The sequence below is a fragment of the Equus caballus genome, chromosome 10 (assembly GCF_041296265.1).
Source record: "Equus caballus isolate H_3958 breed thoroughbred chromosome 10, TB-T2T, whole genome shotgun sequence".
Lineage (NCBI taxonomy): Eukaryota > Metazoa > Chordata > Mammalia > Perissodactyla > Equidae > Equus > Equus caballus.
The window spans coordinates 28438596-28569433 of record NC_091693.1 but is presented as its reverse complement, the minus strand read 5'-3'; the positions used below and the strand labels follow the sequence as shown (position 1 = coordinate 28569433).

The 130838-nt window shown below is 52.3% G+C and overlaps 8 protein-coding genes and 2 long non-coding RNA genes across 22 annotated transcripts; 4 read left to right on the top strand and 6 right to left on the bottom strand.

The window, feature by feature from the left end:
* Window positions 1-13818: 13818 nt before the first annotated feature.
* Window positions 13819-17112, bottom strand: LOC106781785 (uncharacterized). Its single transcript, XR_001378537.3, has 3 exons — window positions 16583-17112; window positions 15193-15279; window positions 13819-14684 (listed from the first exon to the last, which is right to left on the bottom strand). It is a non-coding gene; the product is annotated as an uncharacterized lncRNA (long non-coding RNA).
* Window positions 17113-26637: 9525 nt separating this feature from the next.
* RNF225 (ring finger protein 225) lies at window positions 26638-27861 on the bottom strand. The gene has a single exon (XM_070225102.1). It carries the CDS (start codon window positions 27738-27740, stop codon window positions 26772-26774), a length of 969 nt encoding a protein of 322 aa, XP_070081203.1. The 5' UTR covers window positions 27741-27861; the 3' UTR covers window positions 26638-26771.
* Window positions 27862-29273: 1412 nt separating this feature from the next.
* On the bottom strand, window positions 29274-34710 carry RPS5 (ribosomal protein S5). The gene is made up of 6 exons (XM_001495360.6): window positions 34140-34710; window positions 33291-33399; window positions 30879-31088; window positions 30593-30721; window positions 29479-29577; window positions 29274-29392 (listed from the first exon to the last, which is right to left on the bottom strand). The coding sequence occupies exons 2-6, from the start codon at window positions 33396-33398 to the stop codon at window positions 29324-29326; spliced, it is 615 nt and encodes a 204-aa protein (XP_001495410.2). The 5' UTR covers window position 33399; window positions 34140-34710; the 3' UTR covers window positions 29274-29323.
* A 209-nt stretch (window positions 34711-34919) lies between these two features.
* LOC111775148 (transcription initiation factor TFIID subunit 4-like) lies at window positions 34920-59866 on the top strand. The gene is made up of 7 exons (XM_070222802.1): window positions 34920-35008; window positions 36518-36576; window positions 38312-38394; window positions 39177-39261; window positions 39542-39725; window positions 44717-45010; window positions 58617-59866. Exons 1-7 carry the CDS (start codon window positions 34920-34922, stop codon window positions 59284-59286), a joined length of 1464 nt encoding a protein of 487 aa, XP_070078903.1. The 3' UTR covers window positions 59287-59866.
* ZNF837 (zinc finger protein 837) lies at window positions 51431-55800 on the top strand. Its single transcript, XM_070225093.1, is given in 8 exon segments — window positions 51431-51964; window positions 53463-53562; window positions 54038-54388; window positions 54390-55045; window positions 55048-55160; window positions 55162-55314; window positions 55317-55426; window positions 55428-55800. Coding segments are annotated over 8 exon segments (1731 nt in total). The 5' UTR covers window positions 51431-51957; the 3' UTR covers window positions 55669-55800.
* A 9355-nt stretch (window positions 59867-69221) lies between the features above and the next one.
* Window positions 69222-72881, top strand: A1BG (alpha-1-B glycoprotein). Its single transcript, NM_001434701.1, is given in 8 exon segments — window positions 69222-69325; window positions 69402-69437; window positions 69524-69802; window positions 70244-70516; window positions 70841-71143; window positions 71632-71928; window positions 72208-72498; window positions 72707-72881. Coding segments are annotated over 8 exon segments (1521 nt in total). The 5' UTR covers window positions 69222-69291; the 3' UTR covers window positions 72715-72881.
* Window positions 72882-74913: 2032 nt separating this feature from the next.
* ZSCAN22 (zinc finger and SCAN domain containing 22) lies at window positions 74914-86241 on the bottom strand. 7 transcript variants are annotated; one of them, XM_014731331.3, is made up of 4 exons: window positions 85969-86128; window positions 85162-85349; window positions 82521-82973; window positions 74914-79994 (listed from the first exon to the last, which is right to left on the bottom strand). In XM_014731331.3, exons 3-4 carry the CDS (start codon window positions 82918-82920, stop codon window positions 78916-78918), a joined length of 1479 nt encoding a protein of 492 aa, XP_014586817.2. In that variant the 5' UTR covers window positions 82921-82973; window positions 85162-85349; window positions 85969-86128; the 3' UTR covers window positions 74914-78915. The 7 variants fall into 7 exon arrangements, with proteins under 7 accessions (XP_014586817.2, XP_014586833.2, XP_014586822.2 ...); XM_014731336.3 differs by having other exon boundaries at window positions 77381-79994; window positions 86128-86240; XM_023651551.2 differs by having other exon boundaries at window positions 77381-79994; window positions 85162-85219; window positions 86128-86231.
* A 167-nt stretch (window positions 86242-86408) lies between these two features.
* On the top strand, window positions 86409-96877 carry LOC102148174 (uncharacterized). The gene is made up of 3 exons (XR_287886.4): window positions 86409-86481; window positions 87531-87723; window positions 89629-96877. It is a non-coding gene; the product is annotated as an uncharacterized lncRNA (long non-coding RNA).
* Window positions 94697-105247, bottom strand: LOC102148209 (zinc finger protein 135-like). Of its 6 annotated transcripts, none has more exons than XM_023651549.2 (5): window positions 104311-105247; window positions 103706-103775; window positions 101998-102087; window positions 101657-101695; window positions 94697-100125 (listed from the first exon to the last, which is right to left on the bottom strand). In XM_023651549.2, the coding sequence occupies exons 1-5, from the start codon at window positions 104674-104676 to the stop codon at window positions 99965-99967; spliced, it is 726 nt and encodes a 241-aa protein (XP_023507317.2). In that variant the 5' UTR covers window positions 104677-105247; the 3' UTR covers window positions 94697-99964. The 6 variants fall into 6 exon arrangements, with proteins under 6 accessions (XP_023507317.2, XP_070081201.1, XP_070081200.1 ...); XM_070225100.1 differs by having other exon boundaries at window positions 94697-100491; window positions 104311-104735; XM_070225099.1 differs by having other exon boundaries at window positions 94697-100191; window positions 104311-104724.
* Window positions 105248-113335: 8088 nt separating this feature from the next.
* Window positions 113336-123035, bottom strand: ZNF8 (zinc finger protein 8). Of its 2 annotated transcripts, none has more exons than XM_003362245.5 (4): window positions 122736-123035; window positions 117895-118021; window positions 117506-117601; window positions 113336-115333 (listed from the first exon to the last, which is right to left on the bottom strand). In XM_003362245.5, the coding sequence occupies exons 1-4, from the start codon at window positions 122802-122804 to the stop codon at window positions 113889-113891; spliced, it is 1737 nt and encodes a 578-aa protein (XP_003362293.2). In that variant the 5' UTR covers window positions 122805-123035; the 3' UTR covers window positions 113336-113888. The 2 variants fall into 2 exon arrangements, with proteins under 2 accessions (XP_003362293.2, XP_005596673.1); XM_005596616.4 differs by having other exon boundaries at window positions 117313-117601; window positions 122736-122927.
* Window positions 123036-130838: the final 7803 nt, after the last annotated feature.

The following is a 130838-nucleotide window of genomic DNA, read 5'->3' as shown; positions in this document are numbered from 1 at the left end:
TGAACATCACAGAGTGTACTTACACAAACCCAGGTGGTATAGTCTGCTACACACCTAGGCTATATGGTACCAGTCTTAGGAGACCACTATCATATATCTGATCTGTTGTTGACCAGAACATCATCATATGGCACGTGACTGTATTCCCCACATGATTGTCACCTTTACAACCCATGAGGTCACTAGATTGGAGGGCAGTCTAGAGCACTGATTGATGGATTGGGTAGACCTGAAACCAGGGATGACATGAGAGGTCCTGAAGAGGCTCAGCCATGGAGATTGCAGGCTGGTGGTGGGACTGTCCATGGGGCTAGGCTGTTCTTGTGTCTGGTGCCTGAGCTGTACCTCTGGTGTCCAAGTGCCATGGCCACTACCCTTGTGACTTTTCTATCTTCCTCACCTCCCTGCTGGACAGTCCACCCTCTCGCCTACTTCCCATGCCTCCTTAACCTGCCTGTCCTGCACCTATCTGTCCTCCAAATCTCACTTCCCCATCTCCCCTCTTTTTTCCTGGTTCTGAGACGTTGGCCACCCCTTACCATGTCCTCGGCTGACACATCCTTAAATAGTTCTGGAAAGCCCATTCCTCTGTGAGAGGCTCATTCCCTCCCATGGGTGTGGGCAGGCATGGATGCTCCAGGCCTGAGGTCCACAAGGCCCAGTACTTACTCTGGGTCACAGCTGGTAGGAGTCAAAGCTACAATTGGATGCCAGGTGGTCTCGGACTGAAATTGCCCCTCTCTACCACTCGTCTTTCCTGGGCTGGCTCTCACAGCTCATGATGTTTTCGTTTGTGCTACTTCCTTCGTGGACCTTGGTAGCTTCACTTTTCAGCTTTTAGGTTTAGTGCCTCTTTAGGGACTTCAAAGTCACTTAATGAGATAATGGAGTCTTACTGGGGAGGGGACAGGGTGACCCTAAACTGCAGGACATCTCCCTAGGGCTGACTGCCTGAAGGATGGCAAGAGATGGGTGAAGTTTGGGTTGCTGTAGCAGGTGATGCCTGAAACCGCAAGTCACAGTGCAGCACGGGAGGCTGTGGGTGCTTGGGACACACTTCCCGCCCACCAGCTGTGAAGGGCTATGCAGTGACCAGAGCAGGAGTCCCCACGGCCAGAGAAGGCCTGAGCAGTGCTGCTGAGCGTCCAGTGCCAGCAGTCAGATGGTGATAGTCCCACCTGCCAGGGACTGAGATTGTAATTTCTCCATTTTACAGATAAGAAAGTGGACACAGAGGTGAGGCACTGTACCCACAGTCACATGGGAACCCAGGTAAACGCAGGTCAGCCTGACCCCTCTGCCTCTGTGTCATATTTGCATCTAGCAGGACATGGTGATTATACTCAAAGCAAGTCTGAAGTGTATGGATTTGAAAGTATGAGATGCAGAAGAATTGCTAACTTCACATTTTATGCATTAATTTGGAACAGTGTAGACCCCTCTCTCCACATAGTCCAGAAGGAGTTATTCTTGCACCCCTCCCATTGTGAATGGGTCGCATGTAAGAATGCCTCCCTGGGCAAGAGATTTGCCTGTAGTGTACTGTGTGCACCCTTGTCGAAGTACAAACATTCCACGTAAGTCTACCTGCTCGGTCGAGGGGTCAGTGCACTTTACAGGTGACAGATGAAGCCAATGACCCTGCAGAGCGGTGGCCATGACCTACTATTCCCCCACCACAATACCATCAGTGTCTGTGAGGGTCTTTTGGCAACAATAATCCCAGTCAGGGCCCTTGTGTCCCCTCAGGAACTATGTGCCTGGCCTGTTGTAGGCAGGGGAGTATGTAAGTCTAAGCTTACCTTACACTAGCTGTCCTAATAGATGTGGACTCTTTATTTCCTTGTACCTTTATTTGCATTTCCCCATTCAATCGAACATTTATGATCAAGGAATTTAAATTTTCTTTTTCTTTTTTTTTTTTTGGTGAGGAAGATTGCCCGAGCAAACATCTGTTGCCTGTCTTCCTCTTTGCTTGAGGAAGACTGTTGCTGAGCTAACATCTATGCCAATCTTCCTCTATTTTCTTTTTTTTGAGGAAGGTTACCCCTGAGCTAACATCTGCTGCCACTCTTCCTCTTTTTGCTGAGGAAGACTGGCCCTGAGCTAACATCCGTGCCCATCTTTCTCTACTTTCTATGTGGGATGCCTACCACAGCATGACTTGCCAAGGAGTGCCATGTCTGTCCCCGGGATCCAAACCGGCGAACCCTGGGCTGCCGGAGCAGAATGGGCGAACTTAACCACTGCACCACCTGGCTGGCCCCCCTCTGTTTTCTTTATGGGATCCCACCTCAGCATGGCTTGATGAGCAGTGCGTAGTTGCGTGCCCGGGATCCAAACCTGTGAACCACAGGCCGCAGAAGCAGAGCGTCTTACTTAGCCACTTAGGCACTACACCACCGGACTGGCCCCTTAAGATTTTTTTTTCTTTTTTTTGGAGGAAGATTAGCCCTGAGCTAACATCTGTGCTGTGCCCATCTTCCTCTACTTTATGTGTAGGACGCCTACCACAGCATGGCTTGCCAGGCAGTGCCATGTCCACACCCGGGATCCAAACCGGGGAACCCCGGGCTGCTAAGAAGCAGAAAGTGCGAACTTAACTGCTGTGCCACAGGGCTGGCCCCAGGATATGTTTTATAGTTTGAAAGAAGTCGCAAAATACTACAGTTTCCCATGTGCCCTTCATCCAGCTTTCCTCAATGGTAATGTTGTATATAACTGTAGTACATTGTCAAAAACAGGAAAATAGTGTTAGTACAATACTTTGACCTCAACTCTATAGACCTTATTCAGATTATGCCAGTTTCACATGCACTCTTTATGTAGTTCTGTGAAATTTTATCCCATGTGTAGGTTCACGTTACCACCACCGCAATCAGAGCTGCTCTGTCTCCACAAAGGAACTCTTCCTGCTGCCCCTTAATAGTCACACCCTCTCCCAACTCTGATCATTGATTTGCCCTCCATCATTCTGATTGTGTCACTCCAAGAATGTCACATAAATGGAATCATATAGTAAGGGCGGGCTCTACTTTGGGCTTTTTTCACTCAGCTTAATGAGGCTGAGATCTGTCCAAGTTGCTGTGTGTATCAATAGCTTATTCCTTTTTATTGCTGAGTAGCATTCTATTATAGGGATGTACCACAGTCTGTTTATCCACTCACCTACTGAAGGACTTTTGGGTTGTTTACTCGTTTTTTTTTCCTCTTGCTGTTACAAATAAAACCTATGAGCATTTGTATTCAGAATTTTCTGTGAAGATAAGCTTTCATTTTGGGGTAGGGAGGTAAATGCCCAGGAGTGCAATTGCACAGTTGTACAGTCAGTGCATGTTTAATGTGTTAAAACTGCCAACTGTTTTCCAGAGTAGCTGTACCATTTTACATTCCCACCAGCAACAGCTGTTGAACATCTTTTCATGTAAATATTTGCTATCCATATATCCTCTTTAGTGAAATGTCTGCTCAAGTTTTCCCCATTTTCTAACTGAATTTTTTTAGTCAACTTTACTAATGTATAACTTACACGCAACAAAATGCACTTATTTGAAGTGCAAAATTTGATGAGGTTGGACAAATAAATACACCATGTATTGGATTCAAGTTACTCTCTGGAGTCATTTCCTTAGCCTAATACAGCTTTGTCACACCCACCTCCATTGTGCTGTTATTGGCAGAAATATTTCTATTTGTTATAGGCCAAACAGAACAGTTTTATAGAGTCATGTGCTCCATAATGATGTTTTGGTCAAGAATGGGCCGCATATACAATGGTGGTCCCATAAGATTAGTACCATAGAGCTTAGGAGTGTAGGAGGCTGTACCATTTGGTTTGTGTAAGTGCACTCTATGATGTTTGCACAACGATGAAATCGTCTAAAGACATATTTCTCAGAACGTGTCCCCATCATTAAGTGACAGATGACTATATGGTTTTATACCATTGCTTTTAAAATAAGAAAAGAAATATGCATTTATACTTCCTTTTATACTTACATACTCACCAGTGCTGTTTTTTCATGTGGATTCAAATCGTTGTCTGGGGTCACACTTGCAGCATGAAGAACCTCCTTTGGTACTTCTCAGGTTGGTAGCCATTGGACAAGGAGACAACCCAACCCATAACAGGGCTTTGCGTCCCTTCAGGGCAGCAGTGCCCAACTCTGTTGCCAGTCCATCCCGCACAGAGTTAAAGGCGACTTAAACCATTTGTCATCATGCAATCCAGGGCAGTATGAGGCAGGCAGTTCCTGGGTTGGAAGAATTAGGCAGTGGATGAATCTCATGGGCATCTTGTGTGGGGTCAACACATCTATAAAGAAAGGAGACCTTCTATGAAAGCCCTGAGCAGAGCCCAGCTCAGGTCCTCTTGGCCAAGGGTGGATCACGTCCAGGGCTAAACCCATCAGTGAGGAGGCAATGTGGCCCCCTAACAGGCTTGGACCACTCCTGATTCCCTCTAGGAAATGAGAGAGAGCATTGAGGTCCTCCTTCCCTGAGCATGTTAGGTGACTGCTCACTGTGGCGGCTGGTAGAGATTATATGGCTTCTACCACAGGCTCTGGCCCAAGGCCAGTTGGAAAGTACAACATAGCTCTTTATTAAAGAGTTTCCACAGACCCAGCACTCAGGAATCTCCCCACTAGGACTGCTGGGGCCTAAAAGCATGTGGGCAGAATTCTAAGATGGCCCCCAAGATTTCCCATCCTAATCCATGAGACTGAACGTGATGGATTTTACCCCCATGATTAGGTTATGTGACATGGCACAGTTGATTTTAAGGGGAGGTCATCCAGGTGAGTGTAATGTGATCACATGGCCCTTCAAAAGCAGGGAATCTTCTCCGGTTGTCAGCAGGAGAGGAAGTCAGAGAATCAATGCATGGAAGGGATGTGATGCACTCTTGCTGGCTTGCAGATGGAAGGGCCCACATGTCAAGGAAAGTAGGTGGCACGTAGGAGCTGAGAGTGTTCCTCATCTGACAACCAGCAAGAAAAGAGACCTCAGTCCTACCACAGCAAGGAAGTGAATTCCGCCAAAAAGAATGAGCTTGAAGGTGGGTTTTTCCCCCAGAACCTCCAGATGAGAGCTCATTCTAGCCGGCACCTTCATCTTAGGAGGAGCTGAGAACTTAGCTATGTTGCACCAGAATTCTGATCTCATAACTGCCAGCTAATTGGGTGTTTTGGAAATTGTGGTAATTTGTTACACAGCAATAGAAAACTAATACACAAGGTTGAACTTCTGGCAGATGGCTCCCTCACACAGTCTAGGTCCTCAACCTTCTCTTTGGTGTGAGGTTGAACGAGGTGACAGCCATGGCTAAAGACCTTCCCACTTTCATCGTATCCCTAAGGGCTTTCTCAAGTGTGAACTTTCTGGTGTGGAATAAGGTTGGAGCTGCAACTGAAGGCTTTCCCACATTGGTTGCACTAAAGAGGATTTTCTTTTTAGAAATTCATTGAACACACTTTTATTGAGCACCTACTGAGTACACCAGACACTGACCTCAGCACTGGTGATACAGCAGAAGACAAAACAGACACAAATCCCTGCCCTCATAGAGCTCCCGGAGCTCACATTCTGGTGAAATCAAGATAGAAAAACTAATCCAGGGAGAAAATGACCAAATGATGAGCCAAAGAACAATTCTGAGGAGGAGGAACAAAAGGATTCCCTGTTGTTTAAGTCGGAAAGAAACAATGAAGTCCCTAAGGGGTCACCCAAAGAATAGGGCGCTGCTGAGCTCCATGACCCGGACCTGAAAAAGCTGGGGCTTGCTGTCTCCCTGTTACCACAGTCTTCGGACAGAGGTCCATGCATAGAGCTCCCCCGTGGGTACACAAAACCAATGGCATTTCCAGCCCAAGAGTAAAGCAATGGTTGTGCATATTTGTGCAATAAAGAGGAATATCACCTGAGGTAATAAAAAAAAGAACCATGAAATCGGGGCCGGCTCTGTGGCCAACTGGTTAAGTTCGCACGCTCTGCTGCGGTGGCCCAGGGTTCGGATCCTGGGCGCGGACATGGCACCGCTCGTCAGGCCACGTTGAGACGATGTCCCACATCCCACAACTAGAAGGACATGCAACTAGGATATACAACTGTGGTGGGGGGGGGTGTGGTTTGGGGAGATAAAGCAGAAAAAAAAAATTGGCAACAGTTGTTAGCCCAGGTGCCAATCTTTAAAAAAAAAAAAAGAACCATGAAACTAAAATTGAAATATTTACATCATAACAGTTTAAGATATTAAAGTCAGAACGTAGAAAAGATTTTTGCTTAGGAAAATATTTAATCCTTAGCCTAAAAAGTAATAAAATAGAAACTTAATATAAAATAATTTGGCAGTTTTAAATGAAGGCAGATAATTTCTGATTTAAAATGTTCTGTTTTCCTAAGGAAAAACGTGAAAGTATTTGATAAAACTTGGTTTTACATAATGGTTTAATGTACAGGTTTTTAGGAGTCTTTGGGCCTTCACAAAACAGAACAGGGCTCACTGGGTTTAGAAAAGGTTGTGAATGAAAGAAACAATTGGAAAACCAAAATGGAAACAAGCCAACTACATAGCAAAATGCACTGAGAGAAAAATAAGGTATAATAAAACCTCACTAATTAACATTCATTAGGGACAAAGCAAGTTTGATTAGGTGAAAAATGTAAATAAATTTTAAAAAAACATTTAAATTCCCCATGAAATACGTATGTATATATTTCAGGGATAGAGAGTAAACTGAACACATCTCAAAAAAGATGTGGCCTCATAAAGATCCTCATGGAAGGCATTTTAATATAATTGAAAAGAATGATTAGTAATTGGTATATCAGTTGGTAAAACGGTGCTTTTTAAAGAGAGCTTTAAAATTGTTTAAGTTGGGGGCCAGCCCCCGGGCCGAGTGCTTAACTTCTCATGCTCCACTTAGGCGGCCCAGGGTTTTACCAGTTTGGGTCCTGGGTGCAGACCTAGCATGACTCATCAGGCCATGCTGAGGCGGCGTCCCTCATAGCACAGCCAGAAGGACCTACAGCTGGAATATACAACTATGTACTGGGAGGCTTTGGGGAGGGGGAAAAAAAAAAAGATTGGCAGCAGATGTTACCTCAGGTGCCAATCTTTAAGAAAAAAAATAAGTAGTTCAGACACAACAGGCTTCCTTACATACTATTAATTTATTTCAGCAAACCCTTCAGCTTAACTCATTATCAAATTCCAGGAAGAATTAATGAGGTTTTACTATAAAAGTAGAAAAATATTTCAAATGATTCGATTCCAGCATCACTCATACAAAAAATTAGTAATGAACTTCAATTTGGAAAGCTTCTACTGTACAATGTAGCAAGGACCATATGTTCACACAGCTGGAAGCAGAGCCAGGTCAAGAGCGGGAAATGCTCCCAGGATTATACCAGTGGTTCCTTTACTCATTAGAAATACAAAACTGCAATCTTAGAATTAAGCAGTTTGGGGAGGCACTAAATTTTAATTTTCTCAGGGGATGGAGAGAAGTATTTTTGAATGCAGTCACAGTGGAGAGATGTTGAAATTCAGTTAGCTTTCAACATCACATGTTAGCAGAAAGATGCGTCTGCACTTCAGGTTTCTGAATGATGTGATTACAGTCAAAATCAAGTAAATAAAAAGCAAAACAACCAATACATAAACCCTGAGCTTTCACATTCCCTTTCATGTGAGACACTGACACAGACCATCACTATCCAGGAAAAATGTGGTTTTCACTAATTAAATCTCAGTGTGTCTCCCAAATAGAGTGTTTATAAAATAAGTTATTCTAAATCATGTACATTTAACTTTGAAATGATGGAGAGACACACGGATATATGTAAACATCAAGAGAATCACTCCGCTCCCTGTCTGGGTCCAAACCCATCCACACTTGGTCGAAAATTAACTGGATGGGGCCTGATTAAAGAGTGAGGATGGGCCAGCCCTGTGGCACAGCAGTTAAGTTTGCATGCTCTGCTTCAGCAGCCTGGGGTTTGCTGGTTTGGATCCCAGACACAGACCTATGCACTGCTTATCAAGCCATGCTGTGGCAGGCTTCCCACATATAAAATAGAGGAAGATGGGCACAGATGTTAGCTCAGGGCCAATCTTTCTCAAAAAAAAAAAAAAAAAGAAAGAAAGAAAGAAAGAAAAGAAAAGATGCAGGAGGAGCCCAGATGGTGCCAGATAAATGATTAGGAAACAATCAAGAAATGACTATATCGAGTGTCAGGAATTGGTCACAAACAACAAGGATGGTTCTAAATATTATCCCAACAAGGAAGATGAGTAAAAAACAATATCATTTCATCTTCAGAAAGAATTGAATCACTGAAATTTGATTTCTTATTAGTTGTTGCCATTTGTTTGGATGAAGTTGTGAAGGTTCTCCATTTTTTCTCCACCAGTCTAAGAACACATTGACTAGAAATCTGTGATAAGAATTTAATAAAGTCTTTTCCCTCCTATTCCTCATCACGTCAACGCAAGCACACTTACCAATACTGTGCAAAGTATCTGACCTCCATGTCTTCATCTTGGCCTAACTTCTGTAGTTCCAGCTTAACTTCCTCCTGCAAAGACTCAGTATCTAGAATTGGTCCAATTTTCTGTAGATATTTAGCCACGACGAAATGGACATTCCCTACGTGATCTCCTGCCATTTTCAGTATGATGGGCAGCATCTGCTTAGTGGTTATTTCTTGACCACAGGATTTGGACAGCACATTAATGCAGAATAAAGTGGTCATTCTATGCAAGTAATCAGGATCATTTGCCATTACTACCACTTTGGGAACGAGGTATTTTGGGTCCACTAAAGAGGATTTTCTACAGCACAAAACCTTGAATGTAGAACAAGTTTGGTGCTTTGGTGGGAAGGTTTTCCACATTCACTGCACTCACAAGTGCTTTCTTGGGCTGTGAACTTTCTTGTGCTGAACGAGGTTGGAGCGATATCTGAAGGCTATCCTACAATTTCTGTTGTTAAACAAGTTTAGAGATACAGCTAAAAGCTCTCAGATGTGCTGCACATGTGAGGCCTTTCTGTGTTGAGAACTTTCTGGTACCAAACAAGTGTGGACATTTCAATGAAGTGTCACTGGCAGCACTCTTATGGCCATTCTTTCATGTGAACCTTCTGGTGCCAACTGAGACAAGAGTGTCTGCCATAGGCTGTCCCAAATTCGATGCACTCATAGGCCTTGCTCCACTGTGAGCTCTCTGGTGCCGAATGAGGCTGGAGTTTTGGCTAAAGAATTCCCCACATTCAGTGCACTTACATGGCCTTTCCCCAGTGTGAACTTTCTGGTGCTGAATAAGGGTAGATGCAGGGCTGAAGGCTTTCCCACATTTGCTGCACTCAGAAGGCCTTTCCCCTGTGTGAGCTCTCTGGTGCTGAACAAGCATGGATTTGTGACTGAATATTTTCTCACATTCACTGCGCTTGTCACGTTCTGTTGCAGTGTGACCTTTCTGGTGTGTGTTTGGTTTAGACGGGTGGCTGAAGGCATTCCCACACTTCTTACACATATGGGACGTTTCTCTAGTGTGACTTTTTCTCTGAGTAATAAGAGACAATTTCTCCTTGAAGGCATTTCTGCCTGTTGGGCATCTCCAGGATCTCCGTTCAGTGGGAACCTTAGGTGGCTGAGGAGGGGAGAGCTAGCCCTTGAGCAAAGATTTCCCACAGATGCTGCATCGGAAGGCCTTCTGTCCAGTGTGGAGCCCTGGGTGCTGCCTGAGACTGGAGCTGTGGGGAGGGTCTCCCAGGCACTCCTCCATAGCCTCCCCATATGGGGAGTGGCTGTTGCTGGATGAGGCCCAAGCTGGCCTGGAAGTCCATGCCACACTCCCCCCACACAAGGGCCTGTTGTGATGGGGGCCCCTGTGGCTCTTCGCCTGCTCAGGAGGCTCTTCCTCAACCTCCACTCTACACTAACAACCTGAAAGCAGAGAAATGCCAGCTAACTGAGTGCTGGATTGGAGGTTACCACCAGTGCATGTCAACACACTTAGGAAGGAGTCCATGGGAATATGGAAGGTTCCAGGGGGAAGGGTCTGGATAGAAGGGCTGACCCTGCAGGCCAAGGTCCAGCCAGACGATAGAAAGTGAGAGACCTTAACAGAGATGAGGACACAAATATGGGGGCAGAAGAGGGAGCAGAGTCAGGGTCTCCAAGTCCCTCCTCTGCAAAGGATTTCAGCAGGGCAGTGGCTGCTGGTGACAGCAAGCACTGTGAAGAAGTATCTGGTCCCAGGAAAAAGCAGTTGCCACGGAGGAGCTGGTATTCAAGTGTGACACAGCAGAGGTGTGTGTGACTGTGTCACGGGCAGAGTAGGTCAGTGTTGGACAGCTCTGCAGAGGCACCGTTCTGGTCTTCACTTCACTGTCTCTCAGCCCCAGATTCACCCATTTGCCTGCTTTGTGAAAATGGACCTGGATTCTTTAACTCATTTCCCTTCGCCAGCTTGCATGATGTTAAGCTTTGTCAGTAGAGGGCACTGGAAAGAAACTGCAGGATGAACAGGTTTTGCTCCCACTTGCTGGGCTCCCGTTGGGGCCCGGTGCAGTCCGTGCAACTTCTCCCACAGCACTCACAGCTTCTCCAGCGCCCAGCCCCTCTACTCACCACTCCTACCCCCGGTGTACTTAAGAATTCTTCACATTAAACTTGTTCTGTTCAAAGCACTGGGTGGTTCCTCTCTGCTGACTGGTCTGAAATTGATACAGAATTGGTACTGGGAATGGTCCCAGGATATGGCCTGCAAAGATGGAATCTGGAGATTGGTTTTGCTGTGTCTTTGGGCCTGAGCACAATGGAGAGCTCCTTGCCAGAAGGAAATAGGAAGATAGTGAGCCAGGGCACACAGTGGTATCAATTAAGCAAACTATCACCCCTGGTTGATTGTGATCAAGTGCCAACTGATGCACGTGCCTTGGGAGCCCAAGTGGCTCCTGCCCTTGACTTTTCTGGCAGTAATGACAACTGCAGGGACTGTGGTGTGAACAGTGTCCTAAGTCCACAGGAGCACATACAGAAGGAAGTACATGCGAGTTCTGAAGCTCTCAGTTCAAGCCACAGTCTGAGAAACAGAGAGCCTCTGTGACACCCTAAAGGAGGCGGACTTCTTGTAGCTACAGGGCTGACATCACTGAAAATCAAACAGAAAATTCAGTTGTGCAGTTTAAATAGGTCTTGCCAAGTTTGTCATGTGAAACTTAGGGCATTGATTGATAAAGAATGGGACAGCGACACTCAGAGAGGGAGCATCTGATTGGATCCAGACAAATATGACAACCTTGAGTTCCCAAGTCACTCTGAGCCTCCCCCACCAGGAGGAGCTTGCTCTCCAGTGCCTGCGGAGACCACCCTTCCTCTGCTTGAAGGCCCCTGACGACCTCACTGAAGTAGATGCCTGTTCTCTTCAAGACCCAGCACAATCCCCTCCCACTACTGCCAACCCGTAGCCAGATCAAATCTCAGCACACTCCGTGGGGAGAGTCACATACTATGACTCAGGAGGAAATGGCTCACCCACCAAGCAACTTCAGGACTTTCCTAATATGTGCATATATCAGCAGAAATCTGGGGAAAATGGGTGGGAGTAGATTCGAAGGTCAAGGAGAGCAAATTCAACGAATTGGGCTGAATTCACTGGTATTGGCGCACTTACCACAATTTCCAGATTCGCTATTTTAGCTTGAGCAGCTGGAGGTGGTTTAACAACTTTAACAACTTAGATTCAATTGTGGCCTGAAGTTAATGAGATTGAGATGCCTGAGCTGCCCTGGCATGACGTGGAGGAATGAATCAAAGGCTTAGGGAGACAGGCATGTTGGACTGGGTTTATCACATGGGACCCGCACTCCTATGGGAGGCTGAATACTGATGTCTGTGCCCTAGTCCCCGGAACCTGTGGAGATGGTACCTTATGGGGAAAAATGATTTTGAAGATGCAGTTAAGGTTTTTAACCAGCTGACCTCAAAATAGGAAGATTATCCTGGGTTTTCCAGGTGGGCCCATAATCACATGGGCCCTCAAAGGCAGAAGAGTGAGAGAGATGAAACAATGAACGAAGAGGTAGGAGAGACTCAAAGCATGAAAGGGACCCAACCTGCCATTACTAGCTCTGAAGATGGAGGAAGGAAACCAAGAGCCAAGGAATGCAGGTGGCCTGCAGAAGCTGGGAATGGCCCTCAGTGGACAGCCAGCAAGAAAATGGAGACCTCGGTCCTGCAACCACAGGGAACTGAATTCTAAACCTAAGTGAGCAAGGAAATGGATTCTCCCCAAGAGCCTCCAGAAAGAAACAGCCCCGCCAACACCTTGATTTTAGCCTAGGGAGACCCATGTTGGCCTTCTGCCCACAGAACTGTAAGATACTATATTTGTGTTGTATAGAGTGCTAGATTTGTGGTAATTTGTCACGGCAGCCAGAAAAGTGACACCACCATCCCCCAACTACGTTCCACAAGATCAGAAGACATTCCCGGGGCCGGCCCGGTGGCACAGCAGTTAAGTGCGCACATTCCGCTTCGGAGACCTGGGGTTCACCGGTTCGGATCCCAGGTGCAGACATGGTACCACCTGGCAAGCCATTCTGTGGTAGGCATCCCACATATAAAGTGGAGGAAGATGAGCATGGATGTGAGCTCAGGGCCAGTCTTCCTCAGCAAAAAGAGGAGGATTGGCAGCAGATGTTAGCTCAGGGCTAATCTTCCACAAAAAAAAAAAAGAAGATATTCCCTTCACCAAAGTAACTGAAAAATACATTAGTGCGAGGGGGACCTGCAGCCTGGAAAATCCCTGTGGTTGCTCTTTCGTGAGCAGCTATGACTGCAGGAGATGCTGCCATTGAGATGGGCTCTCTGATTTCCATGGGATGGGCCCATGAGTAGCAGAGGCCAAGTGGCAGCACTTAACTACCAATTACAAGGTGGCACATCGCCTTAACAGGCAGCAGGATGTACAGGCAATCAGAGTGCCTTGGCCCGTGGAGGTCTTTGGCAGGTCAGTTGATTACAGTGTTCCTTGGGAAAAAAGACATGGTCAGCCTAACTGAGCAGTGCATGATCTATGTATTAATAAAGGCTCCACATCTGGTGCCAAAAGCCTGACTTAGTTGGCCACGGTGGAGAGTCACAGCCTCAGTTTCCAGACCTGAGTCAATTCACAGCCGAGAACCCTGGAGAGGAGGCCAGGTCCCCTTGAGAAAGGACCCTGCCCTATTGTCAAAAGTATATACCATCAATCTTCCTCCAAGCCCTCCCCAAAGGGACCTGCAACCATTTATTAGAGTGACTGTGAATTGGGGAAAAGGTTGTGCTCAGACCCTTCAGGATTACTAGACACAAGCTCTGAACTGACACTAACTCCTGAAACTCAAAAACACAGTGGCCCAGGAGTTAAAGTGGAGGCCTACGGTGGTCAGGTGATAAATGAGTATTAGCTCAGGTCCAACTCCCAGTGAGCCCAGTTGGTCGACAGGCCCACTCTCTGGTCACTTCCCCAGTTGCTGAGTATATAATTGGAACAGGCACACTTAGTCACTGGCAGAATCCCTATATCACGTTGCTGAGCCATGGGGTAAGAGCCATTATGCTAAGGAGGGCTAAATAGAAGCCCCTGAAGCTTCCACTCCCTGCCAAAACAGTAAACCGGAAGCAAGATTGCATCCCTGGAGGAACTGCAGAGATTAATGCCACTATCAAAGACTTGAAAGAAGCAAGGGTGGCGGGACCCACCACATTCCCATTGAACCCACTAGTTGGGCCTGTGCAGAAGTCAGATACATCCGGGACAATGACTGTGAATGATCGTAAATTTAATCTGGTGGTGACTCCAATTGTACCTGCTGTTCCAGACTTAGTATCTTTATTACAAGAAATTCACAGAACCCCTGGCACTCGGCATGCAGCTACTGAAGTTGGCTGGTGCCTTTTCTTCCACACAAATTACAAGGAACACCAGAAACCATTTGCTTTTACCTGCTTGGACCGAACCAACAGTATACCTCCAGACTGTTGCCTCAGGACTACATGCTGCTGCTCTCTGCCTAAGATAGCCCACAGAGATCTTGACCATCTTGACACTGCGTAAACATCACATTGGTCCACTTCATTGATAAATTACGCTGAGTGGATCTGGTGAGCAAGAAGTAGCAAGTATTTTAGATACTTTAGTAAGACATGTAAATGAGAGGGTGGGAAACAAAACCTACAAAAATTCAGGGGCCTGCCGCCTCAGTGACACTCTTGGGGGTTCAACAGCCTGAGTAGGTTGAGATGTCCCATCTAATCTCCCCTCACACCACTGACCACCAAAAAAGAGGCACAATGCTTGGTAGGCCTTTTTGGATTTTGGAGGCAACGTACACCACATCTGAATCTACTGCTTTGAACCATCCTTCTGGTTTTAAGTGGGAACCAGAAGGAGAGAAGGCTCTGAAGCAGGTTCCACCTGCAGTACAGTCTGCTTCACCACCTGGGCCTCACGATCCAGCAGACTCGATGATACTTGAAGTGTCTGTGGCAAATCAGGACACCACATGGAGCCTCCAGGAAGCAGCAACAGGAGAATTGCAGCACAGATCTCTCAGATTTGGAAGCAAGTCTCCATCTTCTTCTGCAGATAACTATTCTACTTTAGAGAAACAGCTTCCAGCATGCTGAGCCTTTGGGAAAGAATAAAGCATGGGATACCAGCTGACCATGTGGCCTAAGCTTCCCATCATGACCTGGTGTTGTCTGACCACAGAGCCAGCAACCTAACATTAAATGGAAATGGTATGTAAGACATCAAGTTTGGCCAGGACATGGCAGGCCCTGCACAAACATTTAGAGAAGATGGGGCAAGTCTGTAGCACAAAGGAGCCATGACTCTAGCAGGGTTGCCAAGCTGGGCACAGGCTGAGATTGGGGGGATCAGGTGGGCACCTGTGAAGGACATGGCCCCCAAACTCTACCCTATGAAGTCTTGAGGCAACAGGTATGAGGGCTACTCACAGGGCGGCTCAGAGAGAGACAGGAAGTGCACCAGCCCAGTCTCAGCACCCATAGCTCCAACCACAGCTAACCTGAGAAGAAGGCAGCTCCTGTGGTCCAGCTTTGGGATGGACAGAACTTCTCAGGGGAAAAGGCAGCAGGTGGTCAGTATGCTGGGGGAGGGCGTAAGGGACTTACCCAGCGAGCCAATGAGCTGAAAGTTCTCCGACACAACATCACAGTACTGGTGCCTCTGGGTTACACTAAGGAGCCTCCACACTCCCCCTGGGAGAAATACACAGCCACATTCTCAAATGTCACCAGACCCTGTAATGATGGGTTCAGCTGATCTTTGGGGTCGATGAGTGGGCAGAAAAATCAACCAAAATATGGACAGATGGACACATTCAGGCCCTTGACCTGGAAAGGTCCTATCATATCTCCCACCGACATCCTATTTCCCCAGAGGCAGAAACCACCTACACACACATCGTGATACTACCTTCTTCCCCAGAACTCTACCTTAGAGGGGATACCCAGGTCCCAAGGCCATTGGTCCCTCTCTCCTCATGTTACTACGGGACTCTGCATCTGGCCCACTGCAACCACAAGCAGGTGACCAGATGGCTGCCAACTACGTTTGTTCTGATCCAGGCACACAGGCCTCCTGCCAGCCAATTCGCTCTGTGTCCCCCAGATCATACTTCTCAGATGCAACTAAACCTACGCCAACCATTCTCCCTGAGGGCCAAGTACCTGCTCCCAGGGCCCTTTGGTTTGCCCTCCCACCTAGCAGGCATGTAACTCTTGGTGCTCAGCATGCTTGTAATTCCACATCCCCAGCACAACCTCACCAGTTCCCCCCTTGGCAATTCCCTGGCCTCCCCCATGCCACTCTGCGTGTGGTGTCCTGAGAGTGCCTGGCATAGCAGCCACGACCCTATTCCACCCTAGTCCTGCCCTCACCTCAATGGCCCATTGCCACAGGCATCCCAAAGCCCTGCAGTGAAGACCTCCCCACCAGGCCCTGTTCCTAGCTTCAACATTTAGCCGCCCAGAACCACACCCTGACCTCTGAGACCCCACCTTCCTTTGTCTCTGCCTTTGCACAGGCTGCCCTCTCACCTGCCATGACCTTCCTCTCTCCTCCTGAGGCACATTCAGAGCCCAGCACACTGGGCTGAGTCCCTGCCTGTCTCCCAGGTGATCCCATCTGCTGCTGAACAACTCTGCAACCCTGAACGAAAAGCCACAGCCCCCAAGGAGGGAAGATATAAAAGCCTGGCAAGCCCACAGACAGGCGAATCAGCCCCAGTGACCCCCTACGTCCACCACCACCACACCACAGCTGTGCCCAGGTCCACCTGCCCCTCAGGAGTCTTGACTCCCTGCCACTCCTCCTCTATATTGCCTCTTGACATAGGCCCAGGCTTCAGGACAGCCTAGTGACACCCACCAGCACCATCTAACTGCCTAGTCAGGACATCTGGTCCTACTCCCCTCCAGCCTCCCCTCCTCCAGCCTGTCAGGGCATTCATCGCCATCCTTTATCCATTCCACATTGATCCTAGTCCCCTCTCGAGCTCACCCTTTAGATATTTCCAGCCCTAATCCTGCAGAATTCCAGAGCTGCAGGTCCAGTGCCTACACAGTGCCTCCATTCAGGAGTACCAGGATATATCACACTTCAAATCTCCAAAATCACACTCCAGATCTTCTCCCAGGAACCTGCTCCAGCCACCAACTTCCACATCTCAGTTGATGGAACTTCCATCCATCAAGCCGCTGAGTTCAAACACCCAGGTTCACCTTGATAGCTGTCTCTCACTGCCTCACATCAGGAAACCGGGCTGGTCCTACTGAAGCAACACATCCAGAGTCCAGGCACCTCTGCTGTCTCTATTGCCACTACCTGGTGCAGTCACTCATCACCAGGGGCTCCTCACTGGCCTTCAGGTACAGTCTGTTCTCCCCTCCACAGCCCCTCCCATCGTCAGAACAAGGAGTCTCGTGGGGCAGAGCTGGCACTGGGGACTCAGAGCTCGCCCGCCCCGCGCCCTCTCCCCTGGCCAGGCAGGCTCACCCAGCGCATGGCGGGAACTACATTACCCGAAAGGCACTACGCCTACCCGGCGCAGGCCAATGAGAGCCCAGGAGAGGGCGCTTCCGGGGTCTGTGGGGGCGGGACTTCCTCCGCCAAGGTTCTCGCCGAGCAGGGCGGGGCTACCCGCGCGCCGGGAGGGAGGAGGGCGGGGATGGCGTGGGATGGCGTGGGAAGGTTCCCCGAACCCCGGGAGACGGAGCGGGACGGGCGTGTGCGCCTTGACCGCGGCGAGCGCCTCGCCAGAGCCCCGGCGTCCCCAGCCGTGGTGGGACCGCGCGGGGTGCCTTCGAGGTCCAGTGCCCGCAGCCGCCCCAGATTCGTCGCCTTGGCGTCGAGCAGCTGGGGACCGGTGGCCCTGGGACCTCGGCAGGAGGAGGCGGTGGAGGACAGAGAGGTGGGCCACAGGCAAGAGCAGAAGTCAGAGTAGCAGGGCGAGAGGCTGGAATGCCCAGAAAGTGGAAGGAAAGACGGATGTTCTATTTCTAGGACAGCTGTAACGGGGGCCCTCGAAAGGGGGCCTTAGAACTGCAGAAGTTTATCACCCGACAGTTCTGGAGGCTGGAAGTCCAAAGTCAAGATGTCAGCCGGCCGTATGCCCTCCAGGCTCTAGGGCAGAACCTTCCTTGCCTCTTCCGCCTTATGGTGGTGCCGGCGCTCCTCAGCTGGGGCCGCTTTACTCCAGTCTCGGCTTCCGTTGCCACATTTCTTTTTCTGACTCCCCGGTCTCCTTCTTGAAGGGTACTTGTGGTTACATTGAGGGCTCACCGAAATAATCCAGGATAAGATAATCTCCTCCCCATTTTAAGATCCTTAATCACATCTGCAAAGTTCCTTCCGTCGTGTAAGATAACATTCACAGGTTCTAGGGATGAGGACATGGATATCTTTGGGTACCACAGAGCCCTTCACTTTGCTTGGGGTGGAGAGAACTGGTGGGAGCATCAAGCTCTGGGCTGACCTCTTGGCAGGGGAAAGGCCACCTGCGATGTTGAGCCAAGTCAGCATCCCATAGGGGAGGAACCACCCAGAGCCAACCGGGTCAGAAGAGCCTACTCCAGCCTGCTGCAGAGATGAAGAATGTCCGGCAGACCATGTGCACACAGCCACTCGGGGAAGGGCACTGGCTTCTGGGGCTCGCTGGAAATCAAAGTCAAGAGTCATGAGTAATTCAAGACACGGGTCAGCAGACTGCAGCCTGTGGGCCAAGTGCAGCCCCTTGCATGTTTGTATAGCCCCTGAGATGAGAATGGTTTTTACCTTTTTGTAGTTGCTGTTGGTGCCAGTCGAGTTGGTTCTGACTCCTGGCGACCCTGTGTACAGCAGAGCAGAATCCTGCCCAATCTTTTTGTTTGCACCATCCTCTCCTCTTCCGGCACTGTATCAGACAATGCTCCTCTGCTACTTTAGGGGATTTTCATGGCCAATTTTGGGGAGTCCAGGTCCTTTCTTCCTATTCTTAGTCTGGAAGCCCCACTGAAACCTGTCCACCGTGGGTGACCCTGCTGGTACTTAAAATAGCGGTGGCATAGTTTTCAGCATCACAACAACAGGCAGCCACCACAGTGTGACAACCAACAGACCAGATGGGTAGTGTGATTCCCTGGCCGGGAAACAAACTCAAACCATGGTGGTGAGAGAGTCAAATCTTAACCACTGGAATACGTTTTTTAGTGGTTGAAAAAAATCAAAAGAACACTTTGGTAACATACGAAGATTATTTGAAATTCAGACTTCAGCATCCATAAATAGTTGTATTGGAACACACCCACAGCCATGCATTTACATATTGTCTATGACTCCTTTCACACTCTAATGGCAGAGTTGAGTAGTAACTAAAAACTGCACAGCCTGCAAAGGTGAAAATATCTGGCCCCTGATTAAAAGTTATAGAGCTGAAGAACTTAACCAGAACTGAGCAAAAGCCACATGTAAAACAAAGTGGATGGAAGGAGTTTGCTGAGAAGGAGAGGGTGGGGGTGCCCATACATAGCAGTTGCAGTGTGATGGAGCCCAGCACTGCCTGCAAGTGAAGATTGCCAGGGCACCTCCCAGTCACAGGTCAGCAGCTGGTAGGAGGCGGCCATGCTGAGCCTTGCAGGACAGTCAAGGCTGCCTCAGAGCCCTCAGTTTCAAAGATTGACTAAAAGGACTCATGGAACTCTATCTGTTATAGTCTTAGTTACAGTTTGTTACAGTGGAAAGATACAAATGAAAATCAGCCAAGGAAAGAGGACTATAGGGCAGGACCGAGGAGAGACCAGGCATGAGCTTCCAGGTGTCCTCTCTCAGTGGAGTCACATGGACAGCGCTTAATTCTCCCAGCAACAGTATATGATGACACATGGAGCATTGCCACCCAGGGATGCTCACCCAAGCCTCGATGTCCAGGGATTTTATTGGGAGATGGTAATGAAAGCATGCAGCACCCACATAACTGACCTCAGTTGCTCAGTCTCTAGCTCCCCAGAGATCAAACTGATGCAGGCTGGCCTAAAACCCCCACCGTAAGTCACAGTGTTGGCGTAGATGACCTGATGTGGACTGAGGCTCCAGGTACACAAAGATACTCTTGTTAGGTAGGATATTCCGAAGGCTTAGACGTTATCTCCCAGGAGCAGCTCACAGGCCAGACTTTTCTTTGGAATGTGAGGGTTTGGACAACCCGGGGCTGCTGAGTCAACGCTTTACTGCCCAGTGGCACACTGGACATGGCAGACTACAGTGGCTGGCTGGCCCAGCTGTGTAGATGGCAACTGCAGGCTCACTAGGCTATAAGATAGGACAGATCCTGGCATGAGTCATACTTCTGCTACAGAAACAAGCTGCCTTGGCACCTCACTAGGCCCCCGAGTCAGTGCCAGCTGACACCAGACAGCACTAAGGGCTCCAGAGCCAGCTGCCTGCACACATCCCTGATCTCTGACACATTCAGCAGCAGGCCCGCTAATCCTGGCAGCTGTGCCAGCTGCTGCCACCCTGTCTGCACTCTCCCTGTGGTGACCTGGAGACACCACAGATGGCTGCAAGAAGGTTCTCAGTCCAGGTCTGAACCACCACAATGCTTCAGTCTCAATCCTCCAACATCAGGGGGTGAGGGGCCTGGGAAAGAGTCAGTTATTCTAATGCTACCACCCTCTACACCCCCCAAAACCATGGCTCCATGTTTCCTCCCTCCCTCGAGATTTGGGGGCCTAGAGATGGGTAAGAATGAAGCCACAGTCACTCTTCTCCCTTCTGTCTTTGGTTCTGACCTGCTCTCCACTTGCCACCACTGTGGCTGGTATTGGCTTTTCCCTTGCCTCTCCAACACAGAAAGGGTGACTGAGTCATCCCCCTGGGGATTCAGCCTAAACCAGGGGCCTGGGACCCTCTCATGGGAGAGCAGGCCCAAGGGAGCAGCACAGGCCTGCTTGGCTAAAGAAGACAGAGGACCATGCTGGTGTCTACAATTTAGACAGTGTGAGGGCTGGCCTCCAAGATGGCCCCCATGAGTCTCACCACATGGTATTCACACTCTCACTTGGTCCCCTCCCACAGTGAATAGGGTCAGCAGAAGCAAACTGGGGAAACAACAGAATGTGACTTCAGGGACTAAGTCATAAAAGGCACTGTGGCTCCTTCTGCTTTCTTATCTCTTGGTTCACCAACTCTGAGGGAAGCCAGTGGCTGTGTTATGAGGACACTCAAGTAGCCCTGTGGAGAGGTCCATGTGGCGAGGAACTGAGGCCACCTGCGAAAAGCCATGTGAGTAACCCAGCTTGGAAGTGGATCGTCCAGCTCAAGGCAAGGCTTGAGATGACTGCTGTCCCAGCTTGACCTCAACCTCATGGGAGACCCTGAGCAGAACCACCCAGCTAGGCCAATCCTGAGTTCCTGACCCACATAAACTGTGAGCTGATAAATGTTTATTGTATTAGGCCACTAGGCATGGGGCCACCACCTAATTTATTAGGCAGAACTAGATAACTAATACGGGTAGAAAGAGCAGTATCTTCCTCAAGACTGTGTCCTACTTATTAACAGAAAACATGATGAGGCCATAAACCCCTGGAAGACAAGCAGCATGTCTTAGGAATAAGCTGCCTCCTTATCCTGGGGATACTTCAGGTATCAGAGCATGAAGTTCAGAAGGTGCCTAGACTGGCTTCCTAATTAACAACATAAAAAAATAAAGAGAAACAAAAGACCTACATATCACCGAGTGGAAAGGGCTAGGACATCTGCTCTTCACCAGACCTTTCCATCTTGGCCACCCCTCCTTCAACCGCTCTCTGCTCCTCACTGTGGCTCTAATACAACAAGCCAGCCCCCACCTCAGGGAATCTTTGCACCTGCCATTTCCACAGCCTTGCAGACTCTTCCCTGGCCTATGCCTGCCTCATTCTTCCTGTCATTTGGGCATCTATGTTCCTACTCCCTGACCCCACCATCTAAGTTGGACCTCCAACAGTCTCTATCACATCATCTTGTTTTGTCTTCCACAGAGGACTTAGCCCTGACCTGAAGAATCCTATTAATGCTTTGTTTGGCTGTTTACTGTCCAGCTCTGCCCTAGAATGTGAGTTCTAAGGAAGAAAGAGGCATAGGAATATCTGCGACCTTTTTGTTCACTGTTGCAACCTCAGCACCCAGCCCAGAGCCCATATATCACAGGTGCGCCTTGAGATAAAGAATGAACTATGTAAAGAAATTTCAGCATGCAACAGAGACTGAGAAGCTCAGTGGGACACCTGGACAGATGCTGGGTCTATAAGGAGGCTGGCCAAAGGACAAACCCCCAAGGTTCATCTGCTCCTCCTGTGTCTGGTCTCCCAGTGACTCCTCAAAATCCAGCAGAGACTGGCATCCCTACCATAGCCCACCTGTACCTGACAGCAGGGAGCATAGCCTGGCAAGCCCAAGGCAGATTGTGCCCTCCCACGCAGTCCCTAAGCGGACACTGAGCTTCAGAGGGGCTAAGGACAAGGCCACAACAGAACTAGGATTCACACCCACATCTCTGGCTCCAGAGTCCACATCATGGCTGAATTGGCCCCACCAGCTAGGAAGAACAATCCACACACTGCTTTGCTTTTAAGAATGGATTTCTGCTACTGTATGATTCTATTGATATGAAATGTCCAGAATAGGCAAATCCATAGAGGCTAAAGTGGACTAATGGTTGCCAGGGGCTGAGGGGCAGGGGGAATGAGACATGACTGCTCATGGGTCTGCAGTGTTCTAGCATTAGACAGTGGTGACGCTTGCACAACTGTGTGAATATACTAACAACTCAATGAATTGTATACTAAAGGGGCAAATTGTATGGCCTTTGAATTATATTTGCATAAAGCTGTTATTAAAAATAAAAACGAGTGTATTTCTGGAAGATTCAGTGGAAAATTCCATACCCAATGTGGAGTTTTCCACGCCACTAAAGTGGAGGCATCCATGCCCAGGGAGGGGGAGGCAGGTGGGGTTAGGGTGAGGGAGAGCTTGCCAGAGACTCTACCCCCGGGCTTAGCGATACGATTTCTGCCCCGTCCAGCGCTCCCGACGACGCAAGCCCCGCGGCGCAGGGACGAGGCACCGGAGAAGCGCCGCAAACGTCAGGACACCACGTGCCCCTTTCCCCGCAAAGGCATGTGAGGCGTCTGGATCTTCGGCTTGCCGTTCCCTCCTCCTTCCAGCCACCGCCCGGCAGCCGGGATTGCCGCAAACTCTCCCAATCCCGTGGTCGCCATAGCAACGCCAGCCTCACGCCCCTGATTGGCCACCAGCTCTAGCACGCCTCCCAGTTCCTTCCACTAGACTGCGGCCTGAGTACGCTGCGCGCGCGGCTCTACGTCACGGCGTGCTGAAGGCGGGCAAAGTTGCCATAGCAACGCCAGCCGCAGACTTCCGATTGGCAGTCAGTTCTGGCGCGCCTTCCCTGCTCCTCCCACCAGGTTCGACCGAGGGATACGGTGCGCGCGCCACCCACCGGGCTGCGAGGCGCAGGCCGGCCAAGTTGCTGTGGCAATGACAGTCCTGCCCCCAAGCCTGGAATGCGGTCTCCGACTGGTCCACGCTTCCTCCTCGGGTTACCCGCCTGGTCCACCGCGGGCGTCAGCGAGGAGGGACGGTGCAGAGGATGGAGCCAAGAACCAAGGCGGAGGGGAGAACTGCGGCTGCAGGGACAGGGAGCAGGGAAAACCGAGGCTGCCCGGCCAGGGCTTGGAGTTGAGGGGAGAAGGGGTTTTGCAGAAAGCTCTGCGGTCCGGGTTCGAATCCACCCCCGGCCCAGCCCGCCAGCGTCGGTTTTCCCGTCTGTCAATCTGGGTACTGCCGCTCCCAGGGTCCAGCGAAGCCCCGCGGGCCCTTGTTCCCTCGCCCTGAACACAAGAGGATGCCTGATGGCCCGGGACGGGTGTAGTGTGGGCAGGGACCTCCCTGACCCTCGTGAGAGAGGCTGGCCGGATGCCCTAGAACGGAGCACTGGCTCTCCCCGGGGGCGAGGGGAAGAGAGCTAGGGGAGGTCCGAGAAGGGTTTGAGGGAGTCGGGGACTCCAAGAGCGTAGCGGGGGAGGCAGTGTGGCCAGTATAGTGTCTCCTCTGCTCAGCCCCCTGGACATCATCTGTCCTCCTTGTTCCCGAGAAGCCCCCAGTGAGCTCTTGGTACACGGCGGATGCTCAATAAATACTTGTGGATTAATGAATTCTCCCTGCAAGTAGAGTGTTTATTGTTGCCCATTTTACAGAAAACAGAACCAAAGTCTGGCCCGTACAGGTACTAAAACAAACATCCACCCGCCCACCCCCTCCTATATTCCTAGCCACCAAGGCCTGGGAGGAAGAGCAAGCCTAGCATAGATGAGGGGCAAAGTCCAGCAGGGATGGAGTGGCCAGAGGGCGGGCTGGGCAGGTGCAGCTCCCGGTGGCCACAGCCTGGTAGGCAAGGGTGGGGAGGAATCCTGGGCCGAGGTGGTTTCCGGCAGCCCCTTTGTTCCAGGGCACTAGGCGGGCAGGCATCGAGGTAGTAATCAGCAGACAGGGACGCTCAGCGACCCCTGGGCTCTGTCATCAGCCTCGCTTTACTGGAGGAGAGACTGAGGCCTCCAGCTCCCAGCTGGGAGGGTGGAGAAGCCACACTACTCTGTAGCCCCTAGGAGGAAGTGATGAGGACTCACAGGGAGGAGCCAGACCTGCCCACTGCCCTCAACCACCACCTTAATGCCAGTTGTCATTCCCCCTGAGCCTCCTTAAAGATACAGCTCTGAGGTCTTTTCCTCCAGGCAGCCTTTCTTGAACACCCTCAGGCAAAGAGCGTTGTCTTCCTCTTCCTCGTCAGCTAAGGGCCCCTTTCTGACCCCCCTGGCTGGACTCATCCCTACCAGGTCTACTCCTGCTCCCCCCACCTCCGGCCTGGAGTAGAGGAGGGAAAGGATGAGGAGGGGGATGTCTGAGACGCTACGGTAAACTGAATAATGGCCCCAAAGATATCCAGATCCTAATCCCTGGAATCTGTGAATCTGTTACCTTACATGGCAAAATGGATTTTGCAGATGTGATTAAATTAAGGATGTTGAGCTGGGGGATTATCCTGGATTATCCAAATGGGCTCACTGTAATCACAGTGTCCTCATAAGTGAAAGAGGGAAGCAGGAGAGTCAGAGATTTGAAGATACCTGCTGCCTTTGAAGATAAGGAAGGAGCCACGGAATGCAACTCTAAAGGCTGGAAAAGCTAAGGAAATGAATTCTCTCTTAGAGCCTCCAGGAGGAACTAGCCCAGCAGACACCTCGACTTTAGCCTGTTGAAACTCATTTCAAGACTTCTGCCCTGCAGAACGGTAAGATAATTAGCATGTGTTGTTCTAAGGAACTGAGTTGGTGGTAATTTGTTGCAGCAACCAGAGAAAATTAATATAGACTGCTAACCCTGCTCCTGCCCAACCAGGTCCCCTCCCTGTGGGGCTAGGCTGTGGCTGCCCAGTGACCCAGCACACTGGTCCCTGCCCCTGTGGGTGACATCGGCACCTGGATGTGGAACAAGAACTGGTCAGGGAAGACACTCCCTCAGACACCCTGATGTTCCTCCTCCAGCTTCCCACCTGGAAGCAGCAGCTCACATCAGGAGTTCCACTGGCATGCCTAGGTCAGGGTCGCTGTGAGCTGGGTGGGCCGAGGGTGCCCACAGGCATTCCCCAGCTACCTTGTAGTCACCTGCAATGCCATCACTCCCCAGAAAGCACCCACTGTGTGCCAGGCGCTGAGGACACACATGTAAACAAATCAAACAGGAGCCTTCAGCCCCATAGAAGTCATATTTCTCTCTGGAAAATGCTGGATGCCCAACCACAGCACACAGCACCCCAACCCTGAGCAAAGTGAGGCAGGAAGGGGGCTCTAGGGCCTGAGGGGAGACAGAAGCTCATGTTCAGTTTCTGCAGAGAGTGGCTGCTAACTACTCCTCAGTGACTAATCCAGGAAGGCTTCTGAGAGGAGGACAGGCATCCAAGAGCTGCCCTCCCTGGAGGCTGCTGTCTACTAGGAGGGCTGAGGCTTCACCTGGGGGAACAGGAGGGATGCCATGAAAGGCTGGTGGAGCCCTGGGGGAGGAGGTGCAATAATGAGAAATTAATGAGTGGAGATGAAGGTGATGAGGGCTCTAACAGCTAGGGAGAGGAGCCAGGATCCCTTGGGTAGGCCAGGGAGGTCCAGGAGCAACCCCACCAAATTATGGGACACTATCTGACCCAGAGGGCAGCCTTGGCCTCTTTGAACCTCGGTGACCATAGCTGCCCACAGCATATTAGGGTCCCATAAGCCACAACCCATAGAGGAAGTCAAGGCTCCCATTGCAAGTTGGTATTCAGCCCCCTGGTGGTAGCCAGTCTTTGAGGCTCAGGCCCTATCTGTCCCTCCTGAGCCCTGGTCAGGCCTGGTCACCCCTGCCCCTCCAGGCCCAAGTCCCAGCCAGGTGCACGGCAGCAACCCAGGACCAGCATGGAGACAGCTGGATCCCACTCAGGCCCAGCCTGCAGGCAGCAGAGTGGGAAACAAACTCCACAGCCTGGGGGAGCCAGCCTTGCAGTGGGCCAGTCAGGGGGTGTGGTCAGGAATAAGAGCAGCAGCTTTGCCCTCCAAAGATGGGGCCCCCCAGCCACCTGCGGTGAGCACAAAGGATGAGCAGATCAGAGCCTTCAGTCCCTGGTACTGGCCGAGGATGCTCCCCCAGGGCTCTGACGATGACTAGGGGGGCACTCAGGAGGACCCTGTGAGGATCAGGGCTGGGGGGTGCCCCAGGAGGGCCCCTGCAGATGTCGGTCAGGGAGCTCACCAGCTGGGTTCCCACGAGTGATGAGGATCAAGAGTACTCCCAATTGGATTCTCACGGAGACCAGGTTTAGGAGCACTTTCCAGCAGGACCTTTACAAAGATGGAGGTCAGTGCACCCTCAGCCTGATGCCCATGGGATTGGGGTCGGGGTGCCCCCAGAGGCTCCCTGTGGGAACAACGGTAGGGTTGCTCCTTGAGAGGGTCCCTGCCCTGTGGTGATGGTGCCGGGAATGATCCCGCCAGGCCTCTCTGTGGAAAAATGGGTGCTTGCCATGCACCCTGCTGAGGCCTCTACGGGGACCATGGCGAGTGGTCCCGGCCATATGACACTAAGGTCTCCAAGCCTTGGGACAGGGCCTGCAGCACATTCGCGTTTACTGAGGCGTCCACACTCTCCTCCTGCCCCGTGCTTGCGGGGCCCAGCTGGGTCCAGCCTCCACCCCCCACATGCGGTCCGAGGGCCTGTCCTCTCGCTCCTCGGCCTCCGCCAGGTCTTCGGGGACCCCCTCGGCCTCCGGCGCGTCCTCCTCAGCCCCTGGCCGGGCGGCGTCCAGGACAGGGCCCGCGGGGCGCGGCGTCCAGGCGGGGGTCCAGGGCGCCCCGGGCGTGGGCCGCGGCGCGAACCAGGGAAGGCCGGGCGCCGGGGCGAGCGCTACGAGCTGGGGCCGCGCGGGGCCGGAGGCGGCGGCGTGCGGGATGAGAAAGAAGATGTAGACGCCGGAGACCACGAGGCCCGCGGCCACCAGCACGGCCAGCGCCACGGCCGCGTTGAAGAGCCAGGTGGTGCTGGCCAGCGTCCGGCGGCGCGACAGCGGGCGGCCGAGGCGCAGCGGCGGCGGCGGCGGCGGGAGCGCGGCGCGGGCCTTGCGCGGCCCGGGCACGTAGAGCAGCCCGCGGCGGCGGTCGAAGCGCACGGAGCCCGGGCGCGGCAGGGGCGCGCGCCCGGCGCGGGGCAGCAGGCCGGCCTGAGTGGGCAGCGCGGGCAGCCCGCCGCGCGGGCCCAGGCGCGTGGGCGCGCGGCACACTGGGCAGGCCACCGGGTCGCCGCCGCCGGCCGTGGCCAGAGACAGGCGAGCCAGGCACTCGAGGCAGAAGACGTGGCCGCAGTCCAGGCGCTTGGGCAGCTTGAACACGCCGTCGAAGGGCGACACGCAGATGAGGCACTCCACGGGGGTAGCGGGGGGCAGGATGGGGCCAGAGCCCGGGCTGCCGTCCCGCTCTTCCTCCTCCTCGTCCTCCCCGCTGCCTGGGGAACCGGGCGCAGAGGGTGAGCCCGGGGAGCTAGGGCCCGAGCCCTGAGGGGCCCGGGGGCGGCGGAGCCAGGGCGGCCGAGGGCAGGGCATCGGGACCAGACCTGCGGGGAAAGGCGGTCAGGCAGAGAAGGTGGCAGCAGAAGAACGGACAAGGGTCTGGGTAGGGTCAGGAGCGGACTCTGGAGGGAATCACCCAGCACAGAGCAGGAGCGTCGGGAGAAGGAGGTGGCTAGAGCCAAGGAGCTGAGATGAGATGGGGAGGACAGAAGCCTCGGAGTAGGAGCTGAGAAGGGGGGGTGTCCAGGCTGGAAGTAGATCAGGAGTGGGGTGGGGGGGTTGGAGAGATGGGCAGAGAGGGGATCTGAAAAGGATTGGAGACAAAGACGCACCCCAGGATGGACCAGAGTTTAACCTAGGGGCACCGCAGAGCCTGAGCTAGACTTGGGGGAGGCCCCAGACCTGAGTGACCCCAGGACCACGGAGGGACTCTAGGCATAGGAAGGATCTAATGTGGAAAGGAGCAAAGGGACTCCTGGGAGAGCTGGGCAGAGGGACCCCGGGGCGACCAGAATCTAAAGGGCAGATGAGGGAGGCAGGACACCCTAGCCCCTGGGGATAGGGGCCCAGCAAGATGGATAGAGCAAGGATGGAGGCCCAGAACAGGGGTCAGGGGCTCCCCACCATAAAACGATGGACACAAGCTAGCCATTGGGTTCTTCTTACCTGTTGCACCTCCTCCCTCTGGCCGGCACGTCCGTGCCCGTTCTGACCCCAGTCCACCTTTCAGCAGCTGGATACTAAGGGCCCCTCCCCGAGGGAGGGTGCCTACAACAGGGCCACTCCCTCCAGATCCCAGGTTCCCGCCAGACCCGTCTGACTGCCCACCCCGCCTCCCAGGCTGAACACCAAGGCTGACCAGAGCCGGATGTCGGGGGTGGTGGGTAGGTGGTGGCACAGGGTGACAGAGCAGTGGCAGTCCAGGCACCTCGGGTAGGTGATCACAACCCCCACCCGCCTTGGACACCTCCAGGAATCCTCCACATCTGAGCCATTGGTGGGGTGAGAGGAACCTGGAGTGGTAGTGGCCCTGCAGGGTGCATGGGGCTGAGCTGCAGCCACAACCTAAGCAGCTGGGGAGGCAGCCTGGAGCCCTGGCCAGAGCAAAGAGGATGGGACTTGTGGCATCCTGTGGGTGGAAGGTGGGCTGACCCCAGAGCAGACTGCACAGGGATGGCCCGTGCCAGTTAGGCAGCAAGGGGTTGGGAACAGTCATGGCCCAGACCCCAGGCCTTCCTTGGCTTCCTCTCCCTGGGGCTGCTTCCAGGTAGCATGCCTCTCAGGATGGCAGATACCTGCCAAGCCCCACCCCAGGCCAGAGTGGCATCTCTGCCAAGACCACCCCACCCCTCTCATTTGCAACACCTGCTGGACACTCCAAGTGGTCAGGTCTGAACCCAGGTGCCATGGTTCTGAGTCGGCAGTGCTTCCCCAGCCGAGTATTTCCCTGGTGAATCCAGGTGCCCACAGGCCAAAAGACGGGCCAGGAATTCGAGCAGCTGTGCAGGACACAGGGGCCATCCTGCCCACCCCCAACCCCCAAGGACAGACAGTGGTACAGGAGGGTGGGGCTGCCCCAAAAGGCAAACAGGTTTATTGGGGCTGTGGTCGGGCAATCAACGGTTCGACTTGGCCACACGTTCCAGTTCGTCCTTCTTCTTGATAGCATAGGAGTTGGAGGAGCCCTGCAAAGAGGCAGATGGTTAGTTCTGAATGTTGGAGGACCACCTCCTAGACACCGCCCCCCACCCCAGCCAGTGTCCTCACCCACCTTGGCCGCATTGATGAGCTCATCTGCCAAGCACTCGGCGATGGTCTTGATGTTCCTGAAGGCAGCCTCACGGGCACCTGTGCACAGCAGCCAGATAGCCTAGGGAGCAAGGACTCAGCTAAGCCTGGGGGTGGAGAATGTCCCCAAACCAGGCTGGGGCATGGTCCTCTAGTACCCTGACCCCAACAAATGCTGGCTACCATGCTGCCATCCACTGGCCCACCAAGACAAGTCACTGTGGGAACACACAGCACTGCCCAGGTGGCATGCCACCAGATCTTGGATCAGACTGATGACCACAAAAACAAGTGTAGACACACACAAAGGCTGAAGTTGGGTCCCTGATGACAGGAGACTTGAGACCTGCCATGACAAGGAAATACAACGCAATGTGTGCTGTTGGTCTGGACCTTGAATTGAATATGAAGGGTATGCTGTGGACAGCTGCATAAATTGGAACAGTGAAGGAAAGTGGATATTCAAGTGCTGTTGAATTCCTTGGGGGTGATGGTGGGGATAGAACATCCTTGCCAAGATGCTCATTGATGGGGCTGGCACAGTGGTTAAGTTCGCACATTCCGCTTCTTGGTGGCCCAGGGTTTGCCAGTTCGGATCCTGGGTGCGGACATGGCACCGCTTGGCAAAAAGCCATGCTGTGGTAGGCATCCCACGTATAAAGTAGAGGAAGATAGGCATGGATGCTCAGGGAGAATCTTCCTCAACAACAACAACAAAAAAGAGGATTGGCAGTAGTTAGCCCAAGGCTAATCTTCCTCAAAAAAAAAAAAAGATACTCATTGAAAGCATTAAGAGGGAAATGGTTAGAATGTTTGCAACTGATTCTCAAATGATCCAAGAAAACAAAAAACACAAAACAGTGTGTAAAAACATACCTAAATGAAACTGCACAAATGCAGCCCAGGAGAGCAGAGCTAGAATCTGCCCTGCACAGGGCGGGAATCCAGGAATGCTTCCTGGAGGAAATGACACTCCAGGTAAAATATGCAGACAGGGACAAACCTTCCCACTTGTCAGCCTCTGCCCCAGACAGGACTCCAGCAGGGCCTAGTAGCTGTTCCTGCCCAGCCACATATGCCCAAAGCCCCAGGCCCACCTGATTCACACGGCGCAGCGGGGACACGTCCACAGCCTGCCGCCTCACTGTTCCGGCTCGCCCAATGCGGGTCGAGTCCTCCCGGGGACCACTGTTGATGATGGCATTCACCAGGACCTGCAGGGGGTTCTACAAGAGAGGGCGGCCATGAGCTTGACATCCGGCCCACATCCCTCCTTCTCCTCACCCCTAAACCCGGGAGGACCCTGCAGGCACACCATGAGGCAGCCTCTGGGTTCTAGGGGGTACTAAAGACACCCTGCCCCACCTGGTTCCAGGACCCTACCTCGCCGGTGAGCAGGTGAATGATCTCAAAGGCATGCTTGACGATGCGCACGGTCATGAGCTTCTTGCCATTGTTACGGCCGTGCATCATCATGGAGTTGGTGAGGCGCTCCACAATGGGGCACTGCGCCTTGCGGAAGCGCTTGGCAGCATAGCGCCCTGCGCTGTGGGGCAGGTACTTAGCATACTTCTCCTTCACCGCGATGTAATCCTGAGAAAAGGGAGAGGGGACTGAGATACCATGGTCAGGAACAGGAGGGGCCTTGGCCAGGGACCAGAGGGACTGAGCACCCAGTCAGGGTAGCCTCCACCCACCTTCACGGGCTTGGTTGTGAGCTCCTGCCTGCCAGGAAAAAATAAAACCTAAACAAGTGACTTTACCAAGTCACTAAGAAAAGCACTTACTTTATAATGGGAGGGAGGAGGGTGAAGTAAGAAGATTACAGCCATGATCCCAGTTCTAAGAAAGTTCCTCAACTATACTACGGATACTTCAGATCAGATAATTCTTTGTTGTAGGGGGCTGTCCTGTGCACCGTGCAATGTTTAGCAGCATCCAGTATGCCAGTAGCACACTCTCAGTATTTGACACCCAAAAATGTATCCAAACATTGTCAAGTGTCCCCTAAAGAAAGGAAAAAAGTTACCCCAGAGAACCACCCTTTTAAAAGAATCACTCGGGGGCCGGCCCCATGGCCAAGTGGTTAAGTTTGCATGCTCCACTTTGGCAGCCCAGGGTTTTGCTCGTTCGAATCCTGGGCGCAGACATGGCATTGCTCATCAAGCCACGCTAAGGTGACATCCTACACGCCACATCTAGAAGGACCCACAACTAAAAATACGCAACTACGTACTGGGGGGCTTGGGAGAGAAAAAGGAAAAAAAAATAAAATCTTTAAAAGAATCATTCAACAATCCTTCCTATACATACATTTCCCAAGAAAATGCCTAGAAAACACCAAAAATGTTAGTGGGGTTGGAATCGGAGGAACTATGTGTGTATGAAGAGGACTGCTGTCGACAGTTCCACAGTGAAACGTACCCCCATCACTTACGTATGAGAACACACACAAACAACATGTTCGAATGTAAGGAGTAAAAGAACACAGGGGATTCTGATGTGGGCATGACAGTCTGGTGTCTGCCCTGTAGAGAACTATCTGCACAAACAGCAAGCAGATGGTTGTTCATGCAGTGCTTCACTGTGCAGGAAAAAAATGCAAACACCAAATGTCTTGCGAGGGTTTGGTCAAACTGCCTGGCCCCACAGTGGAGCCCTGCACAGCTTTTAGTACCAAGTGAGGACTCTGGTAGCATGCTGACTTCAGCCCCTAAAAGAGCACCAGGGAAAAGTGAAAAATAGCTTTTACATTTCTGAAAGATTCTACAAATAAAGAAAAACAAGGAAGCAAACACATCTGTGACAAAGACACACGTGGCCCGCAAAGACTGAAACGTTTACCCTCTGACCCTTTAAGTTTGTGGCCCCTCCCAACGAACCCAGGAAGGAAAACAGATCTACAAGGCATTCAGGGTGAAAGACAGGGCTGAATTCTCCAGCAGATATAGTGTCTTGATCTCATGATTTATTTAGAGGCAACAAAAATGTTCTGATTCCTTTTAAAATGTAAAAGGGACAAAATGCACATAATCCAACCTGAATTTTACTTGTCTTTATACCAATGCAGTCACAAAATACAATTTTTATTTTTAAAATGAAGGGCCCACAAAAGTCCTAATGAGGCCAAGTGTAAAACAATATGGCTACTGGGGCTGGCCCAGTGGCAAAGCAGTTAAGTTCACACATTCTGCTTCGGTGGCCCCGGGTTCGCCAGTTCAGATCCCGGGCACAGACCTATATGCACCACTTGGCACGCCATGCTGTGGCAGGCATCACACATATAAAGCAGAAGACGATGGGCATGGATGTTACCTCAGGGTCAGCCTTCCTCAGCAAAAAGAGGAGGACTGGCAGATGTTAGCTCAGGGCTAATCTTCCTCAAGAAAGAAAAAAGAAGAAAAAGAAAAAATATACAAAACAACAAAAAACAAGTGGTGCTGGAACAACTGGATGCAAAAGAACGATGGACTCTTACACTTTAAAATAATTACAGTAGTGAATTTTACATTACGTGTATTTTAGTACCAAAGGAAAAACCACCATCACCTCTGCGGGATGTAATGCTTGCTGAGGAAGGGACTATCTTGTGACAAAGACTGTAGCAACCTCTCAACAGGAAATGAGGAAAAATGGACGTAGGGGGTGTGGCAGTCCAGGGATTCCTCTCTCACCTGTCACGTCTTCAACTCTTGAATTAGTGGGGCAGCTACCAGTTTCAGATGACCCCTCCTGAAAGAATCCACGCGGGCCCCCACCCCCACCTGGGGAGCACAACCACCAGGCCCCGCTCACCTGCAGGGAAATGTCATTGATCTGCACATCATCAGTGCTCCACTTCCCGAAGAGCTTGATGTCGGGGGTCTCTGCGACCGCAGGCGCAGCTGTCTCCCACTCGGTCATCCTAGGGACAGAAATCGTCAGCCCAGGCACAGCCACCCGACTCAGGCCGGCGCACGTTCCGTGAACTGGGAAGTTACGAGGAACCAAGAAAGGCCGTGAACATCTGGGTCCACCTTTTTGAATACTAGAAAAACCACGCAGCTGCCAACAAACAGCATCCGTCTGTCACGCAGAATCCCTGGGGCCAAGCCTCCACAGCTGCTGCACGCACCACAGGAGGGCAGGGGATGATGCCACACGCCCTGACATCACATCCCCTCAGTTCGAATCCCAGAAATGTCATTAACGACCTCTGCGACCCCGAGTCAAGCAACTGCCTTGGACTCAGCCTCCTCATCGGTCAAATGGAAACGCGTCAAGGATCACCGCACAAATTCTGCGCACCGTCGACGCAGATTGCGGTTCATGTCGGACACCAAGGAGGCTGCTAGTAAGGGGAAAGCCGTGCCTGGACCAGAGAGAGCACCACGCATCTGAGAATAACGGCGACCTGCCATCTCAACGTACAACTGCTGAGGCCTGACCAACGTGCCCGGCCCGCCGCGAGGAACGGCTGCGGAGGCGGCGGGGCCCAACAACCAGGCGGGAGCAGCTGCCTCCGCGCCCCCACCCGTTTCCTCAGCACGTTTTCCGGAGACAGCTGAGGCCCCAAGACGGAAGCCCCAGGTCTCGGGGCCCGCCCAGGGCTCCCCAGAAGATCCTGGGGGGGCCCTCCGACCCCCGACCCCACGGTGGCCTCACCTGACGGCGCAGTCCGGACGACTCTGCCGCACGGCGTAGACCACGCGCCGCCCTGGCACAGACAGGAAGAGGCCGCAAGCAGCGGACCGGCGCTTTTAACGGGAGCGAACATTTCCGGGTCAACGGCGGTGACGTGTGCGCAAAAAGGACACAGGGTGTTCACGGACCAATCCGCAGCGAGGATGTAAAGTTGCCCTCAGGACGAAACGGACCGCGTACACCCCGACGCATGCGCACTTGCAGAAGCGGCCCCACAAGCACGCCTGGCGGATGTCCGACGTCCCGTACTTGCCCTTCTTGGGGGTGCCCCGGCACAAGCGTAGAGAACTCCGTGCGGCCAACGCCGCCATGTCTAGTGAGGCTAGAACCTCGGCTCGCCGCTTTGTTCAGCTGCTGACTTCACGCCCCACCTGCCGCGGGCTTCGAGAAGGGGGAGCCGGTTCGGCACCCTCTCATTCCTCTCCCGGGTCTCGGCCGCCTCACAGGCACGCGCGCGCTGCAGCCGTGGGCGGCGGAGTGGGGTCGGGTGGTCACGGCGGCCCTCCGCTAGTCCCGGGCCCCGCGCGCATGCGCGGGCGTTAATCGTGGGTCCCTTTCCCCCACACTCGCACGCCCGCGGCGGCTGCAGGCCTGAGCTTCCAAGCGGGACCCTTTCCCGCTTGACCCCTCCCTTCAGCCCATGCCGGAGTCCCTCCCATTGTCTCTCCACGACCCCCGCATCTCCTGTACCGTCATCGCAGGCGGGGAGGTGTGGGGGTCGGGGTGCAGGGGGTCAGCACGATGGTGGGTGCTCTGCCCACTCTGCAGCCCTACCCAGTGACCCCGGCGGCCAGCCTGGAGAGCATGTGCCAGCCCTTCGCATACCTCTGGTGCTTAATAATCCTAGACCCTGGAGCTGAGCTGGGACGTGCACTCCACCCATGGGTTTCCCAGAGGCCACAATCTCAGTGGCCACACACCGATGCTGGCCAGCAGGATGGCATGAGGGGGCATCTGGCGGAGCTGGTCTCCAGGGCCCCTTGGGGCTCCCCATGTCCTGGTGCCCACTTCACCCTCCAGGGGCGTGTTTCTCCTACACAGACCCCAAGGGGCCCAGCCAGTTGACCCAGGTGGTCCTCCATGGTCCCCAGCAGCTCCACTTGCCCACCCTCTGGGCGTGCAAAAAGCAGGTGCTGAGCGGCCGCGTTGTTTGTTGCTGACTGACAGTAAAGGCTCACCCATGCCCTGACCCCAATTCCAGGAGCAGTTCAGACCAGAGACTCTGGGTCCCCTTGGACTGTCGTCAGTCACAACTCATGCTCAGGACACAGACCCTGAAGCTGACCTGGGCAGGAGGTTAGACGGGCTCAGTCTCCAGTGGGGGCACAGAAGCTGTACCTTGAGGCCAAGGCCCCTGGCCCCCGCAGCTCATGGCCCTTACCCCTGCCCTCCACCCTGATAAGTGCAGGGTAGCATCCTCGGGCTTCCCACTGGGGTCTGAGGGCTTGGGAAGGGACTAACTGGGCTCCTCCTTGGTCCTGGGGAGGCCCTAGGGAGACGCTGACTGGGAGGAAGCAGGGAATAGGCAGAGGCATCTGTCGCCCCCACATTCAGCAGGATCCCGAGGGGGGCCCCCCTAACCCAGCTTCTTTCTCCTCAGGAACTGACAGGGGCCCACCCCTCTGAACCTCAGTTTCTCCCTTCAGTGTGAAAATGAGAACAGAATCAGACAAGGCCAGTTTGGAGCCTGTGGCCTGGCCACTTGTGGTGGCTTGATAGTGGACATCTTTATAGACCTCACAAGTGTGACCTCCCCCCATGCCCTGGAGGGCAGGATGGAGGTCCACCAGTAAAGCCTCATGGGGTGGAGGATGGGGGGCTACTTTGCATAGCTAAGATTCACACAGTATCTGCCAATCCTGGGGTAGCCCAGCCTCTCCAGGTCCCCAGGACACAGGGATGAGATCTGTCTGACCCTGTACGTCTAGGGCTGTTGGCACTGTGTTTTTCAGGGTGAAGGGTGGAAAGTTTCTGCAGGGCGCCCCCCCCCCCTCACTTTCTGGTGCATCACGTCTACCCTGAGCTGACCAGCCCTGGCCCAGGCTCCCCACCTCCCAGAAGGCACCCCATGGGCCCCACCAGACTACATCTCCACTGTCCAGGCAGATGCCTCTCCTGTCTGCCCGTCTGTTAGCTGGTCTTGCTATCAGCTGGCCTCCTGTCCTCCTCACACTTGTTCCTCACTGCTCTTAGTAGCATCTGGGATGTCCATTGAAAATGCCAACCTGGTTCTCATCCAGTTTGAAATGTGCTAGGTTTGGATCTACCCAATTGCCTTCCAGAGCCAGGCCAGGCCTGCTTCTGCCCAAGTCCCAAGTCTGGTCTTGTGCCCATGGCAGGTCCATCATGGTCCACCCTGACCCAGCCACCATCTGCTCCCATGGGATGCTGGCCTGTGGTAGGTTGAATGGTGGCCCCTGAAATGATATGTCCACATCCCAATCCTTGGGCCCTGTGAAAGTGACTTTATTTGAAAAGAGTCTTTGCAGCTGTAATTAAGGATCTGAAAATGAGATCATCCTGGAGTACCTGGGTGGGCCCTAAATCTAATAGCAGTATCTTTATAGGAAGAAGAAGACACTTGGGGCCGGCCCAGTGGCGCAGCGGTTAAGTGTGCACATTCCACTTGGGCAGCCCGGGGTTCGCCAGTTCAGATCCCGGGTGCAGACATGGCGCCACTTGACAGGCCATGCTGTGGTAGGCGTCCCACATATAAAGTAGAGAAAGATGGGCATGGATGTTAGCTCAGGGCCAGTCTTCCTCAGCAAAAAGAGGAGGGTTGGTAGCAGTTAGCTCAGAGCTAATCTTCCTCAAAAAAGAAAAAGAAGACACAACACAGAGAAGCCACGTGAAGACAGGTAGAGATTGGAGTGATGCGGCCACAAGGCAAGGAATACCTGGAGCCATCAGAAGCTGGAAGAGGCAGGGAAGCCTTCTCCCCTAGAGCCTTCCAGAGGTAGCATGGACCTGCAGACACCTTGATTTCAGACTTCTGGTCTCCAGATCCGTGAGAAAATAAGTTACTGTTGTTTTCAGACACCAAGTTTGTGGTGATTTGCTACAGTAGCCTCAGGAAATAATACATCCCAGATACCCTCAAGAATCTCTCCCTCATCTTGATCTTTGCTTTCATGTCACTTTTTTGGTGAGGCTCTTCCTGACCATCCATGGTGACAGTCTATGATGCCACCCCTGCACTCTCTGCCTTGTTCCCTGGCCGTCTCCTCTGCCCTGTCGGTCTGGCTGCTCTGTGAGGGTGGAGTCTGTCTGGCTTGTTCCTTGCTGTGTCCTCAGCTGCAAGTGCTGAACCTGCTCACAGTGTCTGCTCACAAGTAACTTGAATAAACAATGGGTGGGTGTGTGGGCCAGACCTCCCTAGTCCCTCATAGGACTTGCTGCTCCCACTCTGCACTTTAGGCAGACACAAGTGGCAGGGCCTCCCTCCTCCACCACACACCAATTCCAGACTCAGAACATTTAGTCATGCTGTCTTCTGTTCAGAAGACCTCCTTACCACAGTCTGCCCCTCTTCCTGGCCACCTGCTAACTAAGGTCAGCCCTGGAAAGCCCCTCCCTGACCCCAGGCAGGCACTAGGAGTCTAGGAATCAGATCACTTAGTCTTCAGAACTTTATAAGATGGGCACTCCGTTTTACAGATAGTCACAGAGGCCCAGAGAGGTGAAGTAACTTGCCCAGTGTCACACAGCAAAAGGGGGCAGAGTTGGGTTTCTAAGGCAGTTGGCCCCAGAGCCTGGCCTCACCTGTCCTGGCTGGCCTCTCCTCCCTCTCTGCATCGTGTCTCCATCAGTTTCAGGGATCCTTGCACGTACAAAGTGCCCAAGAAATATTTGCTCAATGAACCAATGAGTTCAGTCAACTCTAGGCTTTCCCACTGGATCTGGTATGACCCAGAGAGGGACTCTCCCTGCCCCTTAGGCGCCTCCCTCTTCAGAGAAAAGTCTGCTCAGGAGGGACCATGTAATTACCGAGGAGGGGCTAGTCTTGATTCCAAGCCTGCTTGAGTAAAGGAACAAGTAAATGAACACACAACAAACATATTCATTGCTCCTCCAACTCCCTCAGGACTGTCTCTCCTGTCAGACTGTTTCCTACTCCCACGGCTCCTTGGCAGATGACAAGTTCATCTTTCCCCCTGCCCTGGGCCTCCCACTGCCCTGGCCGCTGACCAGAATGTCTCAAGATGGGCTCACAGAGGTGAGTGGATTGGCCAGGGTGCTTGTTACAGCAGTGGGAATTCTGGACCTCAAGGCAGGACCTGCTGGGTGACCTAGCCTAAGCCCCTTCCCCAAACTCAATTTGCTCAGCTGTCAGTTGGGACCACATGTACAGGGTGGCTCTGCAGAATTGGGGTGGGGGCAACAGGGCAGAATGTGTAGGGCTGGGGTGGCAATGCTGGATCAGATCCAGACCTGTCCCCTCACTTGCAGCACTTGGGGAAAGAATAGAGCTGAGGAACTGGGTTGAGTTTGGGAACCTTGGAACATGGTCTTAATAGGGGGTCTCAGGGGCTTGGATTAAGGATAAACCCAGAAACATATTTTGGAAATCCACATATCCAGAATTAGTCGGTGTAGAATCTCAGATTTTGGAGACCAGATATATGAATTCAGAACAGTCTCAGACACGGATTCCCGGTGGCTGCAGTTTGGTGGTGTCAGGCACAAATTGGGGGAGAAACGGGGACCTGGTCTTGGGTGGGGGACTCCAAGGCCTTAACTGCAGGGAAAAGAGGGACCTGGATTTGGGGGCACCCGGAAGCAGGAATTGGAGACTGGAAACCAATATTGGGGAAACTCGGAGACATGAACTGGGGGAGAAGCAGGCATCGGATTTCGCAGAACTAGAGACGGGAATTTAGGAAGTTACAGGTGACGGAACCGGGAGGACCCGACCATTGGGACTTTGGAGGGGTCTAAGGTCAAAGCGCAAACTTTTGCGGGGCTCTCAGGCTGAACCCCGTCCGGCACGTTGTCCAGAGGGACAGCGTGGACCCGGACCGGAAGCCCCGCCCTCCCCTGGGACGACCAATCACCAGCGTCCAAGTGATGGGAAGGCGGGACGGTGCGAGGCGTCTCCAAGGCAATGGCGAATCGCATGAAGGCTCCGCTTTACCCGGAAGCCGAAGTCTCCGCCCCACGCCCCCGGTGAAACCCGGAAAGGGGGCAGGTTTGGCGGTCGTCATGGTAACCAGGACGCTCACTCAGGCCCAGACGAGATCGCCTGTTCCTCTCCTGGCTCGGTTCTCCGCGGCAGAACCTCCCGGCTTAGAGTCCGGATCGGAGCCGGCGGAACTCCATTTCCCTGAAGCCCCCGCGCTGGCCTTTCCTACCGGTTCCTTCAGACCCGAAAGGAGGCGGAAGAAAGGCGCTGCGTCCCGCCCTCCTCTGGCGGTCACTGACGGGGGAAAGGGTCTCTGGACGCCGCGCCGGCCTGGAGAACCATCGAGACGGCAGTCCTCCGGGCGCCCAGAGCAGCCCACTCAGGGCTCCGCTGAGGGACGAGCGGCTGGACTCCCCGCAGCTCAGGTCTGGGCGGAGCCGCGAAGGGATCGGTTAGTCGGTTCCGGAGCGGAGGGGCGCGGGGTGGTGCTCTGGCCGGCCCGGGAGTGGACTGCGGCCTAGCAGGGCAGCCTGCCGGGCCAGCGCCGCGTCGGAGCCTCTGTCCGAGGCCGTTGAGAGGGCCGGCGAGAGCCCCAGAGGAGGCCTCCCATCCTCAGGTCTGGGGTAGGCGCGGGGCTCGCGGGGCTCGCGGGGCGGGAGAGGCGTCGGGACGAAGCCGAGCCCTTGGCCGCTTCGCGGACGGCCGCCCAGAGGCCGGCCGCACGGGCTGAGCCAGGAGGCGAGGCTTTCCTGCCTGGCCTCAGTTTCCCCATCTGCAAGCGCCTCCTGGGGGGTTGTGGCTCTCGTCTCTCTCCGGGTGGCCCCTTATCTGCCTCTGAAGCCTTGCGGTGACTCTGGGTGCTAAAAGTTGCAGATTCCTGGACACCCGAGGGCTGAGCATTGGGCCCACGCCTGGCTTCCTCTCTCTGAGTCCCCGCTTCCCCGCCTGTCAAATGGGCGGGGTGCCGCCGCCTTGCAGACTTGGCCGAGGACTGACTCAGTCCGTGTCTGGGTCTTAGCTCAGGGCCGGGCGGTGCCCAGCGAGCGCTCAGAAGTTGTGGCTGCTTTCTTTTTTCTTTTTCTTTTTTTTTTTAAATTGAGTTAATGATAGGTTACAATCTTGTGAAATTTCAGTTGTACATTAATGTTTGTCATTCGTGTTGTAGGTGCACCACTTCACCCTTTGTCCCCACCCCCCACCCCACCTTTCCCCTGGTATCCACTAAACTGTTCTCTTAGTGTTGTGGCTGCTTTGTGATTTGTAAAATGGGCTGTCCGTTCTGCAGACTTTTCCGGAGCTCTACTGTGTGCCAGGCTGCAGATGCTGCCCAGACATCCCTAGCTTTTGTAGCTCCCCAGCTGAAGCTCCGGTTAGTATAGAGCTTTGCCCAAATCCCGTTCTGCACACACGGCCTGATGAAATGGTATGGGGTAGTTTGTTACTCGGCAATAGATAACGCAGCCTAGGTGTTAGGACAAGGAGGTCGTTCAAATGTTGTAACAGCAAAAACGTGATGCCTTCGGATTTTATGTCTTTTCCCAAATGTAATACCTACTTATTGGAGAAAATGCAGGAAAGGTATGATCACAGAGATGTAGAGAGAGATGGCCTATATCCCCAGAAGCACCCAGAGGCAGCCACCTTGAGCTGTATACCAGAAATATTTCTCCTGTGGGCTCTCTTTTGCATCCTTTAACCGCTTGGCAACTTCAGTTCCCCCAGGGGTCTGCATAGAGGCTGAATGGGGAGGGATAGGCAAGAGGCCTCTGGGCCAGGGTCATTAGGATGAGGAGGAGGGGCAGACAGATAGCGACCTTGCTAAGTGACTAGCCCCCTGACCCTGGCTGGCTGTCACAAGGGGCAAGGCTATCTCCGGGGTTTCCAGGGAAGTATGAATATGGGGCTCTACCTTAGGTGGGGATGTGTGAGGCTCCTTGTGTCTGGGAGTCGGGCACAGCCATGGGGCTTCAGACACTCCTTAACCCTGCAGAAATTTAGAGATTCAAGCTGGGCCCCAAAGAGGAAAATGTTTGTCCTTACATGGCAACCAGGGGGAGCCTGTAAAAACCCAAGTCAGATTTCATCCCTCCCCTGCTCAAAACCCTCTGTGGCTCCCTGCATCACTCACAGGAAAAGACGAAGTCCGCACCATGGCCTGCTAGGCCCACAAGATATAGCCCCATTACCCTCCTCTCCCTTCTCTCCCCTATGCTCCACCCCAGCCACACAAGCCTCCTCAGGGACTTTGCACCTGCTGTTCCTCACCTCACATGCTCTTCCCCAGAAAGCCCCATGGCTCACTCCCTCCCCTCCTCAGGTATTCCCTTGAATTCTGCCTTCTCCTTGAGGCCTCGACTGACCACTCTATTTATTTATTGTAATTTTTTTTTCTTTTTGAGGAAGATTAGCCCTGAGCTAACTACTGCCAATCCTCCTCTTTTTGCTGAGGAAGACTGGCCCTGAGCTAACATCCAGGCCCATCTTCCTCTACTTTATACTTGGGATGCCTATCACAGCATGGCGTTTGCCAAGCGGTGCCATGTCCGCACCTGGGATCCGAACCGGCAAACCCCGGGCCGCAGAGAAGTGGAATGTGCGAACTTAACCGCTGTGCCACCGGGCCGGCCCCTATTGTAATTTTTAAATTGAGATATTAGTCACCCAGCATAAAACTGTTTCAAAGTATATAATTCAATGTTTTTGGTATTTTCACAAAGTTGTTCAACCATCACCACTGTCTATTTCCAGAACATTTTCATCACCCCAAAAAGAAACCCCATACCCATTAGCAGTCACTCCCATTTCCCCCTTCCTCCAGCCCCTGGCAACGACTACTCTACTTTCTGAATGGATCTGCCTATTCTGGACATTGTATAGAAAGGAAATCATAGGATATGTAGCCTTTTATGACTGGCTTTTTTCACTTAACTCCAAGCCCAGTCCCACTTTGCCCAAATGATGACCTTTGCCTCTTGCATGTGGCACCTGTACTTCTCAGTTTTCTTTTTTTAAAAAAAAAAAAAAAGATTGGCACCTGAGGGCTGGCCCTGCGGCCGAGTGGTTAGGTTCCTGCGCTCCGCTTCAGTGGCCCAGGGTTTTGCCGATTCTGATCCTAGCGTGGGCATGGTACCGCTCATCAGGCCATGCTGAGGCAGCATCCCACATGCCACATCTAGAAGGACCCACAACTGAAAATATGCAACTATGTACCTGGGGGCTTTGGGGAGAAAAAGGAAAAATAAAATCTTTAAAAAAAAAAAAAAAAAAAGATTGGCACCTGAGCTAACAACTGTTGCCAATTTTTTTTTTCCATTTTTCTCCCCAAATCCCCCCAGTACGTAGTTGTATATTTTTTAGTTGTGGTGGGTGCTTCTAGTTGTGGCATGTGGGACACTGCCTCAACGTGGCATGACAAGTGGTGCCATGTCCGCGCCCAGGATCTGAACCAGCGAAACCCTGGGCAGGCGAATCAGAGTGCATGAACTTAACCATTTGGCCACGGGGCCAGCCCCTCTTGATTTTCTTTACACCAGGGTTTCTTCACCTGAGCACTGCTGACATTTTGTCATGGGGTGGGGGTGGGGCTGCCCTGTGCATTTTAGGATGTTTAGCAGCATCCCTGGCCTCCACCTAATGATGCCAGTAGAACCCCCATCCCTATGTGTAACAACAAAAGTGTTGCCAAACATTGTCAAGTGTTCTCCAGAGCACAGAATCTCTCCCTGGTTGAGAACCACTGATTAACATCTACTCATTTGTTTTTGCTTAGATCCATTTATTAATAAGGAAACTTGACAGCCTCAACCAAAACATAAAGCTAGCCAGAAAAAGAAGAGAACTCCAGGTGTAAATACCTGGACAGACCACTGTGGTTAAACTGTGCTTGACAATGTTGAAGGCAGAGGCTCTGGGCCTGAGGCATGCCCTCGCTCTGGCAAAAGGGAGACAGGTCAGAGCTGGAAAATGAGAGACCTCCCAGTGCCTCATGGAGACTGTGTTCGTTTTCTACTTGCTGCTTAACAAATTACCACAGACTTAGTGGTTTAAGACAATACACATTTATTATCTCACAGTTCTGGAGGTCAGAAGTCCAAAGTGAGTCTTAGGGGTAAAATCAGGTGTAGGCAGGGCTGCATTCCTTCTGAAGGCTCCAATGAAGAATCTGTTCCATGCCTTTTGCAGCTTCTGGAGGCTACTCTCATTCCATTTCTTGTGGCCACATCACTCTGACCTCTGTTTCTGTCATAACATCTCCTTCTCTGACTCTGGCTCTCAGCCTCCCTCTTATAAAAACCATTGTGATTAGATTTAGGGCCCACCTGGATAATCCAGGATAATCTCCCTATCTCATAATCTTTGATCACATTTGCAAAGTCTCTTTTGCCATATGAGGTAACATTCACAGGCTCTGGGGATTAGGGTGTGGACATCTTTGGGGTCCACTATTCTGTCTACCCCACACATCCACTGGACTCAACCCTGGTCAGCAGCAGTTCCCATCATAGGCCTGGCACAGCCACCAAGGGCTAGCATTGGATGTGGCTTGTCCGATGAGCAGTCTAGAAGTATGTCCAGGGCAGGTGGTGAAGAGGATGGCTCAGAGGGAGGCAGAGGGCAGCAGGGGGCTAGTGGTCAGACAGGCGAGAAAGGACAGTGGAGGGGAGGGGAGGAAGCAAGCCTGGAGAGGCAAAGAGGTGACCCCTGACCACCCCACTCACTAAGCTGCCTGCCTTCAGCTCCTGCTGAAATTCCTTTCTTTATGTCTCTCCCCTTTTTACAGCTTTCAAGACTCTTGAAATTTGGCCGCGCCATCCAGGATGCCTCAGCTGCTGCGGTTTGCTTTCATGGCTCCTGACACCATTTCTCCTCCTGGGAACTGCCAGCCTCTCCATTTCTCCTCGACTCTTCCAGATCCTGCAGCCAGGACTCTGAGTTGGAGGGTGGCTACAGGATGGAGGCTCCAGCCTAGGACACTGAGCCCGAAGAGTCCCTGAGGCTGATTCCCAATGAGCTGTCCCAGGCGCTCAGGAGAGGCCTGAGGTGGAGTGAGGCCCCTTGCAGAGGACAGAGCTGCGAGACTCTCCTTTCAGGAGGGAGACCTGTGTGGAGGGGTGACAGATGGCAGGACGACTTCCCCAGGGTGCAGGCTTCTAGGGCTGCAGCCTTGGCTTGAGTCCCAGTCCAGGGACCTGACAATTCATGGGAGCTAGATTCCTTCTGTGAGAGCCCCACTTCCTCTCCGGGCCCCTGCATGACCAACGGTCTTGCTCCTGAAGCCCCCTATGTATGACCAGTGAGTATAGTGAGGTGCTTCTCCGGCGCTCCTCCCAGTATTAGCCCTGGGGGGGCAGGGGGACACTCAGGGAACAGGCTTCTGTAAAAGCGAGGAGGGCCGGCAGACCCACAGACCCTGAAGCCACCCCCCATCTAGACAAGCCTCCCACACCGGGACCAGCCTTCAGTTGGGGGGCCAGCCTTCGGTCGGTGCTCCAGCCTCCTCCCGTGCAAGCCCGCGCCGCCCCCCCACCCCCACCCCGCGCCTGCCCCCAGGGCAACAAGGCCTTTGTGTCGTGGGCAGGCCTGTGACTGCACCAGATAATTCACTCCATGGAGAGGCCCTTTCTGTGCACCCAGAGCTGAAAGTCCTTTTGCAAGAGCTGGAAGCTCTTCCGGCAGGCTGTGTACTCAGGCATGAGAAGTCTCGATTTTGGTAAGCCTCGTTGAGGGACCCAGCAGTGAGAAGCCCCAGGGAGTGCCCTGAGGCTTCAGCCAGTGATAGAACCTCCTCAGGCACTGGGCACCCGCACAGAGAGCCAGGAGCTGCACTCCCTCTGCGGCACCTGGCAGGGCCATCAGGGTAGGCACACGGGCAGGCGACCTCCAAGTGCCCTTCCACCACCGCTCCAACCTCATTGAGCATGGTAAGCCCCACACAGGCCTTCAAACCACGTCCTGACTTTGTCCCTGGACAGGGAGACAGAGCCCGAGGCAGGGTGTTTGGTCTCCAGACATCCATGGGATGGAGACGGAGTGAACAGCCCCAGTGCCCCTGAGATGCAGAGTGGAGCAGACAGGTGGGGCTGGCACCCTGGATGGCTGAATGCAATACATGAGCCAGACGGGCTAGCAAAATTAGAAGTGTCTGTGTGGGGCAGGAGCCACTGAATAGATGGGCACAAGATGAGGAAATGGGAGTAAATGGGAGGGAGGCCTGCCCAGGAGACCAAGCAGGGTTGGCCTCATCTTTGGGGCTGGGGGGCCGTGGTTCTCCAACCGGATGCACGTATTAGAATCAGCTGTGGGGCTCTGACACCCACTGCTCGAGCCTCATTCCCAGAGATTCCGATTTCAGCGGCTGGCGCGAAGCCCGCTTGCCCGGACATTTCAGAGCCAGCCAAGGGTTTCCCACCCCTCATTCTTCCGCACTAGCGAGGCTGGGAATGGCAGGACTTCCCGAAGTCTGACTGGGAGTGATGACTGTCAGTCATCGTCACGGCCAATCACTCGCCTTGCTGGGTCGGTCGGGGAGGCCGACTCCCTGGCGCTGACGCAAGTCTGGGTCCCGCCTACTGAGCGTAGCCTGCTCCAGTTGCTATAACAACCGGGAGTCCTGGCGTGACCAGGGAGCCGGGCAGGGCCGGACTACGTTTCCCAGCAGCCCCCGTGAGTGCTCCCGCCGTCCCATGCAGGGAAACCTAATCCTCAGTGCTACGGCGGCCCGGAAGAGGAGGGAGGAAGGTTCTGCGATGCGTGTGGGGCAGGGACTAGGGGACCCGTGCGGGTCGCCTCAGGGAGTAAGTGGCGCTCTGCACGTACCCGTGACCCCACTCTGCGAGGCGGGGCCGCCATACCCCTGTTCCCTCCTAAGCCCTGCGCGCTGGGTCCGGGACGGAGGCCTCACCCGCGCTCTTCCCGTCCGTTGCTCGGGGTCCGGGCTGGCCAACGGCGCGTCGGGGCTTCGGTTCCGAGCGCGTCTGTCTGCTCTGGCTCTGGCTCCCGCGTCGCCCATCCTGAGTGTGGAGACTCAGGCCCGAGGGGAGGCGCGAGGCCCCGAGCCGCCGTTGCGCGTCCCAGGATCGAGTCCGTCTGCCCGCGGCCGCCTCGGCTCCCTGCTACCTCGGGCCTCGCCCCCGGCCCTTGCGGTTGCCGGTTTCTTTCCCCGTCGGGACACGGTGGCCCCTCCGCCTCCCTCAGTCCCAGTTCCAGAGTCGCGTCCCCTCCAGACGCCCGCGAAGCCGCTGCGCGCTGGCTGTTCTGTTGTCCTTCGCACTGAATGTCCGGCGTAGAATAGGACGGCCGGGCTGGGGTCTCTGGCCCTGGGGCTGTCGTGGAGGAGGGGTCGGGGGGGTGTGCTGTGACCCAGACAGGTGGAGCCACCCTGTGCTCTCCACACCTCCAAGCTGCCCTCTTGTCAGTCTCAGTGGGCCTGTCCAAGCTCTGAGGACATTCAGCCGCAGTCACCTCTTCCCACGTGCTGTTGCCGGGGGTTTTGCAGCGCTCAGTCCCGCTAGCTGCCCGAAGATGGCTGCTCCGTGTCCTAGTCCCATCCACCTGCAGCTCCGCAGACAGTGAGGAGGCTGGGCGAGCACTTAGGGTGCAGGGGTGCTCACCCAGATGATGGGAAGTCACTGTCAACACCTGGGACAGCTGCAGTGCAGGGTCAGGGACAGGCTCCCAGCCTCAGATCCCGGGTCCATGACTGGAAGGTCACCCAGGTGCGGGTAGGGTAGTTTGATAGCACAGGCTGGGAGCAGGGCGAGAGAGGCAGAGAGAAGCAGCCATGGTCTGCAGCTTCCACCTGCTGTGTCTCATGCTGCAAATGGGCAGAGGAACCACCTGTGGGAGTGGGGTGTCTGGGGACATTTCTCCCAGAGATGCCCTGTGCAGATGGCTAACGGGTGCCCCTCAGCCCCAGACTCCTGTGAGTTCAGGGTCTCTCCTGCCAGGTCAGGACCACTGCTGCTTCCTGTGACCGCCCAGTCTTCCCTGACCCTCTGTCTAGGCACTGAGCAGTCCTCTGACTGCATCAGCAGGGATCAGGAGAGTCCCCCATGCAACCCACCCATCCTATCAGCGGTGCTGGACCAGTCTCTGTGTCAGTTTCCTGTGGCTGCTTTAGCAAATTACTGCCAACAGAAATTTCTTCTCTTTTGGTTCTGAAGGCCAGAAGTCTGAAATCAAGGTGTCGGCAGGGCCACACTCTCTGAAGGCTCTGAGGCAGGTGCCATCCCATGCACCTGTCCTAGCTTCTGGTGGTTCCAGGCATTCCTTGGCCTGTGGCTGCGTCACTCCTGTCTTGCCCTCTTCCTCCTCTCTCTGCCTCCCTCTTATGGATTTAGGGCCCATCTAGGGAATCCAGGATGATCTCATCTCAAGATCCTTCACTACATCTGCAAATACTCTTCCCAAATAAGGTCATATTCACAGGTTCTAGGGGTTAGGGTATGGACGTATCTTTTGGGGGGTAGGGGCATCATTCAATCCATTACGGCTTTCTTCAGGGGAACTTGCCCAGTCCTGCATGACTTAATGCCCTAGGCCATCCATCCTCTGGCCTGTCCACTGATTCCATGGTAACTGGCTATCCTGGGTTGGCCAGGCTGTCCCCCTCAGGTGTCTTCTCCCACTCTGGTGGGTCCTTGGCCTCTGGGTCCCTGGGGGTCCAGGAGGTCATGCTGGATGCTGGCCTGGGGTGTTGCTCTGGCTGCCAGCTGTTGTGCAAAGTGAGGCACAAGGCCAGCAGACATGACCCTGCGGAGGCAGTATTTACTGGAAGCGCTGGGGCAAGAGCATGGCAGGTGCCCAAGTCCTACTGTCTCTCCCACCTGGAACACAGCCACCTGGTGTCATGTCAGCGGGACCTGGATCCCGGCTATGGGGCTTCTGGGATGCACAGTTGTAGAAGCCCTTGTCTTTCCCCAGGCATCCTGCACAGAAATCTGGGCACCTGCTCTCCTGCTGCTGAGCACCCATTGTGGGGCCCCCTCCTCTGTGTGAGGGGCTGGAGTTCACCCTGGGGCTATGGTTGCTTGAGGAAGCAGGAGGTGACAGGGTTCCCACATCAGTGCTCATGTCTAGAGAGCCCCTTCTTTCCTTGTGGGAACCTCAGATCCCAGCCTGGTAGTGTGCCCGGAGTGATCCCCTTAGTAGGGAGTCCTGGCAGCTTTTGCGGCAGCTCTGCAGTTGGCCCCCACAGGGTCACCCTGGCCTCTCAGAAGCAGACCAAGGAATTCTGCAAAACCTGCAGTACACAGAGCCAGAGGCTCAGGGGTGCAGGGGAGGCTGGTGAGGTGGGCGGGATGGGTCTGCTCTGTACTGCTCTCTGTGGCTGGCAGACACCCACCAGAGGGTGAAGCCCATGCCTGAGAGTCAGAGCTGAATTCCATGGACAGTGGTGGGGAGCCAGTGGGCAGCCTGGGTGTGGAGGAGGACAGGGCTCTGTGGTCAGACAGACAGCGGTGGAAGTTCCCGAGCTGTGTCCTCCCTGAGTCTTGCCCTTGCCCATTCCCATCTGTAAATCGTGATGGCAGTGCCCTGGGTCTTGGGACATCATAAGGCAGCACCCTGTGCCCCAGCATGCTGCCCAGTATTCCCAGCTGGTGTGTCCAGCTTCCCACAAAGAGTTTTCTTCTTGAGATGAGTAGACTAAGAGACATCTTGTTAAAGAAAAGTCTGTGCTCTGGGGGAGAATGCTGTCAACCCGGAGGTTAAGCTTCTGATGTGAAAAGTCTGCTTGATGTGCAGTGTGCAGTCAGCTTGGCCATGTGTGAGAAGTTAATGTTTTATTTTTACCTAACAATTTTGAAGACCTTGTTTTTCTTATTACAAAAGTATTGTGTAAAAAACACACACATACCTCCATCCCACACAGTACTGTCCCTGTGGCTGGGGCTCAGGTGACATCCTGGATGTTCCTGGGTGGGCTTGTGAGGCTACCCTGGGGCAGACACCTGGGCATGCCCAAGGCAGGAACACTTTGTGTCATGGGTGCGTCCCCTTTTTTTGAGATACAATTCACATAAATGAGCCATTTTAAAGTGTACAATTCAGGTTGGTTTTTAGTATACTTTTTAGTTTTTAATATGTTCACTATGTTGTGAAACCATCACCTCTGTCTAACTCCAGAACATTTCCATCACCCCAAAATGAAACTCTGTACTCATTAAAGCAAAATTACTCCCCATTCTTCCTCCCCTCAGCCCTTGGCAACCGCTGATCTCCGCTTTGTCTTTATGGATTTGCCTATTCTGGACTTTTCATATAAATGGAATTATACAACATGTGGTCTTTGTGTCTGGCTTCTTTCACTGAGCATAATGTTGTCCAAGGTCCCACCATGTATCAGTACTTCATGCCTTTTTGTTGCTGAGTAATATCCCATTGTATGGCTAGACCACATTTTGTTATCCATTCATCAGCTGATGGACGTTTGGGTTGTTTCCTCCTTTATTGTGATTAGTGCTGCTATGAACATTGGTGTACACGTTTTTGCTTGAACACCTGTTTTCATTCCTTTGGGTGGATCCCTCACAGTGGAATTGCTGCATTGTGCAGTCACTCCGTGTTTCACCTTTTGTGGAACCGCCAGGCTGCTTTCCACAGCTAGCTGCATCATTTTACATTTCCACCAGCCATGTGGGATTGCGTTCTGCACTTGCCTTTTCTCTGCCAGGTCTTTGTACCCATCTGTCCTGGTTAAGGCAAACTGAATGTGGAGAGTGCTGGATGGGGCTACCACTTCACCCGCAGCAAGGGTGGCACGACAGGGCTTACTTCCAACACCTTGCTGGTCCCAGTGTGCAAGTGACACTTTTTGAAACCTGGACCCCTTAGCTTGTCTGCTTTATTTTACAGCAAGCTCCACATTCTAAAGAAAGCATGGCCCTTGGCCTCCCCCAGGCAGGGCCTTTGAGGACCCCTTAGGAGTCATGGTCACTGAGCCTGGCTCCATCAGCCCTGGGCATGGTCTCTGTTGTAGGTTAGACTCATATCCATCTGCTGTTGGGATGGTCAGTGCTGGTGGGCAGGTGGGGCCCACAGCTGCTTGGTCCTCAGCATGCCCATGTCATTCCCCACTCCTGTTCTTGGGACGCTGCACAGTCAGTATCTCAGAGCGGACAGGCAGAAACACAAACACAGGGTAGGTTAGCAGCCAGTCCGCCTCCCATCTGGAAAGAATATCCTCAGACTCAAAGCCACAGGTGTTTGGGAAAGAGAGGCTTCCCTCTCACATTCTCCTCCTGGTTCATGTGGTGAAGAGTCACTCGGTTAAGGGTACACACATGCCAGTGTTCAGTGTCACACAGATGTTCTCACACTTTCTTGCAGAAGTCCCTCACCCTAGGGCCTCCGAGCACTCCCCCTTGGTCTCGAGCTCCAGCTGGCTAATTTGCCAGGTGGAACAACCAAGGCACAAAATGGCAGTTGCCACAGTGGGGAAAAATGTTGGATTTCCAAGGAAGTAGCCCTGCTCAGTGGCACCATCAAGGATCAGTGCTCTCGTGGTCCTGGACGCAGCTTCATGAAGTCTTAGTTAACCCAGGCCCTGTGTGGCTTTGAGGTGCCAATGGGGAGGAGCGGCCTCACCTATCCTGGGTCAAAGGCCAGTCTCACACAGGCCTGGAGGGCACAGGAGGCTTGTGCAATGATCACTGCGATGGGAGTGAGGGCTGTTTGAGAAACCTCAGGTCCTGGTGGGGTCCTGCCCTTACTGTCACACTTGCATCTTTAAGAGCATACCCCAGACCAGTTACTTGCTGAACACATGACCCAACAAGCCACCTTTTTTTCCCTTCTCCCCAAAGCCCCCCCAGTGCATAGTTGTATATTCTAGTTGTAGGTCCTTCTGGCTCTGCTATGTGGGACACCGCCTCAGCACAGCCTGATGAGCAGTGCCATGTCCATGCCCAGGATGTGAACCAGTGAAACCCTGGGCCACTGAAGCTGAGCATGCGAACTTAACCACTTGGCCACGGGGCCGGCCCCCAAACAGGCCACCTTTAACGCAGGCCCTTCAGCTTCTCATGCTCTGGCAGGTGGGCTCCTGAAGAGCAGAGCAGTGACGACTGAGCTGCTTCTATGGCCCCTCACTATCTGCAGGACGTGTCTAACTCTGTGTTTTCCCCCTTAGTCAATTAGGTGTGTCTCATTTCCACTCAAACACGTTTGCTGCCAGAGTGCTGACTGTGATGCATTTCTGCCATTGTGGTTATGATGTCCAAGGGCGAAACCATCCTCCAGAGACAGTTGACAGCAGCATCCTGAGGAGAACTACGTCCACTCACTCTGAAGTGTCTTTGGCTGGAAACCTGGAGAGAGTCTTGGTTAAATGCTTCCTGATTCCTTTTAGTTCCTGATCAAGTTACTTCAGGCTGCTGGGTGGCCCTGGGCAACTGCTTGCTAGAAATTTGCAAAATGGGTGGAAAAGTGACAGTGTGTCAAGGAAGAGTTGGAGCAAGCAATTTCACTGAGTCAACTCAGGCTTCTGGAATGCTTGATAAAGGAATCTGCCTTCCACAGAAGAGGGAACACAGAGCTCACGGGGAACCTGAACCTTGTGCTCAGTGAGGCAGGATTTACTGTGGTCACATATTCGTTGCCTGAGGCTGTGCTGCACAGATCTTTGTTCTTGTTGCTCATAGCCACAAAGGGCAAGGAATGACAGGTACTGCCAAGGCTACTTGGTTGTTTAAACAATCAGATTTTATTGATAAAGGGGAACAGAACGAGGAGCGGGGAAGCAAACAACAAATCAGTACTTACTACATCCACACCATAATAAACCTGGAAGTTCCACTAGTTGGTATGGCGGGTGGGAGTGCCAATTGTCCGGGTCTGAGGCAAAGTATCCTCTCCACAGTGAAACTCCTAATTGTTCTATGCCTGTGACTCCCTTTTATCCTAATGTTTTTTGGGTTCTGACTCACGGTTTTAGACATTTAGATACTTTGAGTTATTTCTCCTTGTTCCCACAGATGGGATGTTTTTATCTTTTTGTTCTCACGGATGGGATGTTTTAATAGTCTGGTCAGGTGCCCGTGGGGGTGGCCAGCCCAGACAAGGAACATGACGCAGGACATTTTCTTATTAACTTGTGCCTTGGGGTCAGGGTTGAAGTGGCCATCTCCGGCTCCGAGCCCAGACACATTCTTTTATGTAGGCCCAAGATCCCAGTGTCCCTGGAGGGTGGGGAGGTCAATGAACTCTGTACAGTTCTGGAAGTAACAAGAACCTAGGGAAAATTCCCATTCTTATGTGTCAGCTCTTTAATAGGTCAGTTGTCAGTGACGGTCATTGATCAGTAACCTGATCGACATGCAAGTCCTCTTCCTCCTCCTTTCCATTTTCTAGGCACCAGGTGAGCCTTCTTGTTCTGACCCCTCTGTGCATATTGGCCGCACTTCAGAGTCACCCTCTCTGCTCTGCATGTTGCATCCATGCCCCAAATGGGACCATTCTGAGCTGAATGTGTGTCCTTCAAGATTCCAGGCTAAACATTTATAGTTTGTTTCACCTGAATGGCATCTTGATGAGTATACTGTGTTTTCCCAGTAAATTGTATAAAGAGCTTGGAAGAAACCACTGTGGTAGACAGCATCATGCCCCCTTCCTTGAAAGATGTGTACATGCTGGTCCCCTGATCCTGCGAATGTTACTTCACATGGCAGAAGGGACGATGAGGTGTGATTGAGGATCTTGCTATGGGTGGTTATCCTGGGTTCTTTGGGGAGCCCAGTGTCATCACAGTGACTTTATTTAAGAAAGGGCAGGAGGCTCAGAGTCTAAGAAGGAGATGTGATGACTCAAGCAGAGAGTGAGACATCTGGTGTTTCACTGCTGGCTTTGAAGATGGAAGACAGGGCCGTGAGACAGGTAGCTGGCATCTGGAAGCTGGAAAGGGCAAGCAAATGGATCCTGCCTTTGAGCCTCCAGGAGGAAGCCATGCGGCTGAAACCTTGATTTAGGACTTGTGACCTCCAGAACTCTGAGATGCATTGGCTTTGCTCTCAGCCACTAAATTTTCAGTAATTTGTTACAGCAGCAACAGGAAACTAATAATGGCCATGGTGGAACTGGAAATAGTAGGAGCAGGGATAAGGCCTTCATGGGGTTGGCTCATGCTGGAATGATCGGGGCCCACGCTCAGCTGTTTACTTTTACAGTTATCATACCCATTTTATGGATGAGGCTGCCAGACCTGAGAGCTAAGTTTGCCTGGGAGAAGTGGGGAGACGCAGACCTGGTGTCCAGCCGTGCTGCCAGGTGAGTCCCATCTCACACTTCCCAGAAGAGCTGGCTGATGGCAAGTGAATGGGGCTGGGCCAGGCCAAGGTAGGGAGGCAGGAGGGCATGCTGCTGGGAGGCTAGTGCTCAGAAGTGGAGGAAGTATTCTGGGGAGTGGACAGCTGAGCAATTGGGGTGTCTCTGTTGTTTGGGGGAGGGGGCCACTGAGGTCCCAAGCCAGGGGTGATGGTGCTCCAGCAACGGGTGAGGAGAGATGATGCTGGGGAGCAGAGAGAGTCAGGGAAGCTGTTCTCTGGGGCCTTGGTGGTGGCCTAGGGTGTGGCTGAGAGTAGGGGCAGGAGGCCCCAGGGTTCTCATTGCCCATGTCATTTCTTGTCCCCTTTCCCTGGGCTGCGGAGAGCTGGGGCCACCCAGTAGGCATCAGTCCTGGCACGGTTCTCCACTTCTCCCCTCCTGGGAACTGCCAACCTCCAATTCTCCTCTACTCTTCCAGATCCTACAGCCAGGACACCGTGTTGGGGGCTGGCCCCAGGATGGAGGCTTAGGCCCAGAACTCTGGGTAGGGGGGCATCCCCAAGGCAGATCCCCAGGGAGCCAACAGGGACCAGGAGGAGAGGCCCAAGGCAGAGTTGAGGCCCTCGGAAGAGGACAAAGCCAAGAGACACCTGTCTCAGGAAGGAGATGTGCGTGGAGGGACAGCGGGTGGCAGGACGACTACCCCGGGTGGGGGCTCCCCGAGCTGGGGCCTTGGTGTGAGCTCCAGCCCAGGGACTCTTCAGAGTGAGGGAACTGGACCCCTGGTGTAAGAGCGGTGTGCCTCCACCTCCTCTCAGGACCCTGACCTGGTTGCAGGCTGGGGAGGACCCCTGTCAGTGCCCAGCGGGTGCCAGGGCCTCCAACCATAACTCCTGTCTGATGTGGCATCACAGAGCATCCCCTGGGGAGAAGCCCCCAGTATGTGACCACTGTGGAGGCCAAGCGCCGCTCTGGAGCTCCCCTCAGGCTCAGCTGTGTGCGGTCCACACAGACTATCCACCCTGTGAACAGCGCACAGATGCCCAAACCTTCCCTAGGACCCCGAAGCCGACCCCCCTCCAGCAGAGACCCTTGGTGGAGCGTGTGTGCCGCTGCGGCAAGGTCTTTGCCTGGAGGGCCCCACTAGCCCCGCAGGAGCTGATGCAGGAGGCCAAGGAGTGCCGCCCGTGTGCCGGGTGCAGAAAGCGCTTCGGCCCCAACGAGCAGCAGCAGGTGGGCGAGGGCCCCTCGATGTGTCCCCAGGGCGGCCAGGCCTCGAGTCCTCGCCCCAGGGCCCTGGCCCAGCGGCTGTACGCGTGCGATGAGTGTGGCAGGGCCTTCACGCGCACGTCGAGCCTGCTGCAGCACGAGCGCATCTACACGGGCGAGCGGCCCTACGAGTGCTGCGAGTGCGACCAGGCCTTTGTGCGCTGCTTCGGCCTCTACCGCCACCGGAGGACGCACTCGGCCGAGCGCCGCGGCCCGGCCCGCGGAGGGCCTTCCTGCTGGGGTGTCCGCCCTGCGGGGACTGTGGTGAGGGGGCCCCGCGGCCCCCACGGGCGCCCGTGGCCGGGGAGAAGCTGTACGAGTGCGCCGAGTGCGGCCAAGCCCTTCGGCCTGTTCTCGCACCTCGTGGAGCACCGACGCGTGCACAAGGGCAAGAAGCCGTACACGTGCCCCGAGTGCAGCAAGGCCTTCAACCAGCGCTCGAACCTGAGCCGGCACCAGCGCACGCACAGCAGCGCCAAGCCCTACGCGCGTGCGCGCTGTGCGAGAAGGCCTTCAAGGGCCGCTTGGGGCTGCTGCAGCACCAGCGCGCGCACACGGACCAGCGGCCCTACGGCTGCCCCAAGTGCGGTAAGGACTTCCGAGCTGCGCCAACACGAGCGCCTGCCCTCAGGCGAGAGGCCCTTCATTTGTGCCGCCTGTGGCAAAGCCTTCGTGTGCAACTGCAGCCTGGTCCCCCACCGGCGCACGCACACGGGCGAGTGGCCCTACGCGTGCAGCGAGTGTGGCCGTGCATTCAGCCAGGGCTCCAACCTCAACGAGCACCGGAGGCGGCACGCGGGCGGCGGGGCACCTCTCCCGCGAACCTCTCCGACGTGTTGAGCGCTATTAAACCTCACTCTGTACGCACCGCGTCCACCAGTTCCCGCACACTGGAGTGCCACTCGACCCTCTCCAACCGGGCGCATAGCATCCGATTCAGGCGGGATGGAGCACTGACGTGCCCCAGAGGCTGGGTCACTATCGCAGGAGTCTGTCCCTCTGCGTCCCGCGGGAGGCACTACCGCGCCCGCTGGGACGTGGGGAAGCGAGATAAAGTGACTCCCCAGGGGCACAGCCAGAACATGGAGGAGATATGGTTCGAACCCAGGACCTCTCCCTGCCCCTTCCTGGGGGCTTCAGTAGCCCTTGGTGGCCTCAGGCGTTTGCACACCCTCTAGTGTAGCTGGGCCCCCGCCTCCTCCCTGAGATCTTGGAGATGCCTCCCTGGGCTTTGGGAGAGAGACTTTTCACGCCGCCTGACCCTCACGGAGGCCAACGGCCTGAGCTTGAGGGGCGGGGCCTCAGCCTGCCCGACCCCTGGGCGGCTATGTAGTCGTCACAGAGCCGGGGAGCCCCCCTTGTGGGGGAGGTGAGATTCCAGGGCAGCCTTGGCCTGGTCTGTGATTGGCAGATGGGGGCGTCCTCATGTTATGTCCAAGCCATGTGGTTCTGCCCGCGCTGGTCTCTTGGCAGGAGTCCAGGTTAGACTCTGCGGCGTGGGGGGCATCAAGGAAGGAGACCCAGAGGTGCGGCCACAACTCCTAGGAGGGAATCCGGGGCAGACCTGGAACAGCATGTTTCTCTCCTACCTGTATGTTTGGTTTTATATGTATGTGATTCCAATTTCCCCCATTCCATCCTCCACATGTCCCAAAGTGACATTCACACGGCTCTCCACTCCAGAAGCCAATATTTGCACTTACTACAGGCCAGGCACCATGCTCGGCACTCTGCCCTTAATCGCCCCATTTGATCTGCGCCCTAACTGGGAGGGCAGGGACGCCTCTCCCCCCAAATCACGGAGGCCACGTGGCCCAGCCAGAGGCGCCTAGAGGGAGGGCAGAGCTGGCTTCAGCACCAAGTCCTTCAGAGTCTGGGCCTCGATGCTTCCAATGGGGTTCCCAAGCGTGGCCTTGGATTCTGCAGCAAAGCCCCGGCAAGCCACCCTTCACTCTGTGTCTCCCATTCCTGAGCTCCTGTCTCTTGGGAAGGGGAAGATGCAAAGGCCTCTTGGGGTAACAAAGCTGTTGGCTCTCCATTCTTGGGCATGGCCTGCAGGACACCATTGCAGCCGTTTATTGTGTACCTGGCCCAGGTGATCCTCATGATGCTGTGCGGATGGGTGCCGTCCCATGTCCCAGATGTAGGAGGCTCTCCATGGGGTGGGGACTGCATGCTTCATCTGTCCTTGCCAAGTTCACACCATGAAAAGCCCCTCCTGAGGACAGAGAGGGAGTCAGATGGGTGCTCAAAACTCCCAGCTCAGGCCACAGGGAAGAGGTCAGCGTGGAAAACCAGTCCCAGCAGCCCCGTGGGAATTCACCCTGGGAGAGTCTTACCTAATAGTGTCCTCTGCTTTCAACAGCCCCCACAGGCCCAGGTCTTGGTTAATCCAGGACTCACTCACCCAGGGCTTAAATCCCCCTTCTCTGGGGAAAACCATCCTCCCTGAGGCAGGCCCAGCCCAGAGTCCTCTCTCCAGGTGGTCTCCTTGAAGCCTTCCCCAGCCTTGAGATGAGGGAGAGCGGTCCCTTCCCTACCCACAGGGTAGGACCCAGTCACCCAGTACTCTTTCCACAGAAATCTCCCAAGACACAGCTCTCCTGGCCACTTCGCCTCCACCCTGGGATGGGGGCTAAAGTCACAAAGTTGGCGCTCACCAGCCTCTTTGCAAGTCCTGCAGAAATGAAAACACAGGCCCCGACCGTTCTATGCTCAGCATTTTGGGACCCATTTTAACTTTCTCGTATACTGGTGAACGTCAGCAAAGTCATGCTGGGCAGACACCCTGGGCAATGCAGGAATGTGAGGAAGGCTACAGCCTCCACCACGTTTTACACCTGAGAGCTCATTCCAGAGAGCAGCGCTGTGGGGCCAGTATGGGAGGTCATTCCAGAGACAGTGGAAGTCTCTCCCTCTCACGCAGCCAGTGTGGGAGCACCTCAGGCAAAAATGGAACCTTTTTTCTCACATCGTGGGTTCAGGCAGCTGGCCCAGCCTGGTTGGACCCAGACAGAAGCCTGATGTGCTCTAACCTGGCTGGGCTGCCTGTTGGGTGGAGGAGACTGCCGAGGGGTCAGGGTAGGGGTGAGGTGGGCCAGGAAGACAGACACAGCCAGGGTTTGGGTCTGATGGTCACCTCAAGCCTCCTGGGGTGGAGGAAGTTCACATCCAGTGTTTCCACAAGTGGCCAGGGCCATCTTCATCCTCACAAACAGGTGTCCCCACCTCCCTGGTGCTTGGCGACCCCAGTGTGGAGCAAGGAGGTGAGGGTGAGGCCCTGGAGCTGCCCTGTGTGGAGAGGGAGATGGAGGCCCCGAGCGGGGCTGGTGCGGGTGAGGAGGGCCGCGCTTGAGCCTTTGCACAGTCCTGGCACCCACACTCCCACCTACAGCACCTCCTGCAGGGTCAGGTGTGGGGATGTGTGAGTGGCACCATCTCGGCCTGCATAGAGGTCTTGCAGCCTGCCCCATCCCAGGCCGGGCTACCAACACCCAACAGGGCTGGCATCTGACTCAGAGTCAGCCTCAGATGCTTCCTCTAGGGGGAAATTGGAGCATCTGCAGCCCCACCTGCCTGGTTTCCCTGTTCCAGGCTGAAGAGGGGACACCGGCCTCCAAGGCCAACTCAGAGAAAGTTGGGGGTGGTGGCCTGCTGTCCCTCCATCCAGCCGGCCCTTGCCCCGGGTCCCCCACGATCCAGTCTCTCCTGGAACCCGCGGGCCCCTCTGCTCCACTCTTTAGTGTTTTTTGGGTTCTCTCAGACATTTGCTTTCTCTCCCACTTCAGCTCTCAGAGGCAACGTGGAGTGCCCAGGACGGTGGGCCCAGCAGGTGGTTCCAGGGAAAAGCACGCCGCCTGGAGTGTGCCAAAGACTGACGCCAGAGGCCCCTTCCCGGGAGCCGTGTCTGGAGACCTGGGGGCCTGGCAAGACCCGGCAGAGGCCCCGAGGGAGGCCGAGGAGGGTCGGCAGCAGCATGCCACGCTGGAGGCAACAGCAGGCCAGGGGACCCCCGGAGGGGAGCCGGAGCCCCCAGGCTGTGGGACGGCGGGGGCCAGGCCCCAGGTATCCGAGGGAACCTTGCAGCGAGCCCCTCGCCTCTCGCCAGGCGGCCTGGCTGCCCGTGCGCTGAGTCGGGCAAGGCCTTCAGCCAGCGCTCGAACCTGCTCAGCTACCAGCGCATCCACTCGGGCGCCAAGCCCTTCGCCTGCGCCGTGTGCGGCAAGGCCTGCGTGCGCAACTTGGAGCTCGCGAGCCACCGGCACACGCAGACGGGCGAGCGGCCCTACGCGTGCGGGGAGTGTGGGAAGCCCTTCAGCCATCGCTCCAACCTCCCCGAGCACCGGAAACGGCACGCGGGCGGCGGCGCGCCCTGACCAGGGCCGGCCCGTGCGGGAGGTGGTGAGGCTGGGTCAGCCCGGTGGCCGCGGGGCTCAAAACCCAGCAGCCAGTGGGTGAGGATGTGCAACGCTCCGCCGTTGTGAGCGGTGCGTGCCGGAGCGCAGGCGGGCAGCGCCTGTGGGAGCCGAGGATCGTGGCTGGGAAAACAGATTTGCGACCGCAGCCCCACCGGGGACCCCCGGGGCCAGGTTGGGGACACGTGGGATGGGGAGGTGGTTCACGGGGCGAAGGCAGTGAATTTCGGTCCTGAGAGGGGTGCACACGTGCAAAGACGAGTGAGAATTGAGGGCTCCTGCAGGCGTGTTGGTTTCATCCAGGAACCGGTGACATTGACATCCGAGACCCAGTCCCCGGCTCCCCAGGAGTGAGGGCCGATGTGAGTCCCCGCCCCTGCCTCCCCACCACCGGAGCGGGGTCCGGGGTTGCACACGACTTTAGTCTTCAACCAAGGGCCGGAAGGTCAGAAACCTTGCTCTGGGGACCCAGGCGGGCAGCAGGAGGCAAAGGGGAGGTGTCGGGGTGGTCCTGCCATCTTCAGCTCTCAGCTGCTTCCCCCGCTAGCCCCTGCCCGGTTCTCTCCTCCACAGTTGTGGCCAAGAGTTCGTTTTAAAAAGATAAATCTGGGCAGCTTGAAACACTTGTGGCTTCTGTGGATCCAGTGTCACGTCCACATGCCTCGGGGGAGCACAGTCCCCACGTCGTCCCCTTGCTCGTGACCCCAGCACCCCTGCTTTCCTCTGCCGGGAGGCGCACAGGCAGCCCGCACGCAGACCGGCGCGGGGATTGGAGACACGACGCCGGCAGTGGGGGTACCAGCGCGCGATGGCGTGCCGCAGGAAGGCCTTTGCGGAAGGAGGGGCGAGGGGGACACCTTCCTGGGCTCAGGGGGCGACGTAGGGCGGGGCGAGGCCGCAGCGCAGGCCCCGCGGGCCTGATGGGCCTCGGCATTCCAGCCGCGCTCCCAGCTGCCAGCTCCCACGCCCGGCGGGAAGCAGATTCCCACCTGCGCTTGTGCCTTCCGGGTGGATGCCCCGCTCACTCCGCGCGCGAGCCGCGGTTCACAGGCCCCTGCCCGGGTCCTGGACTCCTGTCTCTGCGTCCTGCCCCCGCCCCTCGGCTGCTAACGCAGCACTGTCCTCGCTGAGCGGTGCGCTCCCGCTCTGTCTAGCACCCTCGCTGGGCCCTCTGGAGGTGGAGGTCCGTCTCTGTGGGGGGGACCGCCCCCAGCACGCTCACTCCAAGAAGGCCGCCTCCCTGGCCTGGCCCCCGACGCCCCTGCTCGCTTCCCAGGCTGGGATTGCCTGGGCCTGCGCCGCTCTGTGCTCTGGGGTCTCCCCTGGAGTCGGTGTGCTTCTCAGTCTTGTCACCTCCCCACATGTTAGGGAGCCTCTTTCTGCCCCTGAATGTGCTCTGCTTCCTCCTGCTCCTGGGTATCCTTGGCCGTGACAGCAGCCTCCCGCGTGAGCTAGTGAGAGGAGCATGGAGAGAGGGACGGGGTGGGGTGCAACTGACTCGAGAAGCCCCTTCTCACCCTGCCGCGCCACCCGGGGAGGACCAGAATTAGCCTGAGGACTCACAGCCGACGCAGACCCCACTTGGCTGTCTGCCAGGTGGCAACGTCTAGTCACAAGGGTCGCTGGGCACCTCTGCTCGTGCCATCCCCAGCACCTGGCAGGGATCAGGGCAGAGGGGGCTGTCTCAGGCGGGGGCAGGCAGGTAAACGACTGTCACTGGGTATTTTGAGGGAATTGATTACCTAGCTTTGTAAGGCTGAAAAAACAGAGAAAACAGAATCCAGAGATTCGTAACTAGAGCAGCTACTACTCTAGGCCCCAGGGTGCAAAAGAGAAGGGGTGACCCTACCAGAACCTCCTGTTGAGAAGGGTCTTGGGCCTCTGAGGAGCTGGCACCATGGCTGTTGCGAGAACTAGGAGGGGTGGGGGATACAGGAAAGATCCTTTGCTCTGAAACACTAGGGGCCTCAGAGGCTGAACACAGCATCTTTATTTGCTGGACACATTGAAGCCAGGCAGTGGCACCACTGGATCTTCGCAGTATTAGGGCCCACGTGGCAGAGCAACCTGCTGTGTATCCAGGACCTGCTGCGTGGCCGTCTCTTGTTCTGGGCCCCATAAAAAACTGCAGCTGATACATGGACTGGAGCAGCACACTGAGGTGTCTATGTTGGTTCCCAAATCCAAGGGCTCCACTGTTCCTCCAGAGAATCCATTGTCCTCTTTTTTTTACTTTTTTTTGAGATTTCAGTTGTACATTATTGTTAGTCATGTTGTGGGTACACCTCTTCCCCCTTTGTGCCCTCCCCCCACCCCCCCTTTTCCCTGGTAACCACCAATCAGATCTCCTTGTCAATATGTTAACTTCCACCTATGAGTGGAGTCATATAGAGTTCGTCTTTCTCTGACTGGCTTATTTCGCTTAACATAATACCCTCGAGGTCCATCCACGTTGCTGCGAATGGGCCAATTTTGTCTTTTTTTATGGCTGAGTAGTATTCCATTGTGTATATATACCATATCTTCTTTATCCAATCATCAGTTTCTGGGCATGTAGGTTGGTTCCACGTCTTGGCTATTGTAAATAATGCTGCGATGAACATAGGGGTGCAACGGACTCTTGGGATTTCTGATTTCAGGTTCTTAGGATAGATACCCAGTAATGGGATGGCTGGGTCATAGGGTATTTCTATTTTTAACTTTTTGAGAAATCTCCATACTGTTTTCCATAGTGGCTGTACCAGTTTGCATTCCCACCAACAGTGTATGAGGGTTCCTTTTTCTCCACAACCTCTCCAACATTTGTCACTCTTGGTTTTGGATGTTTTTGCCAATCTAACGGGTGTTAGGTGATATCTTAGTGTAGTTTTGATTTGCATTTCCCTGATGATTAGCGATGATGAACATCTTTTCATGTGTCTATTGGCCATATTTATATCTTCTTTTGAGAAATGTCTGTTCGTGTCCTCTGCCCATTTTTTGATCGGGTTGTTTGTTTTTTTGTTGTTAAGCCGTGTGAGTTCTTTGTATATTATGGAGATTAACCCTTTGTTGGATAAGTGGCTTGTAAATATTTTTTCCCAATTAGTGAGCTGTTTTTTTGTTTCAATCCTGTTTTCCCTTGCCTTAAAGAAGCTCTTTAGTCTGATGAAGTCCCATTTGTTTATTCTTTCTATTGTTTCCCTCAACTGAGGAGATATAGTGTCTGAAAAGATTCTTTTGAAACTGATGTCAAAGACTGTACTGCCTATATTCTCTTCTAGAAGACTTATTGTTTCAGGCCTAATCTTTAGGTCTTTGATCCATTTTGAGTTTATTTTGGTGTGTGGTGAAAAAGAATGGTCAATTTTCAATCTTTTGCATGTGGCTGTCCAGTTTTCCCAGCACCATTTGTTGAAGAGACTTTCTTTTCTCCATTGTAGGCCCTCAGCAACTTTGTCAAAGATTAGCTGTCCATAGATGTGTGGTTTTATCTCTGGGCTTTCAATTCTGTTCCATGGATATGTGGACCTGTTTTGGTACCAGTACCATGCTGTTTTGATCACTGTAGCTTTGTAGTATGTTTTGAAATCGGGTATTGTGATTCCGCCGGCTTTGTTTTTCTTGCTCAGGATTGCTTTAGCAATTCGCGGTCTTTTGTTGCCCCATATGAATTTTAGGATTCTTTGTTCAATTTCTGTGAAGAATGTTCTTGGGATTCTGATTGGGATAGCATTGAATCTGTAGATTGCTTTAGGTAGTATGGACATTTTAACTATGTTTATTCTTCCAATCCATGTGCATGGAATGTCTTTCCATCTCTTTATGTTGTCGTCAATTTCTTTCAAGAAAGTCTTGTAGTTTTCATTGTATAGATCCTTCACTTCCTTGGTTAAGTTTATCCCAAGGTATTTTATTCTTTTCGTTGCGATTGTGAATGGGATTGAGTTCTTGAGTTCTTTTTTTGTTAGTTCATTGTTAGTGTATAGAAATGCTACTGATTTATGTATGTTGATTTTATACCCTGCTACTTTGCTGTAGTTGTTGATTATTTCTAATAGTTTTTCTATGGATTCTTTGGGGTTTTCTATATATAAGATCATGTCGTCTGCAAACAGCAAGAGTTTTACTTCTTCATTACCTATTTGGATTCCTTTTATTTCTTTTTCCTGCCGAATTGCTCTGGCCAACACCTCCAGTACTACGTTGAATAGGAGTGGTGAAAGTGGGCACCCTTATCTTGTTCCTGTCCTCAGAGGGATGGCTTTCAGTTTTTGTCCATTGAGTATGATGTTGGCTGTGGGTTTGTCATATATGGCCTTTATTATGTTGAGGAACTTTCCTTCTATACCCATTTTATTGAGGGTTTTTATCATAAATGGGTGTTGGATCTTGTCGAATGCTTTCTCTGCATCTATTGAGATGATCATGTGGTTTTTGTTTTTCATTTTGTTGATGTAGTGTATCACGTTGATTCACTTGCGGATGTTGAACTTTTTTTTACTTTTTTAAAAGATATTTATTTTTTCTTTTTCTCCCCAAAGCCCCCCAGTACACAGTTGTATATTTTTAGTTGTGGGTCCTTCTAGTTGTGGCATGTGGGATGCCACCTCAGCATGGCTTGATGAGGGGTGCCATGTCTGCACCCTGGATCCGAACCGGCGAAACCCTGGGTTGCCGAAGTGGACCACGCAAACTTCACCACTCGGCCACGAGGCTGGTCCCTCATTGTCCTCTTTCTTAGTGGTAGATGGTGCGTGTTGCAGCAAATGATTTTTTTTCTTAGGAGGGGCGATCCTAACTTGCTCCAGATCCCCCGGCACTTCACTGAGGAGGTGGGCCCCAGGCATGCATTGAACTCACTTTATCATCTAATGGACCTGCTGCTTTGTGCTCATTAGATCTGATGGCATCCATGTAGTGGTGATGTCGGGTGGGTGTGATGTTTTGTGGGAAATCAGGGTGATCAAGGTCTGTGCAGACTATGACAGAGAATAAGAAAGTTGAACTGACAGCCCTGAGGCAAGTGAAGGTGTGCTGTCGTCCCCCCAGGGGAAATGTGCTTCTGGTGGTCTTTGCATATTGGTGGAGAAAAGGCATTTGCCAGATCAGTAGCTGTGAAGGTAAGACTCTTTAAACCCTGGAGTCATCCTGAACCTCTCTTCCCAGCAGAAGCAGCTCCTCCGAGGATTAAAACATTCCTGCTGCCCCTGATGGTTAACATGCACGTTTCTGCCAGGCCTTGTCCCCTGAGCTCTGTTATGTTGGTCTTTCATCTGCACTGAAGTCAGGGACGCCTGATAGTAGTGTCTCCTAAGGCCACACTGGCCTACAGGGGACAGCCACCACTGCAATTTTCAGGGTGGAGGTGCCCTCCGAACTAATCTGTTTCTCGATACCTTCATAACAAGAGTGTCCTTCTCTGTAGTATGAGTTTGTGTGTGTGTGCACACAATATTGCACACAATAAACCCACTTCAACCTTCCTGTACCCTAAGCCTTTGGGTTCCCTCCTCCACACTATACCAGGGAGGGTCCGGCAATTCAACCTCATTGAATTTAGGCCACTGTTGAGTCCAGGTCTCAGTCAACCCACCAGACAAAACCTCCTTCAGGCTGCTCAGTCTAACACCTTAAATCCAGTCTTTTAAATGGCCCATATAGGTAAATTCGAGCCAGTCCAGTGTTGTGTCCCACGCGCCTTGGCCGGATTCTCTTAGATGCCATCCCATATTTATTTTTTATGCCCATTACATAAGCAAACCCTTCCAATTCTTTTGAGGTACAAGCAGAATCCCTCAGGGTCAGATTTTACTTGTCCACCTAGAGTTAGAGGTCCAGGGGGCAGTAAGGGACCTCCTTGCAAGGCAGCGAGCTCAGGTAAGGTTATGACAGGTCTTCAAGTGATGGCTGGTTGATCAAGGTGTCCTTAGGAACTAAATTGATGGGTAGCTTACTCAAAAGCTATTTGACCCATGTGACAAGAAATACTCTAGATCTGGTGTTCAGAAGCCTGAGTTGAGATGTCACAATAAAGAGTCACATATCACCCAGTCTCCAGACCTAGGTTACTCCAAGATGCAATGCCCTGGATTGAAGGCATCGCTAACCCTCTTAAAGGACCAGCTCTGCCACAAGAATAGTCATAGATCTGCCTCCAGGGGTCTGCTGCCATTTTCCTCAGGGGAAGGAAATACCAGATCTCTCAGGGGTTGAGAGAGACTGGCTCTGACTTGAGACTAATCTCCAAACTTTCTGTGGTCTGCAACAAAGCAGGGTTTTATGGTGGTCAGATGATAAAGTGAGTTTGGGCGAGTTTGTCTCCCGGTGGCTCACTGCCTGTGCATGCCCGCTCTGGTTATTTCCCCCGTCCTGGCTGGTGATTGGAAGGGACATACTCAGCAATTGGCAGAATCCCCACATTGGCTCTCCTCCCCCTAGGGTGAGGACCCTCAAGGTAGGAAGGTCCAAGCAGCAGCCTCTGCCAAGATAGCAAACCGGAAGCAACACCACATCCCCAGGGAAACCGCAGAGATGAGTGCCACCATCAAGGACTTGAAAGACACAGGAGTGGTGATCCCAGCGCATCCCCACTCAGCTCGCCTGTGTGGCCTGTGCAGACAACAGATGGGTCCTGGAGAGTGCCAGTGGTTATCCTGAACATAGGCCATGACTCTAATTGCAGCTGTTCATTCAGGTGTGTTCTCTTACCTGGAACAAGTCAACTCAGTTCCTGGTACAAGTGTAACAAGATTTTCAACTTCATCTGAATCCACCCAAACAACCCCATTCCAAGCCTCAGGAGCCGCCTCCCTCCCAGGCAATGCCTGAGCTCAGATATGACACTTAGTGGGTCTGTGAATTCAACAGAGGTTGTAATTCTGAAATATACACAATTAAATTTTGTATCTAAGTTTCAGCTATATCTTCCCTTTGGCTACAAAGAATCAGAAATTCTGTTCGAGAGACTAGTTCTCTGATTCTCTGTGTCTTGAGCTAAGGATGTAAAGCCCTGAGCGAGTGGTTTTCTTTCTACAACCTCTGCAGTGGTCATAAGCAGCCAGCCCACCATACAGTCTGTATGGTCACAATTGCTGCCATCGTCTGCCCATTGCAGTGGCCATTTGGCCTCCCAAGGCACCAGCTTCAGTCGACACCTCATTTCAAGCAACCACAGGTGATGGTTTAAGTGAACGATGCCCCTGCCTACTGTGGATTGCCAGCATCCCATGGCAGGAGCTCAGCTCTGTGCTCCACACTGAGGTCAGAACCCAATCAAACCCAGAATCCCAACTTTGAGGGTCTGTTTCTTGGGACCCCTCTTGATACCAATTACCGTGTCAGCCAGGGTTCAGACAGGAGACTGAAACCACACTAGATATTTCACACAGGGGACTTGGTTGTGCACATTTTGCAAAGCTCGGAGAGCAAAAGCAGACGTTGCAGAAACTCAGAGATTAATATTTGCTGGAAGCCACTACCCCTCATAGGGTTCGGGGGACCCAAGGGAAGGTTTGGTGACCACAGAATCCTGGAGCTAACAGGCCGGTGCTGTGAGGCTGCCATTGGGAGCGCCAGAAGAAACTTGCAGGCTCCCCAATCACAGGCTGCCGGCTTCATCTCTGCAGACCTCTCACCTGACTGTGCCCTGATGGACTGAGGTTCAGCCAGTGTCTCGTGGTCTCTGCTCTGCCCCTTTGGCCTGGCCACCACCAGTTTTAGTCTGGTGCCCCAAGGCCTGAAGGCCTTGTCACTCAGTGGTCCCTTCTGCAAGGAATGCCTCCTCCTCTGGCCCCCCCAGAGCATGCAGCCTTCTAGGGCCTGGCTTCGAATGGGGGCAGCGAGCCTGCAGCAGGTGCTCAGCAGTGTGGAAGGGAAAGCTGGCCTCGGGATTCTCCCCATCCTGTCCCACTCAGCAGGAGCTCAGACCCTGCAGTGCCGCGGCCCAGCGTGCCTGGTCTCCATGACGCTATCACCCCTCCCACTGCCCTTCTGCCCCTTGCCTCGCCCACTCCTACCATTCTGGCCACCTCATTGCTCATCCTGCCTCACAGCCTTGGCACTGGCTGTTCCCTCTGCCCGGAATGCCACTCCCCCGGTTATCCGCAGGCCCAACCTCCTGGCCTCTTCGGATCTCTGCTCCCCGAGAAGCCTTCCCTGGACTTCCAACACCACATGGCTGCCCTCCCCCAGTCTCCACCACATCCTCAGGACTTATGGTCTTCCCAGCACCTACCCTCTGCCTTCTCCATCTCCCTGACCAGCCTGGGCTCCTTGGGGGCAGGGCCCGGGTCACATTTCCCCACAGTCTTCTCTGTGCACGGTACACAGGAGATGCTCTACAAACGTTTGTGGAATGAATGGGCGAGGAGGAAGCCAGGTCAAGCGGGAGGTGGAAGCTGGGAGGTTTCCCGGGGTTCTCAGCGGAAAGCTGGAGCCTGGACACCCAGGGTGGGGACCAGACCCCAGGGTGGGATGGCAGGGCTTCCTGAGGGGTCCAGTGTGAGAACACCCTGTTGTCACCCATCCCATTCTACCCCATCAGGCTGTGCCTTAGGGAGACGAGGAGGCCATGAGGAGAGAGAGAGGAGGGGAGGCCGGCAGGATGGGAGGCCATGGGGAGGCGGAGGCCTGGCCTCTCAGCAGTGGGCTACAGCCACACGAATGACCACGGGCAGCTCAGATAACTAGCCACAACCTAAGCACAGGTCTGAAATGAATGTCCTGGGCATAAATCAGACTCCAAATCCGTGGTGGGTTACACAGTGGAGAATGAACTGGTGCTGAAGAAGGAGGAACTACAGCTCCCAAGATGAGCCGGGATGCCCCTCCGGAAAGCCCCCATGATGCTGACTATAGAAAATCCAGATGCAGGCGAATCCCATCTTGGCCGTCACACCTGGGGTGGGATATGTTGGGGAGGGGCCCACTGGGCTTTGGGGTGGGCTGAGGCCCTGCCCATGTGACCTCAGCTGCCCCATGGTGGGTGGGCCTCAGTGTCTCCTCGGAGAAAAGGATCCCAGTGCGTACAGCCATTGGGAAGAGGAGATGAGAGACCACACAGAGAGGGAGGCATGGGGAAGCCCCTACTTGGCCTCCTCTCTTTCACATCCAACACAACACAGTAACACCATCTCCTGCCCAGGTTCGAGCACGCAGAACCCTGTGCCTGCCACAGCTGTTGCCTCCTAATTTCTATTATTTATTACATACTATTTTATTATTTATTATTATTCATAAACAAATCATTCATTTTAACATTCATTTTATTATTTTAATGTATTCATTATTGTGTTTTAAATATTTAGTATTTTTTAACTTATTTATTGTATTATTTATTTTTAATATTTAGTGTTTTATCATTTCTATTAATTTAGTATTTTCACTTTAATCATTTTGTTAGTAATATTATTATTCCATTCTATTGTTTATTTTTCATTTTATTTCTTTATTTAAATTTATCTATTATTTATTACATTACTTGTTTTAATATTTATTGTATTTTATTTTTAAAATTGTACTTTTTTCATTTAAATCATTTTATTATTCATTATTCATTTTACTTACATGTTATTGTTTGCTATTGCTTTATATCGCTTATTTTTTTTTTAAGGTTTTTAAATTTTTCCTTTTTCTCCCCAAAGCGCCCCAGTACATAGTTGTATATTTTCAGTTGTGGGTCCTTCTGGTTGTGGCATGTGGGATGTCACCTCAGCATGGCTTGACGAGCAGTGCCATGTCTGCGCCCAGGATCCGAACCGGTGAAACCCCGGGCTGGCGAAGCCGAGTGCGCAAATCCAACCACTGGGCCACGGGGCCAGGCCCTATCACATATTTTTTAATTATCATTTTTATTTTTTACTGTTAACTTAGTTTATTAGTTACTCATAATTATTGATTACTGTTATTGCTGAGCCTCCCGAGGCTACAGTGGTTCGCCCTTTGTCCCCACCGGCTGCACCCCACCCCCGTTCGGGGCAAGATAACAGGCGGGAATAAGTCAGCACCCCTGCTGCCCTCTCCGGCCTTGTCCCTGCAGACACTGCCCGGGTCTGGAGCAGTGGGCACCATGTCCTCGCTGGCCGCCCTCCTGCTGTTCGCGGGTGAGGTGTGGGGCTGGGGTCCATGGGTGGGCTGGGTGGGAAGCACAGGACTGGCCTCACCTGCGTGTCTCCTCAGGTCTGTCCCTGGGCCCAGCCACTGAGGCGGCCGTCGGTGAGTGTGGGGTCTGGGGGGGGGCGGGTGGGCCGCCCGCAGGGCTGAGCCCCCAGCCCATGCCCAGCTCTCATCTGGCCCCACAGTATTTGACCCCAAGCCAGCCCTGTGGGCAGAGGCCGACTGGCAGCAGGAGCCCTGGACCAACTTGATGCTGACCTGCCAGGCCCGCCTGCAGACCAAGGACTTCCAGCTCTTCAAGGATGGGGTGGCCCAGGAACCTGTGCAGGTTGGCTCACCCACCATTGAGCACCAGTTCCCACTAGGAGCAGTGACCAGTGACACCCGGGGCCTCTACCGCTGCCGCTCTGGCTTGGACAGCGGCTGGACCCAGCTGAGCAACCTGGTGGAGGTGACTGGAGCAGGTGAGCAGAAGCTTTGTGGGGCCAGTGGCTGCAAGAGGCGCCTCCCTCCCTCCACTCCTCACTCTCCTTGTCTTCTTTTTCCCTCCCCCTCCCAAGCAGCTAGGTAGCCTTGGGCAAGTCACCTGATATCTCTGAGCCTGAGTTTCCCCATCTGTAAAGTGAGGATTATGCTTGTACTGAACCCAGCAGATTGTGAGGAATAAATGACTGAGTCCCCAGAAAGTGCTTATGGCAGGCCTGGCACACAGTGGGGTCCTTACTGCATCTTCCTCTAGTTTTACACCTCTGTCCCCACCTGTCCCTGCCTCCCTTTTCCCCAACAATGCCTTCCATCTCCCCATCTCCCTTACACTTTCATGAGTGTGGAGGTCCAGGTCCGGCTGGGCCACCCATGTCTCCTAAGTCATGCAGAACCAGCTACCAACTCTGCCCCACCTGCAGAGTCCCTGCCCCCACCCTTGCTCTCGATTGAGCCTGTGTCCTGGATCACACCGGGCCTGAACACAACGCTGCGGTGCCAAGGGGGGCTTCGGGGTGTTACTTTCCTGCTGAGGCGGGAGGGCGACGACCAGTTTCTGGAGGTGGCTGAGGCCCCTGAAGATGTGGTGGTCACCTTCCCGGTCCACCGGGCTGGCAACTACAGCTGCAGCTACCGGACCCACGCAGCAGGAGACCCCTCTGGGCCCAGCGCCCCTGTGACTATCGAGGAGTTGGGTGAGTGTGTGGGCCGTCCCAGAGGGCTTCCAGGGGTAGCAGGCTCCTGGAGGACAGAGCTGCGTCTACCTTGACCCTCAGCCCTGAATACCCCTGCCCAGGACTGGGTCTGGGAAACTGGTCACACAGTTGCCTGGATCACACCAGGCCTGAACAGGCACTGCTGCGCAGCGGTGGGACTGGGGATGGGCCACAAGCAGGGGTGTGCCCGGGGCTGCCACGCGGAGGTAGGGGTCTGGAGGCTGGGCTGACCGTAGCTTTCCCAGGGAAGGGTCCCACCGCGGGGTGGCCAGACTCGCCCCAGCGCCCCTCCCCGCCCCGCAGCCGCGCCCCCGCCGCCCGTGCTGCGTGTCCAGGAAGCTTCAGCCCAGGTCCTGCGCCCCGGCGTGAGCCTCCGCCCCAAATGCGCGGCGCCCCTGGGCGGCGTGGACTTCCAGCTGCGGCGGGGCGAGCAGGAGCTGCTTGTGCCCATGAGCTCCGCCTATCCCGACCGCGTGTCCTTCCACCTGGACGCGCTCGCCCCGGGGGACGGCGGCCTCTACACCTGCCGCTACCGGCTGCGCGACGCTCAGAGAGCCTGGTCCTGGTCCGGGGACAGCGCGCCCGTCGAGCTGCTGCTGAGCGATGGTGAGCCCTGTGCGGGGGACGAGGGGCGCGAGGGGGGCCCGCAGGGGGGCCTAGAAGTGCAGGCTCTGGGTCGAAGTCCAGTCCCGACTCACCCGCCCGGCCTCAGTTTCTCCAACCGAGAAGGGGACAATGAGCAGCAACCTCAAGGCCCCACGAGGAATAATTGGGTCAACAGACAAGTCTGGTACAAGCCATGCAGGCGCCTCCAGCCCGGGGTCCCCTCCAGCCCCCGGGTACGTGCCGAGGGCGGCCTGTCCTGGGGCTGCAGGCCCCGCCGAGGACGCGGACGGCGCGTCGACCCCAGGCGAGGACCCTCCGAGCGCACGCCCCAGGATCGATGACAAAACACGACCCCTCCCCCCGTCTGTCTTTATAGAGAAACAAGTTAATAAGGAACAGTGTAGGCTGGGTGGGAGAGGAGGCAGCGGGACGAGGGCGGGCGCCGGGCCAGGCCCCCTCGCGCCGGGTCAGCGGCGTCCTCCCCGCAGAGACGCTCCCGGCACCCGAGCTGAGCGCGGAGCCTGCGACCCCGGACCCCGCGGCCGGCGCGCGGGTGCAGCTGCGGTGCCGGGCCCCGCGGGCCGGCCTGCGCTTCGCCCTGGTGCGCGAGGACGCGGGCGGGCGCCGGGCCCTGCAGCTCCTGAGCCCCGCGGGGCCCGAAGCCACCTTCGAGCTGAACGACGTCTCGCTGCTGGACTCGGCCAACTACAGCTGCGTCTACGCGGACCGCGCGCCGCCCTTTGCGGGCTCCGCGCCCAGCAAGGCCGTGGAGCTGCGCGTGCGCGGTGAGCGGCTCCCCCCACCCCGCACCGCACCCCGCACCGCACCCCGCCCCGTGTCTCCCCTAGGTCCCCGCGGGGCGAGTCCCGCCCCCAGGCCGCGGTGGGCGGTGCCCTCGGCCGGGAGGCTGTCCCCTAGCTCGTCTTCCGCCGGGTCCTGAGGCCCTGAGTGCCAGGCGCCGGGCCCCGGGGTCCCCGCAACATCCTGGGGAGAGAGGTGGCGCGGAGTCGGGCGCAGTGGCCGCGTGGGAGGGCGGCGGCCCTGACCGCCCGGCGCTCCGCCAGGACCCCCGCCCAGGCCGCAGCTCCGGGCTCTGTGGAGCGGGGCGGTGACCCCGGGCCGCGACGCCACCCTGCGCTGCGAGGGCCAGATGCCCGACGTCACCTTCGAGCTGCTGCGCGTGGGCGACACGGAGGCGTCCGCGGTGGCCCGGGCCCAGCACCGCCACTGGGCCGACCTGGTGCTGAGCTACGTGGGGCCGCAGCACGCCGGCAAATACAGCTGCCGCTACCGCGCCTGGCGGCCCACCGCCTTCCAGTCCGAGCTCAGCGACCCTGTGGAGCTCCAGGTGGCCGGTGAGGTCCCACTGGGTTCGTCCTCCCGCTTGGCCGGCTTGTGCCCCTCCGCCGGGCACACCTGCCTCGCCTGCCGTGGTGCGAGGGTCTTGGCTGGCAGGTGACCAAGCCATTTCCCTGAGGGGCCTCAATGAGGTCTGCCCTGATTTCACCAGGGAGGAGCACACGGGATACCTGCTTAACCTTCTCTTTTGTCGAATTTGTCTAGGAAGTTGATCCAGCTGCGACACGGGCTGCTGATGGGGTCCTTGGGAAGTACTTTCTCCAGTCTGGGTCACATCCCTCTTGCTGCAGCTGGAGGCTGGATTCCCTCTCAGGGGCTGGAGGGCTCTCTCTCATTCCTCCCAGGAATTAATAAATGTGAAGAGAACCTTTAAAACGTGTCCTTGGCCTTTGGTGGCTCCCATGCAGGGGGGCTGGACTCCCAAGGCTGAGGGAAATGGGCTGGGATCCTGTGTGCCCAAGGTGGACATGCTCTGGGTTGGATCCTGAGGGAAGAGGGGCTGAGGATTGAGGATTGGCTCCTGGGCCCACATTTTTCAAGACCCCCTTCTTCCATCAAGCTGCCTCCCACTCCCCAGACACCTCTGCAGGGTCCCCAGCAGGTGTGGGTAGGTAGCTTGAGGCTCCAGACATTTTTTTTTTTTTGAGCATACAAACTACAGCCAGGCCTTAGTGCACAAAATGCAAGCTCAAAGGAGCATAAAGGAGGACCAGGAGGAGACAGAGTCCAGACCCACGGAGGCGGGAGTGGGCCCTGGTGGCCCAGCCAACGCAGCCCCCTCCACCACCTGGACAGATGTTCCTTGCAAGGCAGGACCTCGCATTGGGAGGCAGGGTCCCAGCTCCAGGACTGCTTGGCTACACTCACTGGGAACCTCAGGCGAGTGACCTGCCCACTCTGGCCTGTGACCGAGGGGTGGAGGGCCCTTTCACATCTGTGCTACTGTAGGGCCAGCCCAACACCTACCAGCTAGTTTCCTCACAGGGTGGAGGTGCGACCTTTTGACCCCAGCCACCCCCTCTCCTGCAGCGAGGAAACCCAGTCAGTGAGGCCCCTGTGCGAGGCAGGAGGGCTGGGCAGAAGTGACCCCAGAGGCCCACTGCTGTCAGTCTAGCTAGGGGCTTATCAATTTTATTAATCTTTTCAAAGAACTAAATAACTTTTGGCTTTGCTCATTTTTTCTCCTTTCTTTTTTGTGGATCTCTACTTGGACCATTACTATTCGCTTCCTTCTACTTCTGAATTAATTTGTTCTTTTTCACTTTCTTCAGGTGGAAACTTAGATCATTGCTTTTTTGGGGCAAACATCAGTAACAGCTTAAATTAGGCTTAAAAATAGGCTTCTATTGTTTAAATCATAGGAAATTACTTCTTTGTGGATAAAAATTGTCAAACATTAGCAACTTCATCAATTACATCCAGTTGGTTGATGGTGTTGCTCAGTTCTGTATCCTTACTGATTTTCTGTCTCCTTGTTCTATTCATTCTAGAGAGGGGGGTGTTGAAGTCTCCAACTATAACTGCAAATCTGTGTATTATTTCCTTTCAGCTGTATCAGTTTTTGCTCCCTGTATTTTAAGGCTCTGTTGTTAGGAGCATACATATTTGAAACTGTTATGGCCTCTTGGTGAATTGACCCTCTCTCAGTATGTATTGCCCCTCTTTATCCTGGTAGTTTTCCTTGTTCTGAAGTCTACTTGGTATGATATCATACAGTTGCTCCAGCATTCCTTGATTAGTTTTTGTATTCTATATCTTTCTTCACCCTTTTACTTTAAACTTACCTATATTGTTATATTTAAAGTGGGTTTCTTATTTTTTAAAAATTCATTCTGGAAAACTCTTTTAACTGGTGTATTTAGACCATTTACATGTAATAGAGTTATTGATATGTTTGGATTTGGGTCTACCTCCTTCCGTTTTCTATTTGTTCCTTCTGTGATCCCTGTTTCCCTTTTCCTGCCTTCTTTTGGGCTATTTAAATATTTTGTGGGTTCCATTTTATTTCATCTATTGAATTTTTTATCATCTCTTTGTATAGTTTTTTTTTAGTGATTTCTTTAAGGATTACAATATGTGTACTTAACTCTTCACAGTCTACCTAGAATTAATTTTACCACTTGAAGTGGAAAGGAGAAGCGGTGTTACTACACAGACCTTCTTACCCTGCCCTCTTTTTTTTTTTTTTTAAAGATTTTATTTTTCCTTTTTCTCCCAAAGACCCCCGGTACGTAGTTGTGTAATTTTAGCTGTGGGTCCTTCTAGATATGGCATGTGGGATGCCGCCTCAGCATGGCTTGATGAGGAGTGCCATGTCCGCACCCAGGATTCGAACCGGTGAAATCCCGGGCCTCCGAAGCAGAGCGCGTGAACTTAACCACTCGGCCACGGGGCCGGCCCCTCCTGCCCTCTTTTTAAAACAAATTTTATTTAGTACACTAATGGTTCTTCTTTGAGGTATAAGTTATATACAGTAAAAAGTACAAATCTCAAATACATCACTGACTGAATTTTCATGCTCTCTCCTCTTTGCCTTGTAGTTCTCGCATACACATCAATGTGGGTGAAAACCCTTCCTGACAATGTTACCAGTTTTGCTCTCAACAGCCATACATATGCTAAAGATCAAATATCTGAAATCTGTTACTCTTTCTTCCTTCTCGAAGTTTCAGTTTTCCTTATGTGATCATTTCCCTTCCAGCAAAATAACTCCCTGCAGCATTTCTTTTAGAGCAGGCCTGCTGGCAACAGACTGTCTTAGTTTTGCTCCATTTGAGAACGTTTTGATTTTGCTTTCATTCTTCAAGTGTATTTTTATTGGATAAAGAATTCTGGATTGACAGCTCCTTTTTTCTGCCTTTAAAAATGTCGTTTCTCTGTTTTCTGGCCTTCTTGATTTCTGATGAGAAACCCATGATCTTTTGTATCCATCTGTATGCAATGCATAGTTTTTCTCTGGCTGTTTTCAAAAATTTTAAATTTGTTTTCAGTTTCCAACAGTTCGGTTATGATATGTCTGGGCATGGATTTCTTTGGGATTACGCTGTTTTGGGTTCACTGAGCTTTCCAAACCTGTAAGTTTATACCTGTTGGCAAATTTGGATAATTTCCAGCCATTATTTCCTAAATATTCTCTCTGCTGTCATCACAAAGAATGTGGCAGCATTTCTAGCCACACTTATGGTTCCATCAGTTTCTCACTGTGATTCTGTCCCATAATAAGGCTCTTGTGACCTATCTGGTTTAAAATATTACATCTTCCTAATGCATTGTTCCTTTTATAAAAATAGAGTGATCTTCTGACCTTAATAATGCTTTTCTGCATTAACATCTGTTTTGTCTGAATTTAACACAGCTCCATTGGCTTCTGCCAGCCTCGTGCCTGCCCCATACATCCTTTCCTCTTCCTCTACCCTCAGCTTTTCCACTTAGAGGAGCAGAGCAGAGGGGTGTCTCTTCTAAAGAGCACGTGTCTGGATGTGAAAGAAATTCCGTCTGCTGGTGTTTGTCCTCCCTGGTTTGTGAGAGCACTAGAGCTTTGAAATTGCTGGCGTATTTGGATGTGCTCTCGAATCTGGCGGTGTAAACTGGGCTGGACACCTACACCCTCTGACCCCTCGTCCTCTCCTCTATCAAACGGGATGGTTGAGCTGCCCTCAGTGTTGTGTGAGGATTAAATGAGATGACATATATAAATTATTCGGCAGACTGGCCAACACATGTAGGCCCTTAATAAAGATTCCTTTTTTCCCCTGACCCTGTCCCCCTTTAGACCGACATGGGCAGACACGGACCTCACAACAAAGCGGGTGCCGGGGATGCTCAGAGCACCAGGGGGAGGGAGATTCAGCTCCTCAGGGACAAAGACGGGGAGAGTAGGGGCAGAGAGAGGTGGAGGCGTATGCTACAGGTCAGAGCCAGTGGCCAGGCCCGGGGTCAGTGCTGTACAAAGCACGTCTTACGATTCCACTTTATAGGCGAGCAGCCACCGAGGTTTGAGGAAGTCACTTATCCATGGTCCCAAAAGCAGCACCGGGAGGAGTGGGGCTCTGCGGCCTGACCTTAGGCCCACGTCTTTTCCGCCCCCTGCAGCCTGTCAGAGGCCTGTGCGATAACTTCCCTGGGAACGGGTGCCTGTTGTCGCTGTTTTTCCCTGTCTGTTGACTTTTCGCTCAGTCTCCCCTCGGCGGTACCTGTGTTTGGATGTTTCTGGGACTCTCAGAGACCCTGACACCAGACCTGTCTCCCTGGCTCTCAACCTTCCTGTTCTCTTTTTTTTTTTTTTTTGAGGAAGATTAGCCCTGAGCTAACTGCTGCCAATCGTCCTCTTTCCGCTGAGGAAGACTGGCCTTGAGCTAACATCCATGCCCATCTTCCTCAACTTTATATGTGGGATGCCTACTACAGCATGGCGTGCCAAATGGTGCCATGTCCGCACCTGGGATCCGAACTGGCGAACCCTAGGCCGCCGAAGTGGAACGTTTGCACTTAACCGCTGTGCCACCGGGCCGGCCCCAGAACCTTCCTGTTCTCAACCTCACTTCTCTTTCGGTCTTTGTGTCTCTGTTTACTCAAGACACAGAGGGAATGACTCCAAGACACAGGAAAAAGACAGGGAGAGAAGGTGGCGATGACTGTGCACAACAGTGTGGTGGGTCAGATGGCTCACATGCGATGGGATCATCAGAGACACAGAGAAAGAAGACTGATGCCCTGACAGTTAGGCACAGAGGCTGTGACCTCCAGTTACAGACATGGACCCTGAAAGAGGAACAGGGATACAGAACTGTGAGGGAAGGCCAGGGAGCACGTTGACAGGACGCTGGCAACCACTGCGCCCACGGCACCAGGGGATCCTGGGGCGACAGAAAGGGTGGACTCAGTACAATAGCGTTTTATTGAGGCCACTGCAGGCCAGGTTTGTCTAAGTGCTGGGGCCCTGAGGAAATCAGACCATCCCAGCCCTGCAGGGCCCACAGTTGGCAAGGAGACAGTGCAGGGTGGAGCATGGTGGCTGCCTCTGGGAAGGTACCACAGTGCATTCGTTCAACAGACAGGGGTCAGGGCCTATTGCATCCTGTGTGCTGTGGATGCTGAGAATAAGACATGGCCCCTGCTCGTGGAAGCTCCCAGTGTCCTTGGGAAGCAGACTGTGAGCTCTGCAGGGAGTAAACACAACATGGCAGGAGGCGTGAGCAAGGTAAGGAGGTAACGCTCTGGAGCAGAGGCAGGCTGAAGTTGGCTTGAGGAGGTGGGTACACTTTGGGGAGGAGATTTGAAACATCTTGGAGGAAAGCGGAGGGGAGGATTCCAGGCACAGGTAAGAAGGCACATAGGCAGGAAACAGTATGGCTTCTTCAGGAACCACATGCAGTTCCACGTGGCTGGTGGAGGGAAAGTAGGACCATGCAGGGAGGTGAGGCCAGGCACCATGTCACGAGCGATCATGAATGGCAGGGGAATATCCCAGGGGGCAGTACTTTGAAACCATGTTCATGTCACTGCACACCCAGAGAAATGACAATATTCATATGCACATATGAGGGTCACTGGAGAGGTTGCTTGGGGCCCAAAGCACCTTAGATCTTGGCAGACTTGTAACCCACTCAGGAATCTCTGCTGTAGGAGGTGACGCATCAGAGAGCCTTCCACTGTGGAGTGACACTATCAGATTTGAGTTGTAAAAAGAGTCTCCTGGAGGCCAGTGTGGAGAATGAAACAGCAGAGGGTGGGGAGTGGAGAATGAAGGCAGAAAGGGGTCAGGGAGGAGACTCCTGCGGGAATCCAGATGTGAGGCAATGAGGGCTCACATAAGCTCACGATAGTGAAGAAGATGGACTAGAGGTGAGTTTTAGGTAAAACCAACAGGGCTGATGATTCATGGGATGTCGAAGGAGGCAGGAGGGAGCAACGGAGGCCGCACAAGTGTCAAGCAGTGCCTTCACTTGAGACAGGGAGAACGTGAGAGACTGTGGGTCTGGAGAAGGCCTCACAGAAGAGACAGACCCACAAATCGGCCTTGGAGTCAGACATGAACAGGGGGAGTGAAAGAGGAGCTGTGAAGGCACAGAGGTGGGCGTGGGCAGGCATCCCTCCTGCGCTGAGCAGGAGAGGAACAGGCAAGAGCAGCCACATGGCAATGTGAAGCTGGAGCCCCTTTTCCCAGAGCATCTTGGGACCACAGAGTCCTGATAGAAACTTCATTCCGACTGGCCCTGCTCTGAGGCCTCCATCCGAGTCCTCAAAGGCAGAGTTGTTCCCAGACAGCCCCAGAGTCTGCCCTTAAGCACCTTATCATTTTGGAGGACTCACCGATCACCCACCCTATTCCTCTGGGCTCTTTCGGAAGCGAGGGCTCCTCTCAGGTGTTGAGCCTCCACGGGAGGCTGTGCTGTGTCCCAGGGGCTCTCCAGTCACGGCAGCACCATGATGTGGATCCTCAGGTGGACCATGAGGGCCGAGCTGCGGCTGAAGGCCTTCCCGCAGTCGCGGCACTTGTACGGCTTCTCACCCGTGTGGGTCCTCTGGTGCTCGATGAGGGAGGAGCTCTGCGCAAAGGCCTTCGGACAAACCTGGCACTGATACGGCTTCTCTCCAGAGTGGATTCTCAGATGGCGGATAAGGGCCGAGCAGTCACTGAAGGCTCTCCCACAGGCATCGCACTTGTAGGGCTTCTCCCCCGTGTGGATGCGCTGGTGCTGGGTCAGGTGGGTGCTCTGGCTGAAGGCCTTGCCGCACTCATCACACTCGTAGGGCCGCTCCCCTGTGTGTACCCGCTGGTGCTGGGTGAGGTGGGTGCTTCGGCTGAAGGTTTTGCCACATTCCCCACATTTGTAGGGCTTCTCCCCAGTGTGGATCCTCTGGTGCTGGGTCAGGTGGGTGACCCGGCTGAAGGCCCTCCCGCACTCCTTACACTCGTGGGGCTTTGCCCCCGTGTGGACGACCTGGTGCTGGGCCAGGTGAGTGCTCCGGCTGAAGGCTTTGCCACACTCGCCACAGGTGTAGGGTGTCTTCAGAAAATGGCTCTTCCGGTGTGCCTCAAGGGCCGAGGGGCTCCGGAACAGTTTCCCACACCTGCCACACTTGGAGGACTTCCTCCCTGAGTCCGTGCATGGAGGCGCTGTCTTACAGCCATCCGATGGATCGAATTTCTCTTCTGAAGGAGTCTTCTCTTGTGAAGTGAAGTCTGGCCACCTGTCGGGACTGTTCTCCAAGGCACCAGATTCACAGCTGGGTTGGTCTGTGGGGGTGTCCATGTGATGCCCTGAGGTTTCCCTGAAATCCATCTTGTGGGCAACTGACTTCGTCCAGACCTCCCCTGAGAGTCCTGCCCGCCTCTCGGAGCTGCTCTCAGCTTCGCAGGCATCACCAAAGACGGGTCCCAGGGAGTCACTGCCCACAAGGGTTTCGGTGGCCCTGTCTGACGCCTCTGACTCTTCCAAATCGCTCTGCTTGCAGCTGGCCTCGGAGAGCTCAGCTCCAGGCTCCTGTCCTGAAACGACCCGAACCACAGCATCAGCACTCCTTCCCGCCCAGGCCACCCCTACTCTGCCAGGGGTCTGGCCTCACTCTGCATGGGGAGACGTGGCCACTCCTGACATTTGGCCCCATTTCCAAAGGAAAGTTTCTCATCTGGGGTCTTAGATGACAAAAGCACACAGGGCTGTCCTCCCACAGCATCAAAAACTGCATCACAGTTTCCGATCCGTGCCCCCTTCCCCCAAAACTCTCCATTCTCCAAAGCTCCTGATCTTGGCTCAAGCGTCAGAAGGAAAACCCTGAGGTTCAACTGAGCTGAAAGCGCGCGAGGCGCGAGGGGTCGGACAGCCGGGCGCCTGCGCACTTGCTCCCAGTGCAGCAGGGTGGCTCCGTCACCCCCGCCCCGCCCTCCAGGCCACGGGGGCAGGTGCTCAGCCGGTACTGGCTGCATGAGGGGTCCTCCTGGGGGCCGGCGTGGGGACATTTCCCACAGTAGACTCTATCTTGAACCCCGAGTAGACAACTGCCACTGCGGCAAGTGGCTGAAGCGCTCCCCCGCCCTGGCCTCCCGGAGCCCCGCTCTTCAGCAGGTGCTGTGCCGACTGATTGGGCTCTGGGCTGCCGGAGCCACGTCGCGTAGAGGGTAGAGGCCTGCCCACCCCTTGATGGCGCACGGGCACGGGGGATGTGCAATCCTCATCGTTTGTGGGACAGATCTGGAAGGGGGGAGGGGCGGGATGACTGCCGCCCAAGTCCACAGTGCGCCCCCCTCCAGGGCCCTGGGCAATCTTGCCCTCCTCTGGGCCTCAGTTTCCCCATCTGTAGGAGAGGGATGCTATACTGCTCGCCTCCCAGGGCTGCTGGCCATCTTATCAGGCTCTTATCCTGTGCTTGGCTCCAGTGCAGCAGGTAACTTTTGTTGCCTCATTTCAGCTTCACGATGCTCTCAGGAGGCACAGCCACGACTGCACTTCAGACAAGGAAACTGAGACCCAGCTGAGGGAGGGTCTCGAGTAACTGGTACAAAATCACATGATTAGCTCAGAGAGGTTGAGGAACCTGTACAAGATCACACAGTTAATTTGGTGGCCACGTTGGGATTTCAGCTCTAGCATCTCCTCCTCCTTGAGGTCCATAGTCTCCCCTCACTCCCCATCCTCCCCAGCCCCATGCTGGGCCCTGCCTCCCCCTTTCTTCCTCTATTCCAGAAAGATCCTACCCCCTTCTCTTCCCAGAATGCACTGGTACATATCACACCACCAGGCCCTGGCCCCACCATTCCCTCTGCCCGGACCACAGGCTCGCTCTTGTCATTTCAGCACTGTTTTCCCTTTTCTCTGAAGACTTTGTTGACCCTACAGGAGGATAGGACCACTCCCTCCCTCCCCAACCCTGTGACATGGGCCTGGGTGTAGCTGACGGGGCCAAGGGAGGGCACCTGACCAACCTCTTCCAGAAAGGTCTGTTTCTCAAGGAGCTGGACAAATTGTCCTAACAGCTACTGTTACTGCATGTCACTCTGTGCCAGGCAGCGTCCCACATGCTGCACAACTACTGCCTCGTTTATACCCCTCAGTGACACTGAGGTGCGTACTGCAGCACAGTCCCCATTACTGACAGGGAAACTGTGGCACAGAGAGTCACATGGCCAGGAGGAGGCAGAGTGGTGGCTGCATCTCCCAGGGCTCAAGGATTCCTGCGTCTCCAGACTTCATGTTCCTCTAGCCCACACCTCCCTGGCACCTGGCACACCCATCCCCACTCGCACCCCTGCTACCGTCAGGCTGGGCCCTTCTGGGAGAAGGCTTCACTCCTGCCTTACTATCCCAGGGCTGGGTCCTCCCTGTGTCCCATGGGACCTCCCCAGGCTGGGACATCTGTGTGGGTCTCACGACAGTGCCCACCCCAGCCTGGGGCAGGTCTGACCCACCCAGATCCTGAAGGCCAGCATGGAGAGGGCTCAGAGGGGGTGCATGGGGACACCTGGCGTCTCTGTCCCCACCCCACCTCAGGCATCTGGCCCCCTCATCTGATTCCAGCAGCTTCATTTTCCTTTGGGGAACTGCCCTTGCTCATGTCAGTCCTTGGGATGTGGACAGCCAAAGATAAGCACAAGACCCGGCCAGTTCAGGGGGCTCAGCCCAGGGGCCTTTCGCTGTTGTCCCCCTGGTGTTTCTACATTGTAAGACACAAGCCTGGCATTGCTGGACCAACTTTGTCCCCTTTGGAGAGAGAAGCTACCTAAGAACAAAGCTAATATAGGAAAGCCCAGTTCCCTGACGACAGAGTCCTGATGCTTTCCACCAGGCTCCAGGATACAGTCAAGAAGCCTCCCGACTCGCTTAGGTCAGTTTGAGCTGGGCTTTTGGTCTTTAGCAATCAGAACAGATCTGTTTAGCATGGCATGTAAGAGTTTGGGTGAGGTACAGATGTGAGAACAAGGGTGTGAGTGACCCCAAACTCAAACCCTGCACCCCCATGTTCCAGTCCAGGCTCTGCCCCAGTGTGCTGGGAACACCCACCCGTCGCTCTCCCTCACCTCTCTTGTCCAGTGCCTGAGTCAGATCCTCCACCAGCACGGCAGCCTCCTCGCCGCTCTTGGGACACTGGGCCCCCACCCAGGACTGAATCTTGGGGGGCAGTACGCCCAGGAACTGCTCCAGCACCAGCAGCTCCAGCATCTGCTCCTTGGAGTGCGCCTCAGGCTGCAGCCACTGGCGGCACAGTATGCGGAGCTGGGCCAGGGCCTCGTGTGGGTTGGATGCTTCCTCATAGCAGAAGTGCCGGAAGCGCAGACGTGCAGCCTCCGGGTGGGCAGTGTGGCCAAGGCTGGGTTCCTGGAGCTGGGAGAGGATAGCCTCCTCGTCCTCCACCTTCACTTGTAGGAAGCCATCCTGTTCCCAGGGCACGGGGTTCAGGGGGCTCTTGGGGATGGCCATCGGGCAGCAGCACCCCAGTGAGACACGAGATGACTGGAGCCTTGAAACTGGGTCTGCAGGAAGGTCAGAACTTTGTCATCGTGCGGAACTTGGGGCCCCGCCTCACACCTGCTGAGCAGGGCAGATGTGGGCTTGGGGCCTGTGAGATGTGACTCCCTCTCACAGAGACACAGGGGACCAAAGTAATGAGGACGGCGCCCACTCGTGTGGAGCACTGTTCTAAAGGCTCACATATAGGAACTCATTTAAAATTCACAACAGACTCGGGAGGGGGGAACTTTCTTTCCATTTTTTGCATATGAAAACAGACACAGAGGAGGCAAACATGCCCAGAGTTTCCCAGATAGTGAACAGATGAGCAGTTGCTGAGCTGCAAACCCAGGCAGTCTGACCCCATGGCCGGTCGGCTTGAGGCGAGCTCCCCCAACAGAGCCGGCTCTCTCCCGCTCACACGTGCCGGGGGGGAGCCGCACGGTCACTCACTCACTTTATTTGCTAACTATTTTGTAGCTTTTGAGATGGGTACTTAGATGAGTGACTTTCAGCCTTTCTTCTTTTCTAGTACATATATTTAAGGGTAAAAATTTCCCTCGACACAGCTTCACAAGTGTGATGTTGCATCTTCATTATCATTTACTTTAAAATATTTTCTAATTTCTGTTGTGGTTTCTTCCTGACTCATGGATTATTTAGAACTCTGCTGCTTCATTTCCAAAAAATTTGTAGTTTTCTAGTTATCTTATTATTGATTTCCAGATTAAGTCTGTTGTGCTCAGAAAATGTGCACTGGTCAATTTCAATCCTTTGAAATTTGCTGAGACTTGGTTTGTGACCCAATGTATGGTTAATTTTGGTCAACGTTCCACATACACTTAAAAATAATGCAAAGCTTTCTTAGATAAGTAACAAACAATAAAAGAGATAAACTGAACTTCATCAAAATTAAAAACTTTTGTGATTTGAAGGACACCATCAAGAAAGTGAAAAGGCAACCCATAGAATGGTAGAAAATATTTGCAAATCGTATATCTGGTAAGAGACCTATATGTAGAACAACTCCATAATAAAAAGAAAATCCAATTAAAGAATGAGCAGGGGCTGGCCCCGTGGCCGAGTGGTTAAGTTCGAGCACTCCGCTGCAGGCGGCCCAGTGTTTCGCTGGTTCGAATCCTGGGCACGGACATGGCACTGCCCATCAAACCATGCTGAGGCAGCGTCCCACATGCCACAACTAGAAGGACCCACAATGAAGAATATACAACTATGTACTGGGGGGCTTTGGGGAGAAAAAGGAAAAAAACAAAAATCTTTAAACAAACAAAAAAGAATGAGCAAAGGATTTGAATATACATTTCTCCAAAGAAGATATTCAAATGGCCAACAAGCACATGAAAAGATGCTCAACATCTTTAGCTACCAGAGAAATGTCAATCAAAACCACAGTAAGACAGCATTTTACACCTGCTAGGACAGCTATAATCAAAAAGACAGATAACAAGTGTTGGCTCTTGAGCCACGGCCTTGGGCACAGGGAGAAGTGAGTTAGTAAAATAAGACCACAACTTGCAGTTAAGCTGCGTTCTAGCTCCTAACTCCACCGTAAAGCTCACTGGAGCCTCTCATCACCTTGCCTTGCTATTATCCCCATGCCTCTCAGCCTTTGTCCCTTTTATTCTCCTGTCCTAAAATCCCTCTCTGCACCTGACTAATTTCTTCTAGTCCACCAGGCCCCACTTCAGTGGCTATCTTCTCCAAGAGCCGTCCCAGCACCTGGGAGTAGGCTATGTATCCTTCCAGGGCCCCGGGGCTCTCTTGCCCCAGCTCCGTGTTGTAACCATGTGTTTCCCCAGAGAGACCAGGCGGCTGGAGCCGCAGTGCCCAGGGCCCGACCCAGAGCAAGTGCACAGCACACAGGTGCTGAGCAAATGGAGGGACCAGGAAAGGCTGGGCATGGTGATCCACAGACATGGGGAATTGTACAGGGGAGGGGAACAAGGGTGGCAGGGACAATAAATGCAGCAACAGCTTCCAAGATCCCTCTGCACCCCTGGAGCCCTGTTCTGGAAAATCCCTGATGACAGTCTCCGAGAAATATGTACGTGGGCCTACCTAGGCCCACCCCCAACATGCCGACCTCACCTCAGGTTGAGGTCCCTGCATCCACGACCACTCAACCAACTGAGCAGAATGGTCCTTCCGTTTCTCACTTCTCACTTGTATCAACCTGCTAACAACACCTACCTCAGGGGGTTGCTGCGAGGTTACCCAAGGCAATCCATGACAGGCGTCCAGTACCAGCCTGGCACACAGAAAGCATGCGGTGAACACCCAATCCAATGCATTCACAGCCCCTGCCAGACTTAAGCCTGCAGGTGCTGGGGGACATATCCACAAACCCAGCTGAGCGACCGCTGGTCACACAATGTCAGCTGCAGACATGGCAAAGCACAAATTTGCTGTCACATACTTGATAAACTCTCTGCAAATGACCCAAACTTTAGTCCCTCTGATAAAACCTCAGTCAATGACATAGTTATACATACACACCCTATCTCAGGCACAGTCTGTCAGCCATACCCCAAAATATACCCAGGCACACACCATTTCTCAGTGTCACTCACGGTCAGTCAAGAAAACACAGGCCTCACAGCATCTCCCTGACACAGTCGTTCATCATCTCTCAGTCACCACCTCGCCCAGTCAGATCCACAGAGCCTCCCAGACACACCCGAATCACACACAGGCATCACCCACCCTCTCACTCCCAATATCACACAACTCACCTACACAGTCTCAAACAACCATCTCCGTCGGCCGCACACTGGGTCGGGTCAGACGCTCATCATGTCATTCGATTACACACTCCCAAGCTGGCAGTCAGAAGCACGCCCGAGATGAGTCAGACACACCATCTATCAGACACGTACACACAACTGGTCAGTCAGTTGGTCCACATTCAATCAGTTAGTTCTACACTTCGTCTGTCCCTCGGTCCCACGCTCTGTCCGTCAGTCCGTCCCACACTAGACCCGTCGGTCCCGCGCTCACAGTCCGTCAGTCGGTCAATGCGCGGTTCGTCGTCAGCCCCTCACTCTCCGTCCGCGGGTCGGTCCTGTGCATCTCCCACCGGCCACCGCACCGTCGCGGCTTCCGCGCCTGCAGTGTTTCTCTCCCGCCCCAATCCCGGCGGGACCCACCCAGACCCACCTCGCCCCAGCAGCGGGCGGACACTTCCGGGAGCGGACTCGGAGGTGCGGGAATGACCAACCCACCCGCGCGCCCGCTCACCGGTACCACAACTCCCATGATGCGCCGCGCTGCTCACTCGGCGCGCCTGCCCGCAGAGACCACAACTCCCAGCATGTCCCGCGTTTCACGCTCCACGGCCAGTGCGCCCCTCCTCTGGACTACAATTCCCAGAAGGCACCGCCCCCCAACCCCATACCTCGCCCACCACCCCCACCCCGCCCCGAGCATCCGGTGGTACGCCGGGAGTTGTAGTCCGGGCGGGCGCACGGGCTGTGGGGACTGTGGCCTGGTCTTTGTGGGGCAGTGGTGGCGGTGAGTGGACGCTGCAGCCGGAGGGTGGGCGGGAGGCAGAATTGTGCATGATGCGTGGGGGTGAGGGGTGTGTGAGGGGGTGCGGCCTGAGGGTGCTGGTGTGAGGGGTGTCAATGCTGTGTGAGGAATGTGGGTGCCGGTGTGAGGGGGTAAGGTGGGTGCCGGCGTGAGGGAGCGAGGGATGTGGGTGCCAGGGTGAGGAGGTGAGGGGTGCGGATGCCGGGATGAGGGGATGGGAGGGTGTGTGAGGGGTGCAGGTGCCGGAGTGAGAGGGTGAGAGGTGCGGGTGCTGAGGTGAGGGGTGCGCGTACTGGGGTGACGGTGAGGGGTGCAGGTGCCTGGGTGAGGGGGTGAGAGGTGGGGGTGGCGGTGTGAGGGGGTGAGGGGTGCGGGTGCCTGGGTGAGGGGTGCGGGTGGCGATGTGAGGGCGGGAGGGGTGCAGGTGCCCAAGTGAGGGGGTGAGGGGTGTGTATTATGTGTGTAATGTGTGTGGCTCACTGACCGTGTACAGGTGATTCCACATGTCTATCGAGTGTGACTGTATGTGACCTGGAGGTTGGGCTGCGTGTGTCAGTCTGTGACCACCTGTGTGTGTGAAATCTGCGTGTCAGTCACCATACATGATAATGGTGTAGCCGTGTGTGGCTGTCTAATGTATGAGAGTGTCTGTGAGACAGGGACATGGAGGTGATGGGGAGCGGCTGGTACAGCATGGAGGTCTCAGACTCTGTGATTATACTGTATCTTGCTACAGTGACTGTGATTGTGATGATGGGTGGGATCGTGTGACACAGTGGATGCCAGGATGTGTGATTGTGAGAACATGTCCTCTGTGTGTGCATATGGGTGTGTGAGAGTCTCCAAGCAGGAGAGTCTGGTTGGGGGTCCAGGACAGGGAGGGTGGTGGCCCAGGCTGCATGCAGGTGTGGCCTAGAGGGAGGAGGTGCCGTGGGGGCCTGGCCCGTGCCTCAGCCTGTGACCATGTCCCCTGCAGCTCCTCAGACACTTTCCTGCAGCCAGAATGAGTATGTTTTGTCTTCCTTCCACAGATCTGTACTGAGCACCCAGTGTGGGCCTGCGCTGTTCCAGATCAGATTCTGCAGCGAGGAGGACAGGCATGGCCGGCCTCCGTGGAGCCAATGTTGTATGAGGAGGCAGATGGTTATCAAAGGAACAAGCCAGTTCCCTAAGGAGCTGGCATCCTAGCTGAACAGAGGGAAGGACTCAGGGAGAATGTTTCAGGTATACAGAGCACAAATTCCAAGGCCCTGAGGTGGCTACAGGCAAGGAAACCCAGCTGGAGTTCATTGAGGGAAGAAGATGGGAGAGGACAGGGTCAGAAAGGGGAGGCCTGTGGGGGCAGATCTTGCAGGGCTTATAGGCCAAGTATGGACTTGGACTTCTACCCTGAGAGAGGTGGGAGCCATGGGAGGCCTTTGAGCAGTGGACAGCTCTTTATAGGACTCCTCTAGCTGTTACAGGGGAAGACTGTTGGGATGAGGGTAAAGGCAGGGAGACCCAGGAGGTGAATGCTGCTGGAGTCCTGGTGAGCGGAGCAGGGCAGATCTGGGTGGTGGAGGTAGAGGTAGAGGTGCTGGTAAGTAGTCAAATATGGATCTGTTTTAAAGGTGGAGCTGACAGGGTTGATGGGTTGAGCTGCAGTCCAAGGGGAGAGCAAGGCTGGCCTGGAGCCTGAAGGTAGATCACGATCACCACGGGTATGTTAGTTCTCTAGGGCTGCCATAACAAAATACCACAGACTGGAGCTTAAACAGCAGATGTTTATTCTCACAGTTCTGGAGGCTGGAAGTCCAAGGTCAAGGTGTCGGCAGTTTTGGTTTCTCCTGAGGTCTCTCTCCTTGGTTTGTAGGATAGCTGCCTTCTTGTTGTGTCCTCACATAGCCTTTCCTCGTTGTGAGCATGCCCCTGGTGTCGCTCCCTCTTCTTATGAGGACACCAGTCCCGTTGGGTTAGGGCCCATCTATGTGACCTCATTTAATCCTAAATACCTCTTTAAAGGCCATATCTACAAATACAGTCATATTCTGAGAGGTACTGGGGGTTAGGATGTTAACATATGAATTTGAGGGCACACAATTCAGTCCATAATGGGGTGAAAGGGCATTAGTGTGAGTGTGGGGATATTGTCTGGAAGTCTCTAGAGGAGGAGAGGGGAGAGAGAGGGCAGCAGCTGGAGGAGACTCAGGTGCCAGGGAGAGCAAGAAGGAAGAGCTGGATTGACAGTTAACAGGTATGGGATGACTTGGAAAGTCGGTGGAGGCTTTTGTTAGTGCCTTCTTCTCTGCCCAGATTGTGAGTCTGTGCTCTTAGCACTGGGAGGAGTCCTGGCCTCTCCATAGCCTGAGGCTGGGGCATCCATGGTGCTTAGCACAGGGCCAGGCACCAAGAAAAGTTTGCTGAAAAATGAATGAATGAACAAATGGCAGACCAACAGACTATGCTTGCTCGAGCTGGAGCTGCTCTGCTGGATTCTCACTTACCTCCCACACCCACTGTAGCCCTTCCACTCCCTACCCCAGCCCTCAGAAGGCCCTTTTTGTGCTTATTCTCTGACTCTTCAACCAGTGCTCTAGGCTGCTGGGCTCTCCTGAGTAGACTCCCCGCCCCGCTTCTCTGCCTCGTGTGTCTTTCTCATCCTCTCCCCAGGTTTCAAACCTCATCTTTTTCAGGGAGTCTTCATTTTAATTTGGCAGTTGTATTAGTCAGCTATTGCTCTATAACAAATAGTTACAACAGTTCAGTGGCTCAGAGCTATAAGTGCTTATTTCTCTCATGATTCTGAGGGTTGGCCGATCTGGGATGAGCTCAGCTCCAGGCTCCAAGTTGGGTCCACCTGTGCTGCACTTGTGTTGCAGGGCTCACAGGGCAAATTCATCTCATACTGGTGGCAGAGATGCCAATGGGATTGAGGCCTAGGCTCAGGACTGACGTATTTGCAGTTCCACTCAGATTCTATTGGCCAAAGTAAGTCACAGGGCCACACCCAAAGTCAAGGAAGGGACATCTTTGCTGCCTTTAGTGGGAAAAACCACAAATATGGCCAAGGGTATCTACACAAAGAGGGGTGAAGAATCAAGCCAGTAATTCCATCTGCTTCATTAATCCTTTTGATTTCTTTTCTTCCAGGGTGAAGTCGACAAATCAACATTTGTCATCTTGGTTTTTTTCAGATCAGGGAAAGTGAGCACAGGGCATATCCAAAGACTTGCCACAACCCCTCACGGGGATGGTAATGGAAGTCATCAGAGAAGACATTTCATGGGGCTCTGCCTTCCCAGACTGGTGCTCCTGAGGCCTGCTCAAGGAACCAGAACAGAAGTTCTGCTGGAGATGTGGAGGAACATTTGCTTTTCTGGGAAGAAGATTTAAAGCAACAGTCAGTTCCTGACATGGAAACTCCTAGTGAGGGGAGAGGCTGTGGAGGCAGTGAAGTTGTGAGAAGTGTCAGGATACCTTCCAGCCCTATCAAACAAGAGAGTGTTGCTGTGGAGAAGAAACCGCACATGTTAGTTGCACATGGAGGGAGCTTTGAGCAAGTTCCAGGGCCAGCTGTGTTGTAGGCAGCCTGTGTGAACAGGATACCCTGAAGGTGCAGCTTCTGTGGGAAGAGTTTCAAGCAGCACTTGGCCCTCGGTGTGCACGAAAGGACTCACACGGGGAAAAGCCCTATCCATGCAGCACCTGTGTGAAAGTCTTTTGGTGCTGGTCCAACCTCACTGTGCACCAGAGGATCCACACTGGAGCGAAACCCTACGAATGCCAGGAGTGCGCGAAAGTCTTCATTCAGAACTCCACACTCACACTGCACCAGAGGACCTACACCAGAGAGAAGCCATACAAATGCAGGGAGTGGAGCAAGGCCTTCCAGGGAAGTTCAGACCTGTGGAAACACCAGCAGATTCACACAGGGGAGAAGCACTATGAGTATCAGGAGTGTGGGAAGGCCTTCAGGTGGAGCTCGCCCCACATCTGCCATCAGAGGATGCACAGTGGTGAAAGGCCATATGCGTGTGGCTGGCGCAGCAAGGCCTTCATCCAGAGCTCACAGCTTAGCCAGCACCAGCAGAGTCACATGGGTAAGAAGCCTATGAGTGCCCAGAGTGCAGCAAGGCCTTCAGCCTGAGCACCTACCTTGCTGAGCACTAGTGGATCCACATGGGCGAGAAGCCCTGTGCCTCCCTGGAGTGCGGCAAGGCCTTCATCCAGTGCTAACACCTCAGCCAGCACCAGCGCACCCACACGGGTGAGAAGCCATACATGTGTGTTGAGTGGCAAGGCCTTCCACTACAGTTCATTTCTCCTCCAGCACCAGAAGCTCCACCCCAGGGAATAGCCCTGGTGGCTGTGCTCTCACCATGTCCTATGTCACCTCTCACCATCCTGAAGGCCTGAGGCAGCACATCACCCTCGTCCTGTACCTCACAGGCTCTCATTGCTTCTCTCCCCTATGCTGGGCTTTCCCCCCTCACCTGCTCCTTTTTCCATTTTCTTTCCCTTTAAAAGTTTTTAACATTTTTTTTAGCTGTAATTCACATACCTTAAGTTCATCCTTCTAAAGTGTACAATTCAGTGGTTTTTAGTATAGTCACAAGGTTATGCAACCATCAGCACTGTCTAATTCCAGAACACTTTTATCACCCCAAAAAGAAACTCCATACCCTTTAGCACTCTCTATTCTCCCTGTCCCCCCAGCCCCTGGCACCCAGTCATCTGCTTTCTGCCTCTGTGGATTTGCCTGTTCTAGATATTTTGTGTAAATGATCCCTTTGCATTTTCTGTCCATCAGTAGATACACCCCAGGTGTCCTAATCCAAGGAATCCTTTGCTTTCCCCAACCAACCTCATCTCATCCATCAAACACTGGGCTGGGCTTTGGCCTGTGGGTGGCACTGGTTGCCTTCATTTCCTTGGGTCTTGGGCTTCCTTGTGGGTTTCTGCCTTCTGCTGTCATACTTCTTTTTTTTTTAAAGATTGGCACCTGAGCTAACAACTGTTGCCAATCTCCTTTTTTTTTCTCCCCAAATCTCCCCAGTACATAGTTGTATATTTTTAGTTGTGTGTCCTTCTAGTTGTGGCATGTGGGACACTGCCTCAACATGGCCTAATGAGCGGTGCCATGTCTGCGCCCAGGATCCAAACCCTGGGCTGCTGAAGCGGAGCGTGAGAATTTAACCACTCGGCCACAGGGCCAGCCCCCTGCTGTCACACTTCTGTTGTGGAAGGCAGAGCCCCAAGATGCCCACCCCCAATAATCGCAACAATAAACCAGATCTTCATCGAGCCCCTATTGTGCACCAGGCACTCGCTGGGCAGTGTCTGTTAATCCTGATTGCCAACTCTGCCTGTGACCTTCTCCCTTTCTGCACCACCAAAGCCTTTATCTCTGGCAGCTCCTACTTCCTAGCCCCCAGCTCTGCCCCCTCTGCCAAGCCCAGCTTCACATCACCAATGTCTCCCTGCATATTTGCCTTGACACCTCTCTGCCTCCAAGTAGAACTTGCCTCCCCATCCACCCACCAGTGAAGGGAGCCCCAGATTTTCCTGGTTTCTGTTTTATCACTTTCCAAACCATCATTCTTCCTGTTTTCCAGCTGGTGCAGTTGGCGCTACACAACTGGTCTGGTTTGTATCTAGAAAGGCTGTATTAGTTTCCTATGGCTGCTGTAACGAATTACCACAAATGTCGTGATTTATAACAACAAAAATGTTACATTTCCTGAGGTCAGAAGTCCAAAATGGGTCTCACTGGGCTAACGTGACCACGTTGACAGGGCTGGTTCCTTCCAGGGTTACTTGTAAGGGAGAATCCATTTTCTTGCCTCTTCCACCTTCTAGAGGCTGTCTCCACATTCCTTTTTCTGTTCCCTGCCTCACTGTCATCACATCTTCTCTGACTCTGGCCTTGCTGCCTCTTTCTTTCACTTAAAGACCCTTATGATTACACTGGACCCACCTGGTAATCCAGGATACTCTCCCCATCTGCAAATTCCCTTTTGCATGTAAAGTCACATATTTGCAAGTTCTGAGGATTAAGATGTGGACATCTTTGAGTGTGGAGAGGGGAGGCATTATTCTGCCTATCACAGATCCTAATTTCATTGGTCTAGGATTTGGCCTGGGCATCCAGATTTATAAAAGTATCAAGGCAATTCTAAAGATTTTATTTATTTTATTTTTTTCCTTTTTCTCCCCAAAGCCCCCCGGTACATAGTTGTATATTCTTAGTTGTGGGTCCTTCTAGTTGTGGCATGTGGGACGCCGCCTCAGCGTGGCTTGATGAGCAGTGCCATGTCCGTGCCCGGGATTCGAACTGACGAAACACTGGGCCGCCTGCAGTGGAGCACGCGAACTTAACTACTTGGCCACAGGGCCGGCCCCTGAAGGCAATTCTAATGTGCAGACAAGGCTGAGGACCACTGGCTAAGAAACAGCACGATGCAACAGGAAGCACAGTCTATGGAGAGGGTTCCGGCCCATCTCAGTTCCTAGTCCCACCTCTCACTCTCTTACTTGAGCAAATGACTTCACTTCTCTGGCCCTCTACTTCCTTCTCTGTATCATGGAGATAATAAACCCTCCCCTCTTCACAGCTGATCATGATACCCTCTGCTTCCCCATGTCCATGGTGGGAGGCAAAATTGTGCCTGCTCAGACACAGCCACACGGGCACACAGATGCACAGACATACAGACCCACATAAAGACACACAGACACACAAATACTAAAGTGGTATCCAGGGGGCCGGCCTGGTGGTGCAGTGGTTAAGTTCACAAGCTCTGCTTCTCAGTGGCCCGGGGTTCACCAGTTCGGATCCTGGGTGTGGACATGGCACTGCTTGGCATGCCATGTTGTGGTAGGTGTCCCACATATAAAGTAGAGGAAGATGGGCATGGATGTTAGCTCAGGGCCAGGCTTCCTCAGCAAAAAGAGGAGGACTGGCAGTAGTTAGCTCAGGGCTGATCTTCCTAAAAAATAAATAAATAAATAAATTGGTATCCAGGATATATAAAGAATTCTTACAACTCAACAATAACAAAAAAACAAAACCCAATTTAAAAATGAGCAAAGATTTAGTAGACATTTCTCCAAAGAAAATATACAAATGGCCACTAAGCATATGAGTGGATGCTCAACATCCTTTGTCATCAGGGAAATGGAAATCAAAACCATGCTGTGATGCCACTTCCCACCCAGTAGGATGGCAGTGATCAGAAAGACAGGTAACAGCACGTGTTGGCAGGGATGTGGGAAAATTGAACCCTCATGCATTGCTGGTGGGAATGGAAAATGATGCAGCCACTGTGGTTTAACTTTTTGTTAAACATAAGAGTTACCTTATGACCCAGCAATTGCAAGGAAATGAAAAAATATATCCACACAAAATCTTGTACAGAAATGTTCATAGCAGCATTTTTCATAACAGCCCCAAACTGGAAACAACGCAAATGTCCATCAACTGATGAATGGATAAACAAAATGTGGTCTAGCCATACAATGGAATATTACTTGGTCACAGAAAGGAACTCAGTGCTGATACATGGATGAACTTGAAAACATTATGTTCAAAGCAGCCAGACGCAAAAGGTCACATATTCTAAGATTCCATTTATATGAAATATCCAGGAAAGGCAAATCCATAGAGACAAAGTAGATTAGTGGTTGCCAGAGGCTTAGAGGAGGTGAATAGGGACTGACTGCTAATGGGTATGGGGTTTCTTTTGGGGGTGATGAAGATGTTCTGAAATTAGTGATAATGGTTGTTCATCTTAGTGAATATACTGAAAACCACTGAATTGTACACTTTAGAAGGGTGAACTTATGGTATGTGAATTTTAAATAAAGCTCTTATAAAGAAGCAGACATAGACACACACCTACGGACACACAGAGACAGATACAGAGACACACATACACTCCCACCCAGAGGTAGGCTCCCCCACCGCCCAGCCTCTGCATGGAGGACCCAGCAGCTGCCTCTCAGCCCTGGATTCCATCCCAGAGACCTTAGCACCCCACCACTGTGCAAGTCAGCAGAACCCCACACTCTTGGGGCTCCTTAGTGAGAGGCCCAGATGCTCCCACTGCCAGGTAACTGCCGTGGCATCCTTGGTAAGCTGCCCTGGGAAATGTGTAAGTGTGGGAATGAGTATGTGTGTGTGTTGTTAAAGAAAAAATTACCCAGAGTTAGACAGGAGTTAAAGCAGTAAAAACATTTTATTAAGAAAAACTATTGCAATCGGGGAAAAAGAGACCTCAGTGTAGAACTGGGCTTACCTCTGAATACAGCATGGACAAGTGGGAATTTATAGCCAAGAAGCAGGGTGGGGGTCAATGGGTAGAAGATTACTAAGAGGAAGCCTCAGGGGTGAGGGGATTCTGACAGGATTCTTGCTGAAGGCAGGCCAGAGTGATCAGATATCACCTGGGGGGGTGGGGATGAGGAACTGGAGTAGATAACGAGGGTGATCAGATGTGGAGGATGGGAGAGTCTTGCTAAACTGATTTAAGATTTCTGCTAAAACTGGACTCTAAGGAAGGCCCCAGAAGCCCAGGGTTTGAGGCCTAGTCAAAAAGAGCTCAGAAGAGCCTGACTAGTTTGGTCATGGAGAGAATCTTTGTCAGGGTGCGAGTGTGTGATGGTGTGTGTGTGTGCACCTGTGTGTGTATGATGGCGTATGAGTGCAGACGCACACCCCAGGTCACAGGCTGCAGCCTGCCAGGGAACCACCCCAAGGGGTGAAGTGAGAGCCCTGAGGCCCTGTGGACTCCTCTCGCCTCCTGCCCCAGGACTGTCTGCCTGAGCCCGGACGCCTGCAGGACCCACAGCCTGAGGTCCAGCCTCTGCTTCCTGCCGCCAGTGCCCACAGCTGCCCTGCCCCCCACGCAGGGTCTGGGCAGCGCTCCGCACACTGGCATTTGGTATGAGACACATGGAAGAACGACAGTAAGAGCTAAAGAACTTGAAGGCCCTCTGGCCTTATGGGAGGAATGAACCACCCCAGAAACATCCTCTGGCTAGGCCCCTGCTCCATGTAGCACTATGTCAGCCTCTGTCCTGACCCTCAGGTCAGAAAACCTCAGGTCCTCCCCATCTGAAAGCTCCTGCCCCTACAACTGCGGCCTTCTGCCACGCTCCTGCAGGGTCACCGGCACTTGTCGTCAGCTGCACTCAGTCACTCAACCACAGCCAACCTGTGACCACACCCACCTCCCTCGGGCAGAGGCTGCTTCCTGGCAGAATAACACACTGGACGGGGGCCCTGGTACACGTTTCCTCTACAAGTTAGTATGTTAAATCCTTGCAGGCAGAGACCCTCATCACCACTCCCATTTTACAGACTAGGAAGGTGAGGCACAGAGAAGACCCAGAGCTCAGCTGGGCAGTGCTGGGCTTCAAATTCATGGAGCTGGAGGCAGCTGTTTCTTATGCCTGACCACCCCTCAGGAAGGAAGCTGAGGGCTGGCAGTGTCACATCTCTCCTCATCTCAACCTTGCTGCCAGGACATTTTTACAAAGGCTGAGTTTGTGGCCCATGACAAGCTACAGGGGTGTGTGGTATAGCCAGCACACCCTGCCCCATCCATGCCATGTGGTGCCTCAGAGGCCCAACAGCTGCCTGGTTCTTCCTGCCTCTCGGCCTGGTTTCTGGGGCTCTCATGGGGTGCTCTCCCAAATGTCCACTCCCCCCGCACCCCTGATGGTCTTGCCCCTGCAAAACTGAGTTGCCTCTTCTGCTGAGAAACTCCTGAGCATCCCGACCAACACCACTTCTGTCGACTGACACTTCTCCCTCTTGTGTTACAGTAGCTGTGGCCCTCAGCCGGGTAAGGGGGCATTCCCGGGCTGCAGTGTGCTGGCTCATTGTGCAGTAAAGGGTTAACTCAGCAGAATTAGGGTGCCCAAACTCTGCACATTGCAAAGAATGGATTGGCCCCTGATCAGCTCCTGAGACCCTCCCACCCTTGGAATATCCTGCCTGATAAGAGTGTCTTTGTTTACTGGGGGCCTTGGGCCATACCAGATAGTCTGTGCCAACAGTGTGATTTATGATGGGGACCTTGGGTCACACTGCATCAGGTTGACCTCTGAGAGAGCTGGAGGCTGAGTAAAGTCAGTCATGCAAGCAGTCCACATCTATGTGACCAACCCCCATAAAATCACCAGGCCTGGGTGAGTTCCCTGGTTGGCAATACTCCACGTGTACTGTCAGTTGCTACTGCGAGAATTAAGCTGTCTGTACAATTCCACTGGGAGAGGACAACTGGAAGCTTGCACCTGGTCTCCTAGATTCCAGCCTGTGCACCATTTACCTTTGTGATTATAACCTGTATCCTGTCACTGCAATAAGCCATTAAGAGTCCATCACTTATTCTGAGTTCTGTGAGTCCTTCTAGTGAGTCCTCAAATCTGAAGGTGGTCTTAGGGACCCCTCAGTTGTCGTTTTGTATTCAGTGTCTCACTGGTTCACTCACTCATTTCCTGTCTACTTTGGCCCTATATGTGCCAGGTAATCGGGATACAGAGGCACCTGAGACATGAGTGTGTGCTAAAGGGGCTCCTGGTCCAAGGCGGCTCTGGACAAGGACAGGGACAATGGCAACGCAATGTATGCGCTGCTGTGGGGACGGGAAGAGAGGACAGGCTTCTGATTCAGCCAGGGAGGAGTCACCCTGGAGCTGATGCTGAGGACATGAAACCAGAACAAGCTGGCTTGTCCGAGGAAAAGGGAAAAGGTAGGTTTGGTCAACACAGGCTGCCCATGGGACATGGGGAATGAGCCTGGAAAGGCGGGCTATGGTGGATGAGGCGACAGAGAACCCCTGAGTGAAGTTGCAGGGAACAGTGAAAGGCTCACCCATCACAGGAACAAATGTGTGTCTCCTAGCAGGAATTTAACCAACATCTGGCCTGAGCAATGGCTGCCCAGCTCCTACTTTGCCTTTGCCTCAAGTCAGCCAAATGGCCTCACTTGCTTCTTCAGGTGGGACCCGATCATCCCACTGTCTCTCATTCTCAAGGGAACTTAATATTCTAGAACTGCCTTCTCACAGACCTCTGGGAGTCTGCTGAAAGGGAAGGAGGCCCTTTTGCCACTCTGTCCTTACCTGCCAAGTCTAGTGTCTTCATCCTGAAAAGTGAGTGGCTTCTAGTGGGGGGCCTTGAGCATGTGGTTTAACCTCTCAAAGTCTCAGCAACTTCATCTTTGAAGTGGGGATAAAAACACCTGTGTTCCAGGGCTGCTGAGAGGACAAAATGGGACAGTGTGTGTAAGTGCTCAGAAGGTGTGCAATTTTATGCTAAGATCACTCTCTGGCTTTAATGAAGTCCTCATGCTGAAGTGGAGGAATGACATAGAGTTTTCTTTCTAAAGAGCTGGATTTGGTGACACACCACCACATTTTTGAATAGAGAGCTTACTTTTTGAGGGGGGAAAACAAAACCAAGTGGCCTGAGTTAATACAAGGCACCAACGACTGAAAAGCATCTTTTTCCTTAAAGATTGGCACCTGAGCTAACAACTGTGGCCAATCTTTTTTTTTTCCCTGCTTTATCTCCCCAAATCCCCCCTGGTACATAGTTGTATATCTTAGTTGCAGGTCCCTCTAGTTGTGGCATGTGGGACGCTGCCTCAACGTGGCCTGATGAGCAGTGCCATGTCCGCGCCCAGGATCCGAACCAGCGAAACCCTGCGCAGCCGCAGCGGAGCACGTGAACTTAACCACTCAGCCATGGGGCCGGCCCCCCTTTTTTTTCTTTTAATTACATTTTTGCTTTGGCAAAAACTTTGAAATGAGCTCTGTTCCAGGCCTGCTGAGAGGAAGACTGTTCACACTTGTGGATCCTACCAGCTGGTGGGCATCTGGGTGAACCTGTACAGTGGAGAAGAATTGGGGGTGGTCATTGTTCCCTTTGAAGGTTATGGAGAAGCGTCCAGAAGATGGATCTGAGGCCCACTACCAGCTTTCTCATCCAACTAGGTGACTCTGAAGATAGAAGTGTGAGATGTGCAACACGGTCTGCTCTGCGCTGGCCCAGGGTTCCTGACACTTGGCCCTCCGCAGGATGGAGGACAACACATCAAGGACAAGTCTCTGCCACACTGGGCACATCCCCACGTCACCGATGTATGAGAACCAAACAGTGTTTGAAGGATTTCTGATACTTGCCATGGTCTCACGATCTCCCCCTGGGAGTGAATGCTCTGATGCTGGGCCAGGGACCTGCTCTGGCTGAAGGATTTGCTGCATTTGTGACACTCAAAGGGCTTCTCTCCAGCATGAATCCTCTGGTGCAGAATGAGGGCCGCAGCCTCTGGAAAGGTTTTCCGACACACGCCGCATGTGAAGGGCTTGGCACCCACGTGGACACGCTGGTGCTGCAGGAGGTGTGTGCCCCGCCCAAAGGCTTTGCCACACACATTGCACATATAGGGCTGCTCCCTGGTGTGCACTCGGTAATGCTCGGTGAGGTGTAACATCTGGATGTAAGCCTTGCCACACTCATTGCACTTGTAGGGCTTCTCCCCAGTGTGAGTCCTCAGGTAGAGGGCGAGGGAGGAGCTCTGCATGAAGGTCCTGCCGCAGTCGCCGCACACGAAAGGCTTCTCCTCAGTGTGGATCCGCTCATGCTGGGTGAGGAACTTGCTCTGGCTGAAGGCCTTCCCACATTTCCCACACGTATAGGGCTGCTCTCCTGTGTGGACCAAGGCCAAAGAGTCACTGAAGGGTTTCCTGCACTCCCCACACATGAATGGCTTCTTGCCACTGTGGATCTTGAGGTGCTGGGTCAGGTAGGAGCTCTGGCTGAAGGCCTTCCCGCATTCTCTGCACATGTAGGGCCGCTCACCCGTGTGCACCCGCTGCTGCTTGGTAAGGGAGGATCTCTGGCTGAAGGCGCGCCCACACTCACTGCAAATGTACGGCTTCTCGCCTGTATGTGTCCTCAGGTGCTTGATGAGGGATGAGCTCTGGCTGAAAGCCTTCCCACACTCTTGGCACACATATGGCTTCTCTCCCGTGTGGCAGCGCATGTGCTCAGCCAGGGACAAGCTGAGGCTGAACGCCTTGCAGCACACATGGCACTCATAGGGCTTCTCCCCGTGTGGGTTCTGTGGTGGATCAGGAGGGCTGAGGAGTCAGCGAAGGCTCGGCCGCACTCACAGCAGGTGAATGGCTTCTCCCCACTGTGGACTCGCTGGTGATGCACAAGGTGGGTGCTCTGGCTGAAGGTGCGCCCGCAGTCACCACAAGCGTATGGCTTCTCACCTGTGTGCACCCACTGATGCTTGGCCAGGGACGAGTTCTCCCGGAAGCGCTTGTTGCAGTGGCCACACATGTAGGGATTCTCGCCTGTGTGGATGTGCTGGTGCTTAACCAGGGATGAGTTCTTGCTGAAGACGCGTCTGCACTCCTGGCACATTCTCGCCGGTGTGGGTTCTCTGGTGCTGAATGAAATTTGAGCTCTACCCAAAGGCCTTCCCGCACTCTTCACACACATAGAGCTTCCACCTGTCAGGAATCCGCTGAGAGCTCAGGAAGCTTGTGTTCTTGCCAAAGGCATCCTCCCATCCGCCACATGCCAGTGTGCCCTCTTCAGTGTGGACACCTTGTGGGTGACGGAGGTCTGGAAAAGAGTCACAGGCTTCTGTACACACACCTTCTCCTTGGCAGGGGCGCCCCTGACCTAGGACTGAAACACATGTGAGACCCTTTTTATGAACACAGTTTGTGGGAGCCTGCACCCCTGGGGGACGATTTTGATGCTCAGTGAGGAAACGGCACCAGAGGAACCTTCCTCCAAGGCTCCTCTCCCTCTAGCTAGGTGTCACTGCTTGGCAATGTCTTTCTGCCACCTGGCTGCCATGCTCCGTGACTTCTCTTAGGATTATGTGCCGGAAATCCTGCCCCAAGAGTCCCATTGTCATCTGCCCCTGAGGAAGAGCACCTTGGTCTGGAAGCAGCCATATGGCTCGGGACCCAGGCTCTGAGTCTGAAAAATAAGCAGAGAAACATGCTCAAGCCCCACCCTGACTGTGTACCGCCAATCCAGAACCTCAGCAGTCAGGCTAGGCTGCCAGAACGAGCTGCAGGCCAGGGTGGTACGAGTCTGTGGCTTTTAAGATTTTTTTTTTCCTTTTTCTCCCCAAAGCCCCCTGGTACAGTTGTATATTCTTAGTTGTGGGTCCTTCTAGCTGTGGCATATGGGATGCCACCTCAGCTTGGCCTAATGAGCAGTGCCATGTCTGTGCCCAGGATTTGAACCAGCGAAACCCTGGGCCGCCGCAGCAGAGCGTGCAAACTTAACCACTCAGCCACGGAGCTGGCCCCGAATCTGCGGCTTTTAGAAGGGGCTCCCGCAGTTGAGGAAGGGGACAAGGACTGAGGCACCCACTGCACAGCATGTACCAAAATTCCTGAACCCAAGAAGGAAAGCACGTGTTCAGTATAAACCAAAACGGTTTAGGCACAACGAGCCACTCTGATCATTTAGGGGATGGTGAGGACCCTCCTGAAATCCAAGTTCCAAGACACCAGCCAAAGGCCAATGTTGCCCCAGGCCTTTTGGGGGATGGTGGCCACAGGCCTGCTGTGTTAACCCTTTGCTGCACAGGTGGGAAGGAAACGGGTAGAGGAACACAGAAAGACACCGGCCAAAGCCTCAGGAGCCACCCCAACTGTCAGCTGCTGGTGGGGCTGTTTCACAACCATGCCCTCACTGGAGCCGGGCCTGGCCCAGAGAGTGCAAAACAAGTGCTCGAACAAAAACCTGCATGTGACTGTTCATGGTGGCACTGTTCCCAATCGCCGAAATGTGAAAACAGCCCAACTCTCCACCAGCAAAGAATGTATAAACAAAACATGGTCTATCCACTCAGTGGAATATTATTCAGCCACAAAAAAGAATGAAGGACTGATCTGTGCTACAATGTGGATAAACTATGAAAACACTATGCTAAAAGGCCAGACACAAAAGACCACATTTCGTCTTATATGTATCTATATGAAAATATATGAATACATTTATATAAATTCCATTTATATGAAAGATTCAGAACAGGCAAATCTGTGGAGACAGAAAGTAGACTAGTTGTTGTCAGGGCTGGGAGAGTGACTGCTTAATGAGTCTGGGTTTGTTTCCAGGCTCCTGCACCTACCCACTCTTTCCTGTTGGTTGTACACTGCACCTTCTTGCCCTAGGAGGAGAAAGAACAGTTAACAACAGTTACAGTTAAAACACTGCATTGTACGTCTCAACTTTCCTGAGAGTGAATCTTAAGTGTTCTCACCACAGGGGGAAAAAACTCATAACTATATGTGGTGATGGATATATTAATCAGCTTGATAGTGGTAATCATTTCATAGCATATACATCTATCAAAATACCATCTTAAATATATAGAATTTTTATTTGTTAATTATACCTCAACAAAGCTGGGGAAAATTAAATTAAAAAAATAATAAACTGATCTGATAGGGAGACCCTTCCTTCACTCACCTGGACCTCTCGGGGCATCTCTCTCCACAGTCCAGGGGTCTTCCCACTGCTCCAGCTTGGAGATCGCGTCTGGTTTGGAATCAGGAAGTCCTGCCCATGGTGAGAAGGGAGGAGGAAAACATTGATGCTGTTGCTACAAGTCAGCCAGGGCCAAATAGGGCATTGTATGTGTCCCAAGGCACAGGAAAGGTCTCTACCTGGTGACATAGGTTGGGGCACCCGGTCTTTGCACTGGGGGGACTTGGCTGGGGGACATGAGTCAGAGCAAGGACACACCTGGGTGTGAATGATCGAGGACGAGGCAGGGGAAACACACACAAATGACATGGATGAAGAGGTGACAGGGAGGCCTCAGCCAGGGACACCACGTTGCTGTAGTTCCTTAGCATCACGTCGTGGAACAGGATCCTCTGTGTTGGGCCCAGCAGCCCCCACTCCTCCCACGTGAAGTCCACAACCAAGTCCTTAAATGTCACTGGCTTGTGAAACATGCCACATGCACTGGCTCAGCCATGGGCCATGTCTGACCAGGGCTAGCCCCATGGGGAACAGCAGATGTGAATGTTCTGGGAAACGCTCTGTTGTCGGGGGCTCATGCTGAGTGGCCTAAGCCAAGAGTTGGCAGTATTATCGCCTTGATACTGGATACTGTAGTCTCACCTAAATATCTGTATCTCCCCCAAATCCCTATGTTAATGCCCTAACCCCCAAAGTGAAGGTGTTTGGAGGTGTGGGACCTTTGGGGAGATGAGGTCTTGAGGGTGGAGTCCCATGATGGGATTAGTGCCCTTATCAGAAAAGGTAGAGACCAAAGCTCTTTCTTTCTCTCTCCGCCACGTGAGGACAGTGAGAAGGCAGCCACCCGAAAGCCTGGAAGAGAGCTCTCCCCAGAACTGAGCCCTGCTGGCACCCCGATCTTGAACTTTCCGCCTCCAGAAGTGTGAGAAATGATGCTGTTGGTTAAGCCACTCAGGCTGTGGGATTTTGTTGTAGTGGCTGAGCAGATGAAGACACAGTGATTCCTCAGCACTTCCCAAAGTGTTCAGCTCTGCAGCCCCTAGAGGGACAGTTGGATGGCCCTTGCCAGCCCCCCACAAAGCCACTTGTCACACCTGTGTGGTCTCCCTCCCCTTCAGGGCTGGGCAGGGGAAGCTTGGAGGCTAGGATGGCATGTGGTGCCAGCCACAACATGTGTCCCCAACATGGCCTTTACTGCCCCCACAGTGGCACCCTCAGGCTCTGGTAACAGCTCCTCTGCCCGTGTGTGGCTGTGTCCTTAGGGACCCCATGGAGAAGGGGCCTGTCAGGAGGCAGCACTGATTTCAGAGTAGCTACTTACCACTCTTAACACCCAAAGCCCCCACCTCCTATCTAGACGCTGCCCAGCACCACCATTCACTCATTCGCCTGCTAAGACCTCCTCCCAGGTGTCTTCATTGCCGGGCCCTGCTCTGTCCCTTTCCTGGATATGTGGCTGAGAGACAGAATGGACAGACCAACTGCCTCACTCCCCCAGACTGAAAACACATTCACACAAAAACCTGTACGTGAATGTTCACAGCAGCATTATTTGGACAAACTGTGGTACATCCATACAAGGGAATGTAATGCAGCTGTAAAAACGAATGAAGTACTGATACATACATAGCACAGCACACTTAGTGAAAACATTATGCTCAGTGAAAAAAGCCAGACACAAAAAACTCACCTATTGTATGATCCCATTTACATGAAATGTCCAGAACAGAGACAGAGGGTTGATTAATGGTTGCCAGGGGCTGGGGAAGAAAGGGAATGAGCAGTGATGGTTAGGGGGTATGCGGCACAGGCACACATGTGAGGTCACACCTGCACACACAGGGGCTGTCATACACTCAACACTCCCTCCATGCAGATATGCGTGCACAGTGACATGCTCGGCCACATGTACACAACTGGGGCCTCAGGTGCACACGCAGGTGGTGTCACACATTCAGGACTCCCCTCCCCTCTGACACGTACGGTGACACACCGGGCGCCCCCCACACACCTGAGATCTCATCTGTACACACAGGTAGTGTTACGCAACACACCCTTCCCCTGTGACACACTCAGGCACATGCCCACATCCGAGGTCGCACCTGCACACACAGGCAGTGACACGCTGGGCCCACACACACACCTGAGGTCGCACCTGCACGCACAGGTCGCTCCCTCCCCACCGCCCCACCCCCAGCCCCGATCCCACGGCCTGGCCGTCCTGGGTCGCTCTCCCCGCCCGGGCCTCCCCGTCCCTCACGCTTACCCGGGCAGCCTCAACCGCAGCACACTCACCTTCGCCGCCGTCTGCTCACACAGCCAGAGGGCGCCGCCACTGGCGCGCCCGCCGCCTATGCACAGCAGCCAAAGGCACTTCGGCCCGCGCTTCCGCCAACTGGCCCGCGGTCTGCCCGGAACTTCACCTCCCAGAGGGCTCTGCGCGCCGCGGGACTGGAGCCGGCCGGGCACTGGGTGAATGGCGTCCTGGGAAATGGAGTCCGTAGTGCGATGGCGCCCCAGGGGAGCGTGGGAACTTGTCGGTCGCTCTGCCCCAGGGGACACACAGGGACCGTCGTGTACTGACCAGCGTAGTTTTATGTCTGTTCGTTTAAGTATACGGCTTGTGTACTTTTTCCCGTTCGCACAGATACACACATGCATATATAAGTGTATACTTTGGGAAAATTTCCCCCAATCCTGTATATCGTGTAAATCCTTCAGCAGAAGTCCCTTAAGAACAGGTACATTCTTCCACCCACGCAGGAAACGACCTTGGAACCACAGTTATTTAAGCCACAGTCCTGTAAGCTAATTTCTCCCAATAACGTCCTACCTGCCTTTTTGTTTTCATTTTATTCAAGCTGATAAATAAATGACAAATAGGATATATTGGAGTATACGGCGAAGCCATTTGGTGTAAAACTGAACATCTTTTTTCAAAAGGGCCTGACTCTGGCCATAGAGCATGCATTGTATACCTGCTTTAAGTATTTACTGTGTCCCCAAAACAAGAACAATGCCCTTAAAGATAAGGATGTAACTTCCCACACATTGGCATTTCCTTAAGAATAAGCCCCTCTCCCTAAACTAAGGATTGATTCTGGCCTGCTGCTCTCACCCTGTGACCACCCAGCTGGAGACCACAGACCTGCTACCTGCTGTGTTCATCAATTGCTGTGTGAATCGCAGTGCCAGCAAAGCAGTCTTGTGACTACTGTAAAAGGGACATTCCAATTATCTGTGCTACATGCTCTTTGACGGTCTATAACTACTCCGTCAACCCCCACTTCTTTGGAGCACTCCATTCCTTTGTGAAAGGACTCTCCTGGGCTATTTGGCCCTCAGATCTGGCTCGTAATAAATTCACCCCAATTTTGATTTATAGATTGGTTATGGATTATTTGTGTTGACAAAGCCCAAATAAAAAAACATGCATTGTACTCTGCTGTCCTGTCTTGAGGTGGCTTCAATCTAGAAGAGACCCTGACCTTTTTTTTTTTTTAATAATCCTGACATTTTTCATGTATCCAAGCCAGTTTTCCAAACTATCCTCCAATTTAGATTTATCTGATTGTTCCCTTATATATAAAACAATCATAATCAGATTTTACATACTCCTGTTTTTTCCACTGACTCTGAACATTTCTCCACTTCGTTAAATATTTTTTGAAAACTATTTTTTATTAAATGGCAACACAGTTTTCCACCGTATGAATTTACCATAATTTATTTACCCTCTCTTTTGGGTTCTGGCCTCAATTCCAAAGTTGGGCAAGGGGGAGTGGTTTCCTCCAAACCAACAAGCAATTCTATGACACTGTCTACCCGGAGATAGTATCAGGTCCCACAGGTTAAGGGCTCAGTCCTGCATGAGTGCACTCCACATCAGTTGCCAACACACCAGTCGCTAAGTCCAGGTTGTTACCTATATTTCTGATGGACTGGCTACAAATAGAGGTTCCTGCAACCCTCTCTTCAGGTTCAATTAATTTGCTATTGCGGCTCACAGACCCCAGGAAACCTCTTTGCTTCTCAGACTATTGGTTTATTGTGAAAGGATATAACTCAGGAACAGCCAGATGGAAGAGACACATAGGGTGGGGCATGGGCGAAGGAGCTCGGAGCTTCCGTGCCCTCTACAGGTGCTGCTCTCCCAGCACCTCCACGTGTTCACCAACCCAGAAGATCTCCGAACCCTGACCTTTTGGGTTTTTAGTGGCTGTTACATAAGCATAATTGTTTTTTTTTTGTTCTTGTTTTTTCTGAGGAAGATTAGCCCTGAGCTAACATCTGCCAATCCTCTTTTTCCTGAGGAAGACTGGCCCTGAGCTAACATTCGTGCCCATCTTCCTCTACTTTATATGTGGGACGCCTACCACAGCATGGCTTGCCCCTCAGTGCCATGTCCACACCCAAACCAACGAACCCCAGGCCACTGAAGCGGAACGTCCGCACTTCACTGCTGCGCCACTGGGCCGACCCGCATAATTGTTTGAATCATTGGTTATTGGTGACTAATTCCCCCTCCGGTCAGAGAGGAGGGACTGAACATTCCAACACCCCAGCCACAGGGTTGGTTCTCTTGGCAATCAGCCCCCATCCTTAGGTGCTTCCAAAAGTCACCTCATTCACATTGAACAAGACACTTTCATGCTCCCATAAATTAGGAAATTCCAAGCATTTTAGGAGCTGTGTGCCAGAAAGAGGAACAAAGACCAAATATGTGTTTCTTATTATAAATCACGATCACACCCTTCCTCCACACCTTTAGCTGGAAATTGAGCTACTATAAACACATGCAATGAATGTCTCTGTACATGCATTTTTCTGCATATCCATGGCGACTCCCTAAAAAATCAAGAATGGATAGGCCCTGTGTGATGCAAATTACCTTCTTAATTAAGGGATGTGCCTGGGTACAATGTGGGACTTGAAAATTTCATCCAGAAGCAGACGCCTGTGACTTGGTAGAGAAGCTGACTCCTGATGTGCAGGCTGACCTGGCCTTCATTCCTTCTAGTCAGTTGATAACAAGGGGAATTAAAAAAAAAAAAAATCTCTCAGCCACGTCCCTTTAGACTAGAACCATCCAAAAGAACTTTCTGAGATGATGATGGACATTTTCTACTTCTAACTAGTGAGCAGTTGAAATGTGGCTAGTGTGACTAAAAAACAATTTTTAATCTTGGTTAATTTAAAATTACATCTAAATAGCTACATGTGGCTAGCGACTACCACACTGGACAGCACACTCTGGAACATGTTCACCTTGGATCTCCTTACAAGAGAACTGGGAGACTGCTGTTCAGACTGGGTGCAGATTTCTTCCCAGTTACCTTTTGTACAAATGACTTGAGGATCTCTGAGGATGTGCAAGGAGATGTTGAAAATGGGATCTTGGGCTGTTGGCCACAGTTTGTGTGTGGGTTCTCATAATTTGGGCTGATATAGGGAATTTAATAAAATAACTTGGAAATTTATGTGCTACAACCAGCTTGCAAGAAACTTCACAGAGTCTAAGTCACTTTACACTCAGCTGGTTCCGTTAACATACACATGAGCAAGTGTGTCTATGAACAGCTGAGGCCAAGAGGCAGTCATGTGGATGTTTTAGTGGGGGAGACAGACAGTACACAATGAAACAAATTATCAAACTTTAATGTGAAAGAGTTGAGACTTTTAATTTAAATTTACTTTTTGAACTGGTAATATTTTCACATTTCAAAATTCCAAAAATATCAAAAGATATAGAGTGAAAATTATTCCTCATCCTGGTTTCTCCTCCCCAAGAACTACTATGCCTGGTTACTTTGTACCCTTCAGAAATTGTGTGTGTGTAAGCAAATGTTTCCTTTTCAGACAAATGGAAGCATACTATCCACACTAGTTTACACCTTTTCCCGCAGCAGGAGCACCAGCACCGTAACTTGGACCTCTTTCCCACCTTAGTACATAGACAGTCCCCATTTTTACAGCTGTGTACAATCCACCATACATCACTTAGCTAGTTCCCCATGGTGGACGCTGAGGTTGTTTCCAAATTTTTCTTTTTTTTTTTAAGATTGGCACCTGAGTTAACAACTTGCCAATCTTTTTTTTTTTTTTCTCCCCAAATGCCCCGCCCCCCAGTACACAGTTGTATACTTTTAGTTGTGGGTCCTTCCAGTTGTGGCATGTGGGATGCCGCCCCAACATGGCCTGACAAGTGGTGCCATGTCCGCGCCCAGGATCCGAACTGGTGAAACCCTGGGCCGCCAAAGCGGAGTGCAAGAATTTAACCACTTAGGCCACGGGGCCAGCCCTCCAAATTTTTACTTTTGAACTCAATACCACAGTGACAACCATGTACAAACAGTTTGCACGTGTACAAATATATCTGTAGGATGCATTCCCAGCAACAGGTCTGCTGAGACAAAGGGTTTGTGTTTCTAATTTAGATGGCAACTGATAAGCTGCCCTCTACAAAGGCTGTGTCAATTCATACTCCCCCTAGAAATGCGGAGGAAACTCTCTTCCCCTTTTTGGGTAAAAGTCAAGGCTAGTAAAATGCTGAGTGGAGGTCACATTGCTACAATTCTCCTGAAAGTTTATTTAAAAAGCTACATGAAATTTATTGTCAGAGGAAAATGCTCAAAATATAGTAAGAAGTGTTACAGGAGAACTAGAAGGGATTCCAATTTTCTAAACACAAGATAACTACACATATATATTTTGTGTGTGTATAAGATTTAATGTACACACACGCGTTCAAGAAAAAATTACAAGGAAAATTAAGAAAATCTTAATAGTAATGACCATCTCTGGATGGTGGGAGTATGAGGGATTAAAATTTAAATAAATCTTCATACTTTCGTGTATTCTTTTACTTTTGTGCATTTTCCAGGTTTTGCTATAATTAATTTGCATTACTTCCATAAACTGATAAAACCATGCATTTTCCCTAGTTTATAGTAATTTCCCCTGAGGAGTTTCTTATCTGTTTCAAAATTTCTATAAGGAAATCAGTAGGAAAATATGCCTAGAAAAGGTGATCAGAAATGAAAAGTGGAAAAATTTGCAAAGATCTGTGCTTGCCAGGAGAGGGAGGCAAGTGCCAACAGTGACAAGCTTGTTCCTAGCTGACCCAGTGAGGGCACCGTGACCTCGGTCCCCCCAGAGTCCACTCTGATAACTGTGGAACCATAACCCTTCAGGAGCTGCCATTTTGAGGGCCAAGGTGGAGGCCACAGGGCAATTGAGGCCCGGCCTCCAGAGCAGTCCAGAACCAGGAAGTTACAGCTGAGTCTCCCTCCCCAGAGGGCACTGGCAGTTGGAGCATTCCTGAGCCCGCATCCCACACGACTGATGGGGCAGTGAGGAGGAGGCACAGTCAAAAGTGGGGCTCTGGCAGCTGGGCCCCTTGGTGACATGTCACTTCCCTTCTCCGGGCCATCCTGCACTGGCGATGGTAGTGGAAACAGGATGAAGGGAAGAGCTGAGATGTTTAGACACTAAGATCAATAGGACAACTATCTCCTGCCTTCAGGGACGGACTGGTGGATGGCCACATGCTCCATGAAATGGCCCAGGGGAAGGGGGCTGGTTTGGATTGGAAAAGGACATTTTGTTCTGGGAAGGTTATGTTCTTGAAGGTCATGGCACATCCAGGGGGAGCTGCCGGCAGCACAATGCTGTTGTTCCAGCCTGAAGTCCAGGACTCAGCACCAGAGACCAGGATTTGGGAGTGAGCAGTGCAGAGCCATGGGTGCAGATGAGGACATCTGGGGAAGGTGTGGAGCACAAGATGGGCCCCTGGGACAACACCCCAGGGACCCCAACATTTAAGAGGTGAGGGAGAAGAAGAAGCCCCTCAAGAGGTGGAAGGAATCCAGAAGAGTGCAGCATCCTAGAATGTCAGGGCACTGCGGGTTGCAAGGAGGGCCCAGGAAGCAGGCTGAACAATCCAGGAGGTGAACAGAAGATGCTGAGGCAGTGGCACCTGACCAGGCAATGGGGAGCACTGGTGATTCTTCCAGGAAAAGACTGGAGGAGAAAGGCGGCAGATGCTGCTAGTTGCCTATCCACCCCCACTTCCCCAGACCTCCTGTGGGTGGAGATCTCCACCACGGAGGTTAGAAAAGCTAAACACTAGCTTTCCAAGCCCCTGGTCAGTAAGAGTGGCCCTGTGAGCTAGTCTTGGCCAATGAGGCAAAAGTGGGCATCTGCTGGCATCTTCTGGGAAAGCCTTTTCTTTGAAACCTCATCAGAGATGAGTGTTGGCCTGCCCTTCCCCATCTGCTTCTGGTCTTGACTGCGGAAGCAACAGCTGATGCTGCAGCAGTCTCCCTGCGACCGTGAGGGAAAGGTTGAGAAAACCATGCAGAAAACCCTGCCTCTGACGTCACTGAGCCACTGAAGGGACAGTGCTTAAAAGAAGCCTAACTTGCTTAACCCACTGTTGACTGGGTGTTGACTTCAAAGTCTACCTCCAATCCTAGCTGTGTAACCTTGGGATGGTTACTTTTGTCCTGTGCCATATTTTCCTTCTATGTATAAGGGTGCTACCTCACAGAACCATGACCAAGGCACCATCTGTCTCAAAACACACCTTTTCTTAGCTGGTAAATGAAGGTTATCTGCTAAGAATGAAATGGAAGGTGGTGCAGGCCAAGGTACGAGGACAGAGTCGCTGTGAAAAGTGGGCGCTGACAAGGGAAACACGTGAGGATGGCCCCCGAGGAAAGGGGAGCACGGAGCAACAAGCCTCAGGAGGGTCTTGTAGAAGCCCTGGAGATGAGCAGCACAGCTGGCTCTGAGAGCCTGGAAGCCAGCTCTGCCATGAAGGAAACTCATCAGCTGTGACACTCACAGCATCCAAAGGACAAAAATGGACACGAGGATTTGGGACAGAGTTCTGACACTCGCCATGATGTTCTGGCAGTGAGAGTTCTGGTCAATCATCCCGACACAGCCGCCAGAGCTGCTGCTGTATTCTTCCAGGATGATGTTTCTTCCACTCAGCTCTATGCTCTGCCCATCCATCCCTTCCGCAGGATGTTTATAGGAAACTGATTTCTAGAGGCTGAGATGTGCTGTGATCAATTTCCTTCCTTCCAATTTTCGATGTTTATGATTTACGTTTAACTTCACTAGGATGCAACTGCCATGGGAACAGCAGACATAGAAACAAAGGCAGCCGTTCTGTACAATGGAGCACATGACTCAGTGTCCCCGTGGGACAGGCATGGTGCTTACTGACAGTCCATGACTTGTTTCATTTTAGGGTAGAAAGTAGGTAAGGTTTAAAGTCTGGTTTTTATATCCCTCGTGCTGTCAGACACCAAGGATCACACCTCAATCACAGTGTTCTTCTTTAGGTCAAGAAGATACAGACAAAGGTCAGAGCTTTGCTTTCCTCAGGAGTAAAAGTGGAGGAAAACAAGAAGATAAGGAGAAGTTTCCGACTGTGGGCGTTAAAATGGTCATGTTTGAATGTTCTGCATCATATAAAAATAAACCATTTCCTCAGGGGTCTGGCTTTACCTGGCACTGACAGCTGAGACCTCCAGCAGAGACCCCATGCAAGATGCGGAGATGAGCCTGAAAAGACAGGGAGTCACACAGCTCACACGGCCCCTCAGCACAGCCCGGGGCTTGATGCCAAACCAGGAGTCATCCCACCAGCCTGAGTGAGGATGGCCTGATGGCCAGGCTCAGGATGAGGGCAGCATTTAGGTTTCCCTGTTGTTCTTTTCCCCCAACAAAGAAAAGACTAAAAAAGAAAGAAGGGAGACAGATTAAAATAAAAGAGACCTAAGAAAACTATCAACCAATGCACCGTGTAGATCTTGTTTAGATCATGATCAGAACAAATCAGAGAAAACAAAACAAAGTTACGAGGCAACCAGAAACATGTGAACACTAGATATTGGATGATATTTTGAGGAATTAACTGTTATTTCTGTTTAGATGTGATAATAGCAACAGTTTTACTTGAGATTTAATAAAAATTTTCCTGCTTCATCACAGACATTCTTTTTTTTTTTTTTTTTTAAAGATTTTATTTTTTCCTTTTTTTCCCCCAAAGCCCCCCGGTACATAGTTGTATATTTTAGTTGTGGATCCTTCTAGTTGTGGCATGTGGGACGCTGCCTCAGCGTGGTTTGATGAGCAGTGCCATGTCCGCGCCCAGGATTCGAACCAACGAAACACTGGCCGCCTGCAGCGGAGCGCACGAACTTAACCACTCGGCCACGGGGCCAGCCCCTCATCACAGACATTCTTAAGTGAAACAAGCATTTTTTTTTTTCTTTACTGCAATACCCAGTGAGGAAGAATACAAACAGGCCCCCAGGACACCAGGCCCTGGCAGTCTCACCCACTGCTGCTGCTGCACCATCAGTGAAATGCCAACACGGCCAAAAGGCAATTGATGGCTCAAGATTATTATGAAAATGGTTTTGTCCCGTGGCCCAGCCTAAGTCCCTCCTCTTAGAGATATACTCAGAACGACAGATGAAATGAGATGATTTCTAGGACTGAGGTGAAAATAGTCCCATGGCAGGTAGGATACCAGTGGAAATATATCATCTGTGTTTTGCAAAGTCCACAATAAAATGGTAAAATTTAGATTATTCATAAAAAGAAGTGGATTATCTTCTTTTCTTCACACCAACTACGAATGCTGAAAAATGGTGAAAAAGACTACTAAAAAAACACATTGTGCATAAAATAGCTAATGATGTCATTTGTTAAAATCAAACATCAGATTGTTAGTACAGCCCTGATCAATCAATTTACAAGGTTTGGAAAAAGCTGGCTGCAGTGTTGGGCATGGTTTCTCCACCTGACATGTTTGGGGCCAGATAATTCTTCATTGAAGGGGCTGGCTTGGGCATTATAGGATGTCTAGTAGCATGCCTGGCCTCAACCCACTAGATGCCAGGGGCACCCTTCCCTTCCACCACTTATGACAACCAAATTGTCTCTAGACATCACCAAATGTCCCCTGAGTGGCAAAACCATCCCCGACTGAGAACCTCTGGTATAGAGCAGCACTGGCTGTTCTAAGGCAATGGTCTTCAAAGGAGCTGTGACACCCCAAGGGAATGCTGTGGGTCTTCCCAGTGGCTTCTCTGGCATTTAACTTGGGCGTGAGTGTGGCTGACATGTGGGCAGGAGCCAAGCGTGCTCTAATGACTGTGAAGTGCAGAAGTGGCCCCAGTGGATCACATATGTATGTGGGAAACAACCTGTTTATAATGTATGAACTGAGATCTTAAGTCAACTTCACATATTAACACAAATTAATTCCTGCATGCTTAGAATTTTATACAGAATCTTCCAGAAACGCAACAGCATTTTATTTTGTTCAAAGCTCTTGCAGGAGTTAGTCACCACTGTGGAAAACCACATCCCATACAGGAAGGCCCCTCACAATATTTCTGTGGCCAACATCGCACCTCGTGTGCCAGATGGCAAGTGACAGGCAATGTCCCAGATTTCTGGGTGTAATGGCCCACACAGTCAAACAGATAAATACTGTACCAACTCAGGACAAGTTACTCTATCACAAATTACTTTCCTTTTAATTATCCTTTACAAAATGGGGCTGTATATTGATTTTTTGACATTACACATGTGTGTAGACTACATTACCTATGAATTTATTTCGGGGTGTTAGAGGGAACAGTACAATTATCTATGGTTAAAGGGACACTGGGCTTGACAGATTTGAGAAGCACCAACTCAGGTGTCAGGAAGCACGATTTCCCTAGGACATCAGAGGTCACGATCGCCACTTCTACCCCTAGTACCCCTTTCTGTGGATATATTATGTGGACTCACCACATTTTTGTACCTGTGGTTCAAAAGTCATCTGTAGGCTTTCTTCCCTATGTGGATTCTCTGATGTCAAATAACATGGATGTGCCCATGGAAGGCTCTTCCACCCCGATGACATGCACCGGGTTTTTCTCATGCATGATTTCGTGGATGTCAAATAGAGCAAGCGCCCGGTTTGCAGGCTGTCCCGCCTCTGTCTCGCCCCCAGGGTGCTCGCCCGAGTGTGGGTGCTGATGCTGAGGCTGGCCCAGGTGCGAGCCTCGGCCAAATGGCTGCTCACGACGCCGGTTCCGTCCACGGGGCTCCTCTCTGGTGTGAGTTATCTGGTGTCGGATGAGGTGCGAGCTCTGAATGAAACACTTCCCGCACTGATTACACTTGAAGGGCCTATCACTCCGGGGAGCCCTCTCATCTGGATTCAAGGGTGGGTCACAGCCCAGGGCTTCCGCCCACTCGTGCTTCGTTAGAGCTGGTGTCTGCTCAAAGATCAGCCTCTGGCGGCACTCATAGGGCTTCTCCCCAGCATGCTTCCGCTGATGCTGGGCCAGGGAGGAGCTATGCCTGAAGCCCTTCCCACAGTGGTTACACTCGTAGGGCCTCTCCTCAGTGTGAGTCCTCAGATGCAGAAACAGGCAAGTGGTCCGTGAGAAGGATTTCCCACACACACTGCAGGTGTATGGCTTCTCTCCAGTATGCGTCCGTTTGTGCCGGCCCAGGGAGGAATTCTGGTTGAAGGCCCTCCCACAGTCCTGACACTCATAGGGCTTCTCTCCGGTGTGAATCCTCCGATGGACGGTGAGGTGTGTGCTATGGCAGAAAGACTTCCCACACTCGGCACACTTATAGGGCTTGTCTCCTGTGTGAATTCGCTCGTGCTGAACCAGGGAGGAGTTCTGGCTGAAGGCTTTCCCACACTCTTTGCACATATAAGGTCTCTCTCCTGTGTGGATCCTCTTATGTACTGTGAGGTGTGCATTATGGTTAAAGGACTTCCCACAGTCTGTGCATTTGTAGGGCTTATCCTGTACCTGGCTGCGTGTGAGTTCCACAACAGGAATGGCCTGACTGGAAGCTTTACTCCAGTCACTGCTGTCACATGGCTGTTCTCCTGAGGAGCCTATTTGCTGACTGACTAAGCCTGAGTTACGCTCTGTGTCTGTAACCTGTGAGTTGTAAGTACAGAAACCTTCTCTCCCAGTAATCCCCAGGAATGGGTTTAAGACTGAACTCAGGACACAGTTTTCTCCAAGTCCGAGACTTTTGTAGCCTCTATCTCGAATTGGTGCTTCCTCAAGGCTAAATTCCAATTGCCTCAAATTATCCTGGTCCTTCTTGGGTGTCTTTACCTGGCCCTCATGTTCCCAGTCTCCCCCTAGTGCTGTGGGACAGGGAGCATCCCTCAGGAAGCCTTCCCTTCCTGAGACATGGGATGGCTCCTCCTCAGGAAGGCCCTGCTCCTCAGGTGGCACTCGACCTTCAGGTCCAGGCTCCCAGTCTGAAAGAAAATCAAAGAGCTCTGAGGGGTTGGTGGAAAAAACACACAGAGGCCTATGTCCTAACTACAAGTCCTGCCTCCAGGCAAATCCTGATTCTGCTCTTATGTTGACACCAAGTGCCCCTTCAGCAAATACAGCTTCACTCATTCATTCTTTCAACAAAAATTTCTTGAGCATCTGCCATGGGTCCAGGTACTGGCCTGGATCAGGGGCCAGCAAACTACAGCCCCTAAGTGACAGATGGTTTTTATGTTTTCAAAGGGCTGTGGAAATTTTTTAAAAAGAGAGTATGTGACAGAGACAGGCAGAATTCTAAAGCTGTCCCCTGGCTGTCAATCAGACAGTCACTTGGTACTGCTGTGAAGGGATTTTGCAGGTGACATGAAGGTCTCTCATCAGCTGACCTTCAACCTTAAAACAGGGAGATGATGCTGGGTTATTTGGGTGGGCCCAAAGCAATCTCCTGAATCCTTAAAATCAGGAGAAGGAGGTAGAAGAGAGAGGCTGGCCATGCAGGGGGACACAAGCAGCTTCTCCCGAAGCTAAGAAGCTCTTGGCTGACAGTCTGCAAGGAAACAGGAACCTCAGTCCTATGACTGCCTGAAACTGAATCCTGCCAACAACCTGACCGAGCCTGGACCAGATTCTTCCTGAGCCTCCCAACGAGCACCCCTAGCTCAGCCGACACCTTGACTTTGGCCTTGTGAGATCCAGAGCAGACAAAGCACTTGAGTCTGACTGACGGAATCATGACATAACAAATGTGTGTTGTCTTAAGTTGCAAAGTTCATGGTAATTTGTTACAGCAGCAAGAGAAAAAACATACAGAGATTGCATGTGGCCTGTAAAGCCTAAGATATCTACTGTGTGGCCCTAGATGCTGGGATGAAGAATGACCCTAACAGACGAAAGCCCTGCCCTCAGAAGCTGGGGAGGCAGCCACTGAACAGAGCAGGGAAGGAGCAGGCTTGAGGGGAGACGAGGAGCTCAGTCTAGAAACCTGAAGTTTGATACGCCAGATTACCAAGTAGAAGTGCCCACACATCTTCAGCAAACCTTGCAAGGACCAGCCCCAAGGTTCTGGAATCCTCCAGAACAAGAACTGCCCCTCGAGCAGGCACAGGCTCTCCGCTTCTGATGGTGCAGAGAAGTGAAGTGTCTTAGTTTCTCATGGCTGCTGTAACAACTTACCCCAAGCTTAGCACCTTACAACAGCACACACTTATTTTCTTACAGTTCTGGAAGTCAGAAGTCCTAAAGTCAAGGTGTCGGCAGGGCTGCATAACCTCTGGAGGTTCTAGGAGGGACAGCAGTCTCACCATTTCCAACTTCTTGAGGTGTCCGCACTCCTCAGCTCTTTCCTTCACCCCCAGAGTCAGCAGCCTAGCATCTTCAAGTCTCTCTCTCTGACGTCACATCTCCATTCTTGCCTCCCCCAACACAAGGACCATTTGATTACAATGAGCCAACCCAATAATCCAGCAGAACAGGTTCTAGGGATTAGGACGTGGACATCTTTGGAGGCCAGGCTTCCCTGCTCGCCCCAGCTGTCTTGAGCCCCCTCACCTGCTGGAATTCTGTCCACAGCACACTATGTATTCATTCACTCAGGGTCCATCTCACCACACCAGGATGTCCACGGCCAAGTGCCTAGAGCTGACAGGTAGCAAGTACTCAAAACTACATGCCTCCGATGTGAGGGAACAAAGGGGAGCGGGGCCCAGGGAAAGGGGCTGGAAGAGCCGAGGCTGGCTAGGTGGCAGGCTCCTGCTCTCACTCGCCTCTGGCCCCTAAACTGGACTTTCTGCACAGCACCCAGAGGGATCTTACAAAAACATGTCAGTCCACACAAAAACTTGTGCAGGAATGTTCACAGCAGCACTATTGACAAGAGTGAAAAAGTGGAAACAACCCAAATGTCATCAACAGATGAATGGATAAATTAATGTGGGTATCCATATAACGGGATATTACTCACCACAGAAAGGAATGAAGTACTGACACAAGCTCCAACGTGACTGAATCTTGAAAACATGCTCATGAAAGAAGCCAGATACAAAAGGACACATAGTGTAAGCTTCCATTTAAATGGAATATCCAGAACGTGCAAACCTACAGACTGAAAGTGGATGAGTGGTCACCAAGGACTGGGAGGGATGGGTGATTCTCACCTGGGCAGCAGCCCTGGGCAATTCCTCTCTCCATCACCCACAGCTCAGCCCCTTGCTCCAGCTGGGAGATGACTTCTGGTTTTGGAAGCTCAGGCCCTGGAAACAGGGAAAGATACAGAATGTGGGAGTCTGCTCTGGGAAGAAGGAACCAGCCCAGGTTCCAGCCCTAGACTCCTGACCACAGGGACATGGGTACACCTCAAAACAAGGTGAAGGCTTTGCACTGGGACAGAAACTCCCTGCCTGCATGTCCCACAGGGAATGAAAACCCAAGGTCCCTGATACCCAGTCCAAGGTCAAGTCCACAGACCAGAGGCCCTACGACCTACAACCCAGGAAAAATAAGTCACCATAGGAATCTAGTCACCAGCTCAGGAAGTGGGCCTTACCCACAGAGAGCAGGTGACCAAAGGTCTCCAGCATCACATCACGGTACAGGGTCCTCTGTGCAGGGCCCAGTTGCCCCCACTCCTCCTGTGTGAAGTCCACAGCCACGTCCCGGAACGTCACTGGCTCCTGAAACATCAGACACACTCTCGATCAGCTGGACTGTCCCCATCAGTGCTCTCGGGAACAGGAGGAGGAATGGGGAAGAAGATGGGCAGACCAGTGTCCTAAGAGAGTGCACGTGCTGAGTGACATGAGTCAGGTCTTACTGGGCACCTCCAGGGCTGCTGCATGTCGGTGTGAGTTGTACTGCAAGGGGATGTGACAGCAACCAGGCAGGATGCAAGCCAACCACAGCTGACCTACAACCGATCTCAGATAAGTGAGGGTGCCTCAGAGAAGGGTCTAAGCTGCTGAGTTCCAGATCCTTGGGCTAAAAAAATGATTACTGTTTTAAGTCATTAAGTTTTGGAATAGTTTGTTATGCAGCAACAGCTAAGTGATGTGCTAACCAATCCTCAGATTCAAAGCAAGGCTCATCATCCTCCCTGAAAAGAGGGGTGCACAGTTGGAGTCAGAAACTCGCCTGCCTCCAGGGACCAAGCTGGCTCACAAGTGACTGAAGTGGGCAGCATGAGTGCTGACAACGGGACCTAACCTGTGAGAGGTGACGCTGGAGGAGACAGGTAATATGTGATCCATCTGAAGTGGCAGCCAGGAATCAGAACCAACTGATCACGGGGAATACAGGCCCCATGTCATCAAAACTGCCAATCTCTGGCAAGAAGCTAAAATATGGCTCATGTTTTTACGTGAAAACTTTTAATTTTTATAAGTTGATGCAATGTATCTAAAACATGTCCCACAAATGAAACCCTTCTGTGGGCTGGCTGTGGCCATGGTTGAAAGCTAGATATTTCTGGATCAGAGTCTTGGCTCTGCCACTTCCTCCTCAAGAAGCGCAGAGCAGATAGCCACCTCTGCCTCATTTCCTTGTCTACAAAAAAATCATTCTTTGGGAGCTGTGACAGGGATTAAGTGACTGCAAAACACTTCCTACAGGACAAATAGATAGCTACATGCAAAAGAGCAAAGTTGGTCCTCTACCTCACAGCATATATAAAAGTTAACTGAAATTGGATCAAAGGGGCCGGCCCCTTGGCTGAGTGGTTGAGTTGGCGTGCTCCACTTTGCGGGCCTGGGGTTTCGCCAGTTGGGATCCTGGGTGTGGACATGGGACTGCTCATCAGGCCATGATGAGGCAGCATCCCACATAGCAGAATCAGAAGGACCTACAACTAGAATCTATAACTATGTGCTAGGGGGATTTAGGAGGAAGAAGGAAAAAAAAAAGATTGGCAACAGATGTTAGCTTAGGTGCCAATCTTTAATAATAAAAAAAAGATCAAAGACATAAACGTAAGAGCTAAAACTATTAAACTCTTAGAAGAAAATATAGATAAATCTTCAAACCTTGGATTTGGCAAAGCATTCTTAGATATGACAGCAAAAGCACAGGCAACAAAAGAAAAAATAAATAAATTGGACTTCATCAAAATTAAAAATTTTTGTGCTCCAAAGGACAATGTTAACAAAGTGAAAAGACATCCACATAATAGGAGATAATAATTGCAAATCACATATCTGATAAGAGACTTGTATCCAGAAGATATAAAGAACTCTTACAACTCAATAATAAAGACAACCCTAATATAATGGGCAAAGGATCTAAACAGATATTTCTTCAAAGAAGATATACAAATAGCAAATGAACACATGAAAAGATGTTTGACATCATGAGCCAACAGGGAAATGCAAATCAAAATCACATACCAAATATCTCAATTTTAAAAGGATATTTTCTTTTAAGAAAAACACAAATAGACTTAAAAATATTAAAGAAATTATAGTACAGGTAGCATGTGGTTCTGACAAAAATTGTGCAGGAAACACGCAGCACCCTTTGGTTGGAAATAAAGGTCTCTGTTGTCCCGTATCCTCACCTCCCACTCAGAAGGTCCTCCAACCCTGAGACATGCTCCCTGTGCCTCCTGCCCCCACCCACCATCGCCCACTCTGCATGAGTTGCCAGTGACAGCCCAGGTACTGGTCCACTGGGTACTGGTCTACCCAGGCCATGAGACCTCTCAGTGGCATCATGTGAGTCTTTCACGTCTCCACCTGGAATTGTAGCAGGAGCCACTCCTTGCTGTCTTCCTGCTGCTCCACCTCAGACTAGACCCCTGCAGCTCTCCTCTTGCTCTGCACTGTTGGCGCCTGGAGCGATGGGCTACATCAGACCCCTCTCCTCCACACACTCTCCCACAGCTGACCCAGCCACCCCGGCATCAGCCAGCACTTCAGTCACTGGGCAAGCCCGTCTCCATCCCGGTGCCTTAGTTAGCTCTCAGTATCTCTCCTACCGCCACCCTTCACATGCTTGAATGGTTTTTCTCCAACCCATGCTATTCCTGCTTAAAACACTTGAATGGCTCCTTCTCACCTCTGGATAGAGGACGACCCCTTTCAGCCTGGCTAGTTGGCTGGATAATGGCCCCCAAAGATACCTGGATCCTAGTTCCTGTGAATGTTACCATAGTGGCAAAAGGGACTATATGATATGATTAGAGATTTTAAGATGGGGAGATTATCCTGGATTATCCAGGTGGGCCCTAAATGCAATCACAAATGTCCTTCTAAGGGGAAGGGAGAGGGAGATTTAACTACAAAAGGCAGAAGGCAATGTGACCACTAAAGCAAGAGGCTACGCTGCTGACTTGAAGAAGGACAAAAGGCCACAAGCCAAGGAATCCGAGGCTTACAGCTCCAATAGCTAGAAAAGGCAGGAAATAGATTCTCCCTCGGAGCCTCGACAGCAAGGGTGGCTCTGCTCACACCTTGATTTTAGCCCAGTTCGACTTCTGACCTCCAGAACTGTAAGAATAAGTGTGTATTGTTTTAAACAACCAAGTTTGTGGTAATCTGTTACAACAGCCACAGGGAAGTTAATACACTGGACCTCAAAGCCCTCCACTTCTGGTCCTTGTCTCCTGTGGTGGCCTGCCTTCAAGATGGCTCCCAAAGATCCCCTGCCCTCTGTAGTCCCCTCCTATACTGAGCAGGTTTGATTTGTGTAACTGATAGGATATTATGTAAATGACAGACTGAATTCTGACCCCAGGTCACAAAAGGCATCATGATTTCCACCTTGCCCTCTCCTGGATCACTCACTATGTGGGAAGCGGGATGCCATGCGAGGACACCCAAGCAGCTCCACAGAGGCCCACATGGCAGAAACTGAGGCCTCCTGCCAACAGTCCTGTGAGTGAGCCATCTTGGAGGTGGATCCTGCACCCCCAGTCAAGTCTCAGGTGAGAACAGTACAGGCTGACATCTTGACTATAACCTCATGAGCCAAGGCCAGAGCCACCAGCCAAGTCACTCCAGGATTCCTATCACTGGAAACTGCGAGATAATACTTGTTGTTTTAGGCATCTGAGTTTTGGGTTGTCACACAGCAACAGATAACTTAAGCCTATCTTACTGCTGACAAAGACTCTCCTTGACTAAACTTTAGTCTGTCTCCTCTAAACCCTCTTCTCAACGAGGCCTTGACCTTTGGGCTTCTGTGTCCATTTCTGCATCACCAGTTTTACCAAAAGTCCTGTCAAATAAGTTTAGCCAGAATCCCCACCCTCCATATCTGATCACTCTCTATACCTTTTCTAAGTCCTCATGCCCCACAGTCCTCCAGGTAATATCTGTACACTTGGCCTGCTTCAGCTAGAATCCCATTAGGTCAGTTTACCAAGAATTACCTGCCCCCCATGCTATAAGTCTCCACTTTTCCTTGTGGTATTCCAAATTGAGCCCAGTTTTATACTGGTCTCTTTTCCCCTATTGCAACAGCTCCTGAATAAAATTTGTTTTTACTGCTTTAACTACTGTCCAGCTCTGATTTTCTTTGACGCTGCTCACTCCCTGCCCACTCCTCCATCCACAGCAAAAGCAAACTAAAGTGTGGTTGCATTTCACGCAAATCTGCAACACACATCTGAAAACGTGCAAATCTCAGATTATCAATAGTTGCGCTTTGCGTACCAAATCTGAAATAATGCAACCCCCCGTGAACAACAAAAAAAGACAAGTACATAATTTCAAAGACGGAGAGCTCCAGGAAAGATAATTATTTTTGGTTCCTGCCACGTGGAGACACCCGTGGAGAACACAGGCAGCGGCTCCTGTGTCTACAGTTGCTGGAGCTTCCCAGGTGGCCTTGCAGGCACCGACCGCCCTGGACCGCGGTTCCCCACAGCCCCGCGTGCGGGGACCCGGGCTGCCGCTCCCGCCACACCAACGCGGTGCGCGGTGACCCGTCCTCACTCCCAGGCGCCGTGCCCCGCGCCCAGGCCAGGGGTGGCGCGGGGCGGGGCTCTCCGCGGGGATCTGCCGACTCCGCAAGCCGAGGCGTCTCTATTCGGTAACACCTGCCATCTCGGTCACTGTCACCGTCCTCACGGCGGTCGGCCTTGGGGCGGGGCAGGGGTATCGGCGGGAGCGGGACCAGCCCTGTCCTGGGGAATGACCCTAAGCCGCATCCGAGATCCTGGGGCCGGGGCATCAGCGGAGCAGGCGCACTCGTGGACCAGAGGACCGGGTTCGAACCCCGGCTGCACCCCTCCGCCCCCGGCCGGTCACCGCGTCGACTGCGCCTGTTGCCCCGTGTGTAAGGGGGACAATGCCCGTGCCCTGCTCACCGCGCGCTGCGAGGGTTAGAGGTCACTATCTGCGGGAAACTCGGCCCTGGGCCCGCTGCCGTCGTTATTTTTATTATTATTGTTACCTGAAGCCGTTCCGCCGGCGGCCCTATAGCCATCGCCAGTGCTGCCGCTTCTCTCTCGGGGTCCATCATGGAACGAGAAGTTGAGGACAAGCGCCCGAGGCGACCCTAAACCAACAGCTTGACCCGCCACCAGAACCGCTCGACTCACTGCCTGCCGGACAATGGCGGCGGCGCCGGCGACGCTGGGACTACAACTCCCAGAAGGCCGTGCGGCGCGCCGCAGCGCCCGGCCAATGGAAGCCTTCGTCCGTCGAGCCCCCTACCAATGGGAGCCTCCGTCCCGCTTGTTCTTCAGCCAATGGAGGCGAACTGGCTGCCGGCCAATGGGAGCCTCCGCCCGCCGGACCTCCGGCCAATGGGGTCGCTCAGGAGGCCGGCCCGGGCCAGGGGGTCCTGGAGGGTGGGGGCGGCGGCGACTCTGGCTGCGGCGCTAGCCGGGCGCCGGGTGACGCAGGCGTCTGTCCTTTAAGGGCGCGCGGCAGGCTCCCGAGACCCGGATGCGGGGGGATCGTCTTCCCAGCCTCGCCGTTGAGGGTCCGCGTATCTGCGACGCGGCGGCGCGTTGACGGCGGCCAGGCAGGCAGCGTCCCGCAGCCTCTGCCCCGCATCCACCTCAGAATACGGTCTGTCTACACTGGAGTGGGGCCCGGATCTCTGCCCCGCGTCCACCTCAAAATGTGGTCTGTCTACACTGGAATGGGGGCCGCAGGCTCTGCCCCGCATCCACCTCAGAATGCTGTCTGTCTACACTGGAGTAGGGGCCGGGCTTGAAACCCGGGGCCTGCACCGTCCAGCTGGACATGCACAGGGGCAGGCCTGTGGCTCCCATTTTATTCTGCCATTGTACTTAAAGCATTTCTATGCACCAGAATTGCGTGACCATTTAACATGTGCTCATGTAATCGATTTAGGCGGGCTGGTGAACGGAAAGGGGCACGCGCGGTTTCTGAGGGCTGATCTGTTTCTCGATTTGGGGTGTTCCCTTTGCAGTGTGTCATTTCTGTGGGTCCGTCAGAGGCCATTAACAAGTTTATTAGGAAAGAAGGAAGAAGCAGCTGTTCACCAGGATGCAGTTGAGCCATAACAAATATTTATTTGACTATTTACCGTGTGCTAGGAACTGGGCACACGTGAGGGAGTAAACACTCTCCTGGGCTGCCGCTCTGCCCATGGTGTGGTGGGAAGAGAGAGACAACAAACCACAGACGTGATAAAGGGGTGGACGACAGTGGTCACCGGCGGGGATGGAGCAGCTGGCTATGTCCACACTCGCCCATCCCTGTCCTCTCTTCTCTGCCCCTCTCTTCCCTCCAGTCGAGCAAACGCTCTGCTCTCTGCTGGGCAGCAGGGTGTCTCCTCTGCCACCTGCCCAAGGCACAGCCCCACAGGGTCAGCAGTACCAGGAGGAGCACACGTCAGGCATCTTCACTCACCTGAGCAGGTGGCAGGAGCTGCTGTGCGAACCGTGGACCAGGCAACCTCCAGGAGACCGAATCTGGCCTCTCCTGAGAGCCCAACAAATTTTCCAGGCAGTATCCCCTTCTCTGTGGGCAGAGAATGTCCCAGGAGGATCTGCCTTCCCCTTAGTAGCTGTCCCCCGGAGGGTGGAGAAGGTCCGAGGTTGGGGTTGGGGGCTGGATCTATTATCTTCTCCTTAGGAGCAGGCCGTGTGTTTATTCTGGAGTCAGTCACTGGGCTCAACTTTCCTCTTGATTCTAATGGTGCTGAATCTTTGATGCATGATGTTTCCATATTCTTTTAATTGTTTCTTTTCTACTACTTGTAGTTTTGTTTTCTCCTTGATTGTATTATAGGGTTTTGTCTATTGCAGTAGTTCTCAAAGTGTGGGCCAGTCACACCCTGGGGGTTCCTGAGACTGCCTCTGAGTCAGCAAGTTCAAAACTAAGTTCATAATAATACCTTTTTTCCCCACTCCCATTTTCTCACAAATGTACAGTAGAGTTTTCTGGAGGCTTCTGGATGAGTAATATTGCAACAGATTGAAGGTGTTAAAGACAAACAAAGCTGGATATTAGTTAAAGTGGTGAAAACAGATTTTATTCAGTAACTGCTGACAGTAGGGAAAAGAGCTGAGCTCCATTTGAGTTTGTGCAGAGGCGACTGGGCGTTTTAAAGGGAGAATGAGAGAATTGGCAGCGGGAGAGAGTGGGGTCTTGTGAAACATTACAAAAGGTTGGTCAGTGTAAATGTAATTAGGCCAGCTGTGTCTGCTAGCTGGTAATTATCAAAATTATCACAGAAACTGGAGACACAAGCCCCTATCCTTCCTGGATGATTAGATTGCAGAGGAATGGCTTTCAGGTCCTTGAGAAAGACACTTCTAAGTTGCAGGAAATACATAGACATCTTAAAGGGACAGAGAATGGATTCACAATTGTAAGCCCTTTTTAGCAAATGCTCTAAGAAAGGGAGGTCAGGCGCCTATTCTCAGGTGTTGGCTAGAGCAAACAGGAAATTCTCATGGCAGCATTTCTCAAACGCATTTTAATGGGATGCTGGAGTCTTCCTAGGAACACAGCCTCTTGCTACTAGAAGCCATGCTAGACGTTTGGTCCTCTCTTAGCACAGGGGTTTGGACTGAGTTCTTATGTGCTGAGAGTTCTGCAGTTCTCAAAGGCACAAGCAGCTATGGAAATCCAGCTGCCCTTGGTCAAGTCAGACATTTAAAAGGTTTGCAAAAGTATAATATAATATAATGCCACTCATCACCAATTTTTATTTGTTTTGGAAAATGTAGCTATTTTCCATAAAGTAGGTTGTTTTTGTTTTTTTTAAAAAAAGTTGTATTTGTCAGGGCTGCTGGAACAAAGTACCACAAACTGGTAGGCTTAAACAACAGAAGTTTATTGTCTCACAGTTCTGGAGGCCAGAAGTCTGAGATCAAGATTTTGACATCATTTGTTCCTTCTGAGGGCTGTGAGAGGAAGAGACTCTGATGTATCCATCTTTTTTTAGCTTCTGGTGGTTTGCTGGGTATTTTAAAATATCATCCAAAAGCTATTTGGTCAAAGAGGAAAAAAATAAGTAAAATAGAAAATAATTATCTGAATTTGTTTAGATAAAAGAATTAAAATACTCTGTGTCAAAATCATAGGTTTTGGTGTCCCTTGGCTTGTAGATCCCTGCTTTCATCTTCACATGACTTTTCCTTGTGTGCGTGTCTGTCTCCAAATTTCCCCTTTTATAAGGACACCAGTCATATTAGAGCAGGGCTTACCTTGGTGACCTCTTTTTAACTTAATTACCTCTATAGAAACCATATCTCAAAATTAGGTCATATTTTGACGTACGGGGTTAGGACATCAATATATAAATTTCCAGGGGATACAATTCAACCCATAACATACGCTAACATATGATGTATTTATTTTTATAAACTAAATTAATAAAATATTAAAATTTTTGTTTTAATTGCTAATATGGCAAATATTCACAGATAGAACCTACTTAAACAAAAACTGTTTGGGGTCCTCATTGATTTTTAACACTATCAAGGGATCTTGAGACTAAAAAGCTCGAGACACGCTTGTCTGTAGTGTAGGCTTTTTTTAATTTTTATTTTTTTATTGAGTTATTGATAGGTTACAATCTTGTGAAATTTCAATTGTACATTAATGTTTGTCAGTCATGTTGTAGGTGCACCACTTCACCCTTTGTGCCCACCCCCCACCCCGCCTTTCCCCTGGTATCCATTAAACTGTTCTTGGTCCATAGTTTTAAATTCTTCATATGAGTGGAGTCATACACAGATTATCTTTCTCTTGCTGGCTTATTTCACTTAACATAATTCTCTCAAGCTCCATCCATGTTATTGCAAATGGAATGATTTTGTTCTGTTTTGCAGCTGAGTAGTATTCCATTGTATATATGTACCACATCTTCTTTATCCATTCGTCTGTTGATGGGCACTTAGGTTGCTTCCACGTCTTGGCTATTGTAAACAGTGCTGCAATAAACATTGGGGTGCACAGGACTTTTGGGATTGCTGACTTCAGGCTCTTTGGATAAATACCCAGTAGTGGGATGGCTGGATCGTATGGTAGTTCTATTTTTAGTTTTTTGAGGAATTGTGTAGGCTTTTTTTAAAAGGAAGCTTTGATAATAATTTTGTATGTACTCCTATGGTTTTGACATGGAGTATTTTAATTCTTTTATCTAAACAAATTCAGATTATTTTCTATTTTATTTATTTATTATTTTCCTCTTTGATCAAATAGCTTTCAGAGGATATTTTAAAATACCAAGATTGAGCTATTTCTCCTAATTATTAATTTGTCATTTTCTTGCACTATTAGATAATGTGGTCATGAGATTTTAGTTTTTTGGATGGATGACCCAGTGGATGATCAGGTCTCAGGGACATCTGAGAAGGTGATTTCTCTTTAAACATAAATCTTTAGTAAGAATCTGCTACTTCAAGCTCATTATTGTATTACTAAAAGTTTGCATGTCCCTTTTTGTGTGTCTGCTTAGTCCTTTGCTGCTTAAATGGATTTTTCCTGGTTCAGTGGGATCAGGACCCCATAGGAATCAGCGTGGGTCATGTGCCTAACAGTGGGCCAATGAGTGTGACTTGAGAGGATTGGAGAACTATGATTGGTTCAGCCTGGGTCACAAGCACAGTCCTGGTCCAGAGGGTGTGGCTACTGAGATGGGGGACTCTGATTGGCCCAGCCTGGGTGATATGCACAGCTTCTGGGCTCGTCCCAGAAGTGGATATCTTGTATGGGAATCCGTGCAAGTTTCCTAAAGGAAAGGTCTCTTTTATGGATAAACATAAGAAATGTCTCTCCTCCATTTCATTTTGAATGCTGGTCACAAACCTCAAGGGTATTAGCTGGATCTGTGACTTTGTCACCGAGAGAATTCACACATTTTTGTAGCACAGGACAGTATTGCAGATATCTTGAAATATCATGTCACTCATCACTACTCCAAAATTATGATAGTTATTAGGGTCGCTACTAAATTGTGTCATTTAATGTATTAGTAAGGGAGCTCACATATTATTGTAATGGTTTGTTTTTAAGTATTTTGATAACTGTATTTCAGTATAACTTGCTTCCTTTGTAATCTTGTGCATTTTATGTTATGCCCTTACAAACATAATTCTGAGAGGCTGGCCCAGAGGCGCAGCAGTTAAGTGTTCACATTCCGCTTCTGGAGGCCATGGGTTCACTGGTTCAGATCCCAGGTGTGGGCATGGCACCACTTGGCACGCCATGCTGTGGTAGGCATCCCACATATAAAGTAGAGGAAGGTGGGCATGGATGTTAGCTCAGGACCAGTCTTCCTCAGCAAAAATGAGGAGGATTGGCAGCAGTTAGCTCAGGGCTAATCTTCCTCAAAAAACAAACAACAAAAAAAAACACATAATTCTGAGAAGGGGTCTGCAGGATTCACCAGATTGTCAAAAGGTTCCTTGGCACAAAAAGCATTGAGTCTCTGTGGGAGCCAGCCCTCATGGCCTAATGGTTAAAGTTCCACGTGCTCCGCTTTAGCAGCCTGAGTTCGGTCCCTGGGCGCAGAACCGCACCACTAGATTGTCAGTAGCCATGCTGTGGTGGCGGCTCACATAGAAGAACTAGAAGGACTTACAACTAGAATATACAACTAGGTACTGGGGCTTTGGGGAGGGGGAAAAAAAGAGAGGAAGACTGGCAACAGATGTTAGCTCAGGGTGAATCTTTCCCAGCAGAAAAAAAAAAAAAAAAAAAGAGTCTCTGTGGGATGCCCCTGGAGGACAGCTCTTCCTTTTTTCCTCTGGAACCTCTGTCCTAAGCTGAGAAATCAACTTTTTTACTATTGGAGCCATTTCACCTTGGGTCTATTTGTGACGTAAGCATAGCCTACCTTGTCTCAAAGCCAATAGGAAAACCATGAAGAATTCCAACTCTACCTCTAAGCTACCTCAAATGGAGAAAATGGAGAATGTAGCATGTTCTGAGATGGACAGTAGTGCTTGCTGTCACACAAATGTGGGTCAGCCCAGTGGACAGGTTGGAGACCTCTTGCACACCTTCCTGTTGTCTCGAGAGCTCACCCTATTTTCATGTGCATCTTTCCTTTGAAAACCCCTTTAGAGCATCTTCAAACTATTTCTCTATATGCTTGAAAATCCACTCTCTGAGGAGGCGGCATGTGAGTGGAGGTCTGAAGGAGATCCTTCAGGGAGGGAGCCATGGAGATATTTAGGGAGACAGTGTCCCAGGCAGAGACCACAGCAAGTGCAAGCCTCTAGATGCTCAAAGAACACACTTTCACAGCTCTCTTGTGAGACTTAAATAAATAAAGCCAAATACCATGACTTTTCCTGACCCTGGATAACGTTTTAAACTGGGCAGCTCCACCTTGATGTCCCTTGGGCACCTCACTGTAACCTGTCCAGAAGCACACATATTGTCCTTGCGCTCCAAGCTTGCTCCTTCACATCACCTCAGCCTACTCAGTCATCTATATCATAAGTTGAGTGTTACTCTAGATTCCTCCTGATCTGGTCACCAAGGCTCCATGGTGGATTAAAGATGGCCCAAAATTCTTTGTGACTCTTCCCTCCCCTTGACTCTGGGCTAATCCTGACTGATTATCCAATAAAATGTGGCAGAAGTGATGATGTGACTTCTCAGACGGTATCATAAGAAGCTTTGCAGATTCTGCCTGTGTCTCCTGGAATGCTCATTCTAGGGACATTCCTTCTTGGAACCTAGCCACCATGCTGAGAGGAGCCCAAGCCATGTGAAGGGGTCTTAAATGTGAACGCTCCAGTCAACAGTCCCAGCTTAGCTCACAGCTGGCAGCTAGCATCAACTGCCAGTTTGTGAGTGTGTCATCTTGGATGCTGAGCCTTCAGATGCTTCCAGCCCCCACTGCTTCTAACTGAAACTGCATGAGAGGCTCCAAGTGAGAAGAACCACCCAGCTGATCCCAGTCAACTTATAGAATGGTGAGAAATTAAAGAAGTCAGTGTTTTAAACCTCCATGTTTGGGATGTTTGTTACTTAGTATTAGAAAAGTGGCTCTTTGCCCATGTGAGGACACAGCAAAACGTCGTCAGTCTGAAACCCAGAAGAAGGCTCTCATCAGAACCCAACCATGCCAGCACCTTGATCTCAGACTCTCCAGCCTCCAGAACTGCCAGGAGTGCAGCCCGTTCCTGAACCGTTGGTTAATTCACTGTAGTCTGCACGGACTTCCATCATGCCCATTTATTTATTACACTGGGCAGCAAGTGTCTCCTCGCCTTTCTTTCCTAGAATGCAAGCTCCTTACTGTTCCTGGACAGCAGGCATCATGCTACATTCTTCTCCATGCCTTGCACAAGCAACTGCAAATAACACATGAGATCAGACTTTTACATGAAATAAGCAGCCAGAGACCTTGGGAAGAGCACACCACGACAGCCCTTCCTCTACTCCAGGGACTGCCAGGTACATGGCACCTCCCCCAGGAATGGAATCCTGACTATGGAGTCTGGCAACGCACCAGCTACAAACTACAGTTCCCAGCATCCTTTAAGCTGCAAAGACCTTTCATCACAGCGACCTTGGCCCTGCCCTCCTGGAACCACCAAGCCAACACCAGCAACCTTCTCCCTCTGTGAGGAAAACAGCCTGCGTATTCCTCTTGGATTCACCAGTCCCAACTAAAAAATCTGTACATATTTTGTGCACTTTGTGGACTTTACTGGCCACCTGTCAGTCACAAAGAGGAGTCAGATCAAACCCTAAAGAAAAAGAAAAGTGAAGCTGGCTTGTGGGTTTTTACCTCTTAAAAGTCTCTCCCTCCTGCTCTTTCCTTTCTATTTCCACCACATGGGCCTTATTTCAGGTCCTCATCGTTGTTTTTAAAAATGTAAAAATTGTGTTTTTGAACAAGTAATACATTCCTATGGTTAGAAATTCATAAGGTACAACAGGTGTCTGGTGAGATCTCCCTCTCTCCCTTGACTCCCATCACCAATTTCCCTCCTCATTGGCAACTATTTTTAGTTCTTTGTGTGTCCTTCTGGAGATATTTTATGTGTTCATCAGTAAATATGTATAAATATTTTTCACCCTTTTATACAAGTGGTGGCTACCACAC

Coding starts and splice junctions, on each gene's coding strand:
- RNF225 (XM_070225102.1), bottom strand. CDS start 27,740: ATGCCCTGCCCTCGGCCGCCCTGGCTCCGCCGCCCCCGGGCCCCTCAG.
- RPS5 (XM_001495360.6), bottom strand. CDS start 33,398: ATGACCGAGTGGGAGACAGCTGCGCCTGCGGTCGCAGAGACCCCCGAC. Junction 31,089..33,290: donor TCAATGACATTTCCCTGCAG/GTGAGCGGGGCC, acceptor CCCTTTTCTCAG/GATTACATCGCGGTGAAGGA. Junction 29,578..30,592: donor CGCTGCGCCGTGTGAATCAG/GTGGGCCTGGGG, acceptor CTTGCTCCCTAG/GCTATCTGGCTGCTGTGCAC.
- LOC111775148 (XM_070222802.1), top strand. CDS start 34,920: ATGGTGGGTGCTCTGCCCACTCTGCAGCCCTACCCAGTGACCCCGGCG. Junction 35,009..36,517: donor CAGCCCTTCGCATACCTCTG/GTGCTTAATAAT, acceptor TGCCCATGGCAG/GTCCATCATGGTCCACCCTG. Junction 39,262..39,541: donor AGTGATGGGAAGGCGGGACG/GTGCGAGGCGTC, acceptor CGGTTCCTTCAG/ACCCGAAAGGAGGCGGAAGA.
- ZSCAN22 (XM_014731347.3), bottom strand. CDS start 82,920: ATGGCCATCCCCAAGAGCCCCCTGAACCCCGTGCCCTGGGAACAGGAT. Junction 79,995..82,520: donor TCAGGCACTGGACAAGAGAG/GTGAGGGAGAGC, acceptor GGGTCGTTTCAG/GACAGGAGCCTGGAGCTGAG.
- LOC102148209 (XM_070225096.1), bottom strand. CDS start 99,532: ATGCGCTGCCACACGGGAGAGAAGCCATATGTGTGCCAAGAGTGTGGG.
- ZNF8 (XM_003362245.5), bottom strand. CDS start 122,804: ATGATGGACCCCGAGAGAGAAGCGGCAGCACTGGCGATGGCTATAGGG. Junction 118,022..122,735: donor CGCCGGCGGAACGGCTTCAG/GTAACAATAATA, acceptor CTGATGTTTCAG/GAGCCAGTGACGTTCCGGGA. Junction 115,334..117,505: donor TGCCCAGGGCTGCTGCCCAG/GTGAGAATCACC, acceptor ATTTTCTTTCAG/ACTGGGAGCCTGGACCTGAA.